At 43.1% G+C, this 144,179-nt stretch overlaps 1 protein-coding gene across 2 annotated transcripts; it reads right to left on the bottom strand.

Annotated features, from left to right (window-relative positions):
* Positions 1 to 72,823: 72,823 nt before the first annotated feature.
* LOC103535137 (mothers against decapentaplegic homolog 2) lies at positions 72,824 to 120,767 on the bottom strand. 2 transcript variants are annotated; one of them, XM_030468384.1, is made up of 10 exons: positions 120,482 to 120,767; positions 97,118 to 97,207; positions 95,772 to 95,965; positions 94,901 to 95,035; positions 92,799 to 92,873; positions 91,455 to 91,508; positions 86,069 to 86,281; positions 84,600 to 84,737; positions 84,287 to 84,431; positions 72,824 to 74,780 (listed from the first exon to the last, which is right to left on the bottom strand). In XM_030468384.1, exons 1-10 carry the CDS (start codon positions 120,715 to 120,717, stop codon positions 74,657 to 74,659), a joined length of 1,404 nt encoding a protein of 467 aa, XP_030324244.1. In that variant the 5' UTR covers positions 120,718 to 120,767; the 3' UTR covers positions 72,824 to 74,656. The 2 variants fall into 2 exon arrangements, with proteins under 2 accessions (XP_030324244.1, XP_030324245.1); XM_030468385.1 differs by lacking the exon at positions 97,118 to 97,207.
* Positions 120,768 to 144,179: the final 23,412 nt, after the last annotated feature.

Here is a 144,179-nt window from a genome sequence, read left to right as displayed (position 1 = left end):
CTTGTCCTCTCCCTACTCTCCCGCGTCCAAAGCCCTCCCCCAGCTTTCTTGTAGCCCCTTCAGATATTGGAAGGTGGCTCTAATGTCACAAAAGGGGGGGGTCCACTTTGATGGACTCTTGATGGACATCTCATGCATCTTTCTTCTGGACACCTGGATGCACCCCTGATAGACATCTTGTGGACCTCTCTTCTGCTTCCTTCTTGGTACCTACTTAAAAAAAGTGACTTGCATGGACTTCTTGTAGAACTAGAGTGTTTTCTTCCAGCAACATGGTTGCTTATTGGTGGTTAACGCACAGGAGTCAAATTAAATGCATGACAGCCCCAGGGTTGGATGCATGAGGCATAAATGGCAGCATAAAAAAATGTCTGTCATAAGTTTTCTCCCAACCCAAGGGGATGGTTATTTTCACTCCATCCTTGCCTACAACCCCGTGTTCCTCACTCTGCCTGAGCGATCTGTTCTCCACATCTTCACACTAATTTTAGGTTTGACCCAAGGGAGCGACAGAGGAGAGCAGATGTCTCCTGGACCTGCAATTGAGCCATTTCACTGCTGTCTGCAAAATGTTGACTCTGGTGCTGAGCCTTGGTGTAGCTTTCCATCCAAATGTGGCTCCATAGCACACACAGGTATCACCTGGCAAAACATCCTAGGGCTGCAATGAAAACAAAGCCCACCAGCATCACAGAATCAGAGAATCATTTGGGTTAGAAAAGACCTTCAAGATCCTAAAGTCCAACCATTAACCCAGCACTTCCAAGTCCACCACTAAAACATGTCCCTCAGCACACCACATCTACACATCTTTTAGATCCTGTCAGGGATGGGGACTTCACCACAGAGCTCACAGAGATCCTCCACTGTCCAATTTATTCTCATTTATTCATGGGATGCTCATCGATTGGATTAGGAGCAAAGCAAATGCTTTGTTGCCTGCTCACAGCTCTACCTTCCCAGTGCTGTACATTGATGTTTTCCTTGGGAGAGCTTAATTCTTCAAGGAGAAATCTGTATTTACAGCTGGAGAAGAGGGAATTGCTGTTGTCCCCTGAGACTACCCAGCACAGCCAGGACCAAGATGCTGAGAAGTCACAAGCTTGATTCTGCCTGTGGGTTGCAGAAGAGCACAGAAAGTCCCACCACAGGACTGAGAAGGAGTCCATCTTTATAGAATTTACCAAAATATAAACAGATCACTAATTTTTTATATAATATATACATATATATTATATATATAGTATATTTATACACCAAAATACAGTATTTACCAAAGTTGGCCAAAGGAGCTCCAGCAGGGATGGCCGAGATTGAGTGCAGTGGGATGGAATGAGGGAGGTCAGGGTTTGGCTACAGGACCCATCTCAAGGATTTGAGAAAGTCATCTCCATTATCCTGGGTCAATGGAGCTAAAAGTTTTCCACCTCAAAAGGAGAATATCCTGTGCTTACTATTAAGATGCTGAGAGATTCAGTTTTTTAACTGTGGCTTGGAGCAACCTGGTCCGGTGGGACCTGTCCCTGCCCATGCAGGGAGGTTGGAACCAGATGATATTTAAGATCCCTTAAAACCCAAATCTTTCCATGATTCTATGAATTTTATATTTTTTAAAACCAAGAGAGAGAAATTACAGCTCTTTACCCCCCTCCTCCCCTCATCTCAGCACACACCTGCTCACATTTAAGGACATTTTAAAAATTATTATTATTTTTTAACAAAACTTTTAAGACAACAAGCACTAGGATGGCTCCACACTGCCACCAGTAATGACAGCCAGGCTTGCCACCCAGGAAGGTACTTTAACCCCTTGGTGACACCTTGCCTTTTAATTCCCTTAGAATAGGTCTGATTCAGTTTTGATAGAAAACACATCGGGTGCAATGTTCAGAAGGCTACAGAATTGAGAGCTATTAAATACTAAAAAGACAAGGTGAGAAACAATTTGCAAAATCTGCTCTTTTTATAGACTGCAGCTATTGAGAAAAATTGAGTAAATTCCCCAGCTATCAAGACTGCAGTCTGTTTCAAGATTCCATCAATTTTTTTACGGTACAATCAATATTTATGAATCCCCAAAGAAATGTTGTGAAGAGAAACGTGGTGAAACATTTTCCATGCACTCACAAAGATGTAACACAGGGACCTAAATAACTTTTAAAATAATCTCAATGACAATCAAAGTGCCTTACATAGCCAATATGGTTTAATGTCAGTATTTATATTAGATCTCTTCTAAAGAATAGATGGAAAAAAAAGGGGAGGGGGGGCAAAAAAAGTAAGGAAAATGTATGCAGTTTAATCTCTCCTATAGAACACATTTCACCATAATAAGTATTCTGTAATTTGGTGCTTAAAAATTCAGAGGAAGTATTATATTGAAAACTCTTTGATTTTTTTTTTAATGTATTAAAAATATTCATCATCATGCAAGCAATGAATTTTTCAGTCAGCTAGAAAAAAAAAAAAAAAAAGAAAAAGAAAAAAGAAAGATTTCTACCAAAAAATATGTAAACAAATCCACATTCCTTTAATGGCTACTTTAGGTTTAATATCTAAACTTATTTAAATAACTCTGAACCCTCCTGCTGAGAAATATTGAAAACAATGGATTCCTTTGTGTGTAATCTCCATTTATATGTAGAGTTTAATTTCCCTCTGGGCTGAACCTGTGTACAACTTGCCTTGAAATGTCCCTCTGTAAAAACACAATGTTTAAGGCGATGCCTTTTGTTTTATTTAAATTTATTTTGTGCATTATCAAATAAGCACCCAGCCAACTTGCCCATGAGCTGCCAAAATTATGATTGCGGTATAAAGTTGAAAATAAGTCATCAAAGATCAGTTTGGACCCCCCAGATGCTCCAAAGTCTACTGAAAAGCAAGCTCCAGGGATGCTGGTACCCCCAGACCCCTGCGTAGCAGTAACGGAAGGGATGGCTTTGCTGTGATTTTTCTGCAAGGAAATCAGAGTTTGCTCTTTGTGTGGAGCATTTATAAATTTTATGCTTCTCCCTTGATATCCTTCCTTCCCTCATCTCAGTCCTGTCCCCTCTGACGCCAAGCAAGTTTATCTGCAAATGGTCCATTGTGCACCTTTTTGTTAGAACACCATCACCTCTTTTGATTTATTTTTTAGTTTTGTTTTTCTTTGCTCTTTTTTTAAGCTCAGAGGAGACAATGCTAGAAGCAGTTCCTGTCAATGAACCAGTAACTCAAAGAATTTAATTACCTAAAACAGAGTCTTAGCTTCGATCCCAATATATATATATATTTTAAGCATTAGCAAGCGGTAAAGAAAGAAGGAAACCTGACAAATTTTCAAAGCACTTTCAGTGAGACTGATTTCCCCAAATTAATCAGGCAAGTTGCAGTCCCAGCTATTTATGTCTAGTTAAGTGTTACTCCCTTGCAAGGTGTCTTTTCCCCCTCTCCTCCTGTACTTGTCTCAGTATGTGTCTTAGTAATTCAGCATGTTACCTAGATAGCTCATCCAGGGCAATCTCAGTGGGAAAATCTGCTATCTGAGCTGCTTCTATATTTAATGACTTATGTCATCATGGGAGAATATTTTAGAGAACCATCTCTCCTGAAACTGTATTTTTACTATTTTTTTTATTAAAAGTTTGCATTAAAAAAAATCCCTGTATCATTTTTTAGTAAGCTCCATTCAATGTGGTAATATTTTTAAAATAAGTTTTTTGCTGGAAAACATAAGAAAAAAATATATTCTACTCTTCTTCCAGGAGGATTAAGCAGGATCTGTCATAGGAAGAGAGTGGGACAGCAAGAAAAAATTCTTGTCCTCAGAAAACTGGAATGCTATTTAATTTCTATTTTTTTTTCTTTTTTAAAATACAGCTTCTGGAATTCAAGTACTTGAGGATGAAGATGATGATGGGAAACATCCACAGTGGGGTTACCTATGGGTGTTGCACCACAATGGAGAGGGGGACACCCTCTTTAACACCAGAAAGTGTTAAAGCATCAAACATTCGTCAACCCCACACAGCTCTACAGTTTATGAAATATATTGTCGCAGTGCGAGACGGGGACCCAGTTTGATGCAAACAAATGTCCAACTTTATTGAATCAGAAGGCAATATTTATACACTAATCTAAGAGCTAATGCCACGTATACATATTGCTGATTGGTGATTTCTACATCTCGTTACACACGTTTTAACTTGATTGGCTACAAAACCTTTAGCAACAATTAACTAACAAAGCTTATCTTTCACACATTCGAGCTTCTTCGTGGATGTTGTAATTGTGCCGAGTCCCTTAATCTAATCGTCTTGGTTACTCCTTAACCTTCGAGTGTTCTAACGTACTGCTCCTTGCGGTTACAAAATATGCTTTAAGCAGCACTGTCCTTGCACATAGCCCAAAGCTTATGTTGAAATTATCAGCAATTGTTCAGTGCTGACAGTCTGAGGCTGTACTGCCTCAATTCCCCCTTCCGATTGGACAAGATAAACTCGTTTCATGGCACGATCGAGCATCCGTTGAAAGCATTGAAAAATACAGGGTAGCAAGGTTAGAGAAAGTAAAAAAGCAAGTAAAGCATAACAAACAGTCTTAACCAAACTTCGCAACCATCCCGTTAAACCCCATCTTGAAAAAAGTTTATCAAACCAGTCCTAATTATCCTGTGATTGCAAATGTGCAACCCCTTCTTTAAGTGATTGTATTGCAGCATGTATAGATTGAGAGTGATCAGAAAGATTCATACAACACATTCCATTAAAATCTTCACAAATATGACCTAAAAGCTATCAATAAAAAGAGCAGTACAACAGAATAGCACAATCAACAATCAACATATAGACGAGGGATCCCTTAGTCAACATATAAACGATCACATGAATTACAACATTAACAAATGCCTGTTATCAGTACAATACGAAAAGCACATTTCACACTGCAGTGGAAGGACTTAAACAACTTTTTAGTATGAGGAAGTTCAGATGTCCACTGGCGCATAGAACCAAGGGGGTAGAGGAGGCTTATCCGACAAAAATTGGTCGGGGGGCCCCAAAAGCGTCCCCAGACCCCTCCCGGATCACAGCACGGTGGAGTCCTAGTTTCCTCCATGGTTGCCAAATTGAAACCTAAAAAGCCAAATAAAATTATTTACAGACAAAATTCCAAGCCTTTAAATAGCAAAGGCATACACACTCTTTTTTTTTTCTTTTTTTTTCTTTCTTTTTTTTTTTTCTTTTTCTTTTTCATTTTTTTTTCTTTTTTTTTTTTTTACTCTGTGTTCTCTGTACGAGGAGCAGTTCTCATTCTCCTCAGCAACTTTCAGGCCATGGTCTATAAAAAAAAACAAGCCCGGGGGAAGCAATAAAAGTTTGTTAGTGAATTTAGATACATTTTTAGAGGTATAATTATAATAAAGTGAGCCACATATTTTCTTTAGGTAGCGTAAAAGTTACTACAGGTGAAACAGTAATAGCAGGAATTATTAGTCCTGCGCGGCTCGTAGCCTGTAGGGTCGAACATTTTTCGCTGGAATCCATCTAGGTCCTTGATCTGTGGAAACACAAGCATAACCCCTCCCCCATGTTATGAGTGAATATGGGCCTTTAATTTGTCCCGTTTCCATATCTTTAATAAGGACTGGAGGTCTTTCCTGGAATTGGAAAAGATTATTACTCGCAAAGTGTTTAGCAATGGGAGGCACATCTGAAGTATAACAATTTAAAAAATTAAAAGTATATATAGCCTTGAGCAGTCTCTCTTCAGGTGTTGATAATGCTCCAACTCCTCCTTTTTGTTTCTGTAATATAGTTTTTAAGGTATGGTGGGCTCGTTTTCTGAGCAGCAGCAGTGTGTGTGTGGGGGGGGCGAGAAGCGGCTGCGGAGGCAGGAGTGGGAGTGCTCTCCGTACCAGGAGCAACTCTTGCTCTCCACAGCAACTTCCAGCCTCCAAAAAGGCATACTCATTCTCATAACTGTGTTTTTTGTCTTACTTCTCACCAATATATAAGAAAAACTAACAACCACCACTAGAAGATTAAAAAATGAAATGATATTGCTACTAAAATCTGGTAAAGTCACCCTGAAACAAAATGAAATGGTACAATTTCCTAAACCAAAACTGCAAGTATAATTACCAGCCAAGTTTTTTATCTCTGTATGAAACACCAGTGTACCATGCACCACAATATGCATCAATATTGAGAACTATATTGCAATTATTGAGAAGGAATTAACAGAGTATTAATGAGCATTTTTGTGTCGTATGGCATCAACAATTGAGCAGTAAAAAGATACTGCAAAGGAGATGACTCAAACCGATTTCAAACCGTACTGTGCAATGACAACTTTGGCTTCTTTTACCATTTTCCAATCTAATGCAACCCATTGACCTCCTCCTCCTGGTCCCACAATCACTGGAAAACCATCGGACTCATATTGGGAACCATTTCTCCTTCAACTATAGCATTTTGAATAATTCCCTTCCATCTAGTTACTGGATACACATTACCACCTCCCCCACTACCCTCCCCTCCCCATGCTGGATCTGGAAGAGGTAGAGCAGTGGGTGTTAAAGGGTTAAGGGAAATAGGAGCAAGAATAGGGAACGGATCAAGGGGTAAAAATGGATTAGTGCTCCATTGTTCGGGATGTTCCCTGGAGCAAAAACTAGAGTTTTTTCAGGGGTATACTCATCCTTGGTCTCCAGTTCTTTCAGTTTCTTCAGCAGTTTCCTTAGTTGCTTGTCTCCGAGTCCCAGTTCCTTCCTTGATTGTTGCTCTATAGCAGGTACTGATGGTGTTGACAGGTGAAGCAGAGGATTAATTGATGGCAACTGTGGTTAAGAAGATAAATCAGGCTTTCGAGGTGGAAAGGTGGCAGAGCAGTTGGGAGCCGCGGCAGGCAGGCACAAGGTCGGGAGTCTGCATTCCAAGATTCCTCGCCTGTGTTCTCCGGCTTCTCTCCCTCTGGGAACTCCGATGATTCTGGTGGTGTTTTCGGTCGCTTTTCGTTTTGCTTCTCGGTCCCATTTTTGCTTTTCATCCAGCCCCCAGGGTCAAAGGGTTCTGGGTCCAAATCCGCATTCACCATAGAGGCAGTGGTTGGCAGCGGGGGGGCAGAAGGGGGAGCAGATGAAGTAGTAGACTCTTTTCCTTTTAAAGTTTCAAAAAGTGTTCGCCAAGGTGCTAAGGGTTTGGTGGTTTCATTATTGCCCCGTGTAGTGGCATCCCATAATTTAACTCCAACCTCGTCCCAAAATGTAGGGTCACAAATAGAGACCGAATTGATGTCGGGAAAATGCTCACAGGTCCATTTTAAAACCAGTTTTAGATCATGGCCGGATATAACTTTTTTATCCTTATCAAGTAAAGTCTTTAAAGTATAATAAACGTCTCGTTCTTCTTTTAAACCCATAACAAAAAGAAGTAAGTTTCTCCAAGCTTCACCTACCAATCGCGAGGAGGTGATGAGGTGCGCACCAAATAACCGGCTTCTTCACAGCCTTTCTTCTTCAGTCCTAAGTTCTTGGAGACCTGCGACCGGAAAATCTTCAAACCGACATCACGTCGGGGTCACCATTTGTCGCAGTGCGAGACGGGGACCCAGTTTGATGCAAACAAATGTCCAACTTTATTGAATCAGAAGGCGATATTTATACACTAATCTAAGAGCTAATGCCACGTATACATATTGCTGATTGGTGATTTCTACATCTCGTTATACACGTTTTAACTTGATTGGCTACAAAACCTTTAGCAACAATTAACTAACAAAGCTTATCTTTCACACATTCGAGCTTCTTCGTGGATGTTGTAATTGTGCCGAGTCCCTTAATCTAATCGTCTTGGTTACTCCTTAACCTTCGAGTGTTCTAACGTACTGTTCCTTGCGGTTACAAAATATGCTTTAAGCAGCACTGTCCTTGCACATAGCCCAAAGCTTATGTTGAAATTATCAGCAATTGTTCAGTGCTGACAGTCTGAGGCTGTACTGCCTCAATATATATATTTTTTTAAACTCCCCTCCTCCTTGCTGGGACAAAAAAAAAATAAAAATAAGGTTGAATTTGTGACAGAAAATCCTCTTCCTCATCCAGGCAGCCAGAGCTGAGTTGGCCAAGGTTTAATGAGTTTACAATGTTAGGTCTCTCTTAATCTTTTAATCCATTTAAACAACATTTCAAGCAAACAAACAAGAAAAAGAAAGAAGAAGAACAACAAAAAAAATGCCCCCAATTTGTGTTTTGTTTGACCGCCAGTAATATTCATGTCTGCATGAGGATGGCATGTAATTAACATGTCATAATCAAAATGACTAAGTTTGACACATTATAATCACTGCATGGAGATTATAGCATAGCCACAGGCGATCTGCACAGACTATCTTAATACCATTTGCATAATGAAAGCATGGTGGCAGTAATAGCTTTTTTGTCTTGTTATCATAATTTTACCCAGGGCTGCAAAGGTCTTTGGTACTGTCAGATGTTGCCTGTTAAAAGTCATTGCAAGTTGAAGACTCCAGTCCAAGTGACCTCAGTATTTCCACATGAGCCAGCACTGTGTGGCTACATGAAAATACAATGAGATTTTTTTTTTCCCTTGGATTTCCCAGAAAATCATGGGTTGGAAAAGACCTTGAAGATCATCACATCCAACCTTTAACACACCACTGACCCATGGTCCTCAGCACCACATCTCCACAGCTTTGAAAGCCCTCCAGGGATGGTGAATCTGTGTGTGTCTGCACTTTGGGCTTCCAGTAGAGGACCTGTTTCTTAACTGGGAGGCTTCTGCATTTTCTGGCCAACCCCAAGATTTCCCATGTGTTTGGAATAACAGGGCACACTGACCCAGCACTGCCAAAACATACATGGAGCAGATGCTCCAGTCTTGGTCCAGGACCTCCATGGAGGATGCTGGCAATGGCATTCTACTCTGACCCACCTGCTTGAAGCAGAAGGACCACATCCAAGCAGCTCATCTTGCTGAGGTCACCACCAGCCACAGCTCTCCAAAATGATGCCAGGCTGGAAGACAACCACTCACCTCAAATAAAAAACAGGATATGCCCCAGTGTCCATTGGTCACTGCTGCCATCTCCTTAATGGGTTGATATCTAGTGATAAGACATCAGCACCACTTGTAAAAGCAGAGAAATGTGTGCAAAGCCAAAAAAAGAGAAAATAATAAAAGGCTGAAAGTTGTTCCCAGACCTCAAAGAGCCACTCAGGTTGATGTCCCATGTCCCTTCATCTTGAAAGCAGAGCTTTGTGGTGCAGAGAGTTGGTAAGAAGCAACCTGCTGTCCCTTTCCATGAAAAATGGGTGTGACTCAGAGAGGGCTTTTGAGCCCACTTTTGACTCAAGAATTCTGCACACCCCATCCTGGGACCTCAAAGGGTCCCATCATGGGAATCATAGAATCATAAAAAGTCAGGTTGGAAGGGACCTCAAGGATTATCTGGTCCAACCCTTCTAATATTATTGTTTATGTGAGATGTCCCAGTACCCCACTGAGCTGAGACTTCAAACTTTCCAAAGTGGGGGAATCCAACTCTTCCCCTGGGAGATCATTCCAATGTCTGACTGTCCTCAGGGGGAAAAATTTTCCTCTTGTGTTCAATTGGAATCTCCCCAGGAGCAACTTGGGCCCATTGCCCCTTGTCTTGTCCATGGGACTCCTTGTAAATTGGGAGTCTCCATCTTCTTTGGAGCCCCCCTTTAGGTACTGGAGCACTGTAAAAAGGTCTCTTGTAACAGGACGAATCTTTCTTCAGGGATCGGTGCCTCAAGGTCTGAGTAGGTGTAGCAGTATAGACTTGAGAGTTGTGCTCTAAGTCTATCACTCATGTAGTGGAACTAGCAAGATCGGACCGTGGCTCGATGAGCTATCAGCCTCTCTTGTGACTAGCCCAAGAGTGAGCTGCTTGGTGGGTGTGAGCCTCACCTTTTATTGGCTCCCTGGTCTTGCACATGCTCAATAGGGGACCTGCCCTGATTGGGCACAGGTGGATTTGATACCAGCTCACACCCACTTCTCGGTAATCAGAGGTGTCTGATTGTTTTGTTCCACTACATTTCCCCCCTCTTTTTTTTTTTTTTTTTTTTTGTGAATAAACTCGATACAACAAAAAGTGCTAATCCCTCTCACCTCTTTTTTTTGTTTGTTTTTTTTTGGGGTTTTTTTGTGTTTTTTTGTTTGTTTGTTTGTTTTTTGTTTGTTTTTTGTTTTAGGGGGGGGGGCACAATCAACAAGTAAGAAAAGTCATGTAATGTAAGGAAGGCCATGAAATGTCCAGGCAAATTTGTCAAAATAACTCAATTGGAACTACTGGATGCTGCATCGTTGTTTCTTGGAGGTCTGTTTGTGGTAGGGCGTGTCCACTTACTGGGTACCCAGAGAGGTCCGGAGTCTGTGGATACATAGCTATAACCTCTCCCGGTGAACAGTAGTGGTTTGGGCCCTACCCATTGACCTGTCGATGGATCCTTGTAATTAATTTGAACGTCTGGCATGCAGTTGATCTTCTGGGATGAATAGTGCAGCAGCACAGGGGGTTGTTGCGAATCACGGCTTGGGCTAAGAAAATTTAATGTAAAAAGCACCTTGCTCAGCCGCATCTGTGGGTCCATGTCTTTGCTGTCTTTCTGTTTTTGCAAATATGTCTTCAGGGTGCAATGAGCTCTTTCTACTATCGCCTGGCCTGTAGACGAGTGGGGGATTCCTGTGATGTCTTTCACCCCCCAAGTAGCAAAGAATTGTTTGACTTTTCTGCCTGTATAGGCGGGTGCATTGTCAGTCTTTACTACTTGGGGGACCCCCATGACAGTGAAGCAGTTGGTTAGATGACGGACCACATGTAATGCCTTTTCCCCCTTTTGAGCTGTCGCCCAGAGCATGCCTGAATAGGTATCCACTGTTACATGGACACATTTCAGACGTCCAAATTCTGGGATGTGGGTGACATCCATTTGCCAAGTTTCACCCACTTGCAGTCCGCGTGGGTTTACTCCCATTCCCAGGGCAGGGCCAAATTGTGCGCATTGAGGGCACGCTCTAACAACTCCTTTCGCGTCTTCCCACGGTATGGAAAACATGCGCTTCAATGCCCTGGCATTCTGATGGAATAGGGAGTGGCTGTTTTGAGCCTTCGCAAACTGGCTTACCGGGCTCTGTATTCCTAGGCTGACCAGGGAGTCAGCCTTTGCATTTCCTTCACCCAGTCCCAGAGAGGTTTTATGGCTTCTGATATGCAGGATGCAGCATGGTTCTGTCCGGATTTTTAGCACACGTTGTAGCATAAAGAAGAGTTCCAGTAATCGCTTACTCTGTACTGGCTTGATGATAGCATCCTCGATGCGGTTCGCGACTCCAACTGCATATTGTGAGTCGGAGACAATGTTAAGGGGAGCCTGTCGCCATTGCGTTAGGGCCCAGATAATAGCTAGCAATTCCAGAGTCTGTAGATTATCTTCCGCAGTGCCCGGAATCAGGTGTTGTTTCCACCGACCCTTATCCTGCCATACGCAGGCGGCCGTTTTTGACCTCTTTCCGGCATCGGTAAAAACTGTGATGCCAGGCACTGGGCGCTCTGAAACGATCGGGCGCTCAATCCAATGAAGCTGGCTGATGGTCTGTAAACGCTTATGTGTTGGGCCTCCATGGCGGACTTCCCCGGAATACCCGAATAGGGCAAGTTGTAGAGGCACGGAGCGTTGCAGTAGCCAGTCAAAGTCGATTGCTTTTATGGGGATGCTGACCCACCCCGGCTCTTGACCATCTACCTCCAGGCAATGCTGCCGTCCCTTCCGTATCAAGAATGCTATCATCTCGGTCTGTTGCCATATACCCTTCTGTGGCGTGTGCGATGTAAATAGCCATTCCAAGATGGCTATGGAGTCCGATCTCAGGGAGCTCTGATCGCGTTGTCGTTTCTCGGTGTCGCGGAAATATTCCCCATTTTCTTTATTCCAGTTGAAGTCTTGTAGTAGCAGCGCGAATGGGTATGACGGGTGGTTACATACCCAGATTCCGATGGGTTGAGTGGCATCCCGTCGATCCGCATAGCCGGTTGCCAGTTTACGGACGACCTGTTTCAATGCATTAGTATGGTTATTCGTCCAGTTCACTAACGCACCTGGGTGCGTGCCCCGTAACAATGACAAAAAGGGGTGGATATCTGCATTGGTAAGACCTACAATAGGTCGAACCCATTGGAGTTCGCCCACTAATTTTGGGGCATCGTTCAATGTTTTAACCGAACTTATTACCTCCAGTTTCTGTGGTCTCACCATGGCGTGGGTAACTTTCCACCCTAAGTAGCTCCAGGGCGATTTTGTTTGCACTTTTTCCAGAGCAACTATTAGTCCTTTCGTCTTCAGTCGGCTGGTCAACATTTGACTGAAGTCGTCAGGGAACGGGGCTTCTTGACAGAACAATATGTCGTCCATGTAGTGATATATTAATGTATCCGGCATCTCGTCGCGGATCGGCGATAGTGCCCATGCCACATACATCTGGCATATTGTTGGGGAGTTTTTCATTCCCTGTGGCAGCACTACCCATTCGTACCTCTTCGCAGGTTCACTTTTGTTGATTGAAGGGATGGTGAACGCGAAGCGCGCTGTATCTTCTGGATGAAGAGGAATATTAAAGAAACAGTCTTTAAGGTCAATGACCAGAAGGTGCCAGTCTCTTGGTAGCATCGTAAGCAAGGGCAGCCCAGGTTGGAGGGCGCCCACTGGCCACATCTGGTTATTCACCTTACATAAATCCTGTATTAGTCGCCATTTACCTGACTTTTTAGGAACCACAAATATTGGTGTGTTCCACAGACTGACTGATGGCTGGATGTGTCCTGCATCCAGCTGTTCTTTCACTAGAGTGATGGCAATTTGTAGCCGCTCTTTTTGTAAAGGCCACTGCTCCACCCAGACAGGGGTGTCTGTTTTCCATTTTAGTCTGAGTGTTGGCGGCACTTTTGCAGTGGCCCTTACTGAAAATTTTGAGGGGATCGGGTGGGTTCAGGGATGGAGAGGACGGCTCCCAGCTGACTCATTACTTCCCTGCCGATCAGCCCTCCGAGTTGTCCTGGCAACGATAATACATAGGGACGTACGGTTACCTTCTGTCCTTCGGGAAACTGTAATTGCACAGGTTCTAGGGCCTGAAGGGGAGTGGAACCACCACCTACTCCCTGGACGGCATCACGGGCAGTAACAAGTTTCCAGTGACGAGGCCACATGTTGAGGTTGATGATCGTGACGTCAGCCCCTGTGTCCATCATCACGGAAAGTGTCTTCGTCTCTTTTCCAGTTGTCATCTTTATGATGATAATGGGCCTGGTCTTCATCTGTTGCACTAAATTTACAAGAGTGCCTCCAGATGATCCAAAGCCTCGATCGCCCCGTGCCGTGGGGACGTTCTTTCCTATATTCATTTTCGGGAGCAGGACTAGTTGCGCTATTCGGGTTCCCGCTTCGATTATCAGGGGAGGCGTCAATGTGAGACACGTGATCATTATTTCCCCTGTAGAATCTGCGTCTATTACCCCTGGAAGCACAATAAGTCCTGCGATTCCTGTGGATGAACGTCCCATTAACAAAGCCCCTACCATGCCATTTTCCCAATGTATGGGTCCGTGTATCCCCGTCGGTAGCCGATAAACCTGATTAGTCGTCAACGTAATATCTATTGCACAGGGCACATCGATGCCCAAGCTTCCTCTTGTGGCTGGGGCGGGGAGCCGTTGTATAACGCTGGCCCGGCTACTTGTGTCACAGCGCGGGGGCCTTGCGCGCTGCGTCGTCCGTTTTTTGCGGACCAGCATGCCCGGTTGTTATGACTATTTTTTTGGCAGCGGTCACACCACACCGTAGTCAAGCAGTCCCTCGCCGAGTGGCCCGTTGCTCCACAACGGTAGCAGATGGAGGTGGGTTTTCTTGGTCGATTTCTTCTTTTGAATCGGTTTCCCCTTCCACCTAGCCTCTGTGCTACTGCCGCAAGGAGCTTCTGGGTGGGCTCCAGAGCAGCAGCAAAGGCATTGGCCATTCCCTGATGTTGCTGCGTCTGGGTGGCCCTGGCAGCTACCTCCAGCATGTCCGAGATGCCAGCTGTCTTCGGTAACGTGGAAAACAGCGATTTCATTCTCGGATTTGCGTTTTCGAATGCCAATAGCTTAAACATTGATTCCCTTTGATCGACTCCCAGCTCGGATTGCGCTGTGATAGATTGCCAAAGTCTATCGACAAAATGTTGGAACGGTTCGTTCATCCCTTGCTTAATGGCAGTGAACAAAGGGAGTGGGGTGGGCTCGGGAACCACATTAAATGCTCGGCGGGCCAAATGCGCAGCGATATGATGGAGCACAGATGGGAACTGGAGTTGAACTTGTACATCCGCATATTGTCCCGCGCCCGTGAGCATCTCGTCGGTTACCCCTGTCAATGGGTCACTGGGTGCTCGAGGGCGGTTCGCCTCTGCTTGGGCCAGGCGTTCCCATTCTTTAACCCATACGATCTGCTGGGAGGGGGTAAGTAGGTACCTGGCCAAGTTGCGGCAATCATGGGGACAGTTGGTGTCCGCGGTGAACAACCAGTCCAGGATGGCCTGACCACTTTCCGATCTTAATCCTCCCTCTCTCAAGGTCTTCTTGGCTTGTTGTAGGGTTTTCCAGCTATGTTGCTCAAATGTAGGCGGCCCATTGTTATCATAAAGGACGGGGCAGGCAACAGTGCTGGTCTCCCATTCGCCTTCGAGGATGACATCACAGATGATACCGGACCATCTTCCGGGTCGGGACTTGCCAGCGTCTTTGGTGCCAGGGTTGCTCCGTCTTGACAACAGTGGAGCTGGAATTCCTTCATCATCATCATCAGGGAGGGTGGGTGGGTCTCGGTAGGTGTGGAAGGATGACCGTTGCTCTATGTTTGTTATTCTCTTTTCCAGGGACTTCACCGCTTGAGTTGTTTGTTCCAGCAGGGCTTTTATTGTGGACTCCGGGCCGACAGGTGTGGCTGATGGAGTGGCTGCTGCTTTCTCATGCTCATTTTCTGAGCTGGAAGGTGGCAGTAAGGGCGGTTTTACACAGCAGCTGGAGTCACCTGTCGGTATCTTCATATTGTTTTTGGTCTCCAGAGCAGGAACTTCTTTCTCTACCTCCAGCCCGATATCTGAGAGGAATTCAGCTACGGAATGATGTAATTTTCCTCTCATGCCCTTGATGCCAAGGCAGCCGTTCCTTAAGATTGGGAACGCCTTTTGGGCTTTTTAATTCTCGGTTGGTAACGGAGGCGCTGTTGGGACTACGCCGGTTTCTGCCTCAGGAAGTGGTGTTCTAATATTAAGGCTGCCGTTCGGTGGGATTGCCGCTATTGCGGTGATGGCAGCTTTCGCCTCATTTTTTATCTTTTTTAAGGCATTAGTCACCACTTCCCAAGTGGCATCTACTTCGGTTATATTTTTTCGAACTTCTTGATCATGGAGGTCATTCAATAGGTCACCAACCTCCTTCCAAAGTTCTCGCGTAGCAACAGCGGGGGAGTAGGAGAGTCCCTGCTCGATGGGGGTGCTTGGTGAAAGTCCCATCTTCCTTTCCTTTTTCCTGGTTAATTATTAGTGTCAAAAGAAGGGTAACGGGTCTTCTTACCCGACTGTTAATTGCCGTTCACTCCAGGGGGTTGGATCCCTCTTTCCTGATTCGTCAGAAGCACAGGCTAGACAGAAGTCTATGCCCCCATTCTCCACCAGATGTAACAGGACGAATCTTTCTTCAGGGATCGGTGCCTCAAGGTCTGAGTAGGTGTAGCAGTATAGACTTGAGAGTTGTGCTCTAAGTCTATGACTCATGTAGTGGAACTAGCAAGATCGGACTGTGGCTCAATGAGCTATCAGCCTCTCTTGTGACTAGCCCAAGAGTGAGCTGGTTGGTGGGTGTGAGCCTCACCTTTTATTGGCCCCCTGGTCTTGCACATGCTCAATAGGGGGCCTGCCCTGATTGGGCACAAGTGGATTTGATACCAGCTCACACCCACTTCTCAGTAATCAGAGGCGTCTGACTGTTTTGTTCCAGCCTTCTCTTCCCAAGGCTGAAGAAACCCCAGTTTTCTCAGCCTCAATCTGCTGGGAAGGGTCTCAGCAGCTCCCAAACTTTGTCCATCCCCAGAATCATACATAGATTTTGTTGGGAAGGGAACTTTCAAGGCCATTTAGTCCAACCCCCTTGCAGTGAATAGGGCCATCTGCAACTGGATCAGGTTGCTCAGAGCCCCATCCAACCTGACCTGGAATGGTTCCAGGGATGGGGCATCTCCCACCTCTCTGGACAACTAGACCCAGCCAGTCACTACAAAACCTCTTCTGCCTGTCCAAATCAAACTCCTCAGGACAAATACTCAGCACAGGGATGTATCTGAGCTGGACGTTGATCTGGATGTGAACCTTGCCCTTCCAGTTTTACCTTTGCTCTGACAATGCTTGTAGAGCTTGGGGATGCTTCAGGAGCACTCATCCCAGAAATTCCATATTTTTGTAGCTCACAGTACTGGGCTCTCCTGCCACATCTATATTGTTCCAGCCAGAACAAGAGTCCAATCACATTAGCACACAATAATCCTCTGGCAGACATTACAGCATCAGGAATTACAAATTCATCTTACAGTAAAGAGCAGCACAGTAACTTGTTTAACCTAAACCTATATAATCCTCCAGATATATTCAGGAAAGTTCCTGCAGAATTTGGAAATTCTGATCAACTAAGTTACTTGTTCAGTGTCCCAGCAGCTGGGTGAAATAGTGTCCTCTATACAGAATGATCTAAAATGATGATGTGTTAAATTTGGTTTTTGGTAACAGCCTCGAGTTGTTTGCTGGGATCTTAGCAGTGATATTGTGTTGGCTCTTTTTATTTAAGTGGAGATGGGATAGAAGTTCAAAACCAGACAAGTGAATTACAAAATAAAATATCCTTCATGGAAAAATCTGCCAGCAGCTCCTCTTCCAGCATCTACCTTGTGTGGTTAGTTCAGGCTGGTTGACACCTTTCACTTCTTATGCCAGGGGATGCAACTTTGTTCTGTGCTTTCTGATGACAATTCATAGAATAATTTGGGTTGGAAGGGACCTTAAAAATCATCCAGTCCCAATATGTATTTCCTTGTGGTCAAGTGATCACATGGTAACATCTCCACACATTTGAGAACCCCAAGCTAGAGTTTTCCCAGCTGACAAACCAGGAGAGAGCAAAAAAAGGAAAAAAACATCATCTACTAAAGCAACAAGGGTTATAGAATCATAGAATTAGGCTCAATGAGCAGCTTGGTGCTACACCTGTGAGGCTTCAGGTTATCATAATCCAAAACTGCTTCTGCTCCAGTTGTAGATACCTCATGGAGACATCACAGATGCTAAAGAGAGCCTTGAAACTGTCCCTCATCTCATTGATCTCTATGACAAACCTGCAGTTTCCTTCACCTCTATCCAGCTACTGCTTTTTTCAGATAAAGCTTCTGTTGGATGACAGAAACACAAATTTTCACATTCAGTGACATCTATCAGAGAAATGTTTGGTGTCCTGGTAATGTTTATGGTGTTGTCCTTCTATATCTTGGACCTATATCTGTCCTGCTGATGTCTTGGACATTTAAACAGATTATGTAATATTTATCTTCTCCCATAAAGGGACCAAAGAGCCATTTCCATCCTCATGCAGAATCTTCTCACAGCAGACTCAGTGACTGTGACCCAACAGATATTATTGACATGGCAACGGTTGGACATCCTGACCAAACCAGCTCTGTCTCATAAGAGGGAATTCATGCTCCAGGAAACTATTATTTTAAACCAACAAAGCTGGAAAGCAGCTTAGCCAGGCTCAGAAGCTCATATTAGAGCAGGATCTGGATGGGGCAGGATGCTACCAGGCACATCACCTCTTGGAAAGGTTGGGTGAAAAGTGCCATGTTGCCGCTGCAATGAGTTTTCTGCTGAAAACACTGAGTTCTTAACACTTCTGGCTTGTCCCATACTTCATTAGCATTAGGCTATCCAGGGCCTTGCAACCCTCACCCCATCCTAAATACACTGGAATTCCACCAAGGAGGATGTCCAGGCTCTGAAAAACACTCATAGGGCTGAGACAAGAAGGTCTCACCACTAGTCTGGCTTCTCACCATGCTCCCTCCTGGGGTGGCCACTGACCACTGTCACAGCCATAGATTCTTAAATTCCCATTCTTAAGTCAGCCTTAAGTCAAAGCTCATCTCACTGTCATAATTCCAGTAGTCCATGTGCCTTCTAATCACATGTTTTATGGTTAGCAAAAATGCCCCATGGGAGCTGATTAAAGGTTTATGAGAACCAAGAAAATCTGATAGGATTTGGGTTGAATCCGACCAGTTTTTTAAGTTTCCTATCCCTACGCTTTTAAGTACTTACAAGTCATTATTTCTGTCTTTGATGCTGTAGGGTGGTTGTTTTTCCTTTTTATTTTTTTTTTAATATCTTTTTTTCCATTAAAAAAAAGCAACATAAATCTCACTGCAGAGATTTTTTTCTTCTTAAATGATTGTCAGATTTGAGTAAGAACAGCAATCTCTGGTCCCATAACTTGCATTTTTTTTTTCCCCATAAAATATTTGGTGTCATCTTGCTAATCCTGAAGCACAGTCTACAAACTTCTACTCATGCTGCTCTGGAGGAGGGCATCAATGCTCTCCTTCCCCCTCCATCAGTTGGAGGGAAGATTTAAAACTTAGAGCAAAACAACTCCATCAAGTAAAAATAAATACTCACTTGACTGGTACTTATTTGCCTCCCCATAAAACCTTAATCCACCACCCCCAAAAAAGAAAAAAACTAAAGTGCTTAAGAAAAAACACAACACAATGGTCTTGCAGCTGAACTTGGAAACCTGAGTCTCTGCAGAGCACGGGTTGACCATCCCCTGGGGTGTGCCAGGCTCCTGTTGGTGTCTACAAACATTTTGGGAATGGCAGCCTCAAAGGAAGAAGCTGGGTTCAGTCCACATCACTCCTAGCATCCAAAATACAGAAAGATTTCAGCTGATGCAGGCTCTACCCTGGCACCCGACGGAGCACGGCGCTAAATTCTGGCAACCAGAAATGCCCCAGGGCAGGTTAATGACAGCACCACTTAAGAACATAAGACAATTATTACCTCCAACTGTGAAGGAGTCCGAGTAATTAAAAAGGGTTCTTTATTTTGATTTTAAAAGATTCTTTTCAGTCTGCTTTAAGCTTTAGTAAAAGCCCAGAATGATATTTTTAGATGCCAAAGGAAAAAAAAAAAAAAAGAAAAAGAAAAACAGACTCTGCAATTGATGCAAGATGCATAATGAACTCATTTGAAAAATTCTCCTATTATCATCATAATCTCGACCAAAAAAAATCAATTAATTTCTCATTCTTTCACCCACATCACTTCCTGGAGACAATACAGGTCTAACCCAAAGCTTCTGAAACCTTCTTTAGGATTAACAGAAATCCAAAATTTATTGGGTTTAATTACTATAAATTTCCTTCCCAATAAAATCTCAAGAATTTCCAATCATGCTGATTTATTTGAGTAATTAGAAAGACATTCACAGATGTCACACTATTAGGTAGTATGGATAATTCAGGGTTTGCTTAATTGGATCCTGCGACCACAGCGCTGTGAAGAGAGACAACTACAAAAAAACTCCAATAAAAAGTGAGAGATTACAGGAAGGCAAATGACACAAACTCAGGCTGCGCCAGTGGCTTCCCAGGGGAACCCCCATCCCCTCCTCCATGCATCCCTGTGTCTGGATGTCTCAAAAATAACTTTCTCTGATCCTTACATTTTGCACCAGTAGGTCTTGAGGGGCTTTGCAAACACCCTCATTTTACAGAGGAGGAACCCAAGGCTCCTAAACTTGGGTCACCCCAAGGATGGTGTCAAAGCTAAAAGAGGAGAAATACTGAAGTCTGAAGAATTCTCATGGGGTTGGGTCCTACTTCTCCACAGGGAAAGGTGGTGCAGGCCCAGCAGATCCCATCCACTCATGGTCTCCTTGCCTTGGAGGACAAATAGGATTCTGCTTTCTTGCAATCATAGAATCATAGAATTGGCTGGGTTGGAAGGGACCTCAGAGATCATCAAATCCAACCCTTGAAACACTACCACTGCAGTTACTAGACCATGGCACTGAGTGCCACATCCAGTCTCTTTTGAAATATCTCCAGGGATTGAGAATCCACTACTTCCCTGGACAGCCCATTCCAATGCTTGATCACCCTCTCCGTAAAGAAATTCTTTCTCATGTCCAATCTGAACCTCCCCCAGCACAACTTAAGACCATGCCCTCTTGTCTTGCTGAGAGTTGCCTGGGAAAAGAGACCAACCCCCACCTGGCTCCAACCTCCTTTCAGGTAGTTGTAGAGAGCGATGAGGTCTCCTTGGAGCCTCCTCTTTTCCAGGCTGAACAGCCCCAGCTCACTCAGCCTCTCCTCATAGGATCTGTACTCAAGTCCCTTCACCAGCCTAGTTGCCCTCCTTTGGACCTGCTCCAGGACCTCAATCTCTTTCCTAAACTGAGGGGCCCAGAACTGGACACAGTACTCAAGGTGTGGCCTCACCAGCGCTGAGTACAGGGGCAGAATCACTTCCTTGGACCTGCTGGCGACGCTGTTCCGGATACAGGCCAGGATGCCATTGGCCTTCTTGGCCACCTGGGCACACTGCTGGCTCATGTTCAGCTTCCTGTCAATAATGTTGTTCTGCAAAGCAGGTGATCTGTGTGGACCAAGGTGGAAACCATTTCTCCTACCTTCAGATATCCATGACCACACTGCTGAGAGCTGGACTGATCCCTCTGCCCATTCAGTGAAAAAAACAAATTGCTAGGGTTGACTCTTCTGACCTCACGTGTCCTTGCTCTTCCTATGAAAAGGTTGAAGGATCAGGGAGAGATCCTTAAGTTGGGTTTTTGTCCCACCTCTTCTCAACAAAGCAATCCCTCTGGTCAGCTGGGCTCTTCCTTGGGAGGCAAAAGTCCTTGGGTATTCTTGATTTTCCTTCTTAAGATTCCTGGGAGTTTCAGGAATTTAAAAAATTAGGAAGGATAACAGATTTCAGGTTCTACTTCCCTCCAAGGGAAGAGTCAGATTTAACACACCCCTCCCACAAATGGGACGTGCTTGCTTTAATTAGAGAGGTCGTTTGATGATAAGTAAATTAAAAATAAAAAAATAAAAAAGCATTTCAGGGTCACCAACTTTGAGAGGAAAGATTTAATTTGGTGTCGTAAATATAAATAGCATTTTTCAAGAGGGGAAAGGCATAACTTTAAAGGCACAGTTGGGAGCTGAATCTAACAGCTTGAATCTGAGCCTCAACAGTGAATTCCTCCCTCCTTCCCAATCTCCCCTCCAAATTATCTTGGGTTTATACATGTCAGTATTTGACTAATAACATAATATTTAAATACCACCGTAATCTTAGCATTGTAATCCCGACACTCCTAGGTTCTCTTAAATAAGGGTCAGCTGAAGAACATGGTGCTAGCCAACCCCCTGGTCTGTCAGACATACTCAGCCATAAGAAAATCATCTTTACTTTTGGCCTGAGGCTTTAATGGCTCTGAAAGCTGCTGGTTTTATCTGAATACACACACTGGGCAGCAGTTGAGGAAATAGGTTGTTAAAAATGACCAAGACTCAATATTCTGTTAATGGTTTAATTTAATTATCAAGATTGAAATTGCAGTGAGCAAAACAGCGCTGGGTGCATGGGGAGTCTCCGCTCCACTCACACGCACGCTTCTAAAACTCTAGAATTACCTTATATTGATTACAATTCTATGAATATTAAAAAGGGGTGGGCTTAATATATATTCATAGGGATTACATCATGTTAATACAATATTCATGATAGGCGGAGTCTGGGTGGAGTCTAGGCAGAGTCCTCTCTTGGGGAGATATCGGGGGGTCGTTAGGGGGGTCTTTGGATGAAGTAAGAAGTCTTCCTCAAACTTGAACCCTTTACCTTTCTTGTTTTCACCGACTTCATTATCTTGTTATAGAGCAAGATTAGACCCTAGCCATAATTTTTCCCTTATCTGCTGGTTGTGGCATTTTTATGTTGTCTCTGTGCAGATGTTTCCATTCTTTTGGTGCCTAGTTAGCCTTGGCAGTGCCTTGTTTTAAGAACAAGGCCCATGCTTCAATTATTGCTGAGACAGAAGTTAGTCTCATTAAGGCCTTGTGTTACTTACACTGTTTTTGTGGAAAATTATAGGTCTCAATTGCTTTGTCTAGCCCCATATTCACTTTCTTCTTAGTTTAATTCTGAATTTACTAGTTAGGAATACAAATTCATTAACATCATATATCACAAGGTGAAAAGGCTTTTAATGAAGAGATTAGAGCTTGACATTGTGAAGCTGCAACTAGGTCGTAAGAGATTTCAGAGGGCAGGAAATTTTATGAGAGAGAGAGGCTTAAAATGTTTTGTAATGTAGTTTAGTTTGTCCCCCAGAAACCAGGACATAATGGATGCTTCAGAACTTGATTTGTATTGATTAAAAATAACCAGGCTGCAACTCTGGGAGAAGAGTCACTTGATCAACTCCAGCATCAACCAACAACTGCTCTTTGTTTCTGCAATTAGTTTAATGGCTTGGGGTCAGGTGGGGCAGAAAAGGCATTTCTTGCTAAATAAAGGCCACCCAAAGTCAATGGATCATAGAATCATAGAATTATAGAATCATAGAATCACAGAATCATGGAATGGTTTGGGTTGGAAGGAACCTTCAAGATCACCCAGTTCCAACCCCCTGCCATGGGCAGGGACACCTCCCACCAGCCCAGGTTGCTCCAAGCCCCATCCAACCTGACCTGAGACACTGCCAGGGATGGGGCAGCCACAGCTTCTCTGGGAAACCTGGGACAGGGGCTCACCACCCTCAAATTAAAGAATTTTTTCCTCATGTTCAACCTCAATCTCCCCTCTTCAAGTTTTAACCCATTGCCCCTTGTCCTCTCCCTACACCCCCATGTCCAAAGCCCTCCCCCAGCTTTCTTGTAGCCCCTTCAGATATTGGAAGGTTGCTCTAAGGTCACCTGGGAGCCTCCTCTTCTCCAGGCTGAACAACCCCAATCCCTCAGCCTGGCTTCCCAGGGAGGTGCTCAGCCCTCTGAGCATTTGAGTGGCTCTCCTCTGGACACCTTCCAGGAGCTCTGTGTCCTGATGTTGGGGACTCCAGAACTGGACACAGTAATGAATCAGAAAAGTCCGACAGTTAGCAAAACCAGAAGCTCTTTGTCCCTCGTGTTGTCTTCCTTGTCTTTGGTAGGACAGACTAGGGAACATCTCATTAAAAATTGTATACCAACCATTTAAATAAGGGTAAATGGGGTAAAGGAGGGAGTTAAGTGCAGAATGAGCCTTCCATGTAAAATCAATGCTGTTAAACTCCATTACACTTGCTTTTCTCCAGGCCCAAGTAACCACCTTTCTGACACCACTGGAGTATAAACCATGACCCCTAAGCAGCACCAGCCAGAAAAAGAGAGGTCATCTTGCAGATGAAGCATTCTTGGAGGATTATTTAAAAATTAATACCTAATAATAAAAGTCTTTGTTGTCTCCACTGAGAGCTGCTCTTTAACCTCCTCTGCCCAATTTGCCCATTTTCTACTTGCCTACATTTGTATCAGAGATTTGAAGGAAAGCAACAGAGATGCACCAACATGGGTGAACGTGAAATCTATGACATTTAGGTCAGTGAGAAGTCACCAAAGTCAACAGCACAGATGCTGACAGCTCTGTGCATCCCTAGTTATAGGCCTGAAATGACCCCTTGGTGAAAATTTATTTGGGTTTGTAAAGCATGTGGATCATCAGTAGTCTATACTCATTGCCTGAGAAAAGTTATTCTGAAATTCAGGCTTGGAGCACCTTGGGCTGGTGGGAGGTGTCTCTGCCCATGCAGGTGTAGTGAAATGAGGCAACCAGGTGCCACTAATTGCCAGGGAGTGGGCATGAGCTTGTGTTAAGACCACCTGTGCCTGATTAAGGCAGGCCCTAACTGCGCATGAGCAGGATTAGGGGGCCAATAAAAGGCGAGGCTTGAAGCACAGGCTTCGCTCACTCCTGAGTATGCCTACAGAGGTATTAGCTGCTTTTGTCTCAGCACCGCACTAACTTGGTTACGCCACTAGAGCTCATCACTGTTAGGGTGAGGTCCTGAGTCTCGAACCCAGGGCCTCAGCATGGCTCGGGTTTGTCTGTATAACTGCGTGCTAACCGGCTGCGCCACTTAAGCCTCACCCTAACGGCGATGAGCTCTCGTGGTGCAACCAAGTTAGGGCAGTGCTGAGACAAAGCGACTAGCCTTCCTGCTGGCTTGCTCAGGAGTGAGCTGAGCCTGTGCTTCAAGACTCACCTTTTATTGGCCCCCAATTCTGCTCATGTGCAGTTAGGGCCTGCCTTAATCAGGCACAGGTGGGCTTAACACAAGCTCATGCCCACTCCCTGGCAATTAGTGGCACCTGGTTGCCTTATTTCACTACATGCAGGAGTGTTGGAACTGAATGAGCTCTAAGGTTCATTCCAACCCAAATCATTCTATGATTCTATGAAATTTGGGAGAAACTTAAGCTGTGATCATAGACAAAAATAATAATGCCTCTCAGAGTCCTATTCGTGTCCAAAGTTGGGTTTCACTTTGAAACAGTTTCTCAAAAAATTATCTATGAAAATTTATGGATTTTATATGTTAAAAAAAAAATTAATCCTTTGCAACCAAAACTTGTAACGAGTCATGGTGACTCTACAGGAAGTGTCAGTGCTAAAAAAGCAGCCTCAGGCTCCTCAGAGGATTCTGTTTCATACACTCCTGGAATTGTTTTTTTTTTTTTTTAAAAGACCTTCAAGATCATCTTCAAATCCATCCCTTAACCCAGCACTGCCAAGGCCACCACTGCCCCATGGCCCTTAGCACCACATCTCCACAGCTTTGAAAGCCCTCCAAGGATGGGGACTCCACCACGGCCCTGGGCAGCCTGGGCCAGGCCCTGACAACCCTTTCCAGGGAGAAATTGTTCCCAAGCTCCAATCTCAACCTCCAGGTCAATTTCTCTTGTCCCATCCCTTGTTCCTTGGGAGCAGAGCCCGACCCCCCCTGGCTCCAACCTCCTCTCAGGGGGTTGCAGAGAGCCAGAAGGTCTCCCCTCAGCCTCCTTTGCTCCAGGATCAACACCCCCAGCTCCCTCAGCTGCTCCTGGGCAGACTTCTGCTCCAGACCCTTCCCCAGTTTCTTTACCCTCCTTTTGACCAAAGAGAAACTGAACCTGGAGTACCAAGTACATCCCTCAGCTGTAAGAGATGAGATGCAAAAAGTGAGATAAAAAATACTCCATAGCACTTTTTTGTAACTGGAGGAACTTCAGACAGTGAGGAAGATCCCCATGCATTTAGTACATCAAGAGAAAGAGATGAATTATCACCCTCCATCATCAGATCAAGAACCTGCCCTTCCCAGGGAGAAAGTATGAGGTACTAGGCAAGATCTGAAAATCCACCAGGAAAGGCACAACAAAAAGCCAGGGAAATCAGATCGTGGCATTAGAATTTGTTGATAATTTCCCAATAAATTGACCATGCATCAAGCTGGCTGCCAAGGGATATGGTAGATTCCCTGTTGACTGATGTCTTCCAGCCAAAAAGCATGGTAGCTTCCCTGGAAGATGCACTTCAGGCAGACACAAGTTCTTGGCTCAATCAAGGGGGTCACTGGATGAAGATAGAGAGCAAGCCAGACTGCCTGGCCTTCATAAATCTCTGAAATCCTTCCACAGGGACTTACCCTGGGATTCAGAAGATACATAGACTAAGGTCAAAGTGTTGGGTCAGACACCTACATCTTTACCCAGGATTTTTCTCACTCCTTCAGCTGAATGAAGCTCATGGAAGCTATAGCCACCCAGATGAGGGCCAGTTTGGGTAAAAATACTGATACTGCACTTCCAGTTCTGTCTTTGGCAGCTGATGTGGTTTGGAAATGTGTAGCGGGAGGAGCCATTCTTGCTCCTGAAGCTCGACGAGCTGCTGGTCTCTTCCAGGACTCCAGCCACCACACAGCGCTTCCAGGCTAGAAGTGTAGCAGGAAGAGCCTTTCTTGCTCCAGAGGCTCAACGAGCTGCTGGCCTCTCCATGCCTTGCACCAGAGTGAGCTTTTTTCTCCTCTCTGTGGGTGTGTGTCCCACCTTTATTGGCCCCCTGGTCTTGCTCATGCCCAATAGGGGCCTGTCCTAATCAGGCACAGGTGGACTCACACCCACTCACTGGCAATTCGAGGCACCTGGTTGACAATGTCTCTCTACAGAAATGTGTGAGGCCAAAAAAAAAGATGTGTGGCTCAGTGTACTCTTGACAAAAGCATAGATTCACTGAATCTCACCATGAATATTTAATACCAACCACCTTCTGTGATGCTGTGCGGATGTAAATAAGTGGAGAGAATGTGATATTTACCCCACTATACAACATTGATGAGAGCTAAGCTATTTACAAAAGCTAAATATGACACTGTATTTACTGTAGGTCACCTCCTAGGGTTAGGGATGGAAAGTTTTTGGTCTAATTGAAAGTAACATAATACACTGTAATAAAACAACCACTGTCTCGTCTGCAAAGAAATATCTCCTGGCTCCTTCTTTCTATTGCAATTACAGGTCGGTAAAGCCACTAGAGGGGAAAAAGAAAAACAAAAAAATAACAAAAGGAAAGGGTGTCTTCAGGATACTCAATACCTTGGGCTTGTTTTACTGTGCTCATTGGCAAATGTCATGTCCATACAGCAGCTGGGGTCAGTAGGCAGAGCCGTGGGATGACTTCCCTTTAATTGAAGTTACATTATCCCAGGATTGCAACTTCAGTATCCAAGTGTGTTGGAAGTGATCTGGGGCTCATCTTCTACTTCACTGTAATTCAAATTCCTCCTGAAAACGTTCCTTTGTATATACCAAAAAGCAATACAGATGCTTAAATGGGATTGTCAAAACTTAAAATGCCAATAGGCTGGGAGTGAACTCACTGATGGAGGTCTCATGGCATTAGGCTCAGGATTTATAGACCAGAATAATCAGGAATTTGTTGCCACCAATTAACACCCACAGCAACCCCCCTACCAGCCAGCAGCATTATTTTCTCTAAGTCTCAGAAATCACCAAAGAACTGTCAAAGCCTGACAGTCAAAGCAGAGTCCTGATTTAGCAAGCCTTGGGGTGAAGTTGTATTAGAGAGACTGACAAAAAAATTGCTTAAAATGACACATTTCTCACAGCATCCTGGATTTTTTGTTGTTTTGTTTTTTGTGTTTTGGTTATTTTTTTTTTTGTTGGACATCCAAAAGCAAGCTGGAAAATGAAAACTATAATCTCTAAGGTGATGGGCACTTTTGGTGGAGCAGCAATAATTGTCAAGAAAAGCTTCAGTCTTTGGCGCATATGGAAAGAGAACACATTATAATGAGCAAAATAGAAATGGGTCAGTGCCACCTACCTCAGTTTTCCCTTTATTCACCTGAGGACTTTCCAGTTGGTGCCATGCAGATGGCAGTCATCAGCCCTTTGACATTTTTCCAGGGACGGATGTGTTCTTTGTTCACCAGGAATTTATGAAAAATGATCCATGGGTTCACATCTAAAAATAATAGAATAAATCCATCTGGAAGTGATCTGCAACAATCATCTAGTCCAGCTGCCTCCCAAATCAAAGCAAAGATGGCAGCCTTGGGCCTTAGAATGGATTTTTAGGAAACATTAATGAAAAATGGAAGTAGTAATTACCATCTCCCTTCCTCCTCATTTCCAAGCAAAATGGGACCCCAAGCACATATTTGCCAACCCCCCTTTCCCTACAAAGCTCTTTCCCCACAGCTGCCCCAAGGTGCATTCTGCCAATGGACAGCAGCATCCTAATGTTGCTCTAGATACCACCAAGTGATGCCTCCTCTTACAGCTCCTGTATGATGCCCTGCAGCCTTTACATCTTTTCCATCTCCAGTGGACTGAACCTCAGGAGCCAAAAGAGAAGTTCCCAGTGACCAAGGCAACACAAGCAAAACCTCCATGTCCTCAAAAGGATCCACAATCTCCCAGCCATGTCGACAAGTGTGAAATGATGCTGGGTTTTTTTTGGATGATCTAGGAGCGAGGGACTTGCCCAAGGTGACCCCAGAGCACTCTCCTTCTCCAGTTATGAAGCTGGAGCCACCATCTGTAGATCAAAGCAACTCTGGAACCATGGGGAAGATAATAAATAGAGACAGTGGTCTTTAACTAAGGCCTGAGATCTATCTCTGGGGGCTGCTCCTGGGGAGTAAATCTTACTACCAATATGCTCAGTGTGCATATGTCAGGATGGATGATCTATTACTGTGCCACACAAACCCTTTGTGATATCTACTTACAGAATTCCCCCAGAGACAGGCAAAGTCTCAGTGTGATTGATGGAAGAGGGTCAGGAAAAAGAGGGAGGTCTGTGAAGTTTCAGAATTATTTAAGAAGAGGGAGTTCTCCCCATCCCTTCAAATTTTTCCATAAAGATTAGAAGATTACTCTTTATACCTGACCTTTGATGCTGCTCAAGCCATGAGGAGAAGGAGATGCTGTGCTGAGAGGACAACAGAAGAACCCCCACTGTTGACCTCCTTTGTAGGCCAAAGGTGAGATTTTGGTCTCAGCTCTTCAAGTTTGGTGACATTTGGGCCCATTAGCAACATGGTGGGGGAGCTTTAGGTAGTGATGCTGGGATATTTCATCCACTTCATGGTGATGGAGCCTCAATGGATCTCAGTGCATCCTCCAATTAAAAAAGAGGTTGGACAGCCTGTCTTGACCAAATTGCAGAGGAGGTGGTAATGAGGTGCTTAACCACAGGGATCCAGTGCCATAAGACTATCCAAAACATCTCCAAAGGGGTGGCAGATAGAAGACATGACCTCTAGGAGACACACCTTCCACAGCAGCTGGAGATCCTATTGGGTGCATTGAAGCATCTCAGATGTGAGTTCATCTGAAGTCAGCTCCAGGCCCTGAAGTAGTGCACGTTGCCCACACAAGTATGGTGACTGGGACAAACTGGAGGGACTCTTGGGCCATAGAACTGGTGGGGTTTAACTTGAGAATATCTTGGAAGAGGAAATAATTCTGGGGGGGAAAAGGTTGAACGATGGTGCCTACCTAAAAAGCAGAGTGGTCTATAAGAAGACATTTTCCAGAAGAAATGACCTTCTGGCAACACCAGGGTTCTCATGTCTGTACCAATTGCATCAAGTCTTATTACAAAGAAATGGGAAAAAACTGTCTCGTTTCAATTCTTATAAAAAAAAATTATTTCATCTTCAGATATGCTTTGTTTTATATAATCTTTTCAGTAGGAAAAAGACAAAAAAAACATCTAATTTAAATTTAGGATTTTTTTCAAGGAAATTGTTTTCAGACTGACTTTTTTCCCAAAAAATCTAATTTAAAAAAGTTTCCAAAATATTGGCTTTTCATCCAAATTCAATAAAAGAGGAATTTTGAAACCCTGAAGTTTTTAATAAGATGGAAAAAATAGCTTTTTCTCTAACCTGCTTTACACACAGAATAGCTCCCTAAAACTGAGGTGCCCCAAACTATTGTCATCAGGAAATTCTTGTCCCAAGGGACTATTTTGGGATCTCATACATCCCCATTTATGCACTGAAGGACATTCCATTTATGTAGAGAAACAAGATAAACCAGGTGCCTTGAGTTGCCAAAGAGTGGGTGTGAGTCCACCTGTGCCTGGTTAGGGCAGGCCCCCTATTACCAGGGGGCCAATAAAGGTGGGACACACACCCACAGAGAGCTCGCTCTTGTGTGAGGCAATGGAAAAGTCAGCAGCTCATCAAGCCTCAGGAGCAAGAAAGGCTCCTCCTGCTACACATTTACATCACTTTTCCCTCCATTTCCAGCTGTAGTTTAAAATTCAACTACAGATGAATGCTGGTGGTCACATCCCTTATTTACTTCATTTGGGAATATTCAGGGGGGGAGTTATTCACAAGAAAGGAGAAACAACCCCAAATGAAGTGGGGGAGATATCTGGCCAATCAGTTTTTTTAGATGCTCCTTCTAAGGCCAGTCCAGGGAGTTTCTCTAATTATCAATTTCTCCACCAGCCACTTTGTAAAAATCACTTATTTTGTCCAGAAAAATGTCACTTTGTGTTTATGAGAGGTGAATGAATAGGGATGCTGCTGAGGGTTTGCTCACCATCTGCTCCAGCTGGGGACAACCTTTACCTGTGAGCAGCTCCTAAGGTGGCACTTTGGCAAACAAACCCTGGCCAAGCACATGAACACAGTGATGTGGCACCTTGTGCTTACAGAAAATTTGTGAAGAGCTGATGATAAACACACAAAAATTGGTTGCAGAGTGTGAAGGGTATGAAGTGGGAGCAACATGGTCTGGTGGGAGGTGTCCCTGCAGGAGGGGTTTAAATGAGATGACCTCTAAGATGACCTCTAAGGCTCCTTCCAACCCAAACCAGTCTATGATTCTTAGTGCTCCAGAGCCCAGAAGACCAACCCAAGAACCTCCTGCAATGTGCAGCCTGCAGAGGTGATGTGGAGGATTTACTCTCACTTCTTTTCTCTTCTGCATCTCTGTCTCATGCTCCACTCCCTCCCATTCTCATATGATGAACCATCAGAGAGAAGATGCCCCAAATTCTAGTTCCACCTCCAAGGACAAACCTTATTTTTATCTTTCCACTCCCCTCTTCCTTGGTTTACTACCCCACATGAAGACAAAAAAAAAAAAAAAGCCACCACTGCCTTGAAAAGGCTGACGACTACAGCTATGACATTATCAAATTGATAATGCAAAAAATGTTTAAATATCCTCCCTGCAGAGCTGTGCTGAGTAAATCAGGTAATCACTAAGGGGTGCACAACCATTTTATGGGTCAAGTGATAAATCTAATATGCTGCTTAAACTCCCTGGGAGAGGGGGTCTCATTTGGTTGCATCAGGCCATTACAAAGGGCTGTAAAAAAATGCAACTGTTTGATTTGCCTAAATACAGGTGAAATGCAATAAACCCCCCCCCCCTATTTGCCATCCCTTGCTGTGTTATGTCAATCTCAAAGCAGGGACTGACCTTTTTATTTATCTGTGAAGCACTACCCTTACCTATAGCGCCATAGAAATAAAACGTAAGTATGTGTATGCATACACATAATCTATTAGTGGTGTGGTGGTGGTGAATAAAAAGCAAGAGGCCACACAGAACTGGAGATGTGATTTCCTTGAGTTCACACCAGTACTTTCAGGCTTGGGGGAAGGGAGAGAAGAGGAGAGGGGAGGGGAAGGGATCCAAGCATCCCGAACACCGGAGCAAAAAGGTCAAAGAGTGAGAAATAAAAGCGTTCACCAGGGCAGATGGGGGGGGGGGGAGAGAAAGAGAAAAAAAGAGGACCCCGAGAGCATTACATCTTGATCAAGGAATGACTGATAATATTCCAGTGCACCATCTTTCAGGCCCCTCGTTTGATGACAAAGCACGGCCAACATCCCACATCCATTATCCACTTCCCTCCCTGAGGCGAGCGCATCAATAACCCTCCCTCTGCCTCTCTCTGCCACCACCCAGGGCTGGTGGGCATTTCCATACAGCCCCCCATGCATCATTACAGCCCACCAATCTTTCACTGCACCCCCAGCAGATCCTGCTGCTACACAGGAGCCATGGCTTTAACCAGTTCCTCTCCTCCTGGGATGTTCCAGCCGTCTCAGGAGGGTTACGAGGACGAGCGCGAGGGTTGCTCCATCTTTTCTGGTGTGAGGTTCCCACCTCTCTTCCCTTTACACCTGGATGACAGATGGTGGGAAATGGCATTTTAGCACAACCACCTTTTTTTTGGTGGGGGTATTGTTTGGTTTTCCTTCTCCCCACTTTGTAATTAACAGATAAAAAATTGGTTTTCTTTCTCCCCACCAAGTTTATCCAAGAGAGCGAACAGTTTGAATTTGAATGTGAACATCTTCAAACATCTGTTGCCATAATTTTTTTGGATTAACGGTCTAGTTTGTTCAACCATCTGCTGCTTTCCAAGAGCAGAGTTGGTTCCTAGCATTGATAGTCCTGTCAACCCATATTGAGGTGGGGATGGGCTTATTCATGGCTTGGTTACCTCCCCAAAACCAGCAATGGGTTCCAAGACCCTCAGAATTCAGGGGCAGGGCTGAACTCCTGACCCCCCAACTCACCCACCAAGATGTAATGGTTTGGTTTGGAAGGAGACGAGTTGGACACATTACTTGGAGCCTGGTGTGTAACTTCTTGACAGTGTTACAGAGGGGTGCTCAAGCATGCAAGCACCAACAATGGAAATTTTATTTAAAATAATTTACTATTGGCCTTCCCTAAGCTGGAGATAGACAGAACTGCAACTGAGGTGCTGTCAGTGTGATTGAGATGGGGAAGACACCAAGCCAGGAGAAGAGATCTGGAAGATCTGTTGGTCAAACCTCTGATAAGCACATGTTTAAAAATTGATGAAGCAGACTCAGTTGCCCACTTGGCTTCTTGGCAACCTCAAGCAACTCCTAGAGCGGTTGCTTCTGCATCTGTATTTTGCATTTATTCAGCCCCAAAAGGCACAACTTCAGGTGTGGTGAAGATCAAAATGGAGACCAGAGCCACACAGATGGAGCTGTAACAGTGGCAGCATTTCCACCTCTGCCATGCTCAATCCCAAACTGATTTGCTCCTACAGGATGGAGCTGGGAGCAATTCCCTTTATCCTACTGAAGTCAACCACTGCTTGACCACTCCACCTGTGGGTGACCCCACAAGATGGTGAAAAGCAGAGCATACCTCAGAAGAGCAGCAGAAAGCTGCAAATTACTGGTTCAAATCCCAGCAGTATCAGTGGTGGGTTTGAAACTAGATCAAGTGCATTCCAGGCAGCTTCATGAGCAGCAGAAAAAAAGAAAAAACCACTGAGTTGAAACTGTTTGAAAAGGAAAACCTAGCAAATCCAGAAAATTTCTGTCTCTTAACAGAGTTCGCTCCCAGGAGAAATGGGAGCAATTCCAGGGAAGTCAGCTGGTAACATCTGTAATGATCCTTTGACAGTGCTACAAAATAAATATGGAGTTTTAAAGGTGAAGCATCCACTGTCATGAGAGAAAGAAATGAAAAAAAAAAGTTCCTAAAACTATCCCAGACCCACGAGAGTTTGGGTTTTAGGGTGGGGTTTTTTTGGCTTATAAGGAGTGAAGAGGATCCCAGCCCATTCCTCCTGCCTTCCTCATCACAGCTTTGCACAGTGCAGTGGTGAAAGCCACAACTCAGTCCTCACCCCAATCCCAGCTCTACAGACAGCAAAACTCTGGCAGGAAAAGAGGAGATATATGGGACCAAAACCTGTGCTTAATGCAGAAGGCTGAGGGCCAGGCAGTCTCCAACCTGTCACCTGCTCCAGGATGGGCTGGGAGGGAAAGGTCAGCTACATCAAAGCAGTCTGCAAAGGAAGCTGGTTAATAGAAAACCTGTTTCTAATTGCTTGCTGCATTATGGCTACACCTTCAACCACCTGAGACCACCAGGAAGCCATTCAGAGCCTTGCTTCCAAGCTTACATATAAGCCTTTCATATTTTATTATAACCCTGCTGATTGTTGGAGTTTTTGGGGGGGTTTTTGGTTTTGTTTTTTTGTTTGTTTGTTGTTTTGTTTGTTTGTTTGTTTTTTTTCCTTTCATTTATGTGCAGGAGGAAAGGGCTGCCTTGCTAACCTCAACACAGGAGGAGACTTTTTTAAGCCTTATTTCCACATACATTGCTTCCTTAAACCCCCATCAGATCCCCCCTGGATTCCTGGGGGCTGATGCTCTGTGCAAACTCAGCTGAGTGCCAGATGCCACCATTACCCAGGGGAACAGGGATTTCATCTTTCCTCACTTGGCCAGAGAAAACCATGCCAAGTGGTCTCGGCATCTGGGAAGGAGGTAAAAAAAAATACCTGGATATAGCACTTCAGGATGTGGTTTAGTTGGCATGGTGGTGTTGGGTTGATGGTTGGACTTGGTCTAAGTGGTCTTTGCCATCATTAATGATCTTGGTTGTGCTGGTTTTGAGCCCAGTCTGTTATTTAAGTTTCCTACTTTCACAGCCTTAAGCTAAAACATAGGAAGTTCCACCTCAACATGAGGAGAAACTTCTTTCCTGTGAGGCTGAGGAAGCCCTGGCCCAGGCTGCCCAGAGAGGTTGTGGAGTCTCCTTCTCTGGAGGCTTCCAAACCCACCTGGATCTGTTTCTGGGTGACCTACGTGAGGTGATCCTGCTGGACTGGATAATCTCCAGAGGTCCCTTCCAACCCCTAACATTTTATGATTTTATGATTCTGTGACCAGCAGCAGCTACTAAGGCAAGGAGCTCCAGGAGAGTTCTCCACACCAGCAGCTCTTACCACATCCTCTTGCTGGTTCCCAGTCCCTGCAACCTCACATGACACCCTGTGCATGCTCCCTCCATCCCATCCCAGCCTCATCCAGGTCCCTTGTGATGTGATTCAAGCCATGGGGCAGGAAAGGGTTGGGATGCAAAGCATGGTGAGAAACCACAGCCAGTTCTAGTGGTTCCCTGGCAGCTCAGCCCCAAGATATTTTGACTCTTGCTCAGAGTATGACCATGGGGTTTAACTCCTGCAGAAAGCACCATGAGCTGGCCATGCTCTCCTCTGCTCATCCAGGATCCCAACATCTGGGTTAACCAAAAACCCCTATCTTTCTTTAGAGGGATGGCAGGTCCTGGCTGAGGGAATCCCCATCCCTCCAAAGACCAGGTCCTCAGCACTGAGCACCTCTCCCCTGCATGATTCTCCTTTCTCCTGACAACCTATGCCTCTGACAGTTAATTCCTCATCACCAACTCTTAATATTTCATAGCTGCAGCCAGCACTGGGACACCAACCATGGAGGCAGCTTCAGAAATATGGGACCATCCAGGTGGCTTCATCACTAAATGGGTGAGGGTCACTACAGCATCACAGGGAATTTTTTGGCATGGTCCAAGGCTGTGGCAGCTGACAGCATCACCTTGCCCTGAGTGTCCAGGCAAATGTGGTGGGAAGGCACCAAATCAGAGCCAAACCCACCCATGCTCCACTCTTCAACCTGTCTCAGCTCAGCCCCAACCACCTTATCTCTCTTTTTTTTTTTTTTTCTGTTATTTAAACTATTTTGAGCAAGGAAGTAGGCCAGGAAAAAAAAACCGAAAAAAGAAAAAAAGGGGAAAAAGGGGGAGGGGAGAGGCTAGCATTGTTTTAATAATTAGCAATTATGATGGCTTCAACATTAATTGCATATTTCCATAACAAACACCCCCCTGGAGGGGAAAAGTAAGCGGTGGTTAGAGACTACCGAAGCCTAGAACTGGAATTCCTAGGAACAGGGAGGGGGAGGAGGAGGAAAAAACGGGAGAGAGAGAATGAACTTCTTACATTTGAGTAAATTACTACAGGGATTCTTTAGAAACCTTTAATTAGCCCTGCTCTGCTGTCAGATTGATTGGTCTGAAACTCATCAATTATTCAATGGCAGCAGCTCTTTTCTCTCTCTCTTTTTTTTCTCTCTCTTCCCCCCCCTTTTTTTTCTTTTCATCCTTTAGGTGGAGGAGTCTTTTCTTAACCTGCTGGAGCATTGCTGTTTCCATGCCACCAAGCCATGGTCCAGGAACCCAGGAACCCCAGCTCAATTTCCAACCTCTAGCCCAAAACCTGTGGGGAACTGGTCTGATCTTCACACCAGAGGATGGGAGGTCTCCTGCCCTTGCCTTGCTGGAGTTTTCTCTCCCTGGTAGGGCTGGGATAGTTCAAAGGTCCATGACTGTTTTTTTGAGATCCCTCACCATTCCTGGCTGCTTCCCAGTCTTCCAAAGTAGGGTTTTCCAGGAGACAAGGTGCTCCCCACACCTGGCATCCCTGCCAGAGGAAAGGAGTCTTGGCTCCTCCTGAGTGCAAGACGCATTTGCATGTGGGAAAAAGTAATTTTGGGGAAAGCAAGAAAAAGCAATTGAGCAGGAAGCCCTCATCAGTTCTGGCAAGAAGATGGGGATGACCTGGATATGAAGTTAATTGCTCCCCAGCCAAATTTGGCTGAAGAATTTGAGAGTCCTTCATGCAGGATGCTACCTGCAAGTTAGTATTTCATTGCCATGAACTTGCCTTGGGGCTGGAAAATTAGGTTAGGGTTAGGGTTAAGCTAACCTAAGACCAGGTTAGGACTAAGGTTAGGCTGAAAAACTAAACCAACCAAAACTCATAGGAACAGCAAATCCCAGACTGGTTTGTGTTGAAAGGGACTTTAAGGACCACCTGGTTCCAACTTTCTTCCATGGGAAGGAATGCCACCCAAGACCGATCCAACCTGGACTTAATTAATTCCTGTCTGCCTTGCATGATTGAAACTGTTAGGAAAACAGCTTTTCTCCCTCTGTGTGTGTGTGTGTGTGTACATGTATTAGCTTGTATAATTTTTGATTCCACTAATCCCCAGGAATTTACTCTCAAGCTGGATTTTGGAGACCCCAACATTTTCAGGCTTCAGTCTAAACCATGAGATTTTCTCCTTGAATTATTAACTTTGGAAAATTTTGGCTAGCTTCACAAAATTTTGTTGTTTCAAAATCAGCTTTTTCCTTTAATCAATGATATTTTAAATTTTAAGTTGAAAACAAAACCCCAAAACCTACTAAATCCTGCTTTTTAATGGTTGAAATGGAGCTGTGGGATTTTTGTTTTCCTTTTCCCAGGCTCAGTAGAATCTGCCTCCCACTCTTCTCCCCACACAACCATCTTTAAACTTGCAGGACAACAATATACAAGAGAAAGAATTTCAAGGGAATGAAAATAAATGGTAAAAACACAAAATTCAAAGCCTTGACTCTATGGGCGGATCCTAAATGTGTTGGGGGATGCTAGCACACCCTCAGGTTTCTTGGGCCAGGTACCTGTATTTGCAACAGCAACAGAAAAGCTGATGCCATCTGCATGACAAAGTGCCCAGAATTACTTTTCAAGTTGTTACTCACCTAATTTGTTGGACTAGATGATCTTTTGAGGTCCCTTCCAACCCCAAACTTTTTATGATTTCTGAATTTCATGGAAACCATTCAAACAAAAAGCTGTGACTTGGCTTTTCAGAGTGATGAACATATCCACAAATGGGGTTTGTGCTTTTTCCTCTCTGAAACAAAACTCTAAGAGACCTAAATATTATTGAGAAGAGGTAGAAAAATGGATTCTATCTTTCCCTCATGAAAAAAAAAAAAAAAGACACTTTTCAATGAAAATCCCTTTGTTTCAAGGAATCCCAGCAACATCTTATGCCTTTTTCTGGGGCTCCAGCCCCATTTATCTCACCTTCTTGAGGAAAACCCGACAGGGCTGCACAAATTCCTCTGGAAAATGGCTTGTCCAGAAAAGACCACTCACCTTTTAATGGAACCAGGATTGGAAGGGTGAAGGTGACTTTAAGATAATCAACCAAGAATTAAACTAGAAGAGGATGAGTTGTGATAGAAGAGAAAAATATAAATGCCAAACCTGGATTAACATTCCAAGCATAATATTTCTGTCCTCATACCCAAAAAAAGCTGCATTTAACCCAACAAAGGGAGAAAATCAAGGCAGCAAAACCCCTTTTCCCCATCTGCTGGCACAGATCAGTCACACAATCCCCATCCTGCCCAGGACACCCCATGTCCTCCCCACTAACCCTCCACTGGATCCCATGGGAAAAGTTTCTCCTACTTTCTCCTATTTTCTCCCCCCTGCAAAATTTTGGAGGGAAAAGTTTGTCTGATTCATCAGCAAAGGTTTTTTACCCTTTTCTCTTAGTTAAGAATATTTTTTTTAGGTTAAAGAAATGCTTAATTAGATCCCCCCTCCCTTTTTTTTTTTAGCATCAAGATTGCAGTGGGGCCAAGAGCATCACATTTTCAAATCAGTTTGAGACAGTCTCAGAATGGTATTTTGAAATGTATATTTAGACTAACTTATAATGACGCTTTACTTCTAAATTTTGGGGGGCACTTGGGGTTTTTCCTTGGGTTTTTTCCCTTTTTTTCTTTTTTTTCTTTCTTTTTTTTCTTTTTTTTTTTCCTTTTTTTTTCCTGAAGTGCATATAGATTTTTTTTGGTGTTTTTTTGTGAACAGTTTTGTTCACCTCAAAGTCCACCTTTTGACATGGGAATGATTCATCTTCCCCCTCCCTCCAGGTTTCATTCACCTCTCATAGTCCTCATAGTTAGGAAAGCTTGCTTTAAAATTCTCCATTTTGACCAAAGAGAGGAATGAGTCATTTGTGTCTGCAACAACAACAAAAAACAACAACAAATGTTGAAATTCATGACATTCTCTATTAATTGGAATTTTGCTACCTTGGGGGACCCCATCCCCAAGCAGTATGGATGAGACTGGAGACCCTGGGAAGGTTGGAATGGTCCCACTGGGTATCCCAAAGTCCCTTTGCTCCTTCTCTCAATTCAGGGATAGCTGCAGAGAACTCACTGCTGAATACAGGCAAAATAAAAATAAAAATAAATCCAAACCAAGCAAAACCTGAACCCCTCGCCCCGAGAGGGGGATAAGAAATGATCTATTGACTATGAATTTCATTTATCTTCCCACTTTCCTTGGTTGGAACAGTTGCAACAGCATCACTTGCTATGTGTGTACACATATTAGACTATTTCCCATCCTACTTATCCCCAGGAATTTATTCTAAAGCTCACTTTTGGAAACTCATAAGTAGGACGTAATTTGGAGGATTTGATGTTCTGGTCAATGTTCTGTCAAATAGTTATTCTGCAAGCCTTGATATCATGGAGAAAAGTGTCCTTAAATCTATCTACCTATATAAATTTACTTATAAGTGTATATATATAAAAGTCAGAGCCACACAAAATAAAAATATCCAGAAACACTTGGGGCATTTTGTTTGGCTACCTGTGCAAGACAAGCATTTTTAGACAATTTTACCCTAAAATAGGCAGAAACACGTTTGAGTCAGCTGATGGAAGGGAAGCCAGGCACAACTGTGTCACCCAGATTGGACAGAAATATTGCCATTTAAAAACTTTTTATTATGGGTAATAATTTATATCCCTCTATTAGAGCCCACATGTTCATCCCAACACCTGCTGCAGCTGATGGAAGATGGGAATTCTTCTATACCTTATGGTAAACCCCAATATATTACTATTAAATGTCCTCAGATATTTTTACTCCAAGCTTTTTGAAAACAGCTGGATTATCACAGAATGTCAGGGGTTGGAAGGGACCTGTGAAGATCATCAAGTCCAACCCTCCTGCCAGAGAAGGACCAAAACTGGGGCAGGTCACTCAGAAATGCATCCAGATGGGTCTTGAAAGTCTCCAGAGAAGGAGAAGGAGGAAAAAGGTGGCAATTCCTTTCTGGCTCTCCATGTTCCACCACCCCCATCTGCACTCTGAAAGGGAGGGAAGGGAAGAAAAATTAAATAGGATACTTTGTCCTCATTTTTGTTCCATTTTTCTTTTAAATTCCAACTACATTGTTGTTTTCTGTGGATAGAGAGGATGATGCTCAATTTCTACCAAAGTCACGATACTACGTGAGAAATGACCAAAGAGAATTGCTCAAAAAATTAAGCAAAACCATCCTTTCCCCTTGAAAACAAAACAAAACAAACCCAAAACCATCTCAAACCTCTAAGGTATCTTAAGAGCAACTTGTATTTTCAGAGAAAGTATTTAAATGGATTTTCATAGGATGCATTTAAAGACATTTGCTTCAAACACAGTTTTGTCTTTGCTGTTATGGTTTAATTTTCCTGGCTTAAAAACGTTAAAAAAAAAAAAGTCAGATTGTTGCATTTTTCCTCTTTTTTTCACTTTACAGTACAATCTAATTTTTAGAGAGTTGTGCTTTTACCATAATTTCTTTTTCTCTTCCTCTGAGAAACAGATTTCTGAGGGTCCCCATAGTAAAGCTGGGAGGAAAAATGAGGTATCTAGAGCACTGGTAAATTAAAATTTCATGCACTGGTGAAGGTAAATGCAAGCTTTTAAATCCATACCCCATGCCAGAGAGAAGGGTGAGGATTTCATTGTTGCTAATTTATTTTTTATTTATTTATTGGATTTTTTAAATCCCCTGCTCAAAGCACCATTGATCCCAACACTTCCCATAGGTGTGGCTAGCAGGTGACCACATCCCAGGAATACAACAGGGAATTTACATCCCAGTTATACCAAGGAAAGTTTGCACAGGCTACTGGCACACAAAACTTGCTCAAAAGTTGGAAAAAAAGGGCTGAGAGTGAAAAAATCATCTTTTCACCCCCAAGAAAACCCTTTTCCCCCAGAATCAGCCTCGATGCTGCAACTCAAGAGGGTCAGAACTGAAATTCCACCTGCCTTACAATTTTTTTCCCTCCACTGGTAGGTTGAAGGCTGAATCTCAACAATACATGAAAAAAGTTTTTTTCTGGGGCTTTTTGGGTTTTTTACTTTTTTTTTTAATTCCCCTGGACCCCCTCCCTATTACTAAAGCAAACCCACGTGAACCTGCCCCTGATTTTAAGAGAGTGCAGGTTACTTCACCCCTCTACTCCGTCTCTCCTGTCCCCAAATTTCAAGAACATACAGCTCATGAAACTTTAATGCCATCTGTAACAAAGCAAAATGAATATTCAATTGGGGCTTTTATGTGAAACCAGATAACAAAACCAGTTACACGTGGGAGGGGGGGGAATAAATAAATAAGTATAAGTATAAATAAATAAAATAAAATGAAGCCTCTTCTAAAGTTTGATAAAAACTGGTGCTGAAGCAGTTAAGCTATTGGCAACAAGCGGCTCCTAATAAACACTCAGCTAATTCTGTAGGAAAATCACTAATTAGAAAAGCAATAATAATTGGTGTAATTTCTCTAAATTACCCTCCTCGCAGAGAAGTGTGTTTGGATACAGAAACGCAGCTGCTCCTGCTCCATCCAGGCACTCGTGGCCAAGGATGCTTTGCTTTTCTCTGCTGCCCTCTCTAGGTCCAGGAAGGTGGAAGAAATGTCACCTCTCACAATTCCAGGAAAGGCAGAGGGAAATACCACCCCCTCAGGTGTCCCAACCTACCTGAGGTCACCGGTGGCATCACCTGGGTGTGGAAAACACAGCATTGGCTTCCAAAACTGGGATTAGGGTGGCTGACAAGCAAGGAGGGTTGGTAGGTGCTTCTGGACATCCAGCTGCTTATTTATCTGCCCAAATAAAAATGATAGAGCTCAGTGGTTTGGACAGGGGAGGGTTGCAGAGATTTTGCTTGTAGTCGGCGTGGTGAAACATGGTGTTACTTGGTTTAATTGTCGGGCCAGTGTTAAACTGTGACAGAGAAATGCTCTCCATTAATCCCTCTCCCCTCCCTGATAAAGAACGGAGAGAGAATAAGTGAGAGAGACTTATGGGTTGGAAACTAAACTACACAGCTCTAATGAAACAGTAATGATAAAAAGGGAAAAAATTACTAATTTTTTACAAATATACAGGAAAATTGATACCACGTTCCTCCCCCCTTTCCCCCAATAACTCTCACATCACCACCGAGGCTGCAGGGCAGCCCTGGGAAAGTCCAGGCTGGACTCCTGGGGTCATCAGCAGTCGGGAGCTGGAGGCAGGAACACACAGATATGGGCTGGCACGGATCAGGACCACAGGCAGATGAATGGATGGAATCCTTCCAGGATGCCGAAGAAAACAGATACAGGAGAAGAAGGTCGAAGGCGAAAGGCCAAACAAAGAAGGCAGAAGAAGGGGTTTGACCCTCATCATCCCTCAAATTTATACTGAGTATGATGCATATGGGATGGAATACTCTGTTTGGTCAATTCTGGCATCTATCTTGTCCATTCCTCCCCAAAGGAGGGCTGCAGGTGGGACCTCTTTACTCTTTTTCTCCTTCCATAGGGCAAAATGTTCCTCAGAGCTGAGCAGTGGCCTTGGCTCTGCATACCAGTCTCTGTCTGTAACTACAAATATCGAGTGTTATCAGTCCTAGAAGCAGACACTGACTGAGGAACTTGCTGTTAATTTCAGCAAGTGCAGCTACTTACAAGAGACTTAGCTGAAAGCAAAAGTACAAGACAGAAAATTACCTTTATCTTGGCCCAAACCAGGACACATGGTCAGGGGTACTCACTCCTTGGGGCCACCTTCTCCCCACATTTCATTGAGGAGACAACAGGACCCAAGGTCACACAGAAGGGATGAAACCCACAACTCTTAAACACCACTGTTGAGAAGCCAGAGCTCAGTTCTAGATTTAAAACCAGGAATATTATGAAGACCTCTTGTCCTCTCAGTCCACTTACTGAGGACTGGCTTGGCCCTTCCTCTGCAGGGGAAACCCAGTTTTTAATTTCCAAACTCAAGGTGAGGACATTGAAGATATTGGGTTCTCCATGGGTCAGGTGACAGTTTGGACACTTTGCAGCTCCTGACTGCTCCCATGTTGCGGGCAGAGCATTGAAGTTATCAGAGCAATGACACTTTCCTGCACACTGTTTTTTATTATTGGCAAATTTATTTATGCTACTTTTAATAACAATGACCAGAATAACAAACTTTGATTGAGTGCAGGGCTGGGCCAGCCAGCCAGGCTTCCCTAGGGTTGATAATTGGCTTTTTCGGAGCAGTAAATGACCTCCTCATGCAGTGAAGAAGTTAAAATACAAGCTCAGAGTGCCTGGATATGGCCAAGTTTGCATCTGGGGCTTTAGCTCAACCTCACTGGTTTCTTCCAGCTGTAAGGCTGACCTCTACTTTCTCCAAAAATATGTAAACCCAGAAGCCCTGCTCTGAGCTACCAACCTGCCAAAGTCAAAACCAACCTTGAATTGATGCTTCGAAAGCAAATTTTCCTGTGGGGCCTCCTCCCTGGTCTTCCCTGTTTTAGTAGCAGAGATTAATTTAATCCAATGACACTGAAGCTGTCACCCAGTGTCATGCAACTATTCACTGATAAAATAAAAATATTCACCTCTTGGAGCATTCTGTGACCTTCACCCAGGAGCTTTGCTTTTCTTGGTGCCAGGTCAATGATGGGAAGTTCAGGACACCTCAACCTCTGGTGACTGCTGTGCAGGTTCCAGGTGGGGCTGACTGAAATCAGCCCAATTGCCAAGTTCCTGCTCACCAATGGCAGGCTGGGAAAACAGCCCTGTAAACTTATTCTCCACTGGTTGTGGTCTGAATCTTCATTTTGCTCTGCAAAGGCCACTCACATCTTGGTGTTCTCCCATGTGTGCTTTGCTTGTATTGCATAGAGCTTCCAGGCAGCAGGATTTGTTTTTTCTTATATCAATTAATATTTTAATTTTACATTATTTTATGGTTTGAGCAGAGTTCCCAAATAAATCTCCATTGGTTCTTCATGTTGCAAAACCCTTAAGAAATAAAAAGGTGGCTTGAGGTTCTCATGATTAGGAGTTTTCAAGCTGGTAGGAGGGATCATGGAATGGTTTGGGTTGGAAAGGACCTTAAAGCTCATCCAATTCCAACCCCTTTCCATGGGCAGGGACACCTCCCACCAGCCCAGGTTGCTCCAAGCCCCATCCAACCTGACCTGAGACACTGCCAGGGGGCAACCACAATTTCTTTGGGCAACCTGGGCCAGTGTCTCACCACCCTCAAAGAATTTCTTCCTAATGTCCAACCTAAATCCCCCCTATTCATCTTTTAAACAATTTCCCCTTGTCCTCTCACTACAGCCCCATGTGCAAAGCCCTCCCCCAGCTTTCTTGTAGCCCCTTTAGATATTGGAAGGTTGCTATAGGGTCACCTGGTAGACTCCTCTTCTCCAGGCTGACTGGAGCAGCAAAGTCCTGGGTGGGTGGGTAGGCTGAAGTAATCATTGAGTTCCTCTTTGGAGCTTGAACCTATGGATGGCAGACACACAGGGACAACTCCAAAATGTTCTCCAAAAGTGGTCCCAAGTGGCACAATACCTCAATTCACTTCAAGCAGCTCCCATGGCTTTAGAAGACATGGTTGGGTTGGGCTATTTGATTTCATTTCATTGATCTTGCTGGAGTCATTACAGAATAAACTATTCCAGAAATAAAATAAGACTCTTAGAACCTATCCCCATATTTTTCCCCTAAGCAGAAACCTAGAACAATGCCTTGGAGAGCCAAACCCCTCCTGAGGTTGGTTGAATCCCCTTATTAGAGTGATGCTCCTCATGCTGCACTGCAGCCTCGGAAAGTCACGCTCCAAGTTTCCCCATGTAATTACATTTAAATCCTCATCTCTTCCATGCATGCTTCAGTGTTATTTATGTTGGCTTAACGATCCATTAAGCAAATACTGTACTTTGGGAAGTGCTACTTTGCTTAGGAACAATTACAGTTTCTCCAGCCTTCGGTGGTGGTAACCACAAGGAAGAGGACTGCAGAGTGGAGTAGGGGCCTGGGGCCTTTTTGGGGTGTGGGGAAGGGCTTTTAGCAATGTTTAATGGAGCCTTCTTATTGTGTGTATTTGAAAAAAAAAAGATTTTGAAGGCATTCAGAAGGGGTTTTTTTTGTTTATTTTTAATAGAACCTTTTGTCGGAACCCAAATTAATTGCAACCTGATCACACTCTAGAGGGGATTCCTACCTACTAGGATTTCCTCTACTAGAGGAAGTCTCTTCTCCCAAGAAAGAAGTGATGGGACAAGAGGAAACAGCTTCATGTTGTGTCAGGGGAGGTTTAGATTGGAGCTTGGGAACAATTTCTCCCTGGAAAGGGTTGTCAGGGCCTGGCCCAGGCTGCCCTGTGGGAAAACAGTCTGTGGAGGCTTATGGATTCCATGTGCACATCAATATGATTGTATGAAATTGTTTATTAACAACTTGCACTCACTTATATAGAGAAGTCTTGTTTACACCATCTTATCATGCAGGTGGCTTTGTATTCCAATTACACATACCATTCTCACGGAAAGATTCTTCTCACATAATTATTTTCCTCTTCTGTTGCCAATTAAGTTATCTCTTTCCCATTAGCTCATTCTCAGAAAGCCTCTAACTAGGCCTCAATAACCATTAACCCAATGTGGCCTAAATTGAAGTAAGTCAGGATTGCTCACAACCTGGATATTTCTGAACTGTTTCTCCAACACTGCCCAGGGCAGGGGTGGAGTCCCCATCCCTGGAGGGCTTTCAAAGCTGTGGAGATGCGGTGCTGAGGGCCATGGGGCAGTGGTGGCCTTGGCACTGCTGGGTTAAGGGTTGGACTTGAGGACCTTAAGGGTCTTTTCCAACAAAAACAATTCTATGTTTATAAAAGAAACCAGAATGTACAGGTGGGTAGAGACCATCCTATAGCAAGGAGGTGGACAGGGAGAATTTGGGTACCACAGAGGGACCACAGAGACCTTCCCTGATGTTGGCAGCATTCAGGGCTGTGAGACCCCACAAATGCTGACAGCAGCTCAGGTCTGCAGGACCTGGGGGTTGGTTTTGTGTTCCACCTAATTAGGGTGGCTGGATCTGTCTGAGATGCATGCAGGCTCATTCACCCTTTACTCCTTTCCAAAGTGGTCTCCTGTGTCTTAAGACCTATCTTATTGTGTTTGGGCTGGCAGAGTGGAAAATTTAATTTTCAACTAATTAGTTTCTAAGTTGCCCAATATCCTCAAAATTACAGGGCATCACCTTTCCCAAAGGGAGAGAAGAACATAACTCACTTGTGTCCAACATTTGACACTGCTGGAGTCAAGAGCACAGAAACAAAGGATCCCAAATTGCTTATTGTCTTGGCTCAAAGGTTAAGAATCATTTATGAAAAAGCTCTAATTAATAGTTTATTACTCCTAACTGACCATAGTCTCTTTTGTTGCCATTTAATATTACTAGCTAAAGGTTTGCTCTGAATCCAGAATGAGGTTTTAACTTTGAAATAAACTTGCCCACTTTTCCTTGGTCTTCCAACGAGGTTGCCCTCACTGCCACATTACCCAAGCCAATTGGTAGCACACCAGCTTTTCACCTGACACCAAATCATTAATGTGCTGTTGCTCTGATTACTTGGTCACTGAAAGGTCATCTGGATATAAATACTGTTTTCAAATTATTACAATAAATGGGCATGTAACCACACAAAGACCAGCCAGCCTTTTCAAGCCACAATCACCATCTAAATTTAGCTTTCCAAATTCCTACAACATCTGTGTTCCTCTGCCAGCATGCAATGGTTTTCAAAAGATCACATTGGCTTTTTTTTTTTTTCCTTTTTTTTTCTCCTTTAGTCCTTTGAAAGGCATCAATAGGAGAGCCCTCTTTGGGGTGCAGACACAGCATTGGCATTTGGGATGATGAAAAGTTTCCACCTCCTGGTTGGTTTTGGAAAGGACTTTGGGTGGAAGTGGCACCCTGTTTTCACAGCACTAACCCCTCCTGGATGGTGACCTGAGCTAATAGCAACAGTGAGGAAACCCTAAGGAGATTTGGAGAGGGAAGAGACAGGAGGGGCTTTGCATCAACCATTGTGGCACCACTGGGGAGGGACTTTCTATAAGAGCATGTAGTGATAGGACAAAGAGAAATGGTTTCAAGCTGAAAGAGGGGAGATTTAGGTTGAACATTAGGAGGAAATTCTTTCCTGTGAGGGTGCTGAGCCCCTGTCCCAGGTTTCCCTGAGAAGCTGTGGGTGCCCCATTCCTGGCAGTGTCTCAGGTCAGGTTGGATGGGGCTTGGAGCAACCTGAGCTGGTGGGAGGTGTCCCTGCCCATGGCAAGAGTTTGGGACTAGATGATCTTTAAGGTCTCCTCCAACCCAAACCATTTTAGGATTCTATGATTCTACAATTCCTTATACCTCTGCACAGACATTTGAGAATTTAAGGTACTTAGAGATGAATATTATATGCAACAGGTTGGTGGAGCTGCTGTCAGTTCCCATTTGAGACCTTCTGCCACCATCATAGCACCTTGTGGGAGAAACTGGGTGGGAAGGGGCCAGGAAGAGCAGGTCTGGGGTGCAGCCCCTGCCTCAAGGACCTTTCTCATGCTGGAAAAAGGTGGAAAAGCTGGAAAAAGCTGGAAAAAGTGGAAAAGCTCCCCACTGCTGCCTTGATGCCATTTCTGCGTGTGGGACCTGCACAGGGCAAGAAGAGAAGATAAATATTTTTTTAAGAAAACAAAAGCAATAAAATCATTGTGTTCCTCCCATCTCTCCTTTTTCCTGTAACTTCATCTCACCTCCTGCCACTGTGTCCATTTGCTCCGTGTCAAATATGCCACGAGGTCCCAGCAACAATGATGAGCACCACAGATGAACAGCAGATTTTTCCACTGGTCAGTAATTAAAAAAAAAGAGAAATTAACTGGGGGCATAACAGCAAAAAGTATCAATAAATTTAAGAGTTAAATTGAGGGTCAGATATTTTCCACAGCTGAAGGATTTAAAAGTATATTTTTCCCCAACAGAATTAAATTTGAAATTGAAAAAAATTTTGAAAAGGAAGTTATTTTCTTGGAGAGTGTTTTTGTTCAGATATTCACTAAAGCTTTTCTTAAATACACCTCCTGTGACCCAATCTGTTTGCTGCAAATCACAGCATCAGGGTTATTTCTCCACAAGAGTTTCAATCAAAAAAGTTACCCCCGAATTTCCTTCAAAGCAAAATGCTATGGATTGTTGTGGCTCCATGGAACATTTAAAGACCCACGTCTTTTAACTGTTAGCCCAGCACTGCCAAGGCCACCACAAACCCATGGTCCTCAGCACTACATCTGCGCGTCCTATAAATTATCCCCAGGGATAATTTACCACATTCCCGAAATCCCCGATGCATTGTCAGCAGCGGTCGGACAGCAGCACTCACCATTCCCCGTTCTCTGCTGACATCAGGTGGATGTTTGATTTTATTCAGGTTAAAGCTATAAAATCGTTTTTTCTTGGGTTGTTTTGGCCACGGGCAATAGATTCTCTGCATTTTGGTCATTCAGAGAAAGCCACGCAGCCTGCAGACATGTCTCAGATTTTTCCCCTTTCCAGAAAAAAAGCTGGGTTTGGACAAGCCGGTTAGACATTATCACATTTTTGTTGGAAAAGACCTTTAAGATCATCAGGTCCAACTGTTCACCCATCGCTGCCAAAGCCACCCATGGCCCTCAGCACCACATCTCCACAGCTTTGAAAGCCCTCCAGGGATGGGGACTCCACCACGGCCCTGGGCAGCCTGGGCCAGGCCCTGACAACCCTTTCCAGGGAGAAATTGTTCCCAAGCTCCAATCTCAACCTCCAGGTCAATTCCTCTTGTCCCATCCCTTGTTCCTTGGAAGCAGAGCCCGACCCCCCCTGGCTCCAACCTCCTCTCAGGGGGTTGCAGAGAACCAGAAGGTCTCCCCTCAGCCTCCTTTGCTTTAGGATCAACACCCTCAGCTCCCTCAGCTGCTCCTGGGCAGACTTCTGCTCCAGACCCTTCCCCAGCTCTGTTGCCCTTCTCTGGACACACTCCAACCCCTCAATGTCCTTCTTGTTGCGAGGTTCCCAAAAATGTCCACAGTTCATTTGTTGGGTCTTATGTCTAAGTCAGTGGTCTGAATCCCATCTCGCCTGGGAGATGGACATTATTTTTTACTCCCCTTGCCTTCTCTTACAGGATCTACATTGATCATCCCACCACAGAAAAGATGTTAAGCAGTGGCAGGGTTTAGTAGCACTCACATCCACCCAGGGCCAGGAGGTTTTCTGCACAGGCTTTCAAGAGTCAGCATGGATGCCCAAGACAACCCAGGGGAGCGTTCATGTTGAGAAGGGCACCAGAGAATTTTGGATGTCTTCTAGGGCTGAATTTCTGGAAGTGAAGCTGCTGGCAGAGGAAAGAAAAGCAATGGACATCTTAAATGTCCAGGCAGCTTTGCTACCAGACAGAACATCCTCTGTTAAGGAGGTCCAGAACTGAGCCCAGTATTCCAGGTGCAGCCTCCCCAGTGCCCAGCAAAGGGGGACAATCCCTGCCCTGCTCCTGCTGGTCATACAGTGCTGGCACGAGCCAGGATGCTGGTGGCCTTCTTGGCCACCTGGGCACACCTTGGTGTAGTGTAACGAGGCAACCAGGTGCCACTAATTGCCAGGGAGTGAGCATGAGCTTGTGTTAAGCCCGCCTGTGCCCAATTAGGGTGGGCCCCCACTGCGCATGAGCAGGACCAGGGGGCCAATAAAAGGTGAGGCCTGAGACACACATGGAGCTCACTCCTGAGCTAGCCAGCAGAGAGATCAGTTGCTCTCAGAGCAACAGCACCAATCCAGGCTAGTCAACCCTGTGGGCTATAGGCTCGGAGCACTGTTTGTGAGGCTCTGCTGGAACACCTGGTTGCCTCGTTACACTACACCCTGGCTTATGTTCAGACACTGTCACCCCCCAGGTCCTTTCCCTCTGGGAACTTTCCAACCGCTTTTCCCCAAGCCTGGAGCATTGCCTGGGATTGGTGTGACCCAAGTGCAGGACCCAACACTTGGCTTGGTTGAACCTCACACTGTTGACCCATTGATGCAAAAAGAAGCACCAGCATCTGCTGACCCACAAACAGAATGTGGCAAAGGCAACAGGAGAAAGAAAGAGAAAAGCAGCCAGGGGACCTGGCTCCTATTCTCCAGGGATAAACAGTGCTCATGGCCTTAAAGCCCTCTGCCAGCTCCTGTTTCTCCTCTGCCCCTAAAGCTAATGGGATGCTGAGGCATTGACAAGACTTTCAGCAGAAAGCAATATTAAAAAAGCAATAATTCAGCCAGTTAACTGCCATGGTTGTTCCTTCCTATCTCTGCATTCTTGATAAACAAATTCATAACAAGATTTTACTGCTCCATTCCCTGGAGCAGTCCATTAGGCTCTTTATCAAAATGCACAGCCAGTCAAAGTCAAGCTCCCACAACACAATACCCCCTTCAGATGATCTCCTTTGCATACTCTATGATGTAATTATGCTAATTACCCATCCAGTTTTGATATCCTCATCTCTTTTCCAGGAGGTTTATGAGCAAACCTGTTCCTTTAATATACTTTCCCACTTTCCAAGAGCTCTGCCACACGGATGGGTTCTCCACAGGTTGTTACGGGATGGTCAAGGCCATGAGGAGCTCAGACATAACTTTGTCCCAGCTGACAAGAATGTGGACAATTACTTATACAAAGCAGCATTTAGCCAATGTTTGATTCTCCTCCCATCTATACCACTACCCCACGATGTCTTTACAGATAATCATTGAATCACAGAATCATAGAATGGCTTGGGTTAGAAGGGACCTTAAAGATCACCTGGTTCCAACACCTCTGCATGGGCAGGGGCACCTTCCACATACAAAAAATATAATTTTCAAATTTTTAATTTTTTAAAATTTTTTAATTTTTTTTTTTTTGGTGGGTGGCTTTTATTTGTTTTCAGCGTAGTAAATTTCCTTGGAAACCTTCACATCTTTACCTGTCCACTTGTAATGAAAACCCTGCCTGGTAGATAAATAAAAATCATTTATTAGTGCAAGAAAAAAAAAATCCCAAAGCAACCCCAAATCCTACCAATTTTGGAGGCCAGATCCTTACAGAGAGTAGAAAACTGATGCATTGCCTGAGAAAACCAACCTTTGGATGTCTGGAATGAATTGCTTTAAGTACTACATATGAAAACCATAATTTGACATAAAAATCTCATTATCTTCTCGATTGCCTTGTTCAAACCCTGCCAGAATGGATGAAAGAAAAGTCTCTCTCTTTGAATAAGTTTTCGCTTACTTAGGAATATTTTCTTTCATATTTCCAAAGTTTCAGTGTGAGTGCTCTGCGGGATATGGGTTTCATTAAGCTTTTTCATTTCAATTTTTGCTGTGTGTATTCTTTATATAAATAAATAAATAAATAAAAATAAAAGCTGAATTTTCATGGCTTGAGGCTAACAGATTTTTCTCACCATTAAAATGCATTTAAATACCAGGAACAGTAAACATAATAAAAGACCCAAACATGATCCACATAACTTTTATAGAGGGGTTTTTGCTGTCCATCATTTCCATAAATGCCTGGTGGGGTGTGGGGGCCTTTGCTACTTGTTAATTTGGAAGCATTTTTACAAACCATTTCCTTTTTTTTCCCCCCCTCTGTAACCATTTAGCTGAACTGTGTCATTAGGTGATAAAAATGCTGTTCTTAATAATTTCTTTTTTTATATTATTATATTTTGAATATTAGATAATATTTATTATTATATATTTTATATTTATATTCATGGGCTGTGCAGAGGATTTGTGGCACAAGCTCAATGTCTCCCTGCCACAGCCCCAGTGCAGCTTTGGGGATGTGGAAATGGTGTGGAGACTTCTGCAGAGTCTGGACCAGTACCTGAGTTCCCCACAGCTCAGTGCATGGATGGGTGAAGGTCCATCACACCATTTTTTTTCTCTGTCATACAGAAATACAGCTCCAGAAGACTCCATGCAAGCAGCTGGGAAGAGGTTAACCAGTGCCTATGTTCTCTGTGCCCAATTGTTTCACCCACACTGGATCTTATCTCCAAGTGACAATTCCCACCTAATCCTGGCAGTCTCCCTATGTTGTTAATTAAAGGGCAAAGGGTCAGACCTCCACACCAAGTCCAATCATGAAGCTGCTCAGCTCAATGTTGCATCTGCCCCAAAGGCTTCAAAGTGTGATGCTTGAAGAAGATATGGAAGATGACCCATGATGCATGGAAGAGAAGGAAACACCTTGACTCCTTCAACTTGAAGGAGAGGACCCTGAAGCTGAACTTGGCAGATAGAATCATGGAATGGCTTGGTTGGAAGGGACCTTAAAAACCATCTGGTTCCAAATCCTTTCCATGGGCAGGGACACCTCCCACCAGCCCAGGTTGCTCCAAGCTCCATCCAACCTGACCTGAGACACTGCCAGGGATGGGGCAGCCACAGCTTCTCTGGGAAACCTGGGACAGGGGCTCAGCACCCTCACATGGCAACAAGACTCAACCCCCCCCTCCTCACCTTTGCTTGGAATTGCCAAATCTTGTAGCAACAGTTGCCAGTGACCCACCAGAAAGACCTTCAAATGGGAAAACTTCTCTGACATGAAGGGGGGGAGAGAGCCTCAGAGGTGTGAGACCTGGGGAGGGAAACAAGATTAATCTATTGGTTGAATTAGACAAGAGTTTTAGAGGAGAAAAAATCTCTGAAAGGATGTTCTTCTAGACAGATGTCCAAGCCATGAGGACAAAATGGATCTTAAAAGAGCCATATTTGAAACCCGGGCCTCTGACTCCACCAGGTATCCCAAAATAGTCAGAAGCTGAGAGAGGGGAAAGATGCTCTTAGGAGACTTCTCTTTCCTATTTCTGACCTCTGGTACTACAGGGGAAGAGGAGTTAGCAAGCAAGAAGACCTGCAGGACATCCCAGGTGTGAGGAACAGTCTTTCAGATTCAGGATGAATCAGGCCAATCTCTGTCTCAGGAAGTCAGGGATTGTCCCAGATGGATTCCAGAGACCTCAAGTGTTTACCAAAGTGTGATATGAAGACTGCCTCCAAACTGCTTCATTGACCAGCATCATCAGAACATCATCCTGTCTTCTTCAGAGTTTCAAAGAGAAATAGCAAAGCCAGACTCTACTCAGTTCATCTCCAAAAGCCTGGAAGGACAAGCAGGAGGGGAACTGCTGAGACAAGCAAATCCTGTTTTCTTCACACCAAACCCACGGGGAACTCAGGGACTGCCTGACAGAGGAGAAGGGAATCTTTTGGATAGAGCAAACCATGGTTGACAGACCAGAAAGCTTTGCATGAATGCTTTTGAGAAGAGCCCAGAGCTTCAGGGCACGAATGAGAAATTTCTCTGTCTACCAGTACTAGAAGCAAGGCTACTGAAGTTGCCTGTATGAGTTACTCCAACCAGAAAAGATGGGATTTGCTAACACTAACCTGGAGAGAAGACAGTTCCCAACCATTGAAAGAGTCTTTCCACAGCACCAAGGGTGACCAGGTTGTTGTGGGAAAGTCTGGCAGGAAAATAAAGACATCTGGGAACACCTGAAGGGAAGATTATATATTGTGAAGAACAAAGACCATGTGCCCAAGAGCCATAGACACCATCTGACCACAGTTGTTGGCTTGGATGTCAACTGCATAATTGAGCTGAGCAGAGTGGAAACCTTGGAAAGAATCATAGAATAATTTGGGTTGGAAGGAACAACTAAAGGTCATCTGGTCCAACCTTTTGTCTTGGTAGGGAGTCATGAGATGGTCTAACGAACACCATTCCCACAATAATATATGATTCTAACCAAGCTTGACATCTAAGACTACAAAAATCTTACCTGCCACCACTGTAGGATGTCTCTGAACCATGGGTTTGTGGTCAGATTCAAGCTTTGAGAAAGGAGAATGCTCCCATCCAACCAGAAGTTGCTGTGCTGGATCTAACAAGGGGCTGGAGGGTCCCTGGAACTGAATGCCCACCCTCTGTGGAGACAGTCAGATCATTTTCATATTAAATGGGAAATGAAAAATTCCAAGTGACAAATATTCAGCAGCAGACCTGTCAGAAAAATTTCATTTTGAAATAGCTGGAGACACAGAGACATAAACTCACAGAGGTTACTTGGCTGGAAAGATGACCAAGGGACTGACTTGTCTGGTTTTATTCAACAGTCCCATGTAAATCAACACTTTTCCATGTCACATTTCAACTCTGTCAGAAGTGCCTGGCCCTTCAAAAAAAAAAAATCACAGAATTGGGTTGGAAGGGACCTTGAAGATCATCTATATCATTTAGTTCCAACCCCCCTGCGATGGACAGGGACACCTCCCACCAGCCCAGGTTGCTCCGAGCCCCATCCAACATGACCTCCCACAATTCAAGGGGTGGGGCAGCCACAACTTCCATGGGCAACCCCTTTAGGGTCTCACCACCTTATAGTAATGAATTTCTTCCTAATGTCCAACCTCAATCTCCCCTCTTCAAGTTTTAACCCATTGCCCCTTGTCCTCTCCCTACACCCCCATGTCCAAAGCCCTCCCCCAGCTTTCTTGTAGCCCCTTCAGATATTGGAAGGTTGCTCTAAGGTCACCTGGGAGCCTCCTCTTCTCCAGGCTGAACAACCCCAATCCCTCAGCCTGGCTTCCCAGGGAGGTGCTCAGCCCTCTGAGCATTTGAGTGGCTCTCCTCTGGACACCTTCCAGGAGCTCTGTGTCCTTCTGATGTTGGGGACTCCAGAACTGGAACCAGTACTGCAGGTAGGGTCTCAGCAGAGCAGAGCAGAGGGGCAGAATCTCCTCCCTTGACCTCTGTCTGTGCTTCTTTTGATGCAGCCCAGGACATGGTTGGTTTCTGGGCTGCAATCACACATTGATGGCTCATGTTGAGCTTCTGGTCCACCATCACCCCCAAGTCTCTCTCTTCAGGGCCACCCTCAATCCTTTCTCCTCCCATCCTGTATTCATGCATGTAATTGCCTCCACCCAGGTGCAGTACCTTGCACTTGCCCTTGTTGAACTTCATGCAGTTTGCATGAGCCCACTTCTCTAGCCAATAAATAAGCCAAAGTTAACAAAATTCAGTGACCTCATGAAAATTATGACCTAACACTGTGCATCAAAGGCTTTCTTGATGTTTCAGGTTCCTCAGAAGCATTGTAATCAGCAAACAACTCCTCTTTTTTTTAAGTGTAGTAATTTTCAAAGGATGGAGTTACTCTCAACACTGAATCCAAAGTGCCAGTTTGCTTTTCTTCTTTCCAACTTCTTCACTCTTCCAAGTGCTAGGTTATATTTACAACCCTGCTAGCATGTGTCACTCTCACCCACCTTCTCTGAGAGGTGAGAAATTCACAGAATGTTTAGCAGATTGCTTTGGTTGATGCCTAAGGCCACACTTGCCAAGCTTCCAGAAGGAACCAAGGTCAATGAGGGTCCTGAGACCTTCTGCAAAGCAGCTTCACCCTTACAATGAGCAAGGGCACCTTGTAGGAGTGTCACATCTGCAAATTCCAAGACTCCCAAGAACCAAAATAGTCAGTCAACTGATGTGCAAGTAGCCTCACAGATATCAACACCTGTTTCTTGTCACTTTGCCTCTTTGAAGAAGATACTTTCCTATTTCAGCTGCTCAGAAGGCCAACCCCAGCTTGAGTTACAGTGCCACCACCACAGCCTCATTAACTAGGGACAAAAGAGTCACCTTGATGGGTCTGAAACCAGATCACTTTCAGATGGCAAAGGAAGCGGCAGACAAAGCAAAACACATCCCTGTAGTCATCTACAAATCACTTCAAAATTTCTGTTGCTCAGAGCTATGGGAAGTCAACTGTGGTACCCATCAAAAAGTCGTCTGGCTCAGTGTAATCAGCCTGAGGCTGGAAGGCATGAAGATAGAATCACAGAATGGTTGGAAGGGACTTAAAAATCATCCAGTCCAACACCCCTGCATGGGCAGACACCTCCCACCAGCCCAGGTTGTCCCAAGCCCCATCCAACCCCAAGATGTAGGGTGACTCTGCTGCTACCCCACATGGAAAGGACAACCAAGAACTTCCCCAAGAGTTTAAATTTCTTTGAAAGTACCCAGGGCTCACACAAGAAGTATCTGAGGACTCCAGCAAAAGAAGGGTGTAAATTACTGCCCACTGGGTTTACTGATCTGCTTTCCAGCTGTAACATCATACCATGCTTCCAGCTCTGCCTCCACACAAACATTTATCAGATCATTTTCCCCTTACTCCTCCATACTTCTGGAGGTTCGATGCCCACATAGAGAGAACCTGATGCCTCTGCTCTCCAAAGCAACACATTCAAGCACCTTTTAAGGGAGGGAGGCTGAGAAATGAGATCTCCTACTTATTTTTTTTTTTTTTTAACTTCTGCAATTATGGTTGTGTGACCACCAGCATATTTAATATTAGCATTTCATCCCTTTTTCATCTTCACACTTAATTAAATATTTCCTGGGGGAAAGAGGCTCTAAGGGGATTTGGCTTGTGACAGAGCTGACATTGCCACAACCACGTGGGGCAAGGAGAAGGTGAAATTACAAAAAAAGATGCCAGACTGCTCACTGAAAAGGCAAAGGTTGCATCAATGGCACCTAGAGCAAAGGACATTTAGGAAAACCAAGAGAAGAGGAATAGCTCCTCAAAATAGGAGGAATAGACCTCAAAAGGCTAATTTTCAAATTGAGTGCTTTTGCAATTTGCTCAGTGTAGTAGGGTTGCTGAGAACTATAAACCAGCGGGTGCCAACTGCTACTTCAATAGTGCATCAAAGACAATATTGCACCAACAGAGATGCTGTGATCCCCATTCACAAGCTGGTCCGGCAACTAGAGAGCCAAGGAGTGATCGCCAAGACTCACTCACCCTTCAACAGTCCTGTATGGCCAGTGCAAAAGCCTAATGGAGAGTGGAGGCTGACAGTGGACTATTGTGCCCTGAATGAGGTTACACCACCACTAAGTGCTGCTGTGCCGGACATACTAGAACTTCAGTATGAGCTGGAGTCAAAGGCAGCCAGGTGGTATGCTACTAGTGACATTGCTAATGCATTTTTTGCTATTCCTATAGCACCAGAATGCAGGGCACAGTTTGTTTTCACCTGGAGAGGTGTCCAGTACACTTGGAATTGACTGCCCCAGGGGTGGAAACACAGTCCTATCATTTGCCATGGACTAATCCATGATACCTTGGAAAAGGGTGAAGCTCCAGAACATCTACAGTACATCGATGACATCATTGTGTGGGGTGACACAGCAAAGGAAGTCTACGAGAAAGGTAAGAAGATAATTGAAATCCTTCTAGAGGCTGGTGAATTGTTACATAAACTAACAGTATTCTGTGAGTGTTTTTCAGGATGATTTTGTGGTGATAAATAGGAAAAATTACTAAATATATACAAATATACAGGAAAATGGATACCACGTTCCTCCCCCCTCTCCCCCCAGTAACTCTCAAGTCACCACCGAGGCTGCAGGGCAGCCCTGGGAAAGTCCAGGCTGGACTCCTGGAGTCGGCAGCAGTCGGGAACTGGAGGCAGGAACACACAGATATGGGCTGGCACGGATCAGGACCACAGGCAGACAAACAGACGGACTCCTTCCAGGATGCCGGGTGAAGGAAGGGAAGCAGGAAAGGCAGGAAGGACAGACAGCCGGAAGCTGGAAGCAGGAAATCTGGCTTGGCCCTCGTGATCCCTCAAATTTATACTGAGTATGACGTATACGGGATGGAATACTCTGTTTGGTCAATTCTGGCATCTATCTTGTCCGTTCCTCCCCAAAGGAGGGCTGCAGGTGGGACCTCTTTATTCCTTCTGGAGGGTAAAAGTTTCCCTCAGAGCTGAGCAGTGTCCTTGGCTCTGCATACCAGTCTCTAGCAGTAACTATAAAAATTGAGTGTTATCAGTCCTAGAAGCACACAAAGTCTGAGAAACTTGCTATTAATTTCAGCAAGTGCAACTACTTACTTAGCTAAAAGCAAAAGTACAAGACAGAAAATCACCTTTATCCTAGCCCAAACCAGGATGCTCAGTCATGGCTGGGGAGAAATCTCATACCCAGAGCTCCGTGGCTGCAGCCACACCAATATTACCACCCAAATACATGAATTTTTGGTTGATCTGGAAACATCATTGGGTCTTTCAATGACTGGACCTCATATTAAACAAATACAAAAGCATTTCAATAGCTAACTCACGAAAGTCACCTTTAGGCACAGTCCTAACAATTTTAACCTCCAGCAGCCTCTGCAAGCAGACTGGAGCTCTTCAAGCCAGCATCTAAATCACAGTCGAAATCAGTTAATCCTTTGCCATCTGTCTCCTTTTTGTTACCCTCCCAGCTGGACCTAACAGTCCCCCCATTTGCAATTAGTGTGTTCAGTGCTGCCTACTGCTCTGCTAATTAACAGTATATTAGTTCTTCTAAATGAACTCAGCTCTTCTGACAGCACCAGACATGGGGGGGTTGGAGGAAGGCAGCGAGGGGAAGCATCTTTACTAACACATCAGAGATTTAGTGTCCCCAAATACTGCTCATCCTCCCAGCATCATTAAAAATGAGCAAAAAAAATTATTTCAGTGTCTCAGGTCTCTCTCAACTGTTACCATCCCCACCTCCCGATAAACTAAAATATATGTATCAATATCTGTATCACCATGCCCACTGGAGCATGTCCTGCAGTGTCTCATGGTTTTTAAATCCCTCCAGGGATGGGGACTCCACCATCTCCCTGGGCAGCCCATTCCTACACCTGACTGCTCTCTCAGTAAAGAAATTCATCCTCAGATCTGCTCTAAACCTCCCCTGGTGCAACTTCAGCCCATTTCCTCTGGTCCTGTCATTGTGCACTTGAGAGAAGAGCCCAGCACCCACCTCCCTACAACCTCCTTGAAGGCAGATCCTGAGAAAGGACCTTGTGAAAGCTTTGAGAAACGGGACAAATGAAGGTTAGGTTTGTGCCCTTGGGATGGCAACAAGGTCAGAACTGCCTTCTCAGGTACCCCAAACTTATTCTGACATCAAACAAAATTAATAATTCAACCAATGGCTGTTTTCAAGCATCTTCATGGACACCTTTGTCACACTGGTTGTCAGACAAACAAAACTACACCAAACAACAGTGTCTGTGGATGCAGTAAATTATAAATACATTTATGATCAAGTTTTCTTCACTTGAAATTAAGCTTCTCTGAGCTTAACTTCAAGGAGGTTTCAGTCCATCAACCAGGCAAGTTTCAACCCAGTACCCTCAATCCAAAGGCCATTAAAATATTTAGACTGTTATTTGCACTCTAATTCCTCTCCTACCTACCTCCCTTTTTAAAGTAGGTAACTTTGAAGCTGTTTTTTCCTCCCCCCTCTCAATATGACTTCCTGCTATGGGCAAATAAGCATTTTGAAAAAAAAAATATAATAATCCTCTTTATTACTCTTCCTCAGGACCTCAGAAGAGCAGAATGTCTTCTCCACATTGAACAAGCACAGCTGTTTGCCCTGCAAAAAATCCACTCATTTTGGATTCAAGTGTTTTAAGAACAAAATTAGGAGACAAAGAAGTCTTGCAGAGTTTCAGTAAGTCAGAATAAGTCCCTAAAAAAATAATAAACTCTCCCTCTCCAAAAACCCACAAAAAACCCCCCACACTTCACTGGATGAAATGTACTGTTTGCTGAGGAGCACTCAAGCACCCCAAAGGACTGTCCAAGCATTCTAATGAAAGCAAAATTCTGGTCTCCAGAAAAATAATTCATTTAGATGCTTCAAGTAAACCTCTTCCCACAGAGGCTGTGGGCTTTTTACTGCTCTTTATTTCTTTTCTAAGACTGATTCTCCTTGTGGTCAGGTAGCAGACTCTTCCATCCAGTGCCAGGATGCAGGAAAAGTTGTGATGGTTCTTCAGTATTGAGCTCAAGTTGCTCCTGAAGGGACTGTGTTAATCACAGAATGGCTGAGGTTGGAAGGGAGCTCAGAGCTCATCTCCTCCAAGCTCCCTGCCATGGGCAGGGACACCTCTCATCCAGACAAGGATGCTCAAAGCCTCATCCAACCTGGCCTTGAACACCTCCAGGGAGGGGGCAGCCACAGCTTCTCTGGGCAATCTGTTCCAGAGTCTCACCACCCTCCTGCTGAAGAACTTCTTCCTCAGATCCAGTCTGAACCTCTTCTTCTTCAGTTTAAAACAATTTCCCCTCGTCCTATTGCTGGACACTCTTCTGAAGAAAAGTCCCTCTCCAGCCTTCAAGGCTGTTAAGCCTTAGCTTGGACAAGAACAGATGCAAAACTACATCTGTGCTCCCCTCAGCCTGATTTCCATGAATTCATGTGCTCCAACAACTCTTTCAGTGCTGTTGCAGATGGAAAACTAGTTTTATGATTTTTTTTTTTTTTCAGTTCCACCACTTTTCCTGCTCTACCAAACCTCGGTATTTTTCAGCCCTGGCTCTTTGCCCATTTTAATTTCCAATATTGCACAAACCTCAAAGTCTGAGTACATTATGAAGATATTTTCCCCTCACACCAGCATCATCCTTGCTAATAGCTGTGGTTTTCCCTCCCGTTGGTCTCTCAGACTTCTGAAGCAGTAGAAGAAAAGATAAGTGTACTTGTCTGGAAGGGGATTATTGTTCCTATATTAATGATATCATTTACAAGGCTTAAGTACAAAAAGAAAGAGAGAAGGTTTATCTTGGCATCTGAATGGACACCTCAGTGCTGTATATGCATCATCCTGCTATATGTCCAGCCTGGAGGGTGGATGCTTTCCAGAGCAATCCCAGTCCTTCCCAACCCACAGTCCAACAGTCCTTCCATACTTCTGAGCCTGCTTGGCTCCCTCAGATGCCTGACAGCTCCTCATCCAACAGACGATTTCATTTGTTCCCCACTATAAATCCAGTTTTTTTTCCAGCTCCTCCCCTACCAAAGCTCCTCCCCTACCAAAGCCTCTTTGCTGTTCAGCAGACTACTTAAAAATATACACCACAACTCATTTTGAAGTCCCTCCTCCATGCCTAGACAGCAGTCTGGGTAGTGAACACTCATTCAGTCCTCAAATGAGATAAATTTTGCTCTTCTCAGAGCTTCAGTAGGACCAAATCTTGCTCCTCTCCTGAGAAGTCTGCTTCTGCTGCCTAAGGCTTTTTTTTTTTTTTTTTTTTTTTTTTTAACCACAGGCTCCATCAGTGATTCCACAGGAAAAAAAAAATATGCCAACATCCAGCTGTGAAAGCCCTGAGGAGTCCATGCTGAATAACCCCCACCCAAATCTCAACAGCTCAAGCACATCTTTTTTTCTCAGCTTCTTCAGGAATCCTACAGATCAACTCTTCCAGGACAGGCAACACAAACACAAGGGATGGGACTTCTGAAGTCTTTCAAAATTCATTATGCATTAATTGTATTTCAAAGTAAGCCATGCATCTATACAAGCTCAGCTTAGCCATATACTATTCCCAGTCCAACTGTTCCATGTCTAGGAAGAGTTTGGAGCAGATGACAACCCTGTGAAGTTTGCAGTTCCCTGGTCCAGAGTATGGCTCTACCCTGGAGCCTCTGCTCCAGCTTCCTTGTAAACTGGCTGCATGCTTGAGGCTCCAGCATCCCTGTCCTGTTATTCCTTGATCACAGGTGACCAACCACCTAGACAACTCCTTTCCAAGTTTAAATACAAATGGAAGGACAGCACCCACCCCTTCACCTGAAGATAAACTGCAACTTCTGGCAAGCAAAGTTTAAATGATTTTCTATGCTGGGTGCTACAACAGTTCTTGCAATTTTCCTCCAAAATGAAAAGGCAAGTAAGGAAGACTTTAAAGCACAGACGAGTTTTAAAACCCAATGGAATTTGAAGCCTCAGGTACACGTTGCTCATAAGATGAATTAATTCATGAGGCATACATAAATTTCTTTATGTTACCTCAACTACAGCTGTCATGATCCGAGTTATTATTTTAATATTTTGATTATGAGGAAAATGCATCCACTACTCAGAGAAAACGCATGGAAATTGCACACTAACGCATTTTGAAACTTAAGCAAGTTACCAGGTTTTATTTTAGGAAAGGGGAAACAAAATATCACTGTTAATAAAGGGTAAACACGATTTGTTACTTTGGAGAGAAGAGTTGTTAAGAAAAGAAAAGAAAACGAGGGAGCAATTAAGATTTTATCACCTGTCCCGATCCTGGTCTCTGGCTGGAGTAAGGGGGGCTTGATGTTCTCCGCTTTTCCTATCCTCCGCTGCTTCTGTCCCGTAACCGAAGCCGAAGTGGTGAGAGAAGGGGGGAGGAAGAAGACCCACCGCTTCTCCTTTTTCTCTTGGAGTTTTTATACAGCAGAAGGGGTTCTGTCTTTTCATAAATCACTGGCACACAGACTTGCTAAAGATAACACAGATTTTGCCATCCCAAGAACTTCTTTTTTATTTATTACTATTTTTCAGTCCTTGTTACCTTGATAAATTTATTATCTTTGTCTGGGCCATGTACCAGGAGGCGACCTGATAAGCAGTCTTATCTTTAGGTGTCTGTCAAGCATGATACAAAACAGAAGCTAGTTAAGTTTGGGGAAGAAATCTGTTAATTGAGAATGTTTGGTATATTTTAAAAAGAGCAGAAAAAATACTGATTCGAGAGACATATTTTGTATTTTTAAAGTGTTTACATCAACAGCTTTAGACAAGTGAATAGCTGGGTGCTATTAAAAAAGAAAAATCAAGTATGATAGAAGCTTTGATTCAAATTTCAGGGTTGCAAATGAAAAGAAAAATTAGGACTGGAACATAGATGTCCACTGCCACTTTGGATCCTATTCCAAAATGGACAAGCAGCAGGGCTGAATCCATTCTGACTCAATCTTCCACGTGGGGGAAAAGGATCAAGTAACCTTTACATATCCATTATTTGCCATCCATTTTCCATCTGCCAGCTAAACAGATTTAAGGCTGATTACAGCTAATGAAACAACATCTAATGCAACATCAAAGATTGTTCTCATCTTTGAAGCCTCAAGTCTCATTTTTGTAGCTGTGACAACCTAGTACCTTAGAAGCCTACTCCACAAACTGTGAGAAGAAACAGAAACCTTACTTTGAGGAATTTTTACAGGGGAGGTGAAAAAGAGGAGCAGCCTGGCTGAAGGTTATTTTTAAAATGCCTCCCTTGATAGTTTGTGATGGTTATTCACTATCCAAGCCTAAGTACTCAAGAAAACCACACATTTCCTTAATATTTTCTTAACAGGAATAAACTTTAAGACCAGTTGCAATTTTAATTCCCTGCACAGGTCGTTCTAGAAGCACTTTCTAATCCAGCTGGTATATTACTTGCTGGAAGTGTAATTTTTCTCACTGTCACGGTTTAACACTGGCCCGGCAATTAAACCGGATAACAGACGCTCTCTATTAATCTATCTCTCCTCCTTGATAAAGAAAGGAGAGAGAATAAGGGAGAGAGACTTATGGGTTGGAAACTAAACTACACAACTTTAATGAAACAGTAATGATAAATAGGAAAAATTACTAAATATATACAAATATACAGGAAAATGGAAACCACATTCCTCCCTCCTTTCCCCCAGTAACTCTCAAGTCACCACCGAGGCTGCAGGGCAGCCCTGGGAAAGTCCAGGCTGGACTCCTGGAGTCGGCAGCAGTTGGGAACCAGAGGCAGGAACACACAGATATGGGCTGGCACGGATCAGGACCACAGGCAGGCGAACGGACGGGATCCTTCCAGGATGCTGGGTGAAGGAAAGGAAGCAGGAAATCAGGAAATCCGGAAATCATGGTCTGGCCCTCGTGATGCCTCAAATTTATACTGAGTATGACGTATATGGGATGGAATACTCTGTTTGGTCGATTCTGGTATCTATCTTGTTCGTTCCTCCCCAAAGGAGGGCTGCAGGTGGGACCTCTTTCTTCCTTCTGGAGGGTAAAAGTTTTCCTCAGAGCTGAGCAGTGTCCTTGGCTCTGCATACCAGTCTCTAGCAGTAACTATAAACGTGTTATCAGTCCTAGAAGCACACACTGTCTGAGAAACTTGCTGTTAATTTCAGCAAGTGCAACTACTTAGAGACTCAGTTAAAAGCAAAAGTACAAGACAGAAAATCACCTTTATCCTGGCCCAAACCAGGACACTCACTAAGGCAATGCCACGCTGATTCTTTAGAGCTAATATTGAAGCTTCAGTGTCCCGTCCCCTCCCCCAAAAATAAATTAGGTTATCGTCAAACTTGTTTTGGCAAAAGGAACACTGCTTCATCCACAAGTAAAATACTGTATGGGTGGAGTATAGTGAAATCCTGTATTTCACAATATTTTTACTTAAAATCCAGCCACAGCAAAATTTCAGTTTGCAGGGCTAAAAAAAAGCTGCAGCCACAACGAAGTATGACAAGCTTGAAGGTTAAAACAAAACACTTAACAGTTCACTGTGCCAACAATTTCAGGAGCTGCAGATAATTATCAAAGCCCCCAAACTTCACACCCTCCCCACTCCGACATGAAAAGTTGGAGACATGAAAATAAAACTCTTATAAAGGGAGGTATTTTAAAGGTCCCTGCTGATGATGGAGTTAAAACTCTTCACACTGCAATCTGTCTCAGGAGGTTTAAGTACTAAGTATTAAAGAGGAGCAAGAAAAGGCCAGGGGGTTCCCACCATGTTCTGGATTTATCTAAGAGCACCTGGGGACACTCAATGCAAAATGCTCCAGAAACAGCAGAGAATTCCTGTTGCAGAGTTTACCAGCTGGATAGGAGACAGGCACAAAAGGAAGGTGGAAATCACACAGGGATGTTGCTCCACTCTTGCTTCTCAGAGCTCAAAGGTGCCTAGAGTCCAAGCATTTGACATTTTTCACAAAGCCTCAGCCCTAGAACTTCTAAACAAAACTGGGTTTGTCTTTGGAGGGGGAAGGGTTCTGAAATGGCATCCAAGCTGCTAAAAGGCAACTCAAAAATCATTTCCAGGCTCAGGTGCTTCCAGCAATTACTGAATTTTTATTACTTGGCTCCAGCAGGCCTATGAAAATCAAGCTCAGGCAGGACTTAGTGACAAGAAAGAGATGAGAACCCAGACACAGGGAAACCCAGCCCAAATTTGAGGTAGATAGAGTGTTTTCAGCTTTGTGCTACAAGGAAGCAGCTGGCTACCCCTATTAAAGTACCTTCAGTTGAGCGCTCCCTGCTTGTAAGGATTTCATTCAACAAAGCCTCCTTGGAGAAAATAATTCACTTTTCATTTGTGCTGTGGACATCACCACTTTGGTGTGGGAAAACAGTCTGCGGAGGCTTAAGGATTCCATGTACACATCAATATGATTGTATGAAATCGTTTATTAACAACTTGCACTCACTTATATAGAGAAGTCTTGTTTACACCATCTTATCATGCAGGTGGCTTTGTATTCCAATTGCACATACCATTCTCACGGAAAGATTCTTCTCACATAATTATTTTCCTCTTCTGTTGCCAATTAAGTTATCTCTTTCCCATTAGCTCATTCTCAGATAAGCCTCTAACTAGGCCTCAATAACCATTAACCCAATGTGGCCTAAATTGAAGTAAGTCAGTATTGCTCACAACCTGGATATTTCTGAACTGTTTCCCCAACATATTCCCCTTTTTGTTTTTTGAGCAATTCTGACTTATTTCATTACGTAAGATAACATGCTAATAATATATTGTTATAAACAAGATACTAATAATGCAAAAGCAATAACATACCAATAATGCAAAAACAATAATAACATGTATACTAAATACAAAGGCAATAATAACATACTAGTAATATAAAAGTAATAATAACATATATAACTGGTAAGCCTTGCCTAATTAAATCTGTAAGCCAACAAGCTAACTGGTATATTTTATGATTTTTATCAATTCTTACCAAAGGCTTTTCCTCTTGCTATGTGTGATAAAAATGAAACAGTAAGAAACCCAAATTTCAAATTTTCCCTTATATTCTAGGCCTAATTGTTGCATTGACCAGTTTGATCGCAAATGTTATTGATAACTCACTAGTGCTCTCATCATGAGGTCACGCTCTTTTTTCTTCTCATGAGGGTATATGCTCTTCCCTTTTCTTTTCCCTTCTTTTTTTTTTTTTTTTTTTTTTTTTTATGATTGTAAATGTCTTCATCTTTTATATGGCGTAACACATTAAAAAGATTCTATTTCATGGATAGCTAAAATCTCCTTTCAAGGAAAAGAAAATATCACTATCTTTCATGAGTAGCAGGTAACCCTCAAGTTATTCCCTACCAAGATTCAGGCCTGGACATTTGATGCCCAGAACTATGTAAAAATATTTCCCACTTCTGTTTCATACCTTTCAGAAGGCATTAGAGAAACTTTTCTTTTTTTGTCTTTTTAACGAGGCTATGTGGTGTCCTTTCCTCCCCCTCCCAGCAAGGCTCACAGCTACGGTATCTGCGGGGGCAGAGGCAGCACCTGCAGCTGTAGCAAGCTTGCCGCGGGGGAAAGAGTCGGGGGGGGGGGGGAAGTTTCTTTCTCTCCGCAGCAATTCTCGGCCTCTGAAAAACAGTCTCATGAATCTATCATACTCCTTACCAATATATGAGAAAAGTTTAACAACACCCACCAAAAACTTTAAAAACCAAAACACTATTACTACTAAAATCTGGTGGAATCAGCTTAAAATAAAATAAATCAGTACAATCTCCCAAACCAGATACTTGTATCAGAAATATTATCACTGTGAATCCTCATTTAAAGGCGTTTGTTTCCATGGTCGAACCCATCTGCTCGGTACCCAATGCACTCCAGTACCTGTAAGTAAGCACATATAACCTCGACCAGTCAGTTTCACCTCTGCTGGCCCTTCCCATTGTCCAGTGATGGAATTCTTGAATACCACCAAAATTTTGTGGGAAGGTTCCGAAGCAAAGTCTGCTAAAGCTTTTTGGTGAATCAATATTGGAGGTTCTGTACGTTCTCCTGTAAGGCGTAAATAGTTCATGACATATACAGCCTTACTTAACTGGTCCTGAGGAGGACTCCCTTCCTCCCCCCTTTTTTGTCTTTCAAGGAGTGTCTTTAGTACCGAATGGCAACGTTCCACTATTGCTTGACCCGTAGGGTTATGAGGAATACCAGTAACGTGACGAATACCCCATTGTCCACAAAACTGTCGAAAACGAGCAGAAGAATAAGCGGGGCCATTGTCCGTCTTAATAGACTGAGGTACTCCTAGAACAGCAAAGGATACATATAGATGTCTGATAACGTGTTTCGTTGCCTCACCAGTCTGAGCAGAGGCCCAAACGGCCATAGAAAAAGTATCTATAACAACATGCACATATTTTAAGCGTCCAAACTGTTGTACATGAGTGACATCCATTTGCCACAGTTCCAAGGATTTTAAACCTTTAGAATTGACTCCCATCCCAATACCAAGATCAACCTTTTGGCAATCAGGACAAGATTTCACAATTCCCTGGGCATCCCCCAGAAGTAAATGAAATTGCTTCGCTAGCACTTTAGCAGTTTGATGAAAAAATGCATGAGATTGTCGAGCTTGTGAAAAAACATCAACAGAAGGACCAGTCCACGCTGGTGCAACTAAATGGTCAGCTTGGTTATTACCGATAGCCAAACCTCGGTCACTAAGGTGACTCCGGATATGAGTGATAAAATAAGGATGTTCTCTTTCTGCTAAGAGTCTCAATAACTTCTGCAATAAGAAATACAAATGCTTATTCGAAATGTCCTTCAAAATGGCATGACACATTCTCAAAACAATACCTACTACATAAAGTGCATCAGAGACTATATTTACAGCAGTATTATTCCACGTTTCAAAAACCCAAATAACCATGGTGAGTTCAAGGGTTTGCAAAGAGTTAAATGACTTCCCTTGAATTAAATGTTCTTTCCATTGCCCAGGCGTCTCCTCCCAGGTAACAACAGCTTTACGGGACTTTTTTTTTCCTCAGCATCCATAAAGACCGTTAAGCCGTCCACTGGACTGTCAGACAAAAAATTACGACTCCTACTGCATGTTAGATTAAAGTGGTAACAAGCGATATAAGGGGTAAGAATTCGTTATTTCCCCGCCAAAGCTATTTCAAGGCTATTTGCAGGTCCGTTGAAGCTCGCAGTAACCAAACCAAATAGTCTTGCATAAGGGGCAAAATGATCTGTCTCGGGTCCACTCCAGCGATGTCTTGACATAGCACTCTGCCCTTTTCTTTTCTTCTTTCTTTTTTTTTTTTTTTTATCAGAACCAATAATAACAAATATAATTGATAAACCTTGTCTAATTAAATCTCTAAGCTATCCCTATATCCTTAAATGATTTAACCATTCATTTAACCCAGTATATGCAACAGTTAATTTTTTCATGTTATCTTAATCAATCATCAATCGTTTTTGGTTGTGAATTGACTCTGAATGATCAGATAAATTTATGCAAATACACTCTATCCAAGTCTTCACAAACATAACCTAAAAGCTAACAATAAAAAGTCGGTGGCAGGATGATATTGTAAAACTGCATGTCTGACACTATCAACATCTTTTAGCATCTGTGTTAAAATACCAAAAGTTAAGTTCATCTGCTTAGCAGTGCAACAGAATAGCACAATCAACAACCAAGATATAGACGAGGGATCCCATAGTCAACATATAAACGATCACATGAATTACAACATTAACAAAAACCTGTTATCAATACAACACAATACAAAAAGCACATTTCACACTGCAGTGGAAGGGCTTAAATACCCTTCTTAGTATGAAGAAGTTCAGATGTCCACTGGCGCGTAGAGCCAAGGGGGTAGAGGAGGCTTATCCGACAAAAGTTTATCGGGGGGCCCCAAAAGCGTCCCCAGACCCCTCCCAGGTCACGGCCCAGTGGAGCCCTGGTTTCCTCCATGGTTGCCAAATTGAAGCTCAAAAATGCCTAATAAAATTGTTTAGAGACAAAATTCCAAGCCTATAAACAGCAAAGGCACACACACACACACACACACACTTTTTTTCTCTGCTGTGGTGTCTGCAGCAGGGCTCATTTTCTGAGCAGCAGCGTGTGCGGGGGGGCGAGAAGCGGCTGCGGGGGCAGGAGTGGGGGTGCTCTCCGTACCAGGAGCAACTCTCACTCTCCACAGCAACTTTCAGCCTCCGAAAAGGCATACTCATTCTCATAACTGTGTTTTTTGTTTTGTTTTGTGTCCTACTCCTCACCAATATATACGAAAAACTAACAACAACCACTAGAAGATTCAAAAATGAAATTATATTCCTACTAAAATCTGGTAAAGTCACCCTGAAACAAAATGAAGTGGTACAATCTCTCAAACCAAAGCTGCAAGTATAATTACCAACCAAATTTTTTTATCTCTGTATGAAACACCAGTGTACCATGCACCACAATATCCATCAATATTGAGAACTGTATTGCAATTATGGTCCTTAAGCAGCTTTATCTTAAGCATCTTTACCTTAAGCAGCTTCTAAGAATTGGGCTGCTGTAGCACCTTTTTGGGAGTAGTCCCAATGCACATTTAGTTTTTTCATGAGCATTGTCATACGCCGACATATAAAAATTTTTTTATTTTTTTTTTTTTTTTTATTTTTTGTGGTGGGTTTTGGTTTGTTTTTTTTTTTTTCCTGACAAATCGAGATGTGATATTACCACTGAATATAAGTGATCCACAAATTTTGAATATGGCTCTGCTCTCCTCTATTTAGTATTTGTAAAGGAAAGGGGTTGCTTGTGCAGGATCACGAACAATTTGCAAAGCCTTATATGCCAATTCTTGTGAAAGTTGTAACACTTCAGTTTGAAACCATACCTGGAAATCTGCACGTACAAAAGGACCAGCACCCAGTAACATTTGTGCTTGCACTCCGTGTAATGCATCGGTGTTCTGTCTAGGAATCACAGCTGCATTTTCACATAGCATTTACCATTTATGATGAAATTGCAATTGTTGAGAAGGAGTTAACAGAGTATCAATGAGCATTTTTGTGTCATATGGCATCAACAACTGAGCAGTAAAAAGATGTTGCAAAGGAGATTGAGTAAATGACTCAAACCCGATTTCAAACCGTACTGCGCGATGGCACCTTTGGCTTCTTTTATAATTTTCAAATCTAATGTAACCCATTGACCTCCTCCTCCTGGTCCCACAATCACTGGAAAACCATTGGACCCATATTGGGAACCATTTCTCCTTCAACTATAGCACTTTGAATAATTCCCTTCCATCTAGTTATTGGATACACACTACCACCCCCCCCACTACCCTCCCCTCCCCATGCTGGATCTGGAAGAGGTAGAGCAGTGGGTGTTAAAGGGTTAAGGGAAATAGGAGCAGGAATAGGGTACGGATCAGGGGGTAAAAATGGATTAGTGCCCCATTGTTCGGGATGTTCCCCGGAGCAAAAACTAGGGTTTTTTCAGGGGTATACTCATCCTTGGTCTCCAGTTCTGTCAGTTTCTTCAGCAGTTCCCTTAGTTGCTTGTCTCCAAGTCCCAGTTCTTTCCTTGGTTGTTGCTCTATAGCAGGCACTGGTGGTGTTGACAGGTGAAGCAGAGGATTAATTGATGGCAACTGTGGTCAAGAAGATAAATCAGGCGTTGGAGGTGGAAAGGTGGCAGAGCAGTCGGGAGCCACGGCAGGCGGGCTCGAGGTGGGGAGTCTGCATTCCAAGATTCCTCGCCTGTGTTCTCCGGCTTCTCTACCTCTGGGTCCTCCAACGATTCTGGTGGTGTTTTCGGTTGCTTTTGGCCTTGCTTCTCGGTCCCATTTTTACTTTTCATCCGACCTCCAGGGTCAAATGGCACAGCTGGCTGAGCTTGAATCAGTACAGTCCCTTCAGGTGCTGGTAAGGGTATTTTAGGTGTCTCAAATAACTGTTTAGAGGTCAAGTCCATATTTTGAGCATTCATCGGTACTGGTAGATCAGGCGTTAAGGCAGCAAACGATGAGGCTGTTGCCGACCTCTCACTTTTCATTTCTTTTAAGGTTTCTTTAATCAACTTCCAGAGTGTCGCTAAGCGTTGTGCCTCCTTATCTCCGTTGCTACTTTTTATCCCAAAGGGCAATACCTATGGCTCCCCAAGTAGGTAACTCAAAAACGGTATCCATCGAGGGGATTAAGTCTCTATCCTGTGCCCATTTCAGCAATTCACATAAGGTCCTGCCTTTGCGTAATAAACCTCTCTTAAAGAGAATATATTTGAGGAGCTTAACTACTGCCTCTTCTTCTTTAGAGAGTGTAGACCCCATCTCCTCCCCAGCCGCTCACCTGATCAGGGCAAGATTCTTCAATTCCGAGCTCGTTTATTCCATAGCCGGGCACCAGCTTCACAGATTGCCGGGGCAGCAATCTTCTTTCGGCTGGCTTCTCCGCTCCTCTCTAATTCCAGCTGTCTTCATCGCTCCTGGAAGCAACAGCATAAGAGTCCCTGGTCCAGGCCATCCTTAGTCCCTGGTCCAGGCCATCCTTAGCCCTTTGTCCGGGCCACCCTTAGTACCTGTTCGGGCACCATTTGTGGGAAAACAGTCTGCGGAGGCTTAAGGATTCCATGTACACATCAATATGATTGTATGAAATCGTTTATTAACAACTTGCACTCACTTATATAGAGAAGCCTTGTTTACACCATCTTATCATGCAGGTGGCTTTGTATTCCAATTGCACATACCATTCTCACGGAAAGATTCTTCTCACATAATTATTTTCCTCTTCTGTTGCCAATTAAGTTATCTCTTTCCCATTAGCTCATTCTCAGAAAGCCTCTAACTAGGCCTCAATAACCATTAACCCAATGTGGCCTAAATTGAAGTAAGTCAGTATTGCTCACAACCTGGATATTTCTGAACTGTTTCCCCAACACTTTGGCAGAAGAGGGATGAAGTCACATTCCTTACCATTCCACATTAAGATGCTTGAGCAGGCATGGGTCAGATGTTGAAGAAGAGAACAGAGGATAAGTTAGAAAGGCATTAAGCATTAAGAAAGAAGAGTATGCTACAGTTACTCAAAAATTGCCAAAGGCAATGAAATGAAACACAGGCAAGAAAACATTTCAAATGCAGACAAGTTCCACTAAGCTAGGACTGAAACTGATGGCAGGAGAAAATATTTAAGTGTTCAAAGTCAAAAAAAGTGACTTCTAACCAGACTGAGATGGCCTTGCACCACAGGTCCACAGATAATGCCTGCAGTGTCCTTATACACAACTTGGGGCACACCAAGAAAAGGGTACAGGCAGTGTTGTAATGTTCAAGGTGAAGCAAGTGGCATCACTAAGACTGAAGGGGCAAGGAGAGAAATCCACAGGAAGGAGACTCTAGAATGAGGTCACCCAGCTGATTCCATTTGCTACCTGCTCATAAATGCAATGGATTTCCCCCCAGATGAGTCCTGTTTATCTCACTTTCCCAGGTGAAAGTCAACATCTGAGCTAGCAGGATGTCATTTGGTTGTGGAAAAGTGATTGCTTCCATCAGGTCCATCTGAAGGAGAAGCCTGTGCCACTAAACACACACAGATCATAGAATGGTTTGGGTTGGAAGGGACCAGAAAGATCATCATCCAGTTCCAACCCCCTGCCATGGGCAGGGACACCTCCCACCAGCCCAGGTTGCTCCAAACCCCATCCAACCTGACCTGAGACACTGCCAGGAATGGGGCACCCACAGCTTCTCAGGGAAACCTGGGACAGGGGCTCACCATCCTCAAATTAAAGAATTTTCTCCTCATGTCCAACCTCAATCTCCCCTCTTCAAGTTTTAACCCATTGCCCCTTGTCCTCTCCATATACCCCCATGTCCAAAGCCCTCCCCCAGCTTTCTTGTAGCCCCTTCAGATATTGGAAGGTTGCTCTAAGGTCACCTGGGAGCCTCCTCTTCTCCAGGCTGAACAACCTCAATCCCTCAGCCTGGCTTCCCAGGGAGGTGCTCAGCTCTCTGAGCATTTGAGTGGCTCTCCAGGATAGCTAAGAAGTGTTTTTAACATCTGAACTCTCACTTCCCAGCCAGAACACACAGGACAGTTGTGCCATTTATTTGGCTTGGTTAGAATGATTGCTAACCTTCAACAAAAATTGTAATATATATATACACCTAATATACACCTAATATAATATATATTATTATATATTATATAATTATATTATTATATAATTATTATATAATTATATTTTATTATTATATATAATATAATTATATTAATAATATACACCATATTAGGTGTAATATATACAGCAATTAATAAAAAGAGCAATCATCACGAGAATTAAAACTTTTATTAGTGTATTCACATATTAGCTAAATGCAACATACATGAAGCTTATTTCTTAGGTTCACAAGTTCTACCAATACATTAGTCTACTGGTAAAACTAGCACAAACTGGTAACTGCTTTGCCAATTTATGATGGTTTTATAAAGGTGTCTGGCCCACTTTTTCAAGGCTTGATTTTTGGTATTGCTTCTATGCCCTAGGCAGTATAGCATAAAAATATCCATTGCTATCATTGATTCAGTCAACTGATTAAAAGCTGTAACACTGGCCACAATTTTTTTTTGTTGTTCTCAAAGCTAAGTTATCACTAGAGCTGTACTTACAAAGCACAGTGCTAGTGTAATGGATGAGACAACAGGAAAAACAAAGGCAATCCTGCTACTGCCACAAGAACAAAAGAATGACAGACAGCTAGATCACAAGATTGTAAGATGTTTGGTTTTTTTTTTCAAGTCAGAATAACCCTTCTATACAGTTTCCCAACCCTTCCCCATCTTATTTGTAAAATATATTTCAGAATAATTTTTGTTTTATATGGTGCAGCTGTAGTGTCCAAGGGTTCACAATAACATGCACTGTCATGAAGAACTTACAAGTACTCCTTTGCTGGTCATACCTCATCAACCACTATCCTAGAGGTTTTGTAGAAGCAACTACTTTTAATAACAAGGCCCATTATAACATAATGAATGCAGATGATCTGGTATGGAAGTTGTACAAAGCCACTCAGATCAGAAATTTAAATACTGTTCCTGAAATATGTTAAGCTGCATCTATTTCAAACCTATACAAAAGAGTCTACCCTGGGAAAGAATTTCAAGGTATTTGGCTCCAAAAAACCCCTATCATTTTTAGTACCATCTGTTTCATGAAAAAAAAAAGAAATAATAGATGTAAGGGGTGAGCCAATAAACTTGTGGTACTTAATCCAGTATCCAATGCTATGGTAAATTCTCAATTAATGAGAAAAAACAATGATTTCAATGATTCAGGGTACAAAAAAGTCCCAGATTACACCAGTGCCAGCAACGCTGCTGGCAACAGATGCACCAGTTTGGATGGGTAGGGAAAAGTAGAGTCATAGTGTGATGGATACTCAGAATTTATAATATGAATTCATTTTAGGCCATATTAAGCATATAAAGTGTCTGAAGATATCACAGATGCATCTCAAGACACTTCTTTCCCTTCCAATGGAGGGATTTCTTTTTTTTTTTTTTAAGAAGGCAGCAAAAAGTTAAGCTTTTCTACAAGGAAAGTCAGCTTTTTATGTTTAGGACAACTCAAAAAAAAAAAAACAAAATGGCTTATATAAAAAAATATAAAAGAATAAAGGAGAAGAGTCTTGGAATTTTATGAGATTTGCCCCAATCAAAAAAACCCAAACAACTATTTATGGGAACTAAAATGTAGAACAGCTCAATATTGTGATATTTGAGATCATGATACATTACCTGTACATATATTTAGCTATTCATGTTATTGATAAACCATTAGGACACTCAATTATATACCCAATAAAAACACCATTAAGAGTCTTTAGAACTGTCCCTTCTTTCTGAAGAAGGCATTTCGATACACTAAATTTTCATCTAGTATAGAGTATAGGAAATTGAATCCACAAGGTGCTTTAATTGATGAGACCTCAAGCGCTGGGGGTTTTTTTTTTGCTTTGTTTTTTCCCTAAAAACCTTTTTTTTTTTCTTTTGGATAGTAAAAAGTTCACGGGGACCACACACAAATACTACGACAGATGAGCTGTTATATTAAATCTGTTGATTGGACTTGATTTTTAGCCCACTGGTGAGGGAATGAGGAGTTTTAGGACATGCTGGAACAGCGTACTGAAGGGGAGCCCATCTGAGTCAATACTTTGTCCAACCACTGTAGAGGTCCATTCAGATGAAGTTCAATCCAGCAAGGAGTGCTCGTTACTGTTTGCCTCCTACAAAAGAAAGAAAGCAGTGTCAGAAAAGAAAGAAAGAAGCAGAAATTCCTTCATCGTATGAACAACTCAATTTCCATCCCTATCTACCAGACAGAAAGGTAAAAATCTGCAATTATTATCATACATATTGTTCTCCTTGGGTCAATAAGGTGCCCTTGTGGCCAAGAAGTCAATGGTGTCCTGGGGCGCAACAGGAAAAGTGTGTCCAGCAGATCCAGGTTCTCCTCTCCCTCTACTCTGCCCTGGGGAGAGCACACCTGGAATCCCCCATTCAAGAGGGACAGGGATCTACTGGAGAGTGTTCAGTGGAGAGCTACAAGGATGATGAAGGGACCTGAGCATCTCTCCTGTGAAGAAAGAGTGAGAGCCCTGGGGCTGTTCAGCCTGGAGAAAAGGAGGCTGAGAGGGGATCTTCTGAATGTCCATCAATATCGGAGGGGTGGGTGTCAAGAGGAAGGGGCCAATCTCTTCTCAGTGGTGCCCAGGAATAGGACAAGGAATAATGGGTTGAAGTTAGAACATAGGAAGTTCCACCTCAACATGAGGAGAAACTTCTTTCCTGGGAGAGTGAGGGAGCCCTGGCCCAGGCTGCCCAGAGAGGATGTGGAGTCTCGTTCTCTGGAGGCTTCCAAACCAACCTGGATCTGTTCCTGGGTGACCTACATGAGGTGATCCTGCTGTGGCAGGGGAGTTGGACTGGATGATCTCCAGAGGTCCCTTCCAACCCCTAACATTCTATGATATGCTGTTACTAAGCCTTATTCAGACAGACTTTGAAGAAAACAAAAAAACCCCAAAACATAAATAATAAAAAACCCAAAACACCACACATCTATAGGACACACCAATGTGCTTGTCCATAACACATCAAAAATATTCCGCTATAGAGGATAAGAACTGCAGCATTTGCTCCAGGTGCTATATCAAAAGCCTTATTTCTAGAAAGAAATTCAAAACTGAAGATCCTCCAACCAATGGGCTGCTCACATCACATCTCAGCCTTCAAAGAGTCTGCATGCAGAATTGGGTTTGAACTTTGTGACCAGCTCCTGAGAAATAGGAAGCAGAAACACTTGGCTCTGCAGTGCAGAATGGCCAAACAACGCAACACTATTGCAATTCTACAGGCAGCTGGCGGATGTCTCAAAATCGTCATCCCTCGTTCTCGTGGGCGACTTTAACCTGCCAGACATCTGCTGGGAACTCCACACCACAGAGAGGAAGCAGTCTAGGAGATTCCTGGAGTGTATAGAGGATAATTTCCTGCTCCAGCTAGTAAATGAGCCCACCAGGGATGGAGCCTCGCTTGACCTTCTTTTCACAAACAGAGAGGAGCTGGTGGGAGATGTGGTGGTTGGTGGACGCCTGGGACTTAGCGATCATGAAATACTAAAGTTTTCAATATTCAGGGATACAAGGAGGGTCATCAATAAAACCTCTACGCTGGATTTCCGGAGGGCAGATTTTGGCCTATTCAGAAGACTTGTTCAGAGTATACCCTGGGAAACAGACCTTGAAAACAGAGGGGTACAGGAGGGATGGACGTACTTCAAGGAACAAGTTTTGAAAGCACAGGATCAGGTTGTCCCAGTGTGCCGAAAGGCGAGCTGGCGGGGAAAACGACCGGCCTGGCTGAACTGGGAGACTCTGAAAGAAATTAGGGTTAAGAAGAGGGCCTACCAATTATGGAAAAAAGGGCTAACTACTGAGGAGGAATTTAGGAATATAGTTAAGTCATGTAAAAAGAAAATCAGAGAGACAAAGGCACAATGTGAACAGAATCTCTCCACCTCTGTGAAGGATAACAAAAAGTCCTTCTACAGATATATCAACAGCAAAAGAAGGGGCAAGGAAAACATCCATTCTTTACTGGACACGGGTGGGAAACAGTTGTCAAAGACGAAGAAAAGGCTGAGGTATTTAACACCTTCTTTACCTCAGTTTTCAACAGAAAGACAGGTTACCCTGAAGACAGATGGCTTCTGGAGCTTATAGAAAGTGACAAGAATCTAAACAGCGCCGCTGTAATCCTGAAGGACACAGTCAGTGACCTACTGAGATGCTTGGATCCCCACAAGTCTATGGGACCGGATGGGATCCACCCAAGGGTGATGAGGGAGCTGGCAGAAGAGCTCGCCAAGCCTCTCTCTATCATCTACCAACAGTCCTGGCTCACTGGGGATGTCCCAGATGACTGGAAGTTGGCAAATGTCACGCCAATCCACAAAAAGGGCCGGAAAGAGGACCCAGGAAACTACAGGCCCGTCAGCCTGACCTCAGTGCCTGGCAGGGTCATGGAACAGATCATCCCCAGTGCAATCACACAGCACCTGCAGGATGGGCAAGGGATTAGACCCAGCCAGCATGGGTTTAGAAAGGGCAGGTGTAGAGGATTGGATTTGGCCTGCACAAGGGATTCTGTTGCACTACTGTTGCACTACTATGTTGCACTACTATGCAGATGAACTTAACTTCTGGTATTTTAACACAGATGCTAAAAGGTGTTGATAGTGTCAGACATGCAGTTTTACAATATCATCCTGCCACCGACTTTTTATTGTTAGCTTTTAGGTTATGTTTGTGAAGACTTGGCTAGAGTGTATTTGCATAAATTTAGCTGATCATTCAGAGTCAATTCACAACCAAAAATGATTGATTAAGATAACATGAAAAAATTAACTGTTGCATATACTGGGTTAGATGAATGGTTAAATCATTTAAGGATATGGGGATGGCTTACAGATTTAATTAGGCAAGGCTTATCAGTTATATATGTTATTATTGCTTTTATATTACTAGTATGCTATTATTACCTTTGTATTAGTATATATGTTATTATTTCTTTTGCATTATTGGTATGTTATTGCTTTTCCATTATTAGTATGCTGCTTATGACAATGTATCATTAGCATGTTATCTTACGTAACGAAATAAGTCAGAATTGCTCAAAAAAGAAAAAGGGGAATATGTTGGGGAAACAGTTCAGAAATACAGGTTGTGAGCAATCCTGACTTACTTCAATTTAGGCCACATTGGGTTAATGGTTATTGAGGCTTAGTTAGAGGCTTTCTGAGAATGAGCTACTGGGAAAGAGATAACTTAATTGGCAACAGAAGAAGAAAATAATTATGTGAGAAGAAGGTTCCATGAGAATGGTATGTGTAATTGGAATACAAAGCCACCTGCATGATAAGATGGTGTAAACAAGACTTCTTATTGTTGGCTCAAGGTCATGGTTGTAAAGATTTTGAAGGAATGTGTTGCTTGAATCTCTCTGACCATAGCCAAAGCATTCATGCAGATTTAGAATATTTGAAGCAACACACTCAGAAAATTCAACAACAGGTAGATCCATTCCATGATTGGCTTAGCAGCCTTGGGCTACCAGGATGGCTTTTGTCTATTGTTAAGATGATTTGCTATATTGGCTTGGTTTTATTGTTCTTACTTTTATGTGTTCCTTGTATTTTGCAATGTATTCAAAAAATGATATCTAATGCTATGCATAATTTAGGCGGTTTTGCGGTTGTTAAAGAAAACGGGGGAACTGTAGAGGATTGGATTTGGCCTGCACAAGGACTTACAGGCCTAGTTCATCATTGAGCCAGAAGTTACAGATAAACTCATGCTGCCGGTTGACCTTGAAGTTGTTTTTCAACCTTGAGCTATCTGGAAAGTCCCGAGAAGTTTGAAGACAAAACGTCGCGGCTAAAGAATGCAGGAAAAACCGCAAGAGGTGGAGTTTACGTTTAGCATGCAACCAATAATGAGCTAAACTTTTGCAATATGTATAAGCTAATTATAATCATTGACCAATGATATTATGACAAGTAGGCATAACTTAGTTTAAGAAGTATAAATATACGTTTGATGCTCTAATAAAGTCGGACTTTGACTGATCACATTGGTCGTGTGTCAGCCCCTTCCTGCGACAGGCAGGTCATGCCTGACCAACCTGATCTCCTTTTATGATCAGGTGACCCGACTGGTGGATGAGGGGAAGGCTGTGGATGTGGTCTACCTGGACTTCAGCAAAGCGTTTGACACCGTCTCCCACAGCATCCTCCTGAAAAAGCTGTCAGCCCGCAGCTTCGACAGGAGCACCCTGTGCTGGGTTAGGAACTGGCTGGAGGGCCAGGCCCAGAGAGGGGTGCTGAACGGGGCTGCATCCAGTTGGCAGCCGGTCACTAGTGGTGTCCCCCAGGGATCAGTGTTGGGCCCGGTTCTGTTCAATATCTTCATTGATGATTTAGATGAGGGGTTTGAGTCCGTCATCAGCAAATTCGCAGACGACACTAAGCTGGGGGAGAGTGTCGATCAGCTGGAAGGCAGGAGGGCTCTGCAGAGGGACCTGGACAGACTGGAGAGTTGGGCTGATTCCAACGGGATGAGGTTCAACAAGGCCAAGTGCCGGGTCCTGCACTTTGGCCACAACAACCCCATGCAGCACTACAGGCTGGGCACAGAGTGGCTGGAGAGCAGCCAGGCAGAAAGGGACCTGGGAGTCTGGACTGACAGGAAGCTGAACATGAGTCAGCAGTGTGCCCACGTGGCCAAGAAGGCATCCTGGCCTGTATCCAGAACAGCATGGCCAGCAGGTCCAAGGAAGTGATTCTGCCCCTGTACTCAGCCCTGGTGAGGCCACACCTCGAGTACTGTGTCCAGTTCTGGGCCCCTCAGTTTAGGAAAGATATCGAGGTCCTGGAGCAGGTCCAAAGGAGGGCAACCAGGCTGGTGAAGGGACTTGAGCACAGACCCTATGAGGAGAGGCTGAGGAAGCTGGGGCTGTTCAGCCTAAAGAAGAGGCAGCTCAGGGGAGACCTCATGGCTCTCTACAACTCCCTGAAAGGAGGTTGTAGCCAGGCGGGGGTTGGTCTCTTTTGCCAGACGACTTTCAACAAGACAAGAGGGCATGGTCTTAAGTTGTGTCAGGGGAAGTTTAGGGTTAGGGTTAGATATTAGAAAGAATTTCTTTACGGAGAGAGTGATCAAGCATTGGAATGGGCTGTCCAGGGAAGTAGTGGGTTCTCCTTCCCTGGAGATATTTAAAAAGAGACTGGATGTGGCACTCAGTGCCATGGTCTAGCAACCGCAACGGTGGTTCAAGGGTTGGACTCGATGATCTCTGAGGTCCCTTCCAACCCAGCCAATTCTATGATTCTATGATCATAAAGTCTGGTTTTTTGCATCAATTGAGAAGATAAATGTAGAAGGAAACTGCCACGTTGTCAGCAACTCTATGTCAAAACACAGTGTGTGGTTGTACTGTGCTAACTTATGCTATCTCTAAGGAACACCAAACTTTATCTCTGATTTCCTGTAATCTCACACTTCTTGCATGTGCTGTGGACTGTGACAGCCTCACACAAACAACTTAAATAAAAATGTTTTGGGTTTGTTGTTTTTTTCCCCCCTTGTTCTTCTATATAAACTTAAAACTTTCCACACCTGAAGCCCTTAATTAAACACCATGTAGAAAGCCTCAATAAAGCTGAAGGATTTGATAAAAGCTTCATTCACTCTCCTGTACAGCCTTGTTTCAGAGATCTGTTATTCAAAACCCTTTCTTCTCATCTCCAAAGTCAGGAAATCACTACTGATATCCTCTGCCTTAGAAATCCTGTTATTTCACTCTACCCACTCCAGGCATGGGAGTTTTCCCAAACTAGACTGGCAAGACTACTGTTGCTAAGCCAGTTTTTCATTTTAATTCTAACTAACCCCAAGTCAAAGCAAGGAGGCATTAAGATTCAAAGGCAACAGATTAGTCAGGCACAAACCCAGCCCCTTCATTTTTACTGTTGGTGCTGCAGCCTTTTTGCTTTAAGGAAAATCTGTTTATATAAACAGAGGAACTGAACAGGGAGCAGGATTCAGTCATTCATTTCACATTTTCAAGGAGCAGAGAGTGTCTGGGGTCTGTGCTCTCTCAGCACTCTAAAAGTTATCCTATGCCTATGCCAAAACAAAGTGATACAAGAAAAGAACAATCTAAACCAGAGGAAACATAATTCCATTTCATCTCAAATCCTCTCCCAAAGAAGGAAGTTCATAATTCCACTCCTGTCAACTCCCCTACAATGTGTTCCACAAGACACTTCCTCCAAATTTTACTGTTCAACAGCTTGGCACTACACTGGCAAAGTCAATAAAACAGTGACAATCACTTAGCAGCTACCTCAGAGCTAAATCTTAGCCTCCCACTTACAGATTTACAGCTCACCTAACACTGAGTTTCTTTGCCAGAATTCCCTCCACTGAGCTTTCTTTAGAAGGTGATCCTAGACCTGGAAAGTTCCTGGGCTAACACTTGACTTCTGAAGTTTTACCACCCCTCTTCAATTCAAAGCCAACATGTATTAAACAGAAAGCTGCTTTGGCTGCCAAGCTTATAGAATCTATCACCTTGCATGTGTATACACTAAAATGAAATAATGTTTTGGCTTTGCCAAAGCCTGTTCTATGAAAAACATTTTTGATATATTAAAGAAGTTTTAACAAGAATGATGGGTTTTAGAGTGCTTCCTGGTCTAGTTTGAACATTTAGATTACAATCATTGAAATTCAAGGTTGTGTTTGTGGGAGCAGCTCCTTCCTTTAATCACAGCTGTAGCATAACTTACACAAAACTTGTATCTATAATTTATTAGCACCATCTTCAACAGAAATTACTTCAGCATTATGTCAGTAATCAGTCTCTGTGCTGTTGCCACTTTTTCAACCCTACAATCTCTGAAGGGTTTCTGGACTGCTAACAACCAACATTCTCCTTCTTCAGAAAGAACTTGACAAAATCCCTCCCTACTGTTTTAACCCAGCACTTCAACTCCATTCACTTCAAATTGTCTTCCCATAATCTGACTGATTAAGCCTTTCTTCTCTTCTGATTTGAATGTTGTATTTAATTACGCCTAAGCGTAGACATACTCCTTCTGAGCCAAATCCAACAGCTGTTTAAACTTCAAGCAGATTCTTTTTCTGTGCCCCTCTTGCTAACAAAGAGGTACCAATTTATTCCATTACTCAAATTTCTCATTTCATCTAACTAGGCTGTTACAAAACTGCCTTCATTTAGCTCAGAAGCCTCCCCTCATGTACTGACACCATGTCCAGGTTTGGGCCAGGACAAAAGTGATTTTCTGTCTTGTACTTTTGCTTTTAGCTACGTCTCTTGTAAGTAGTTGCACTTGCTGAAATTAACAGCAAGTTTCTCAGACGATAACACTTGATGTTTATAGTTACTGCTAGAGACTGGCATGCAGAGCCAAGGACACTGCTCAGCTCTGAGGAACATTTTACCCTCCAGAAGGAAGAAAGAAGTCCCACCTGCAGCCCTCCTTTGGGGAGGAACTGACAAGATAGATGCCAGAAATGACCAGAGTATTCCATCCCATATACGTCATACTCAGTATAAATTTGAGGCATCACGAGGGCCAAGCCATGCTTCCAGCTTCAGGACTCCTGCCTTTCCTGCTGCCTTTTCTTCACCCGTTCCGTTTCCTTCGGCATCCTGTGAGGATTCCGTCCACTCGCCTGCCTGTGGTCCTGATCCGTGCCAGCCCATATCTGTGTGTTCCTGCCTCCAGTTCCGGACTGCTGCCGACTCCAGGAGTCCAGCCTGGACTTTCCCAGGGCTGCCCTGCAGCCTCGGTGGTGACGTGAGAGTTATTGGGGGAAAGGGGGAAAGGAACGTGGTATCAATTTTCCTGTATATTTGTATATATTTAGTACTTTTTCCTATTTATCATTGCTGCTTCATTAAAGCTGTGTGGCTTATTTTCCAACCCATAAGTCTCTCTCCCTTACTCTCTCCTTTCATATCAGGGAGGAGAGATTAATAGAGAGCAAGAGAGCATCTTTTACTCAGTTTAATTGCCGGGCCAGTGTTAAACTGTGGCACACCACTATTTACATGTCTATACTTCAAGAGTAGACAAAAGAATCCAAACCCCAGGATTCACAGGGGAATCTACATGCCGTGACTCAATTTCAGGAATTACATGGATTTAGAGAAAAAACCCCAAAACATTAGGTACAGCAACAGGGTATTGATATACCAGGCTTCACACTTGCAGTGGAAGGTTTCTAGAGAAGTTTAAGGGATTTGTTTAAAACCACATCTCTAGCTCTCCAAACTAAGGGAAGTTTTAATACTGCTCAGATAAAAGTCAATTCTTTTTCTTCTCTGATTCACATATACAAACAGGCACTGTCCCTAACTATAGCTCTTAGTTTGTGCTAACAGAAAAAATAATTGCAATCTATTCAGAAGCAGACAAAAGATTCTTCTCCCACTCAAAAACCAGTTTTTAGTGGTTTTACTACACACAGTCATCTCACCCCTGCAAAGTTTTTTCCCCAACTACAACTTCTAAAATATTTGTATCCTTTAAAATTTGTATTTTCCAGCTGCCTAATCCTGCAGAACACATTCCAAGTGACTCCAATACATTTCCATTGGGTACCACGAACTGCATCCCACAAAACAACCAAGTCATTCTGCTCCTTATAACACAGGACAAGGAGCAAAATGACTGTACAGCTTACAGTCAAAACAGCAAATAATCTCATGGCACAAACTATCAAACTTTAGATAGTGTGAGTAATTTCAGCACAGTATTTCAGCCAATCATGTCCCGGGCTGCATCAAAAGAAGCACAGACAGTGTTCAAAGGAGGGGATTCTGCCCCTCTGCTCTGCTGAGACCCTACCTGCAGTACTGGTTCCAGTTCTGGAGTCCCCAACATCAGAAGGACACAGAGCTCCTGGAAGGTGTCCAGAGGAGAGCCACTCAAATGCTCAGAGGGCTGAGCACCTCCCTGGGAAGCCAGGCTGAGGGATTGGGGTTGTTCAGCCTGGAGAAGAGGAGGCTCCCAGGTGACCTTAGAGCAACCTTCCAATATCTAAAGGGGCTACAAGAAAGCTGGGGGAGGGCTTTGGACATGGGGGTGTATGGAGAGGACAAGGGGCAATGGGTTAAAACTTGAAAAGGAGAGATTGAGGTTGGACATGAAGAGAAAATTCTTTAATTTGAGGGTGGTGAGCCCCTGTCCCAGGTTTCCCAGAGAAGCTGTGGCTGCCCCATCCCTGGCAGTGTCTCAGGTCAGGTTGGATGGGGCTTGGAGCAACCTGGGCTGGTGGGAGGTGTCCCTGCCCATGGCAGGGGGTTGGAACTGGACAAGCTTTGAGGTCCCTTCCAACCCAAACCATTCTATGATTCTATGATAAACAAGGAAGCAGGACCAAGGGAGGAACCCAAACTTGAACAGCATTCCTTGCTCAATAGCTGACTTCAAGGTGATACTGAAATCAGTTTACTGTTCTTTTAGAAGCTTAAAAGCTGCCCATGGCAGGGAGCTTGGAGGAGATGAGCTCTGAACTCCCTTCCAACCTCAGCCATTCTATGATTCTATGACATATGGCTTTCAAAGCCAGGCAGAAATAGTACACAAGTTAAAGAAAAATTATTAACACTTAAACTTATAAGCAATTCTTTTTCTTACCTGTATTCAGCTCCCCACCCTTTAACAAAGCTCATTCTTATGGTACACATTCTAGTAAGCTGATAAACTGCTTCAAAACCCTGATTCACAGATTGAGCCAGAAGAGCAGCAAATTCTTGGTTATTAAAGATTTTTAGATTGCATCCTATAAAGGAGAAAGAAAAGGTCAAAAGGGTACAATCAATGAAGTCTCATGTTTGCTAGAGAGAAGCCCCAAACTATGAAAAAAAAAAAAACTCAAAAGGCCACAAACATCATCCTGTGAACATGTTCAGTGGATCTTTTTGCACAGGACCTTTGTGGGGCTACTAACCTGGTGGAATTTTGCAGACAGTTGCAGGATGCCAACCATATCTTTGATTACAGTTGGGGCTCTGAACAAAGATTGCGCTATCACTTAGGCACTCAGCAAAAACTTCTCCCCCAATGTAGTAGAGACGCACTCCCCTACCTGCAGGCAAGATTTAAAGGAACTCCAGTTATGATATGGACCCAAAAAGCTTAACAAACAAGGGAGCATTTTGTTTCAGAGAAGGCCAAGGCTTTGCTTTACAACAGAAACAAAAATCAATTCTCTACAAGACCACACAGCTGGAGCAGGACACAATTAACCTGTTTTTTTTTTTCACACAGTTAACCTGCTTTTTTTTTTTTCTCCTACCAATACACAATATTTGAAGGTGAAGCAGAATAATTTTTTGGTCAAGGGAGAATTTTTTGTCACCTAAAGGCTTGTAACCAAATCCAAGTCAGTAAGCAGCAGCACTCACTACCAAATAAGTTTCCACTTGAAATACCAAATTGAAATAAAAACATCAGTTAATTAAAACTCCTGCTGCTATTAAGTGTTGGATGGGAAGTGACAAGAGGGCACTATGGCAAAAAAGGAAAGTGAGCTGCACTATCAAAAAATGAGTTTCTTGTAGTTTTGCCTTTTCTTATCATTGACTGTTTAGATCAGTTAGCATAGACATAGCCTGGCCTTCTGCATGGCTAAAATTTTATAAGACAAGCATTTGGATTTGGCAGAGAGGCACTCAGAAGGTTTTACTCAAGAGGTTGAACTTTTTAACTAAAAGTAAAAAAAATTCAAAGAAAATCTCATAAATGTTGCTAGGAAGTCTTAAAAAAAATTAGCAGTTTAATGAACTAAAAGGCAAGATGCTGCATTGCAGAAGATCTTATTAATTACAAAAAAAATCTTTATCATGTCAAAACAGTGTGTTATCTCCATAGCAGCTTTTCCCATTTCAGAAAAGAATTCAGGAAGTTTTACCAGTGTCCACTCTGCATTTTGTACATCAGAATAAACTAAGCAACATGTTAATATTGTGGTTTTAAAGCTTAAATTGTAAGCAACTCTGAACAGAAATGCTACCCCCCCCAGGGCTGAGTGGTCTGATGAGCCCGAAAACAAAAAACTTTCCCCCTTAGGGATGCTTTGCTGGATTGTCTTTTACCAGAAGGAAAAGCAAAGCAGAAATGAGCAACAGGAATCCCATCCTATTGAGGGGCTTCCTCCTGTACCTGGCAGCTGTGTGGCTGCTGCTGCCACCCACTTTGTGACTACAGATTGAAAGAAGGCTTCTTGTGGGCCTTAACACTTCTGTCCTTAGCAAGAGAGACGAAGCTCCCCTTTACAAGCTTTTTTGGGGGGGCAGAGAATGGTTGATTGCACAAGGGTGAGAAGATCCCAGGGGATAGACCTGCCTGGATCATTCCAGATAATTCAATGGCTACACCAAAATGAAAACAGTGAAAAGGCAACAAGATTTTTTTTACCTATGTGTCGCCTTGTCATTTCCACTGTAGCATTTCTGTTTACATTGGAAAGCAGACCTAAACAAAATCGTTCTGAATTTGATGGATCTGTAAAGCCATCTACAGTCAGGGAAGGCTGGGATGCATGGAAGGTTTCTCCCACTCTTTGATTCAATTCATAATATGCTATTGAACACCAAAATGCAGGCTCTGAATAAGTAACTGGTTGCAAGTCTGAAAAAAAAATTAAAGAGTTGAAAAACATGCTTAACACAGAATTATGCTGAAAAGAACTTTATCTGCCCTGCTCTTCTTCCCTTTCCACAAAAGTGGAAGTCTCCTCAAACTCCTCAAGTTCTATTTTGCTTGCTGTCATTTTTTACCCATCCCTGTAAAAAGAATGGAATTTAATATTCCACACAAAGGAAAGAGGAGGGGGAGAAAGGGTGGTCTAAACCAAACACAGCTCAAGTAGTTCAGTACTTGCATTTTGCTAAAAAAAAAAAAAAAAATATTAAGCTGATATTACTGTGAGTGCCAAAAGCTGAGACACTCCTGTTGCCTTCCTATAACTTGCAAACACTTTGACAATGTTAAAGCAAAGATTAAACTATCAAACACTGAACCATACAAAGGCAAAAAATATTAATATGAAAATAATGTTTTCTTATATGACACCATATCTTCCACTGTGTCTCCTTTGGCTCAAGGCAGCTCTAAGCTCCTTTTACTTAAAGCACAGGTGTTGGGAAACTGTCTGGAAGAAAACAGACGTGAGCAATCCTGACTATTTAGCTTTAGCTAGAGTAAGATAAGGGCCTTGAGGCCCAGTTGCAAGGTTACTGAAAGATGAGCTATGGACAAAAGATAAGGGAGCTGGCAGCAGAAAAGAAGAATAGCAGAGTTATGATGTAGCCAGCACAAGTTCTGTGAGAACAGGATTTGTGGCCAAGATACAGCCACCTGCAAGATATTGTTATATAAACAAGGGCTCTATATGAAGCGAGTGTGAATTGTTAATAGATGACTTCACTTTAACCATATTGGTGACTACGTGTTGTCCTTAAGCCTCCGTGGATTTTCTACATTTGGCGCCTGAACAGGAACCCTCTCGCTGTTGCTTCCAGGAGCGATGAAGACAGCTGGGATGAGAGGGTAGCAAGAAACCCAACTGAAGCAACGGTACGGCAGGAGTGGAGAAGCCAGTCGAAAGGAGACTGCTGCCCTGGCGGTCTATGTAGCTGGTGCCCGGCTACGGAACGAAAGAGGTACCTCGGAATTGAAGAATCTTGCCAGGAAAAAGGTGAGCGGCTGGGGAGGAGATGGGGTCTACACTCTCTAAAGAAGAAGAGGCAGTAGTTAAGCTCCTCCAATGTATTCTCTCTAAGAGAGGTTTATCACACGAAGACAGGACCTTACAAGAAATGGGCACGGGATAGAAACTTGATCCCCTCGATGGGCACCATTTTTGAGTTACCTACTTGGGAAGCCATAGGTACTGCCCTATGGGATAAAATTAGCGATGGAGATAAGGAGGCAGAACGCTTAGCGACACTCTGGAAGTTGATTAAAGAAACCTTAAAAGAGATGGAAAGTGAAAGAGCAACAGCCTCATCGTTTGCTGCCTTAACGCCTGATCTACCAGTACCGATGAATGCTCAAAATATGGACTTGACCTCTAAACAGTTATTTGAGACGCCTAAAGAACCCCCACTAGCACCTGAAGGGGCTATACTGATCCAAGCTCAGCCAACTGTGCCATTTGACCCTGGGGTTCAGATGAAAAGTAAAAACGGGACCGAGAAGTAAAACCAAAAGCGACCAAAAACACCACCAGAATCGTCGGAGGACCCAGAGGGAGAGAAGCCGGAGAACACAGGCGAGGAATCTTGGAATGCAGACTCCCCTCCCTCGCATCCGCCTGCCGCGGCTCCTGGCTGCTCTGCTCCCGCTGCCTTACTCTCCACCTCTGAAGCCTGATTTATCTTCTTGACTGCAGTGGCCATCAATTAATCCTCTACTTCACCTGTCAACACCATCAGTGCCTGCTATAGAGCAACAACCAAGGAAAGAACTGGGACTTGGAGACAAGCAACTAAGGGAACTGCGGAAGAAGCTGACAGAACTGGAGACCAAGGATGAGTATACCCCTGAAAAAAACCCTAGTTTTTGCTCCGGGGAACATTGCAAACAACCCAGGGGCACTAATCCATTTTTACCCCCTGATCCGTTCCCTATTCCTGCTCCTACTCCCTTAACCCTTTAACACCCACTGCTCCACCTCTTACAGATCCAACATGGGGGGGGGAGGGTGGTGGGGGGGATAGTGGGGGGGTGGGAGTATGGATCTGGTAACTAGATGGAAGGGAATTATTCGACATGCTATAGTTGAAGGAGAAATGGTTCCCAACATGGGTCCAATGGCTTTTCCAGTGATTGTGGGACCAGGGGGAGGGGGGAAATTGGTTGCATTAGATTGGAAAATGATAAAAGAAGCCAAAGCTGCCATTACGCAGTATGGTTTGAAATCATCATTTGCTCAATCTCTTTTGCAGCATCCTTTTACTGTTCAATAGTTGATGCCATATGACACAAAAATGCTCATAGATACTCTGTTAAGTCCTTCTCAACAATTGCAATTTCATCATAAATGGCAAATACTGTGTGAAAATGCAGCTGTGATTCCTAGACAGAACACCAATGCATTACACAGAGTGCAAGCACAAATGTTACTCGGTGCTGGTCCTTTTGTACGTGCAGATTTGCAGGCATGGTTTCAAACTGAAGTGTTACAACTTTCACAAGAATTGGCGTATAAAGCTTTGCAAACTGTGCATGATCCTGCACAAGCAACCCCCTCTTTTACAAATATTAAACTGGGGGGAGCAGAGCCATATTCAAAATTTGTGCATCGCTTATATTCAGCGATAACATCACATCCGGATTTGTCAGAAGAGATGAAAACAAAATTTTTTTATATGTCAGCATATGACAATGCTAATGAAAAAACTAAACATGCATTAGGACTACTCCCAAAAGGTGCTACAGCAGCTCAATTGTTAGAAGCTTCTGAGCGAATGCTAGAAGCAGATAAAGCTGCTTAAGGACCATCATTGCAATATGGTACTCAATATTGATGTATATTGTGGTGCATGGTGCACTGGTGTTTCATACAGAGATAAAAAAAAAACAAACAAACTTGGTTGGTAATTATACTTGCAGTTTTGGTTTGGGAGATTGTACCACTTCATTTTATTTTAGGCTAACTTCAGCAGATTTTAGTAGCAATGTAATTTCATTTTTGAATCTTCTAGTAGTTGTTGTTAATTTTTCTTATATATTGGTGAGGATTAAGACAAAAAGAACCCACAGTCATGAGAATGAGTATGCCTTTTCGGAGGCCGAGTGTTGCTACGGAGAGTGAGAGCTGCCCCTGGTACAGAGAGCACCCCCACTCCTGCCTCTGTAGCCGCTTCTCGCCCCCCCTCGCACAAGGGCGCAACTCAGACACGGCCAGTGAGCAGTGCCAGTGTATCTGCTACAGCTGCAGCTGCTGTCTCTACCCCCACAGACACTGCTGCTGCTCAGAAAATGAGCCCTGCTGCAGGCACCACAGCAGAGAGACAAAAAAAAAAAAAGGGGGGGGGAGGGGGTGAGTGTGCCTTTGCTTTTTAAAGGCTTGGAATTCTGTCTCCGAACAATTTTATTAGGCTTTTTTGGCCTCAATTTGGCGACCATGGAAGAAACCAGGACTCCACCGTGCCCTGACCCGGGAGGGGTCTGGGGATGCTTTTGGGGCCCCCCGATAAACTTTTGTCGGATAAGCCTCCTCTACCCCCTTGGCTCTACGCGCCAGTGGACACCTGACCTTCCTCATACTAAAAAGGTGTTTAAGTCCTTCCACTGTAGTGTGAAATGTGCTTTTTGTATTGTGTTGTATTGATAACAGGTTTTTGTTAATGTTGTGATTCATGTGATCGTTTATATGTTGACTATGGGATCCCTCGTCTATATCTTGATTGTTGATTGTGCTATTCTGTTGCACTGCTAAGCAGATGAACTTAACTTTTGGTATTTTAACACAGATGCTAAAAGATGTTGATAGTGTCAGACATGCAGTTTTACACTATCGTGCTGCCACTGACTTTTTATTGTTAGCTTTTAGGTTATGTTTGTGAAGACTTGGCTAGAGTGTATTTGCATAAATTTATCTCATCATTCAGAGTCAATTCACAACCAAAAGCGACTGATTAAGATAACATGAAAAAATTAACTGTTGCATATACTGGGTTAAATGAATGGTTAAATCATTTAAGGATATAGGGATAGCTTAGAGATTTAATTAGACAAGGTTTATCAATTATATTTGTTATTATTGGTTTTGATTATTAGTATGTTATTATTGCTTTTGTATTATTAGCATGTTGTTTATGGCAATGTATCGTTAGCATGTTATCTCATGTGATGAAGTAAGTCAGGATTGCTCAAAAGCAAAAATGGGGATATGTTGGGAAACTGTCTGTAAGAAAACAGACGTGAGTAATCCTGACTATTTAGCTTTAGCTAGAGTAAGCTAAGAGCCTTAAGGCCCAGTTGCAAGGTTACTGAAAGATGAGCTATGGACAAAAGATAAGGGAGCTGGCAGCAGAAAAGAAGAATAACAGAGTTATGATGTAGCCAGCACAAGTTCTGTGAGAACAGGATTTGTGGCCAAGATATAGCCACCTGCAAGATATCGTTATATAAACAAGGGCTCTATATAAAGCGAGTGTGAATTATTAACAGACGACTTCACTTTAACCATATTGGTGACTACGTGTTGTCCTTAAGCCTCCGCAGATTTTCCACACACAGGATCTTCCCAGATTTTCCTGTGCCACTTCCCCTTTTTCACCTACCCTAATTACTTGCCGAGTCTTCTGCACAGCATTTTCCTCTTATATTCTGTCACCATTCCCTAAACAAGCCCAAGGGAATCTGATCTTCCTGAGGCATTTATACAGACAACACAGCAGTGGCACCTGATCAAAGCAGGTAGGCAACTCTTGTGAGAGCAGCAATGGGGTTGTGGTCACAGGTGAAAGAGCAAAAGAGCAGCAGAACACACATACAAGGGAGACAGCAAGTCTGAGGAGCACTGTGGATAGGCTCAAGTCCTTTCAAGTACTTATTTTATAAAGTTTTCCCTGCACACTCAATTATCTTCTTTCTCTTTGCTAGAAGCTCAGTTACAGAAATAGAGTAGTTGTTAACAAATTAACTCAGCCCTATTGTGCTTATCATCAGGAAGCCAACCTAAGTCTCCTTCTAATACAGCTCTTAATTATTTTTAAGTACATTTTCATCTTTAATGTAAAGAGGAGTCATCACACACACAAAGAAACAATCAGAACTATTTCCAGCTTACCCAGGCTATGACTGACTGGGGAAAGAGTACTAGGAGACAGCTCTGCTGGAGATCCTGTAGAAGCAACACAAATTGTTTCAGAGCAAATGAATTTTGTTATTTCAGATGGGTGGGTTATGACCATTATCTCTCTAGAGTTTTATATTAAAAAGCTTTGGGATAAGAAACCTCAGAAATCCTACAACCAGTTTTCCAACATGTTACATGTTTATTCTGAAGTAAGAATACCTTTTATTTTCCAGACCCTTGGGAACCTATCCCTTTCTCATAAAGACTCAATTAACATCGTGTGGCATTCAGCAGAGCTCTCACTTTGTGCACACTCTGTGAATATTATTTTATTTATGCACTTCTCCAGTGAGAAGGTAGTGACTTCTTCCCAAATTCAGTGAAAAAAAAGCGAAGAAAAAGTGGATGAGATAATCAAGGTATCCCATCTCTGCTCTCAAAGGAGAGGGTTTATCTCTAGAAAAGTACAAGCTGGATTTCCTCATTTGAGGAAATTATTTTTTCCTGGAAGGAGGAAGGAAACAAACCTCAGATAAACATGAACACTCAAATACAATTTGTTCTCTGGTAGGAAAAATGAAGTGAGGCTTTGCACAGACAACTATTGCTGATGTCAGGCTTTTTCAATTCAAATACCTATTGTCACAGAGTGGGAAAATATTGCAGTTCTTCAAGAAACTGGTGCAGTTGATTCCAATTAACTGGAAAAGGTTGCTAACATTAGCTGACCAAACACACTCTGCAGTCTGGAGGCAAGCAGGAGGTTCATACCCAGCACATTAACTGGGCTTTGTCCAAGTTGAAGGACAGCCCTTTCAACACCAAGGTACAAATGCTTCATGTTTCTACTACTCTTCCAGTAAAGCCTGCCATAGAAGAATTCATTTGAAACATGGGAAAAGTGACAAATCAGGACACAGGTTCTCAAAAAGATCATTTCTGTAAGTTGTTTAGGCTAAACAAACATTCTGCTTCAATGACCCTTTTACCAGAAGGTAAAGTCAGGGGGGTAAGTTGAAAACAGTCAGCTACATAAAAAAAAACCAAACCAAAACAAAAAAACCCCTATTTTAACTTTTTCTGACGAAGTCTTAGACCTGTATGCTTTTGTTATGAAACAAATGAAATGCACTTCAAATGGTACAGAATATTTTCAAACATTCCCCGAGCAAAAACATTTTGTTCACACAAAACTGAAAGTGATATTTTAAACTGCAAACACCAGGCTGAACAGAGGGCTACTGCCATCATCCTTCAAACTGAATCCAGCCACTATCCATAGGGATCACAACTAGTAACTGCAGGTCTTGAAAAAAATGAAAAATAAATTGTTACCTGTATCCATGCTTTGGTTCAACTGCTGGTCACTCGTTTCTCCATCTTCACTGATGTATCCTGGAGGTGGTGTTTCTGTCAAATAAAAAAATAAAAGGAAGGGGGGAAAAAGGAAGGGGGGAAAAAGGAAGAACCTGGGATATGATTCTGAAAAACTAGATTAAGCCAGTTGCCTAAATGAAAATGAACTGAATTATATATCTGGCTCATTCTGCAAAAGTAGCCTGCTAAATATAGAGGTGACAAAACCCAAGTGAGAATTTATAAGAAAGATTAAGGGAAATCTTTTGCTAGCAAGAAGTATGATGACAAAAAAAAAAAAAAAAAAGCACTTTGTTTTGAACATTTTTATAGGATTCATTGTGATGAAGTGGACTCCACCCATCTACAAATCATTCCTCACAGTTAAGCCCACAGCCATGTTAAGAGGTCAATAGCCATTCCCAATCCAACCCACACTTCCTGTGTTTCCAGTTGCTAATCCTGGCTCTTTGGCATGGACCATTTTCTGGATCTTCTCCCTGTCTGAACAGGAGATTTCTTCCACCTAATACTATTAATACTGTTGTAGGGTCAGAAGTTGAGCACCACCACAGCTGGAAAGAAACACTCTAAAGAGTGGCATTCAAAATTTTTATCACAGCTTGAATGCTGCCAGGCTTTGGACAACACAGCTCAGCACATCTGTGACTGGAAAGGGAACATCCAGCCCCCGAAGATCATCCTGCACCTTCACAACCACCATCTTCCCAGTTGAAGTAAAGCTTCCCAGTGATACCAACCAAGTAATGAGATGGCTTTGCAGTCCAAAACCAGCAGAGCTGTTAGCCTGGCTTACTGGTAAAGGAGCTTTCTGAAGCAAGACACATGAGACAGAACCTAGCTAAGTATTCAAGATGAAGTGATGCCATGATATGAACACAACAGGAGGGTGTCAGTGACAAAAGGAAGGGGGCAAGGTGTGGTTAGCTGCATAAACATTGGAGAATCATGTGAACACTCACAATCACCTTGAACAAACTTCCTGGAAATGACTACCTGGAGTTGCTTTCATTCCTTTCCATAGCACTGAGATTTTCAAATGGCAGCTTTTCCAGTAAGCTGTTTGCAAATGCTATCAAAAGCCCTCAGATAGAGTCAAAAAAGTATAGAGAAGTTAGGAAAGCATCACCAACTTCCATCTAGCGCCTTAACTTGCTCTTTAGAGATCTGCTGTCCCTAAGTGGCAACAAATTAAATTGATGAGATCAAATTCATTGACATTTTGTTGGCATTTCAATTCTTGCATACATCTTGATTAAGACATGGAGACACAGTTTGTGCAGAGTTTCAAGCAAGTCCTCTTATTCTTGATGAGAGACCAGATCTGAATTTTTCAGCTTGTTTAGAACATAGCTGCATTAAAGATTTACAAGAAAACTTCAGCTTTGCTTGGTTTTACACTCCAGGAAAGTTCCTGAAGAGACAGGACAGAGGAAGTTGGGGCAGGAAACAAAGGTCACTGATTTTATGTTTCCATAAGGGTACAGCCTTTCAGGTGCACCATAGCAGATTACTCTTAGTATTTGTTTTGGGGTAGGAATGAGGCAAAGAGGACAAACAATCCTTTAAGAGTTCAATATTGTTTGGTTAATAATTCATAGCAGGAAGACAAAACTGAACATACACAACAGTGACAAATACCCAAAGCAGACCTTGATAAATTGTGAACTACAGATGAACGCACTTTAAGTCACTGTTTTGCAACTTAGTTTCCTCCACATACTACAGGTGGTGAAATGAGGTAGCGGTTTACTACTCAATTTCCAATACGCAGCATTTGGCAACCCCTATACATTTGTAAAATGGGCTTAAAGCATAAGGTAAAGGTCTACTTTGTACTCATTAACATTCTGAATCTTAAATAAGCTACTGAAACCAAGTGAGCTATTGTGAAGCCACAGCAATATGGTCTCATACAGCCTGGTGTTCTGTAAACAGCAGTGTTAAGGTATTTCCATTGGAATGAATACATGAAATCAATTAGATTTGAGTTATAGGTGCATCTACCACCTTTAGTAGAATGCTAGATGTACTGTATACAGAGGGAGTTGAGAAAATACCTGGTATGTAATTGCGCTGTGGTTCAATTCCAGCTGGAAAGTTAGTGTTTTCAGGAATGGAATGGGTATAGTCGTCGAGAGGTGGAAGCTCTGTTAGGATCTCGGTGTGCCGTGGCACGAGTACTGGAGGCAAGACTGAAAAAAGCCAAATTCAAAGCATCAGTAAGACCCTCAAAATGCAGCCTTCTGTGAACTAAAAGGAAAAATCAAAAATTCTAATAATTAATTAACAATTAATTCTGATATCTAGTAATTTCTTCTGATGTTTTAGAATTTTCTGAATCTCCATAATGCTGGAAGAATACTGGATGAAAACAGCTTCCTGAGGTGCCTCTTCAGTAAGACTATTCCATAGCAGCAAAGGTAAGTAATTTCTATTTCTTTTTCAGTCCAGATTGGAGCCAGACAGCTAGAAAGTGCTGGCAGTACTGCAAGTAGTTATCAAGGGTATTCAACACATCCATAACATATTTTCAGTAACTTCATAGAATCACAGAAGTGTCAGAGTTGGAAGGGACCTCTAGAGATCATCTAGTCCAGCTCTCCCACTAAAGCAGGATCACCCAGAGCACATTACACAGGGCTGCATCCAGGTGGGTTTTGAGTATCCCCAGAGAAGGGGACTCCACATCTTCCCTGGGCAGCCTGTGCCAGTGCACCCTCATAGTAAACAAGTTTTTTCTCATGTTTCAACAGAACTTAAAATAGAACTCATTACTAAAACCTTTCAGGGGATAGTATTCTGAAAAGCTGTACCTCTCAGAATCTTGTGCAAGAGAAAGCACCACCTTTCTCTGTTTTTCATTCAAAACATGACGCTGAGCAAGTATGTACAGATGTTGGGAGAAAAAGTCAGAAGCAGTCTTCCTACCTGGTGTCTCCACTCTCTGGTAGTGGTAAGGATTTACACATACTTCATCCTTTTTAAGATTAAAAGCATATTCACAGTTTTCAATGGCTTTAAGTTCATGGTGACTGTGAAGGTCTGGCCAGCGCCACAAGCGGCAGTAAATAACGTGGGGTAATCCTTTACGGTGAGAGACCTGCAGGCGGCCATCGAGAGATCTAGAGGGGAAAGATGGGAAAAGTGTTTATATGCTGTCTCCTGACCACCCAAGCAACAGTGTACAACTCAAGGGATGGGTGGTTAATTTATTATTCTCAGAGTTCAGTGGGTTGACACTGCAAGTGAAGTTAAAAAAGGCTTCAAATGTGCTAAAAATGCCAGAATCAAGCAGTGTCTTAACTTAGTTCTGAGATGCTCAAATTATTGCCAGTGAATTTAGAGTTCATTAAAAGCCACTTTACCTCCAACCAAGCATTTAGGATGATTGCTTCGTATACTTTTTTTTTTTCCAAATGCAGAAGACAGTTGTTAAAAAAATAGAAAACAAAATCACACTTAACAGTCCCTTTCACTACTAAACCTCAAGGCTTTGCTGTGGCATGGATGCTTTATGGCTTTAAGCATAAGAATTCCCACAGGACTGCAAGTAAACCTCTAAACGGTCAGCTGCCCAAGTGATCCACATAGCAGTATAAGCATAATGCAAGAAGCATGAATACACATCTCGTGAGGGCTGCAGTTTATCTTCTCAACTTCATCTTCCTCGCTACCCGCTGAAAATGTTTTGCTAGTTTTAAGACAGGCTGCATAAAATGCAGATGTTTATGGCTGTTATGGGAGATGGGAGACAAACCTCAATAGACAAATCAAGCAATGCGACATGAAAAAAAAAATTTAAAAAGAAAGAAAAAAAAAAAAGGCACTGTTTTAAAGTTTGCCCACTGTTAACTACTGAAGAATTTACAAACAATTCTTGAGTAGCTCTTATCTGAGCCAATTAGCAAGACTTAACTGAAAGCTTGTGGCATACAAAGCAGTTTAAGCACTTTGTAAGATTAGGTCTAAAGAATTAAGTTTCCCAACTTTTTAAATATAAATACCAAATCACATTAGAGCTTGCATTCAACAAGTTGTCCCATTCACTGGCGTGAAAAAGGCATATTCCAGAATTAGAGTTTCATTGGTCAAAACATCAGCTGAGAACACTTAAAAATTTCTACACTGGCAAGCAAATATTTTAAAATGCTGTACCATGAGAGGCCTAGGAAGCATTTTAGTCTCTTTTCCAGCTAAAGCATCCCATTACAGACCCTCCAAAGCCAATCCCTCCCACAAGATGTCTATGATGCGAGAGAGGGCAGAATATTCACCTGGTTTGTTCAGAGAAGCTGTAAAGGCCTGTGGTATCCCACTGATCTATCGTGTTTGGTGTACTCAGTCCCCAAATTTCAGAGCAAGTGCTGTGCATAAATTGAAAACAAAAACAAAAAAATTGATATGAATATGGAACATGGTTATTCAATACACCATGATGTCAAAACATGGGAAAATGTACAGAAATAGCTCCTTTCACATAGGAGATAGAGCATCATTAGACTTGCACTTCAAACTGACATCTCATGCTCTATTTTCTATATGAAGGAGGATATCAAAATGGAACACGTGATTCAAGGTAAATGATAATGTTTTCAAAAGGTGAACAAGTTCTCTGGTTTTAAGTAGTCAATACAGTTGTAATGTTCCTTAAAACAGGCAAAACTTTCTCAGCCTAGCTCTTCACAAGCTTCAATTTTCAAGGCTAGTTTCTGGCTTGGGAGGTTTTGGTTTTGCTTGGTTTTAAACATAAGCTGCCCTAAGATTTCAAACAAAGGCCATGTGCATCTGAGACTGATCATTACACTCCTTCCAGGTTTCACTTCAGCATTAAACTCATTCTCCATCCACATACTAATTTGCTGCTTTTCCCAAAACAGGAAAATTTGGGACTCTGAAGACAAGCACAGTGTAGCTGATACTTCTGTTTTCTGTACTCCCCTTGATTAAAAAAACCTAAATATTCTTTTCCTCTGTACACAAAACACAGTATTTAACACACTTATACAGCACAGTATTTCAAGTCTTCACTACAGAATAACAAAACTTTAAGTGCTAAATCAAGTAGGAGGAAAGACAACTATTTCTTTACCAAACTGGTTCAATGATCATAACAGTAAAAAAGAAGCCTCTATTGATAGGCGTTAAAGCAGCAGCATTTAAGTAAAGCAAGAAAACAGACATGGGCTTGTAAACAGGCAGTATATTTTTAGAACCATAAATCAAGCTCAACTCTATCATAGACTTGCTCTGTGACCACTGAAAATTAGTTTTACAGGAGTAAAATAAAGACTTTGCACCTCACAAACAGAGAATTTGGTTGATGAGTGACTTACAAATCCATTCCCCCATTACAAAGCCTGAAGTCTGACATTACCTTTACAGCCTCTGAAAAGTTGGTAAATTCAGAAGTTTACTTAACTCCAGGTTTTAAATTCAGGCTTTGCCATTTAAATTTAAGCTACTAACATTAGCTGATACTTAAGTTTGAATCGAGTGTTCAGGAGAGGAAAAGCAAAGCAAATATTTTTATTTCCCACCCCTACACAGAGAAAATTCTTCAAAAGAAGAAAGGCAGAGAGATCTGCAGTGCACTTAAAACCACTTTCAGACCTCACATCCACCTCAATTCCATGGTGATTTAAATGAAACAGAAGTGTAGATTTGATTCTTGTCCCCTTCTTGGCTATGACACATGCCTCATGTCATCCCAAGGAGTCCAAAACATTAATGGAATTAAGCTCAAACTCAAATCAATGAACTGGTTTTTTGTCCACAGAACATACAGAGCTGAAAATTCATATTTTGAGAGTTACTTTTCAGGCAGAGCAGTTCTTCTGTTCACTGTGGAGCTCCACAAGCACAGCAAAGGAGAAGCAAAAGTGGAACTTTGAGTAGCGATCTGCATTTTTCACCAATAAAGATGTCATATAAAACATGGCCTTTAATATTTTGCTGATTATGGACATGACTAACATCTTGTACTAGATGACTATTTGTTTAGTTGAGAGCAGTGAAGAGGCAGATATTCTCTAATATCCACCCAGCTCTTCAAAAGTCCTGAACAAGTTAAATCCATCTCAGACACCAGCAGCATCACAGCTCTCCAAAAAAAAAAAAAATTATGACCATCATTGCATCAGTAGAGCCTGCAACCTCTCTTTTTCATATTCTTAAGATGCCTCCAGGACCATGGGCTGCCAGAAGCTGCAGAAAGACCAAACTAGTTGCCCTGAAAATACACAGGGAGCCTGTGGGACACCAGGGAGCATCCCTGCACTATGTCCTTAAACACTGCACTGCTGGTGAGACAGATCATCATGCACATTAAATTAGAAGAACAATCAGCAGACACAAAGCCTGCTGCATATTAATTAACACAACCAGCTCTGACAGCTTACTACCTTTGAGCAATGGATCCATTGTACAAAGCAGTGCTCCAAAGCTGAAGCTGTCACACACATTACACACTCCCAAAATTGGGGATTGGGGGGGTGTAAGACAGCACGTGCAAAAAATAAAATTTCTCAGCCCCTTGAAAAAGCACGATGAACAGGAACAGTATTGCTAATCTGTCCCCTGTAAATATTCAAACTACCAAAGCTGACAGCATATTCCAGAACCTACAGAAAGACAAACAGCATTCTGAAGAGACCCTGTGACTGAGCTGTAGCTTGCAATGAAACTCAGGACACCATGGAGGGAGGACATGCCAGGAGGTCCAGAAAAAGAGCAAAACTGCTCTGATATTCATCAGATCACATGAGAGGCTGCCTCCCAGGATGTCTATCTGCTTAGAGCTGGGATTAATATCAATGTTTTACTGGCTCATCTACACCAGGACTATACTCCAGTTCCAATAATCCACTATCAAACACTGAAGAGCCTGCAGGAAACCATCCTGTACAATCAATCAAGTCAGCTCAACACAGCTTTTACTGTTCACTGGAAGAAATAACTGGGGAAATAGCCATCTCCTCACTCCCCTGCTCACATAAAAGATCCACTGCCTGCAAAATACAAGACCAACCCCCTCCCCCTTCCCCCCCCCCATCACCAGAACAGAAAACTAAGGCTCTTCATATTCACACACATGCATACCAAATCAGAATGAAATCCTGGCAACCACAAAAAAACAAAACAAAACAAAAATAAATAAAAAAAAAATCCTTCCCACTCAACACCTTGATGGAAAGCTACAGTGTGTTCATTCATACTCAAACAATAGTGTAACAAGAGGGCAGACACTCCTGCCCATCCCAGAAAGGTGGTGGCTGGAAAGAAGGTGACTAAATTCTAAAAGACATTTAAACAACAACCACTAAAAGCAGATAAAAGGGAGACAGGAGGTAGACTTTTTAGCAGTGCAGAATTACCACCCCAAAATAAAAAGGAGGCATTCTAAACCTACCTGTCTGAACAGCCCTAAACCCTTTGTGATGTGAAGAGTCCTTCTGTGCTTTGGTCTGTAAAAAATTTGGAAGAATCAAAGACTAACATCTGTACCAGTAAGTTAAATCATGTCTGGATACATTCCCGGGCACTGGAATGCCATGTAGGCTAGAAAGCAGCTAAGACATTCTCCAGCACTGGGTCTGGCCAATTCCTCTTCTCCCACACAATTCCCAGGTTTGTGAGTTGGGACATCATTGGGACCACTCACAATGGGCAGTTCAGATGCAGCCACCCTGCCCTGGGAGCTAAAAGCTTAATAAAAGTATGGCCAAGGCATCTCTGAGACTGTTGACCAGGGTGCCTGGGAACATTCCCAGGCACATTTATTAGGAGGGATGCTGCCAAGACATATCACTATTTCACCTTTAGGAAGCAGATTGCCCTAAAAACTGAAGTCTAGGAGAACACTTGGGGGCTTTTGTGTTTTGCCAAACAGGGGTTTTGAACTGTCTACTGCAGTACCAGTAAGCCAGCATGGTTTCCAAAATATCACCTGGCTCCTGCAATCCAAGCTGCACTTAAATCTTTCCTGGGTAAGACAGTATTTAAATATACTCCAAAATACAAGCTTAAAGTTAATATACTTCTTCCCACCAGAGTGGACACTTTCTTTCCAAGAAGCATTTTAATTGCTGTTCTCAAAACAATTTGCCTGTTTACAGAAAGAAGGTCAGCTATAAAAAAAGTTAATATTTTTATCTTTTCAACACTAGCTTAGATAAGCAAATCACTGTATTCTGTGGCCTCTAACACTCCCAGAGCAAGCTTGCTTTGATACTAGATTGCTTCTTTTTCAGACCCCACAAAATAAGCAGATTTATTATAAAGGACTTCAGGAACACAAAGCATCAAATTGGCTCAGCCTTCCAGGTGTTTTGAAGTTCTAACAAAATAAAACTATTTCCTAGGGAAAGAAGAAATGCTCAAAGGATACTTGCAAGGAATAAAAAGTACTCTTTGAGACCCAGGGATCTTTACGGAAAAGAGAAATCAAAGATTAGCAGACAACTGATTAAGCTGCTACACACTAAACTTAGGACAATACCTTATCTAAGGACTGACCAGAGATTGGACATGGTGAAGAAAGGGACAGAGAAGTTATTGGTGGAATCAGAGCTACTTTTGTCAGTGCAAGAGTTCATGTTTGAAACAAACTTTTCATCTGCTTATAAGCAGCAGCATCTCAGATGATATTGTACAAATTCTGGCAAGATAAATCTTTAATGTGGCTATCAGCATGCAACAGCACACAGTATGCCTTCATTTCTTCCATTTCATCATTTCCTTTAACAGGAAAATCTGATTTCAAAAATCCCTGCTCTGGGCAAGAAATTACCTAAACAGCAAAGAGCTGTAGCAATGCTTCATAATTTTGAGACAAAGTGCCAAAACGGCCTTTTTTTTTTACTAAGACAGAAAATACTGATGCATGCAAGAAAAATGCAGACACAGGAAAAACCTAAATATTCAAGATAACCAATCTATCAGATAACTATTGCCTAGGATCACAGAGGTGGTATTTCCAATCAGCATTAATAGTGGAAAATACCCCAGTTAGAAGAATAGTATCTGGAAGTCTGCTAGAGAACTGGATTGTCAAGTCCTAGTTAAAATAAAGATAATTATTGAAAAATGAAGATGGGCAAACACAGTTTGTGCCACACATATAAGAAAGCAATATGATTGTTTGCTTTAATACTGGAAGAATCCAAGTCCCTAACAAAATCCATTTAAAAAAAAAACAAAACAGATCTAAATTACATGGGATGAAACAGTCTGAAGTAACATGCTGTAGTCACATTCAAGAGACTAAAACCACAGATGGACATCACCTCAACTGGAACACTCTGCCCCCAAAACAGATTCCTGTATTTGCAATAGGATTAGGTGGTGAAGGATGCTGACCCATCTGGGTGAAAAAAGGGAACAGGCTAAGGCTAAACAGGATAAGGTGACATTTGCCAAGCAGAATATTAACTTTAGCCTGTGACAATGTGACCTCATCTTGGTGACCGTTTCTGCTCTGCCCTGGTGAGGCCACATCCGCACCAATTTTGGTCTCCCTGGTTCAAGAAGAGAGAGCAAGAAGGGGACTGGAACATCTCCTAAAGAAAGGCTCAAGAATTTGGGTCATTAATTTGGAGAAGACTGAGGGGGAATCTTATCAGCACTTACAAGTACCAGGAGAATAGGGCCAGTCTTTTTTCAGTGGTGCCCAGCAATAGGACAAGAGGTAATGGTCACAAAATGAACACAGGAAATTCCATCTAAACATGAGAAGGAACTTCTTGGCTTTGAAGGTAGCAGAGCACTAAACAGGCTGTCCAGAGGTGGTGGAGTGTCTCTGGAGACACTCAAAACCTGCCTGGATGCCATCCTGTGCAAACTGCTCTAGGTGAACCTCTCCCACCAACTCTGGGGGTGGGACTACATGACCTCCAGAGGTACCTTCCAACCCCTAACATTCTGTGAATATATAAATAGATAAAGCAGTAATCCTGAATAAGAAACTTCAGTAGTTGGAGATGCTGCTACAAAGAACAATGCCCAACCCCCTCACTGATATCCAGGTGCCAACTGATAAAGCAACCTCAGGCTGGTACTTGACCTAGGCCACTTAATAAGGTTCATTTTCTCAGCACAATTAAAAGTCAGATGGACTGATTTGCAGATTCCACCAAGGATGTACAAGTCCTATGCAGACACTCACTACTGCAGCATCAAAGGCGGCAGAGCCTGCACATGGCACTGCACATGCTCCAACACATGCCTATATTTTCCTCAAGCACACTTGCAAAATAAAACAGAGACAAAGGTGGTAGAGTCTTGTCAACAACACTGTTTGATACAGATGCTCTTTTATTTCTAGCTGTAAAAACCCAAATCCAGAGAGTTTTAAACAGCACCCAACATGGACTAAAACACACACATGCTTAGGATGCTGCCTGTATATTAAGTTTTGTTCCTACTATGAATTTATTACCAGTTTTAGAGACAGAATGAACACAGCAACTATCCTACCCCTAACACTATTTACAGTCCTGGCAATGCTGCATATTCCAGTTGCTTTTTGTATGAAATGAAGTGCCTACAACAAGCACACCAGATGAAAGTAGGAAGAACCACTTCAAAGATATTTTCATGTGAAGTACCAGAATCTCTCCACAGACATTAAATATTGTCACAACTTGCGCACAACTGCAGTTCTTCTACTTTCTTCTTCAAAGTCTTGCAAAGTGGAACAGCTCTAAAGGAGCAAAAAGGCAGAAAGTTCACCTGACAGACTTTACCTAAGAAGCAGCAGCACTAGAAAAACAATAAACCAAACCTGAAATACAAATAGGATCAAACAACTCAAATCTTATGTTCTACAGAAATCATTATAGAATGGTCTTAGACATTTAACTTCCTTGTTTCTGAGAACCCCTAACAATTTTCCTTAATCTTTCAGAATCCACAGCCACCAGCAAGTTTGCAAGTCCACATATAAGGCAATCTTCTCCATTCATCTTTTTCCCACATCTTATAATTGTGAGCCTTTCTGCTACTGAATCTAATTTGCCTGCCCCTACATTTTCTGAGGCTGTGAATAAAATGAAAAATAAATTCAGTAAACTGTGACAGTACCCCATTTATCCATCTTAAAGTGTCAGATGAAAATCACAGAATCATTTTGGTTAGAAAAGATCCTGAAGATCACCCAGTCCAACCCTTAACCCAGCACTGCCAAGGCCACCACTGCCCCATGGCCCTCAGCACCACATCTCCACAGCTTTGAAAGCCCTCCAAGGATGGGGACTCCACCACGGCCCTGGGCAGCCTGGGCCAGGCCCTGACAACCCTTTCCAGGGAGAAATTGTTCCCAAGCTCCAATCTCAACCTCCAGGTCAATTTCTCTTGTCCCATCCCTTGTTCCTTGGGAGCAGAGCCCAACCCCCCCCCCGGCTCCAACCTCCTCTCAGGGGGTTGCAGAGAGCCAGAAGGTCTCCCCTCAGCCTCCTTTGCTTTAGGATCAACACCCCCAGCTCCCTCAGCTGCTCCTGGGCAGACTTCTGCTCCAGACCCTTCCCCAGCTCCGTTGCCCTTCTCTGGACACACTCCAACCCCTCAATGTCCTTCTTGTCCTGAGGGGCCCAGAACTGACCCCAGGATTCCAGGTGCAGCCTCACAGGGGGGAAATCCCTGCTCCTGCTGCCCATACCAGTGCTGACACAAGCCAGGATGCAATGCTGAGGTTTTCACCTGAATTTGGGCAGTTACTTAGCACAAGCACACTTTTATACCAGCCTCACATTTACCAGACTTCCTACCTTGAGATTCTTTTTTTGTTAAGGGGGCAGAAAAGGGGTACAGAATGTGCTTCAAGAGCTACACCAACCAATCCAAAGGGGAGCAATAAGAAAGACAAGATTCTTCCACAGAGGCCATTCCCTGATAGACACTGAGGTAGAAAAGCAGATCACTAGGAAAGTTTTTTGAGGAAGGTATTAGGAACTAGAGTAAATGGATGTTTACATATGCTGTAATCACAGGTGGGCAGTTAATTTTCCCAAGAGGTTCTCCCAATTTTTCAAAGGAGAAACACTTTTAAGTCTGAGGATATTAAGTAATGTCTAAGAGAGCCTTGGCCTCCAAAAAAAGAAAGCTCTTACAAAACTGAAAGCACTGGTTTCTTTCTCAGCACAAACTTAACAAAACTGTAATAAAACTGGCAGCTGGGGCTCCCACAATTGAGTGCTTCCCCAAGTGCCTTCAGCCCCTTAGATTTACCATTATTTCAGCAACTGGTCTTGTATATGTAACAAAAAAAAGAAAAACAAACCCAAACCAACCAACCAAAAAAGCACCTTGTTTAAAAACCTCTCTTCCCCGAAAAGCAGACTTTTTTTTCCAAATATATGTGACACAGAAATATTACTTGCTCAAAACAGTAATAACTGTACCTTGTCTCCCTGCCTCCCTCCTCCCCACACAAACACATTCAAGACATATTACATGCAAGCAAGAAATGTTTATGTATGTGCATATTTAGTGGAATATAAAGCAGTAATCATCACACAACTTCTCATAATCAAGAAGCCTTTTACGAATAAAGTTTACATAGAATTTTACAAAATACATTCCAAACCCTTCCATCAAATACAAAACCCAGCACCTGAACCGAGGAAAAGGACTGAAGTAACCTTCCTTAGAAATGGATGTATGCTAAAAAAATTAACACATCAAAATAGGCAGAAAAGCAGGAGGCACAGGATACAATTAACCTCAGCACTGTGGGAAAAGTAGAGAGTCAGGGAACAACTCCCCTTGACTTCAGCTGAAACCTGAAGGATGTCCACAGGGGATGCAAAAGTGGAACATGAGGTACAAAAGATGCTCTGTTCAAGCCTCACATCTGAGCTGCTCAGTGCTCATTGCAGGGCCAGTAGCTAAATTCTTCCAGTTTTTCAGAGTGCCTGTCTCCCTGCCGAACAGTATATGCTTCTGTTGCCTTTTCTAAAGGCACAACTTCTTCCTCATCGCATGTGCAACCAACTGCCTGCAAAGGCAAAAACATAGCTATGAGGCAGAACTCTTCAGAACACTTCATCCTTCTCCCTTCTCCCACCCCCTGACATGCTAGTCCAGCACTCAGACAAAATTAAGAAGCCAGAACTAATCAGTGTTACCTTTATTTTTCTCTCTATGCTACAAGATAGATGCTGGAAGGATAGCACCTCAATGTTCAAGAGCAATTCTTCTGGGATGCCATGGAAACCAAGCAGAAGTAAAAATATTTTTTAATTTGCTTGTTGGCCATGTGGCGTGTTCAGATGCAGATCCTACCAAAAGAAGTCTTTACTCTCTGCTCGAAGTGGAGAGCAGCCTGCAAACTTGTAAGCTTCTGAATGGCAAGGTCAAAGAGGCCAGAGATATAGGGACTGAAAAATAAAAGGTGCTTGGCCTGACTCAGAGTCAGCAGGAAGCTGGCCAGAAGACTTATGTTCAAGAGACAGGGAGCCTGCAAAAGCAGCTGATGGAAATCATGAGCTAACAGCTTTGCTGGGAAACTTGCTCTGCAGTTCCCTGCTCTCAACATACCATCCCAGCTTTCAGCAGCTGCAGTCTGTATCTCACAAACTCCAAAGCAGTCTTTACTGGAGATGAGTTGAACCACAACACAGATTTACTCTCCCCGCCTGCAATCATATGTTCAATAAAAAAAAAAACTAAAAGCTCATCAAAACCAACAAATTTGAGATGTCCTGCATCTAGTGAAGGCTGATGGCAGCTCCCCAGGGACTAAGCAGGCAGGGGGGAAGAAAAGCCAAACCAACATCCAAGAAAAAAAAGACACCATGTGGACCCACAAGCTCTGAGGGATGTGGATGTTTCTACTTTAAGACGGCACTCTTGAAATGACAGCCTGGGATTCCTCCACTGCTTTCATATGGTACAGTGTGATACCAAAACCAGGTTTTCTGATTGATTATTCTGCAGTTTCCACAGCATCTTCAGAAGCATAAATAGTGCTTCAGTTGGGAGACAAGTTTCCAAGTCTGAAACCCACGTAGCTGAAAGCATTCATTAAGTGTCTGGGCACACTAATGCTGAAGATATTATCTATATTTTATCTGAGAACACCACACTGGAAAGCTTCTTCAGGCTTTCTAACAAGACCTTTCCAGAGAACACAGGACTGAAAGAAAAAAAAAGATCAGAACTCTATTATTAGGATAAAGGAAACATAATTAGCAACACAGGCTCCAAAAATGCCCACTTAGGAAAAGAACTGGAGCTTTGTGTAGCTAATGAGATGTTGCACCACACTATGGAGCAGGCAGCTATGAAGCAAATATGTTCATCAACTCAATTGAGCTGAGAAATCACCACCTGCCCTCCACTTTCATTACACCATGCCTATGAAAACAGCTGATCCAACAATTCCTTTCTAATATGGAAATCACCACTGAAGGGCTCCAAACCAAAGAGACAGATGATTAGCATCCAGGTGAGGTTTGAAAGTCTCCAGAGGAGACTTCACAACCTCTCTGGGCAGACAGGGCTTCCTCAGAGGGAAGAAGTTTCTCCTCCCGTTGAGGTGGAACTTTCACAGATTAGAGCTCTATATCATCCTTAACAGACCTAACCAGCACCAGAAGTATCAAAGCATCTTTATAGGAAGATGTATCCATCACAATACTGGCTGATCTATCCCCAACAAACTGGTTTGTTAACAGCAGATAGCAATCAGAAGATAATACTTTCAAAAGACATAAACAGAACTAAGCATGTTATTTCAGAATTACAGAATCAGCCAGGTTGGAAAGGACCTCTGAGATCAAGTCCAACCCTTAATCCACTTCCACTGTGGTTCCAAGACCATGGCACCGAGTGCCACATTCAGTCTCTTTTCTAAAACCTCCAGGGACAGAGAATCTACCACCTCCCCGGGGCAGCCCATTTCCAGAAGTAGCACCAGACACACATTTAAAAAAACAAAAAACCTTTTTCTCAAGCTCTCTAGCCACTACTAGTCATAGTAGGTGGGGTGAAAGCTTTCCCCACCAGCTAACAGGTACATCTACCCAGGGCTAAGTCAAATCACTTTGCTCAAGCAGCCCATCAGCCTCCAAGTGGGTGAGCGGCCGATGATAACATGAGTGGGTTGTTTTGCAAGTGATTAACAGCTGAAAAAAGAGGTGACATTTTGATTAACCTTCTCCAACTCAAGGGTATTTGGAGTAGTGAGAGGGAGGGATTAGCTCTGCAAGCCATTTGTCTTGTCCACAGACAAAAATGCAAAATTGGCAAAAAGATTATTCGCAGGACACGGATTACAGGGTCTTATAATACCTTGTTTCAAACTGAAGCTGCCTCCAGACAGCTTCCCCAACAAAATACACACCTTAAGAAATCCAGAAAGACAAATGAAGGCAGGATGCTGAAAATTCTAAGTGCAGGGAAGCCACTACACCCAGGATTACCTTCCTCACAGCCCAAGCCATGTACACCCAGTAGTAAAATGGTGAAACAGAATAAACTGAAGTTGATTCATGCCAAGAGACTCTGCCTAAAGATGAGGGATATGAAAATTCAAAGCAGCAGCAAGTCAAAGGTTGGACTGGATAAACTTGAAGGTCTCTTCCAAAGACATTCTGCAAGTCTGTGATTACAGAAGTCAGGCACTTGGTGTTTCCTATCAGGTATTTCACAAGAAGTTAAGGCTTGAGCCACAGAGGATCCTTCCTCAAGCAACATGTTTGAAGAGGAGAACTGAACAGTGTTCATGCTGTGACTTGCATCACCCTGATAAATATACAAATGCAAAAATTAAGCCTGACATTGGATGTCGCCCCTCACACCAATGCCCGAAATGTGAAAGAAAATTCACAGCTAGCAAGGAAGCCATAGAAAGGCTTGAAGAGCCTCAGTGATCAGATACAAGAAAGCAATATTTGATTTTCAAGCTTAAGGTGGTGTGTCTGCTGAGATATTTTGTTGCCTTATGTGGTTAGCAAAGACAAAAATCAAGCAAGGAACTTAATAGCCAAACTGCAAACTACAAACCTCTGCTCTCCTCAGGCCCAGGACAGAATATGGGACCCCCTGTTAGAAACTGTTGACAGAAAAATCTGAGTATGCAGGGAACACCCTGAGAACACAAATCAAAAATCTGTTTCCTGAGCTTTGCTGCCCAGAGCTAAACCAGAAAGGAAGTGCTGAGATCACAGAGCAGTCCTGAAGCCTTCAGCATCTTGCTCACAATCCACACCCAGAGCATGAATCTGAAGATAACACCCAAAAGCACTCTTGCCTCACATGTAATTGCTTAACAGAACAGTTAAAGCACTTTCCCAGGACTGCTTCTTCCCTCACTCCACCTAACAGGAGTCAACCCTCATCTACCACCTTCTGCCCTCTGCTCTCTTTCATCCTTTTGCAGCTGAAAAGTTGAGTTCCAAAGGTTTGAGCAACAGAAGCATTGAAGAAAACTGTTATGTGGCTTCTCACTGCAAGGAGAGATGCTTCAGTCCTTCTTGGATGTCTGAGGTTATTGACCAAAACATTGCAGGGTTCCCACATGATGAACCAACATGCTGACTTCTGGACTCCTGTAAAATTGTGTTCCTATCACTTAAAGTCTGCAAGACTGTGGGACACAAGCATAACATTAGACACCTAAAATTTAAATACAAAGGGGATAAAAAGGGATTTTCACTGTTACTGTGGTGGAATACATCAGAATGGACACACCTGAATTCTTTCCCAGATATGGCTGTGAAGTTTAAAGCTCCTCACACTGTAAAAGAATGAGAGATTACACAGACAGGAAAAAACTATCAATAAACTTTGGTGACTGGAGGCTTAGACACACAGTGAGGCTCATAAGGCACTCTTAGCAAATGTAGTTGGAGGAAAAAAACATGAGAAAAGACTTCTTCGACCAAACACCTGATAGTCAAACACTCTTTTGAACACACCTACCCAGGTCACAAAGCTGCAGGATTCCACAACAGTTGGCATCAGCCCTTCTTCACCTTCAACATTTCAAAACTACATCACAAGTTCAAATTATTTCCAACAACAGAGGAACTGGACTTGGAGCCTTCCACAAAATTAAGAGAAAGTAAAAATCAGTTCTGAGATGTAACTCACTAAAAGGTAACTTTGGAATTCTGCATTTGAGCAAAACTCAAGAGTTTGCTGCTTTTACATCAGACTTTTCTCTTTCCAGTACCTAAGAAATTATAACCTGAGCACCTAAAGAAATGGTCACTTTAACCACGATTACAGGCAAGAATTCTAAATGCAACCTTTCAATTCTTGACCTCTTGAAACTTGCTTGGGCATTTTGGATTACGTAGCCACAACTTTGGGGGGGGGGGAATCTTTTCTGAACAAAGGCTGAAGTCAGATTACTGTGCAGCACTTGTTAAATGGGATTTCTCCAATCTCATTGTCCTTCTGCCAATTTTGAAGCATATGCAGTGAGATGTGAACTTACTCCAGCTCCTGATTGTTCTCTTGGATCCTGCTGGTCTGCTTCAAACAATGCAGCATGACAGAAGCCAACCAAAGCTGTCCATGATGAGACTACAGCATTGTATACACTAAATTTGAGAATTTTTCCACCCATCAGCACTGCAATGGAGCCAGAGGAAGGGAACAGAAAGTAGTAGTAAACAAGACACAGGAAATTACTTTTATTAAATTAGCAGGTGTAGATTACAAGCAGGATTAAATCAGTGGGGAGGCTGCTAAGCAGTTATTTTGCTATCAAAGCTGCAGCAGTAAAAGAACTGCAGTATGTTGTTTAGCCTATAAATTTTTCTAACAGCCAGAGCTACACAATTGGGAAGGTTTTTGTCCTGGTTTGGGCCAGGATAAAGGTGGTTTTCTGTTTCTGTACTTTTGCTTTTAGCTAAGTCCCTTGTAAGTAGTTGCATTTGCTGAAATTAACAGCAAGTTTCTCATACAGTGTGTGTGCTTTTAGGACTGATAACACTTGATGTTTATAGTTACTGCTAGAGACTGGTATGCAGAGCCAAGGACTCTTATCAGCTCTAAGGAAAACATTTTACCCTCCAGAAGGAGTAAAGAGGTCCCACCTGAACCCTCCTTTAGGGAGGAACGGACAAGATAGATGCCAGAATTGACCAAACAGAGTATTCCATCCCATATACGTCACACTCAGTATAAATTTGAGGCATCACGAGGGCCGAGCCAGATCTTTTCCAGATCTTTTCCTGCTTCCCTTCCTCCCCGGCATCCTGGAAGGATCCTGTCTGTTCGTGTGCCTGTGGTCCTGATCCGTGCCAGCCCATATCTGTGTGTTCCTGCCTCCGGTTCCCGACTGCTGCCGACTCCAGGAGTCCAGCCTGGACTTTCCCAGGGCTGCCCTACAGCCTCGGTGGTGACGTGAGAGTTATTGGGGGAAAGGAGGGAGGAATGTGGTTTCCATTTTCCTGTATATTTGTATATATTTAGTAATTTTACCTATTTATCACTACTGTTTCATTAAAGTTGTGTAGTTTAGTTTCCAACCCATAAGTCTCTCTCCCTTATTCTCTCTCCTTTCTCTATCAAGGAGAGAGATTAATAGAGAGCGTCTGTTATTCGGTTTAATTGCCGGGCCAGTGTTAAACCGTGACAGTTTTTTATTTCCCCCCCCTGTAAAATCACTCTGGTTGTCATTAAACATTTGCACAGGTAAAAACAGTGTTCAGGTGTTCTGTTCCTTGACCAAGAAAACTAAATTGGCTGAATTCTACAAAAGAATGAGGAGAGGAATCTTTGCCATGCTGAATAGCTGGCCTGATAAAAAGACATTAATTACCAGAGTAAGCCAGGAAATTGTTTAGAATTGACTTGGGCTGACTAAAGCCCAGATTCCTTTATTAGAGGAAAAAATAAGTACTTTTTATGACATAACTTGGGGCTCAATATTAACAATAAAGCACCATAAACATCTTTTTCTTCAGTGACTAGCATGTCTTCTTAATGATAGCATGAAATGTCAGAGAGAGACATTACTCCTCCTAGTTGGAGCTTGGTACCAGGATGCCCTAAGGTGGTTAAATCACTAAGGTAATCCCAGGTAACTATTTTTCATTTGCTTAAAACTCAACAGCCCCTGCATCAATTGTTAACCTGATAATTAATGGCTTATAAAAATCATGCAAGCTTTAGCACTTACTATTTTTATTCTGACTCTTCCTGCTTCTTAAAGCAACCTGAATGAGGAGCAACAGTAACTTGAAAATAAAGAATTTTCACAAACTCCAACAACTCATCACCCCCAAATTTCCTTCTACATCACTGCCATTCCACTGGGAACAATGCCTTAAATTTACACTTCCTAACCAAACAATGCTCTTTGTATCAGGGAGGTGAAGAGGTGAAACCATCACACAAATGTTCATCTCAATTTATAGCTTGAAAAATGACAGCAAATTAGAAACTTGCGAGGCTACCTGGGAAAAAGCAGCAAATCCAAGGCCAGAATTCACATCTCAGTGCTCCAAGTAGTATACAACTAACAGGCCCCAAAATCTACCATTTTTTCCCCCGGCCTCCAGAGTCAAGCTCCTTTGAATGATGCAGGGGTTTGTCATCTATTATTCTATCTTGCACATTCATGTTTTTCCATGGTGACCTGCCTCAAATAACATGCCAATATTTTCTGCTTGGCATGCCAACTCCTACAAATTCTGTGGGTAAGCCACATGACTTCCTGAATTGCAGGAGCCTAAAACTGGCAGCCCTAAGTTTCTTTGTTTAATACTCTTAAGACTTCCTTTTTCAGGATGACATCAATATAATATGATGTAACTTGAACTATGGCTATACTAAAGCTTAACCTTAGTTACAGCACTTCAGACCTGAACATCAGCCACAGCTCTACAACCAACCCAGTTAACCATGATGGTTTAGTATTTTTAATAAAACCTCCCTTAATTATACTTGAATGCTGTCACTAATTTCAATTAGCACTGTGGTAGAAGGTTTGAAAACTTAATTTTTCTTTTCTGAAGAATTAGTTAGTTATACTAGAGGAAGGCCCTGCCTGGGTGCAGTGTCTGGACAGTGCCCCTACTCATCCACATACACCCTTTTGTAGACAAATATAAGGAATAAGGCTGTGCTGCTAAGTGGTCATTGAGCAGGAATGTTGGTAGAGGAAAAAAAATGCTATTAGAAAAAAATACTGATTCTTAGGCTCATATTAATCCTGCATCCTACCCTACAATTGCAAATAAATTTTAGTTTGTAGTTAAAGGAAATGAAGGTAGTGTCAGCAACACTGTCTTACTGATTGCTTACCTCAGGTTTAGAAATTATATTTCAGAGCGGCTTGAAGTCAAACTTGACATGAATTTTTATTTCCCATATGTCCATGCAGCATCTAAAGGTGTTTTGAAACCTTCAATGTCAGGATGCCATTTTACATCCATGTAATCAGGGTCAGCAGCCTTCTGCCTACAATGAGACTATCTTCAACATTTGGAAACTATGAATCACAAAATCACATAACTGTCACAGTTGGAGAAGACCTTTAAGATCACCTCTTCCAACCATCAATACCCCCTCCCAATAAAAAAAAGTAAAATATACTTATCAATATCTGTATCTCCCACTGGAGCATATCCTGAAGTGCCTCATCCACACGGTTTTTAAGTCTCTCCAGGGATGGGGACTCCACCACCTCCCTGGGCAGCCCATTCCTACACCTGACTGCTCTCTCAGGAAGGAAATTCATCCTCAGATCTGCTCTAAACCTTCCCTGGTGCAACTTCAGCCCATTTCCTCTGGTCCTGTCATTGTGCACTTGAGAGAAGAGCCCAGCACCCACCTCCCTACAACCTCCTTGAAGGGAGTTGTGCAGAGCAATAAGGTCTCCTCTCAGCCTCCTCTTTTCCAAACTCAACATTCCCAATTCCTTCAGCCTCTCCTCACAGGACATATTCTCCAGACCCTTCCCCAGCTCGGTTGCCCTTCTCTGGACTCACTCCACTCTTTTTTGTAGAGAGGGGCCCAGAACTGAACACAGCACTCGAGGTACAGTCTCAGGAGATATCTTGAAAAAACAGCTGCCAGCTCCAAGTGAACCCCCAAGGAAGATGGTGCAATCTCTCAGAGCACTCTTCTCTCTCCCTGCTCAATACAGCACTACAGAACATGGACCAGCCCAAAGCCACCAGCATAAAATTAGTGAAAGCAGCTCCTTAATCTTTTAGTGATTCAAAAGACACTGCAAAGATCATCAGTGTTCTGTCCTCACTGCTCTGCCAAGGCCAGAGCCTGGCATGATGCACTTAGCCCCAAGAGCCAAGATTCAAGTCCCATCATAATTATGGGACCGAGAAGGGCCATTTGACCCTCTTGCTACATCTGCCTAGTGAGTACATTCAAAGCCTTCACAGCACCAGCTATCACATGGAGGATTAGGGGATTTGGAAGCTTATTTTGGCCAGCACCCCTCAAAATCTCAGCCACGTCTTGCCATACTTCCAGAAAAGATCTCTCTGGCTTTGTTCTAAGGCATTCTTTTGATTGAAATTCCAACAAGAAAAAAGTGCAGGGGGCTCTGCTTCATCCTCAATAATCCTGTCAGGAGAAAAAGGAGTCAGCTTATCAACAAACAATTTACAGGCATGCTCCTTCCTGTAATCTCAGCAATAAAAATGGTGCTTTAGTTCATTCTGATGTACTGTCTTAAATATCTATATTTATTTTAGAAAGCTTAAGATGCTGGACTACAGCCTTCAACCATTTATATATGCAAATTACATATAAGTGAATGCATCCAGACTGAAATAAGATGCATGGTTTGAGGATGTTCTTTGCCCATAGAAGTTCTCAACTTGTAAGAGTCAAGGTCCACCCCCAAAAGCTGGACACTGAATTATCCCAGTCCTGCTGCAGACAAACAGGCAGTGCCAAGTTCTGTTTCTGGGAAAATAAAGACTTCCCTGTCTGGATAGCAATGTTATTTTAGGATCTACTGTGCTAATCCAACTGCCAGCTGTTGTCCTCTTAGATAACTCCCTCATAGCTTAGCAGATGTTGGGGACTCTCCCCTAAAACAGTTTTCAGAGGAACATGCTGAAATCCCCCCTTTCCTATGACTTGAACCTCAGAATGAACAAAGGAATTTCTGTATTGCTATCCTCTGAACTAACCTATTTTGGGGAAAAATCTCCAAGCTTGAAAACAGTTTATTCTAGAAGGCACATTAGCTTGATAACTCTGCTCCATGGATGATCAAAAGCATCCCTAAAACTAGGTTACTGCATGCAGCTATGTGATCACTTTCCTGACAAATATTCCCCCAGAATTCAAAAACTGCCCTTGTTCTTCTCAGTCCTAAAGTTATGCTGGGACTTGAATCTTGTCTATGAATTCTCTGGAAAAGACAAAAGGAAGTTCTTGAGGCTTTTTAAGTGTGTCACACCAGACTCATCTTTGCACACAGCAGAGGTTATGTGAAGAAAAAGGCACTAAATGATCATCATTTTAAAAGAGCAGTTTGCTCTCAAACAGCAGTTTCAAACTACTTATCCCATCTTTGGTCTTTGCCCAGTTTATTTCTGCTGTTAACTCCTTTAACTAGTAAGCTCCAGGTATGGAGGCTCATACTAACTACTAAAGAGGGTCAGCCTTGAGAAAATTTTAATATGTGCTGTAAGTTATGGCCAAGCTGCTTCTCTTCTCCACAGCACCAACTAACTGCAGGGAGTGAATGAAAGGGGTGCAGGACAAGCAAGTAAAGGAATAACAGCGGCAGAATAGAGAAAATCATCATTTCTTTAAGAGAATTTTGACTGTATCAAGTGGTCTTGCATTCACACTTGATGAATTTTCAGCCTCTGCAGTTTTAAGTATCTGTATCCTTGCAGAATACATTGGAAATACAAGAAAATTAAGATGTACTGGATTTTTTTCCAGGACACTGTAAGCAACTGTAAGAAAAAGTCTCATGTGAAAAAATCCAGGATATGTAGATTTTTGCTACACTAAACCCACTGAAAACATCAGCCTTCAGAATCAGTCAATACATATTATTGTATATTTACTTTCTTAAAGAAAAAACAAATATTTAAAAGGTATTCTGAATGCAATGCTTAAATACCCCATTTCCCCAGGAGGATAAGGGTGTGATTGGTGCCATGACAGCAGCTTAAACAGTTACCAACCTTCACAATTGGTTGAAGTGAAATGCATGCAAAAGGAATGGCTAACATTATTACTTCATCCTAACAAGCTCAAAGAAAAATCAGTGTTAGTGAAGTTGTAAGTAGCTCCTAATTTCAATGCCAAACAACCACTTCACTTGCAGCTGTCTGCTTTGCATTCCCAACACTCCCTCAGCAAACTTCCATATTCCAAAAACCATGGAAAGGATTTCTTCTTTGCCTGTGGATGGTGAAAAAATAAAGAATAAATGCAAGATTATATCATATTTGAAGCAGAAGCCAGGTGCTTCAGAAGTCTAACTGTTGAGTTCTGCAAATCAGTTGCACTCCTCAAAAAACAGCAGCAGGATTTGAGCCCCTCTTAGCGTTTGAGTTAGGATAGGCTGAAAACAAAGCAAAAATAAGGATCTGAAAAAACAGGAAACATAGCTCAGGGATGCTGTGCCTGTGTTAGGCAAGGAGGGCAGAGGGCACAGATAAGGCTACATTTTCTACAGACATATTGAACTGTTAAGCAAGGAAAAAACACATTTTTTCAGATAGCAAAAAAACTCAAACAACAAATGGCACAGAGGGCTGGAAAGCAAGGGGTTAGCAGGAGTATCAGCCCCTCTCTGAGCTGGAAGCAAATGCTCCACCTCCCCTAGGAAGCCAGGCTGAGGAGGTTGAGGTTCTTCAGCCTAAAGAGGAGGCTCTGAGGTGACCTCATAGTCCAAGTACTTGAAAGGAGCCTACAAGAAAGCTGGGGAGTGACTTTTTGCAGGGGTGTGTAATGAGAGGACAAGGGGTGATGGTTTAAAAATTGAAGAGGGGAGATTTAGATGAAATATTAAGAGGAAATTCTGCACTATGAGCTGCTCAAGAAGAAAGTTTGTGAAGTTATCAATCAAAATGAGGACTACAGTTGTAGCTGGGAGTACTCCATACAGGCAGGTCCTCTACATTACTACTCATCTTTCATACAAGATAAGGCACTGATTTAATTGTCCCAGTACCCAAATGTTGGCATGGAAGCAGAATTCAACACATGATAGGGATGTACCCAGTTACAGCTCAGGAAGGACAGTTCTGCATCAGTTTGCAGATATGAAAGCTCTAGACATCAGTTTGCAGATAGGAAAGCTCTGGAGGAACTTAAGACATAACAGAGGAGCCTGAACTCAATGTTTCCCTTCCCCTTGTTTATTTTTTTTAATTAAAACTTAAAAATTCAGCAGTTAGAGCAGCTCAGCTCAATGTTATCCCAAACCTGCCCCAACTAACCTATGTTACTAGTATATTATCAGGTATTTTTACAAAAGCAACTCCATTTTGGACTTATTTAAAAGAAGCAAGAAAGCATGAAGCGTATCTATAACTCTTTTCAAGGGAGAAAAACCACACAGCTGATCACACCACAATACTGGGACACTGAAACCACTGATTTGCCTTCCTCTGCTTTGGATCCCAGTACTCTGTCACCACTGAGATGACTTTTAAATAATGAGGCCAGACTAGGAATTTGCCAGTTGACTATTCACTACACGGCATGGTTTGGTTTGTGAAAGGCTTTGATTTTAGCTACCACTTGGTAAAAAGTATTTATTTCAACAGAACAATCCATGCCAGTCAGGAAAAGACTGCTCCAAGAGCAGATAGATAAATACGTGCTCATGCTGTTACTTCCCTGACTGCTTCTTGTGCTCCATTTGTGACAAAAGATAGAGCCTGAAGAGGGGATCTTAAACTCTTACCAAATTCATGGAGTGTTTTAGAAAAGGGAACTCATGTGCCAATGCTTAGTTTCAGGATACACAGGGATTATGGGATTAGAATCCCACTGGCTTGCAGGGAGGATTCAGCAAGATAACTACAAATTATTTAAAGGGCTAGTGTCAAAAGGACCTCTGTACTTATTTAGCCTCTGCTCTAGATTACTGACCCACTTATGAAGAGCTAAGCACCCCTGCTATTGCAAGGCCAACACCCACTCCATCTGTTTGTTTCTGCTTTCTCAGTAGCTCTCAGAGGCAGCCTAAGAAGTTGTGTTAATTACCACTGAGCAGCTTTTGCATCATGAACACAGCACCAGCCTCCCCCAGCAGATAGTCACCTTGACAAAATAGCACAGCAACAGAAATGAGGCATCATTGGATGACAAAATGTCTGCAGACTTCTGAAGGGGCAGCTGAGTTCAACTTTGGTCCAAGCTGCTGTTGGTTCTGGAAGGAGCTTGTAGGTGTGGAGCTGCTTTAGGTGTTCTGAATTATTGCATCAAACTGGAAATCTTCAAGGGGACCAGAAACTTGGGAAAGGGCAACTGAAACCTCTGCTGAGGGAATGATGCAACAGCTGCAAACAAGCATCCTACAACCCATCTACACTGGAGTTAAACAGTAATAAGAATTAAATCTAAAGCCACTTAATAATAAAAAACCCCACACAAAACAAAACCAAACCCTTCCCCACTCAGAAGGCTTGGAAAGTTAACCCAGCTCTCGTATCAGAACTGCATCTCAACTGAAACTCAACAATTCTGTACAGTACTGCTGGCAACCTTGATACTACCTCACTCCTTAATACCAAAGCTATTTCTTAATTTTATACCTTGTACAAGAGCCACCAGCACTTGAAGAGCTCTCTAGGTACCAGCTTGCTCCTGAGGTAGTCAAGTAAAACCTTGGTCCAGTCCTTTTCACCGCTGACTGGAAGAGAGATGAGAACACCACAGCCCAGCAAGAACTTCTCACCTTGGAGGCTATACAGAGTAAAACAGAGCTTCCTATTCTTGTTTGCAAGAATTATCTACTATGACCAACATAAAAGGTCATGCAAGCAGGAGGAAATACTCAAATACAGACAACAAGTAGACTAGGAAAACAATTATAAATTAGCATACTGTTTGTACCTCCTAACATAATCTGTAAAATTAAATGTAGATGATTATTCTTCTGAAGTAGCAACATTTACTGCCCCAGCACCCCTGCAGGAGAGCTCCAGGAAGTCTCTCTAAGAGCTCTAAAAGTTAGATACACATCTTACATCAAGTAAATTTATGAAATGCATTTAGTTTGTGTTGTGTGAAAGACCTTCCAATTGTTTCAGCTGTATCATGGTAAAGTGAAAGGCCTTCCAATTAAGTGTTTCAGCTTTATCATGGTAAAGACTTGCTAAATACATAGTCATCTCATGTCAAGAATTACATATCCTGATATGTTCCAAGTTTAGGCTACAGGTATACACTAAGACCAGAAAGCTCTAATATTTTCTGATTGTTTTCCAGCTGGCAAAAGGAAGAAAGCAAAAGGGAAACTCTAAGAATTTGGAGGGGTGCTCTAGGAAAGGAAATCCAAGCAGAGGGCAGCGTTAGAATCAAAAGGAGAATAGAAAAGAGAGAGAAGAGAATTAGTCAGTCATTCAGAGTTTCCCAGCAAGATGTGTCAAATCTAAAAGAGAATGCTAAACCCATTACCAAATAACACCTAGAACATATTTGATATATGGAAACCATTACTGACACCAGTCAAATCTAGTTTGTGCTATGATTAATAGAAAGTTTAAAATCAGCTGAGATGAATGTGCTAATACAGGAATTAAGGTCCTAATTTCTCCTAGTTTCTCCTCCCTAGATATGATTTTAAATATGGAAGGGGGGCTAAGTACCCAGAAATTTCCAGTGCAAGGAGATCCTCCCACTTTTTTTCCTAGAAAAACACACCTCTGAAGTGGTTTGATACTTTTGTTGCACATCATGAGTTTACACATACACCTGGGTTTCTGCAGATTGATTGGAGAGCAGACTGCAACATACTTACAAATATCACCCTTGCCTCTTGCACAGAAGTTGCTATGAATTAAATTGAGAAAGTCAAAGGGGTAGAATGCAAGTGGTTCACCTAAATGTATATACAGGTCAGGAGAAGAAGAGCAATTCCAGAAACACTCCAAGTTATTAAATGAAAAGCACTTTCAATAACCAATAACAATTTACAGTAACTAAACTGGTCTTCAGACAAGCTGCCTCCAAAGAGAAAAATCCTTCCTTTTCAAAGGGAAAATGGATGCAGCTTGAACAATTGAAACAAAGCTACCAAATAAAACTGAAAATAATCATATGACTGAAGTGTTGACCAAGGAAAAACCAGTTGTTTGGGCTTTGGTTTTTTTTTTTTTGAAGTGGAGGTTCAAGTATGCCCTTCTGAATATAAGGCAGGGTTATTAAAGTATCAGGCAGTGCTAGAAATGAAGAGCTGTGCTAGGCACCACCAGAACACAAGCTGGAATCTATGTAGTCAAGGAAATGTAAAGTTATCATTAGAAACTGAGACTTTACAAAGCATGTCATTCAGTTGTAAGCAAGCACTACATAAAAACCAAACTAAGTTTTAATACAATGTTTTAAAGATTTAAAAGCATGCAACTGTTGGTTTAGGTTTGGGGTTTTCTTTAGTTATTTGCTCACAGCCTACATAAACATTTAGTAATTTCTTAAGTAGCTGCAATGATTTCAAACACAACAGCACTTACCTTGGTATTGTCACACATTTTGTATTACAGTTCTGAGTGGTAATGGCCTTCTCCAGCTCATCCAGCTGTCCTGTTTTCTTTAGCTTCTTGACCAAGCTTTTCACTGCTTTTTCACACCACTTTTCCTCCTGCCCATTCTGCTCACCACCACCAGCCCCTCCAGAGCCACCAGCAGATTTTTTCCACCCCAGAAGTCTCTTCACAACTGGTGGAGTGAATGGCAATATGGCTGACATGACTTCCACCGGACAGAACACTCAGCAAGCAATAAATTAGGTTCCTTTCCGAGCCCTAAAACACAAACCAAAATAGACATGTTAGCCCTGAGGTTTCAGGAAATATTTTGCTTAAGACCCTTCATTACTGAATGCCACATGACAAGAAATCAGGTAGAAAGAGTGAGAATTAGGGTTAAGTACCAGTAAATTTAAAATGCAAGACTATTCAACACTTAGGTTACTGTTGAATTAGACCTGTAACTTTTCCTCAAGCTTCCCTGGCTCAAATCAACCCCAGAAAAACACAGAAGTTAACTTGAATCTAGCTTTGCATCTTGGCTGGCTGGTTTGAGCTAATTCATTAACATTTTCTACAAGTGATTGACAAATTGCACACACGTGGATGCCCCTCTCCAAATCAAGTTAGGGAGCAAAATTGCATTTGGAAGGTCATTTCATCATTACAGATTGACAGAAGTCTTCCAAAAGCAAGCCAGTTCACCACCCTGTACTCATTTTATTTGCCATGTTTTAAAAAGAGCTATCAGATTTTGTTCCACTGCAGAAACCAATCTTAAATTTAAGTTTGGCAATAAGCTTATTCCCATCTTTCACTCACTGGCCCACAAATAATCAACCTTCTCATCTGGCAACACTTAAATCATCTAGGCCTTCAAAATTCATTAAATAAGATTTAAAGCCTAACTTTGCAAGCACCTGAGTAGTGGAACTGTTTTCAATTTTGATAGCCTTTCATTCAATATCAACTACCTGATCAGGATGTTTATATCAAACAGAAAATTAGAAGGGATACTGAAACTTGCTTAGCATCCACTGCAACTGGCACTTCAAATCATTTAAAAATAAGCCATTCGGAAATAAAACCATCTTGGTTTTGGCAGCTTCTATTAGGCTAGTTTTAGGTATTAAATCATAAGCCCCAAATCAACTATATTATTTCAGGCAGCCAGCTGTCAAAATTGCTTGAGGACATAATGGTCCTACAGATAGAAGTATAGCATACAAGTTAAAAAACAAAAACCCAACAAAAAAAACCAGCAAAAAAACCTTAACCTTATTTCCAAGCATCAAATGGGTATTTGACCCCCGGAAAGTTATTTCCAAGCTGTTTGAGATTTCAGACAGCTGAAAATATCTTGTTTTAGCTAAGAGCTAACACTACCTTCAGGCTACTCAAGTTGAGCTTTCAAGGCAGCTTCCACACCTCTCCATCCTCACTTCTACCCAAAATACACCAAAATCATCTGAGATTTCCTACCCAGCCAGCAAAATGGTCGATTTGGGATACTTCAATGCTACATTGTATTCTACACGGTAAGTTTAAATAGTTCCTTTTCAACTTCCACACAACAGAACAGAGCAGGAATGAAGCTTTCAGTTTCAACTACATTCTGTCTCCCAAACCAGCTCTTGAAAGCACCTAGCAATATGACTGAAGCAACAAGTGTAGTTTTCTATGGCCAGGGGATCCAATTAACAGGGAGTAAAGATGAACACTGCTGACTTTATGCAAGACATTCAAAAGAATCTATCCCAAACCAGAGAATCATAGAAGGTTTGGGTTGATGAGGACCCTTAAAACTCATCTAATCCAACCCTCCACAGACAGGGACATCTTTCACTAGATCAGGTTGCTCCAAGTCCCATCTAACCTGACCTTCAACACTTCCAGGGATGAGGAACACACATCATCTCTGGGTTTCAGTGCCTCGCCACCCACTTTGCAAAAAAATTCTGCTTTATACCAATTTTGAATCTACTTTTTCATTTTAAAACCACTGCTCCTTGTCCTGTCTGTAGAGGCTTTGGTGAAAAATTCAGAGCATTCCTTTTCACACAAGTAATACAAAAAGCACTTGTATTCTTTCAGTAACAACAAATTATTACAGAATTGTCCCCAGTATTTCATATTTTGCAGACTGCGAAAGAATTGCACTGGAGTCCGGGTTGGAGCAAACACCAGAAAAATAAACTCAATATCCAACATTTTCCAGTTTAATGCTGACAAGGCTACAGTTCCACTGGCAGCCAAGCCAACACAACAGCTTCCCCCCATGGGAAGCCCAGGTCTCTTCCCTTTCCTTCCAGGGGCACCTCCACCACCTTGGTTTAACACCTTTCCACAAAGACTCAGCCAGACCACCAAGTAAAAACTGATGAAGTTTGGGGGGGGGTTGGGTTTTTTTTTGTTGTTTTTTGTTTTGGTTTGGTTTTTTGCTCAACAGCTTGCTTTCAGGTTCTGTAAGTATTCATGCTGATGAAAGAAGAGTTACAGGAATGTGGATAAAGGACTCCAGCCTTCAACAGTGGTGTTAGGGTTCATTCAGCTGCTGGAAACACAGCCCAGGGAATGTACTTTGATTTAGACCATTTGTTTTGGTGGCAAAGCCCAATTCAGATGTTATACACCCCTTCTCCACACATACTGAACTGTTCAGGATTCAAACACAGACCCCTAATGCAGTACCCTGAATAGCCCCAGAGCTGAATCAGGCTTGGGTGGCCTCTGATGTTTGAAGAAACATATACATTAACCTAAAAAGCCTTCCACTTTTGAGTGAGGACAGAGTTGGGTGGTTCAGATGCACATGCAAGAAATTCAAAAGAGCCCAAACCAAAGTGCAGGGTGCCTTTTGCTGCCAAAACTTTGTTTTAAACACCAGCAATGGATGGGGTAATATCTGAATGTCAAAATGCTGGTAGATGTAGGCAACCAAGTACAAATATCACTGCTTACACATGTGGATTCTTCTCCCATTTATGGAGCTCACTGACACTGACATGTTTCCTCTTCTTTAGCTTCCAGTTTGACACCTTGCAATGCCCCCGAATAACTCCTTTGATTACCAGCCTTATAAAACACACACTTCAGCAGGGTCTCATTTACCACCAAGGTAAATTGCCTTTTCTTCCAGGCCCTCTAAACATCCTCAATGCTTTTATCTGATTTTTCAGCTTTACGGTACCCCTTTGTGATGGTGTCCAAGTTTGCACTATTCTCTCCCTCAAGACATAAAACCGATCTATATAGCATTTTCTGTATTCTCTGGTGTGTTTGGTTTAAAAAAAACCAAAAATAAACCAAAAAAACCTCTAAGATTTGCCTTTCTGCTTCAAATGCAAAAAAAAACCCAAAAAAAACAAAAAACAAAAAAACAAAAAAAAACAAAACAAAAAACAAAAAACAAAAAACAAAAAAACACAAAAACAAAAAACCAAACCAAAACAAAAAACAAAAAAACAAAAAACCCCCCCCAAAAAAACCAAAAAAACCAAAGAAAAAACCCAAAAAAACCAAAAAACACAAAAAAACAAAAAACAAAAAAGGAAAAACAAAAAAAAAACAAAAAACCAAAACCAAAAAACAAAAAAAACCAAAGAAAAAACCCAACAAAAAAAACCCAAAAAAACAAAAAAACACAAAAAACCAAAAAACCACAAAAAAAACCAAAAAACCCAAAAAAACAAAAAACAAAAAAACAAAAAACCAAAAAACAAAAAAACCCAAAAAAACAAAAAAGAAAAAACCCACAAAAACAAAAAAACACAAAACAAAAAAACAAAAAACAAAAAAAACCAAAACCCAAAAAACAAAAAAACCCAAAAAAAACCAAACAAAAAAAACCCCCAAAAACAAAAAACCCAAAAAACCTAAAAAAACCAAAAAACCTAAAAAACCAAAAAATCCAAAACACACAAAACACACACAAAAAACAAACAAAAAACCAAACAAAAAACAAACAAAAAACAAACAAAAAAAGAAAAAAACAAAAAAACAAAAAAACCCAAAAACAAACAAAAAAAAAAAAAACCCCAAAAACCAAAAAAACCCACAAAAAAACCAAAAATAAAACACCAAAAAAGAAAACAAAAAAAACCAAAACAAACAAACAAACAAACAAAAAACCAAAAAAACCCAACCCACACAACACACACCACAGCTGCAGCGTAAGAGTCTGGAAGGCTTAAACTACTTCCTTCTAGCCACTGTTTTGGCAGGTCAGGGATTTGCCAGGAGTATCAACAAGAATTTCACCGAGTTATTCCAGTAGTGGCTCTTTCTCTTTTCAGAGGCTGAGCAGAGAGAATGTGACACAAGGGGGACAGGACCTTCATCCAGCTTCATATTTCAACTGATGGGGATGAGTATTCCTTTGGAGAATATTTCAGCTTAAATTCAGTTTAATTTATGCCAAAGCAGTACTCTGCTCCAAGCCTAGAGGAGGCACTGCAAAATTCTGAGGCCTGGTTAGGTTGAATTTTAAGAAATCTGAATAAATACAAATTACGCAAGGAAAACAGCTGACTGGGTCAGAAGATGGAAGCATCTTGCTAAGCACTCTGTCTCCAAAGATAACAAAAGGAAAAGCTGCTCAAGGAAACACATGAACCTGGCTGTTTTCTGTAGCCTGTTCTCCTCATAATTCTTCAGTATCTTAAAACTCTTCCAGTAAGAAATTAATGGAAATGACCTTTAAGGTCATCAAGTCCAACCATCAACCCACCATGCCAACTGAACCATGAGCATAAGTACCATGTCCACACATTCTTTGGACACCTGCAGGGCTAGGGGCTCCACCACTTTCCTGGGCAGCTTGTTCCAATGCCTGACCACTTCTTCACTAAAGAAAATTTTCCCAATATCCAATCTGAACCTCCCCTGGCACACCTTGAGGCCATAAATTAAAGGGTACATTCCTACCTACTCCCTTTAGCAGCCATTTATGGACCTCTTGTCCTCAAATTCATCTTGCCCCCTTTCTAAATCTGCCTCCACAACCTCCTGTGGCAGAGGGCACCAGAGTTGAAATGCTCATTAAGCACTTGTAGATGTTTTAATTTTATCTCTTTCTAACATCAGAAAGTAGTACTTGTTCTACCAAACTCTAAGGAACTTTGTGTCCATCTCCTCTGCAAGTTCCAGGATTCTGTATGTTTGAATCACATCCCTTCCCTCAAATAGAGGGAAGGACTCAAAGAGAGGGCTATCAGCCTTTTATCACAAAGCACAAGTCTCTGAACACAGCTCACACAGTTTGAGAAGCTCCTCTGGAGATATGCCAAGCCTGAAAACTTTACTACTCCAATTACATTTCAACTACTTGAAGACACTGCCTAAGAACTCATCTAAAGATCACAGAGAAATTGTATCAGTCTACAGTTATCTTTTAACTTCTCTTTTTTTGGTCATATTATCCTACAAGCTCTCAAAATTGTAATTAAAATTGGAAATCTGCACCTGTGGAGATAAGAGGAATGGGGAGATAGAAGGGTGGCAGCACATATCTGCTGCTGAACATCTGGCAGGAGCCACAATAAAAATGAGGAGCCTGACATTTGTGTTGGGTCCCTACCTGTGTCTCTAGACACTATATTTATACTGAGGTTTTAGGAGTCACTGTTGCAGTAAATCCCGTTTCAATTCAGACCCTGTAAAATTTGGCTCCAAATTGATACAGTACTTTAAGGAGTTTTTATCTTTGTTCCTAAAGGATCATCCTCACAGGCTGCCACTGCAGACAGACACCAGCACCTTGCTAAAAACATTCCTCTAAGTCTTTTTTCCTTGTAAGCTTTCTTCATCCATGAAAAAACCCCACAAGATGTTTATTTTTTTCCCAAATGCAAAAGAGATACAGATATGAGGCCCTAGACCCAGAGAATCAAGAGGAGGACAGACAAGAGGACGGACAAGAGGACGATCTGTCCAGAAGGTCTCCCGTTCGCCCCCTGTCTAGCAGTCAGATTAAAACTTCACCCACAAAGAAAAGAAGAAGGGTAGTTGTAGTTGGTGACTCCCTTCTGAGGGGAACTGAGGGCCCTATATGTCGACCGGACCCATCCCACAGAGAGGTCTGCTGCCTTCCTGGCGCCCGGGTGAGGGATATTAGTAGGAGACTCCTTCAACTAATTCAGCCCTCAGATTATTATTCACTGTTGGTAGTCCAGGCTGGCAGTGATGACATTGCTGGACGAAGTACAAAGGTAATTAAAAAGGACTTCAAGGCACTGGGTCGATTAGTTGGTGGATCAGGAGCACAGGTGGTGTTCACCTCAGTTCCTGCAGTAGAGCAGATGAATGAGGAGAGGAGCAGGAAAACATATCTCATCAATAGGTGGCTAAGGGATTGGTGCCACCGGAAGAACTTTGGGTTTTTTGACTATGGGATGAATTTCAGCATACCAGGTGGACTGCAACTATCTAACAGGGGAAAAAGGACTCTAGCCCACAAGCTGGCGGGTCTAATAAGGAGGGCTTTAAACTAGGTTCGAAGGGGGAAGGGGTTGAAACAAGGTTCTCCGGAAAGGAGCCCAAGGGTGGACAGCGCAAGTTAAGGGACAAACCATCAGCCCAACTGAAGTGCATGTACACCAATGCACGCAGCATGGGCAACAAACAAGAGGAGCTGGAAGCCATCGTGCAGCAGGAAAGATATGATGTAGTCGCTATCACGGAAACGTGGTGGGATGACTCCCATGACTGGAGTGCTGCAATGGGTGGCTACAGGCTCTTCAGAAAGGACAGACAGGGTAGGAGAGGTGGAGGGGTAGCCCTGTATGTTAGAGAGTCTCGACTCCATAGAAATTGAAGTAGGTGATAATAAGGTGGAGTGCCTGTGGGTCAGAATCAGGGGGAAGGCCAACAAGGCTGATACCGTGATGGGAGTCTGTTACAGACCACCCAACCAGGAGGGTGATGAACTCTTCTACAAGCAGCTGGCACATGTTTCAAAATCGTCGTCCCTTATTCTCGTGGGTGACTTTAACCTGCCGGACATCTGCTGGGAATTCCACACAGCAGAGAGGAGGCAGTCTAGGAGATTCTTAGAGTGTATTGAGGATAATTTCCTGTTGCAGCTGGTAAATGAGCCTACCAGGGATGGAGCCCCACTTGACCTACTCTTTACAAACAGAGAGGGGCTGGTGAGGGATGTGGTGGTCGGTGGGCGTCTGGGACTTAGTGATCACGAAATAATAGAGTTCTCAATAATCAGGGATACAAGGAGGGTCATCAATAAAACCTCTACGTTGGACTTCCGGAGGGCAGATTTTGGCCTGTTCAGAAGACTAGTCCAGAGCATACCCTGGGAAATAGCCCTTGAAAACAAAGGGGTCAAGGAGGGATGGACATTCTTCAAAGAGCAAGTTTTGAAAGCTCAGGAGCAGGCTGTCCCGGTGTGCCGAAAGGCGAGCCGGTGGGGAAGACGACCACTCTGGCTCAACAGAGAGACTTCGAAGGAAATTAGGATTAAGAAGAGGGCCTACCGGTTATCTACTCAAGAGGAATTCAGGAATACAGTTAAGTTATGTAGGAAAAAAATTAGAGACACAAAGGCACAACTTGAACTAAATCTCGCCACCTCTGTGAAGGATAACAAAAAGTCCTTCTACAGATACATCAGTGGCAAAAGGAGGGGCAAGGAAAACATTCATTCTTTAATGGACATGGACGGGAATGTAATTGTCAAAGATGAAGAAAAGGCTGAGGTATTTAACACCTTCTTTGCCTCAGTTTTTAACAGTAAAACGGGCTATCCTGAGGACAGCAGGCTTCTGGAGCCTATAGGAGACAAGAATCTAAACACCTCCCCTGCAATCCAGAAGGAAACTGTCAGTGATCTACTGAGCTGCTTGGATCCCCATAAGTCTATGGGACCAGATGAACTCCATCCAAGGGTGATGAGAGAGTTGGCAGAAGAGCTTGCCAAGCCTCTCTATCATCTACCAGAAGTCCTGGCTCACTGGGGACATCCCTGATGACTGGAAGTTGGCCAATGTCACGCCAATCCACAAGAAGGGCCGGAAGGAAGACCCGGGAAACTACAGGCCCGTCAGCCTGACCTCAGTGCCTGGCAGGGTTATGGAACAGATCATCCTGGGGGCAATCACACAGCACCTGCAGGATGGACAGGGGATCAGACCCAGCCAGCACAGGTTTAGGAAGGGCAGGTCCTGTCTGACCAACGTGATCTCCTTTTATGATCAGGTGACCCGCCTGGTGGATGAGGGGAAGGCTGTGGATGTGGTCTATCTGGACTTCAGCAAGGCCTTCAACACCGTCTCCCACAGCATCCTCCTGAGAAAGCTGGCTGCCCACAGCTTGGACAAGCGTACTCTGCACTGGGTTAAGAATTGGCTGGAGGGCCGGGCCCAGAGAGTGGTACTGAATGGGGCTGCTTCCAGTTGGTGGCCAGTCACCAGCAGTGTCCCCCAGGGATCAGTGCTGGGCCCAGTCCTGTTCAATATCTTCATTGATAACTTGGATGAGGGGATTGAGTCCATCATCAGCAAGTTTGCTGATGACACCAAGCTGGGGAGAAGTGTTGATCAGCTGGAAGGCAGGAGGATTCTGCAGAGGGACCTGGACAGACTGGAGAGATGGGTTGACTCCAATGGGATGAGCTTCAACACGGCCAAGTGCCGGGTCCTGCACTTTGGCCACAACAACCCCATGCAGCGCTACAGACTGGGGACAGAGTGGTTGGAGAGCAGCCAGGCAGAAAGGGACCTGGGAGTCTGGATTGACAGGAAGCTGAACATGAGTCAGCAGTGTGCCCAGGTGGCCAAGAAGGCCAATGGCATCCTGGCATGTATCAGAAACAGCATCACCAGCAGGTCCAAGGAGGTGATTCTGCCCCTATACTCAGCCCTGGTAAGGCCACACCTTGAGTACTGTGTTCAGTTCTGGGCCCCTCAGTTCAAGAAGGATATTGAGGTCCTCGAACAGGTCCAAAGGAGGGCAACCAAGCTGGTGAAGGGACTCGAACACAGATCCTATGAGGAGAGGCTGAGGGAGCTGGGGCTATTCAGCCTGAAGAAGAGGAGGCTCAGGGGAGACCTCATTGCTCTCTACAACTACCTGAAAGGAGGATGGAGCCAGGCGGGGGTTGGTCTCTTTTCCCAGGCAACTCTCAGTAAGACAGGAGGGCATGGTCTTTAATTGTGCCAGGGGAAGTTCAGATTGGATATTAGAAAGAATTTTTTCACGGAAAGGGTGATCAGACATTGGAACGGGCTGCCTGGGGAGGTGGTGGACTCTTCGTCCCTGGAGACATTTAAAAAGCGACTCGATATGGCACTCAGTGCCATAGTCTAGTGACTGTGGCGGTAGTTGATCAAGGGTTGGACTCGATGATCTCTGAGGTCCCTTCCAACCCAGCCTATTCTATGATTCTATGAAAATCCCATCCAATGCTGCACAGAACATTTCCATGCTGCTAAAACAGCTACAGATTAAATGTGTCCTAAAAATTCAGCATCCCTTCTTCCTTGGGATACAGTTTTCCCAATTCCTTTATAGTCTACAGCCAACCACCTCCAAAAACAAAGTGTTCATTTACAGTCTTTGCTTTTAAGGACCTTAAATGTACTTTGTGATTGCTTTTTTTCTTTGCACTGACTCTCCCTTCCTCACTCACTTCTACCAAGGTCCAACATCACAGCTCATATCTGATCTTTCGCCATCCTGGGTACTATTCCCACTAAAACACACCAAAATACTGGGACTCTGAGCAACCTGGGTGAGGGCAATTTCAAGGACAAATCCAGGTTGGTCAGAGAATGGGTTGAGAGAAGCCCTGAGAAGGACTTGGGAGCATTGGGTGAGGAGAAACATGTGCTGCCAGCCCAGAAACCACCCCTGTCCTGGGCTGCATCCCCAGCAGTGTGGCCAACAAGGTCAGGGAGGGGATTGTCCCCCTCTGCTCCACTCTGGGGAGACCCCCCTGCAGTGCTGGGTCCAGTTCTGAGGTCCCCAACACCAGAAGGACATGGAGGTGTTGGAGTGAGTCCAGAGGAGGCCATGGAGATGATGAGAAGAATGAAGCAGCTCTGCTCTGGAGCCAGGCTAAGTTGGAGCTGTCCAGCCAGGGGAGGAGAAGGCTGTGGGGAACACGTTCACATTCTTGTAGCCCTCCAGTACCTGCGGTGGGCCTAGAAGAAAACTAGGGAGGGATATCACACCATGAAAGAGGGGAGATTTAATTTGGATATTAAGAAGAACCTGTTTGCTGTGAGGGTGGTGAGCCCCTGTCCCAGGTTTCCCAGAGAAGCTGTGGCTGCCCCATCCCTGGCAGTGTCTCAGGTCAGGTTGGATGGGGCTTGGAGCAACCTGGGCTGGTGGGAGGTGTCCCTGCCCATGGCAGGGGGTTGGAACTGGGTGATCTTGAAGGTCCCTTCCCACCCAAACCAGTCTGGGAATCTTCAGCTAGATCAGGTTGCTCGGAGCCCCATCCTACCTGACCTGGAATGTTTCCAGGGATGGAGCATCCCTGATGTTCTCCCTCAGGTCAGCAAAGGATGAGGGGATGTGCTGTTCACCCTAGCATCCCTCTGTGGTGGAGCTGGAGCTGTAGGTGACTCTGAGACACTCGTGGGTAAAAACTGGGTGGATTGAGTCCCCTCTTTGGAGACAGGGACTTGAATTTTCACCCTGTGTTGGGGTTCACTGAGGCAGCACTGAGCCATGATTAATGGCCAAATGACAACCAAATTATGCACAAAACACCCCTGCTTTTGCAGAAGCTCTCCCCAAAATAATAATAAAAAAAGACAGTAGGAAGCTCTTTGCTGTGAGCCCTTGGCCCAGGTTGCCCAGAGAAGCTGTGGCTGCCCCATCCCTGGCAGTGTCTCAGGTCAGGTTGGATGGGGCTTGGAGCAACCTGGGCTGGTGGGAGGTGACCCTGCCCATGGCAGGGGGTTGGAACTGGATGAGCTGAAGGGATGGAACTGGATTGAGTTGAAGGTCCCTTCAACTCAAACCATTCTTTGATTCTATGATACCATTCCATAGATTAAGACCACTTTCTGAGCTTTCCTATAGTTGAACTAAAAGCAACAAGGCAGCGATGTGATACAGAGGAGAAAACATGAACTATTTTAATCCTTTCTATCTTCTCTGAATTGTGCCTTACAACCACAACTTTGAGTGCTGCTCAGAGAGGTACGAGTGTTTCTTTGGATTGCACATGTTGTTATTCCCAACAGATTAACCCTGGAAAATTTACAAATTGCCTAACTTTGGTGGTATTTGTTTCATCTCTGCCCCCGTGGTGTATCTCTGCCTCCTGATGCACACATTTCTATAGTTGGTCAAACAGTGTCATAGTTGGCAACTTTTAAAATCACAGTTTGAGTCATGTCTGCTATTATTCCATTATCTGGAACAAGTATTAAATATTAAGCCCATGATCCCAGCAATAACTAAGCATAAAAGATGAAGAAAACCTTCAGGGCAGCCTGCTAGCTAAAATTTTCAAGGGACATTTTCCTTTCCCAAGTGTCTGGAACATGCTATAAAACACACACTTGTGCTACCAAAAATAGCAAGTAATTTCTGGCTAATTTATTCTCAAGAATTATGTAACACATTTCATATCAGTCTGCTTATTCATCTTAAACTTGAAATCAAAAAATCTGATCTCTCATGGGTTTACTAGAAGCATTCTGGCTTAGAGGAATTTGCCAGAGCTCTTCTAGAGTAAAGACAGAAGTTTAGCTGCCAAGGAAGGAAGATCAAGGAAAATCATCTGTGGCACTTGAGAGAGAGGCTACAAGTTCAATTCCTCTCTATTTTCATTTCATATTTAGGAATTTTTCTTTAAAAAGGTGATGTGGTGGGTTTTTTCTCATTAATCCAGGAATTTGGACAAGATTTTCACAGAATTGCACCAAGTGCAGAATCTTTCAGATCTTTTAGAAGAGGAGGGAATAGCCACCCTGTACCCCTGAGATCGACTTCAAAATAATTGCATTATAAACCATTCAAGGGGGCAGCAAGACCTCACAGTAGGTTAAACAAAACCATGTATTGAAGCTTTAAAGTTTATGCAGTACTGCTTATTATATTAATCAGAAGCCATTAAGGCTTAGAGAAATTATAAGTATTTCATCTCACACTGAACAGAAACAAAACTAATTATGATCTGCTTCTGGATCCACGAGGCTGTGCTATTCCAAACAACAAGGAGTTTATTCTCGTTGGAAACTGAAAAAAAAAAACAAAAACAACCTATTCTCCAATTATCTCAGCTTGCAGAAAAACTGAATTCTTTATGAAGTTGAAACTAAAAATCAAAGTCAGCCTTTTGCCTTTCACTGACAGAACACACTCTAGTAAAAGCACTCTGGGGAACAAGAGAAGACATTTCACTTCTACTGCACCCACAACCCCTCCAAAAACTGTTTTTTGAGATTCCAGAAGGACTAATTTTTATTTCTTCACCTACAGAAGACATATTAAAGACACCTGGTTCTGTCATGTTGGAGAAGCTCAATCCTGCTGCCACATACATACTTTACTGAAGAACAACTACACAAAGAAGTGCGATGTTGCCCATCCTTCTCATATTCAAGTCAGAGTAAGATACCTTCAAGTTTTCCCTTCCTAGTTTTTGGGTGTTTGGGGTTTTTTTGCTTTGGGAAAGCTGGAGGTGGAGAGCTGGGGGAAGGGGAATCCATCCCTACTGAGCAATGCCCTCAGATCCACCTCCCTGTTCAGCTTTTCAGCCCATTAGGCCTGCAGTGGGGAGTGGTTCTAAAGATCTCCCTCCCAAGGGGCTCCATCTGGCTCCCGTGCCAAAGATCCTGGGTCAGCTTTGACACCAGCTGACAAAGTTCCAGGTGGGTTGCCTGTGATCTGAGGGGACAGGAGTGAAGAAAAAAAATCTTCCTTGGCTTTAAAATGAGGATTTTGGAACATGCCTATAGGTAGGTTTAAACTGTACATTGATTTTTAAGTTTATTATGCTCTAAGATTGCACTTAATCTTGAAAGTGCCTTTTATCTTTATATAGCTCAACGAAAAGAGAATTACCTACTTTGAAAGCAGATTTCCCCACCACCACCACTTATTTCATGATGTTAGATTATGAATCAAATGAGAAACTTTGTTTCTCATGAACAGAACTAAAAGAAGTACATCCATGCTTCAGCAGCTGAATTTTCCCTCAATCCTTAAGGACTCCTGCAAATTACAGACAAATAATTAAAAGCTACATTGGTATTAGAAAATTATCATGCAGTATTAACATGTACATTCACAGCACAATAAAATTGCAACAGAGGACACAAGAAAGAAGAGATAAATGTTTTTCATCAATTCTCCTAGAACTACAAAAGAGGAAAATTAACACAGCTGTAATCAGCCAATAAACCTGTCCCTGCAAAGCACCAAACTTCTTCCACATACTCAGGATTATTAACATCCTCAAGGTACTACTCCTTAAAACTAGATCTTAACAGTTCCACAAAAGCACTGAGCAACCACTCTGAACCACAGCAGTTTAAGCCCTTCTCACTTCATTTGCCTAAATTTTTCCACATGTAACAGGCAAGTGCTTTGTTATTTTAGAAAAACACGGGGGAAATTTGACCAGAATATTCAGTAAACTGATTATCAGGTACCTGTTTCAGCTTTTATCTGTAGAGCTTAGCAGTCTCTCCCCTTTGTTAAACCATAAACAACTGCATTTCATGACTACTTAATGGAAGCTCACTTTCCCAAATGTTCTTCAAAGAGGCCAGCCCCCCCCAATCCCCCTGATAAGTAGAGTTCACTCTGCAAGACAAACAAGCATCTTATGTTAAGCTCCAATTGCTCCAGTGTAATTAAATCAAGCTTGAATCCCAGACTTAAACTGAGAGCTGCCCCAGGAACTGCTCTCTTGTAGTCTCTTCCTGGTCTTACTTCAAACTATGGCAAAACACATAAGGATAATAAAATGTCACCTGGAGTTAAGTTTTGCTGTTTGTTAACCAAGTTTCCTGGAAGTGGAGTGAAAATTTGAGAGAGGTTTTCTGCAGCAGCCAATTTCTTCTAGCCCAGAGAATATTAAGCACAGGGCTGCCTGGACTCTCCATGCTATTACAAAAAAAACCCAAAAAACACACCACCACACTAATCCCATCGTATGACCTGCAGCAATTCAGTTTAACAAATCAACAATTACAAATATTTTGGCAAAGTAAGCTTAGGTATTGTTTGTACAGTTCACAACCAGTTTGTGGCTTTATGATAAAAAGTAATTTAATCCAATCTGAATAGGAGAATTTACAGCTCAGCAAGTCAGGTCCATAAATAGATGCTTTCAATTATAGGGCATTTACATGCACAATCATTAAGGCAGCATTGAATCCATTTAAAAACTCCAGAACACTTTTGATAATTAAAACTTTGCGTACAGTTCTTTATATAAACAAAATTCATTAATTCTCTTCAGTTTTCAAGCAGAGCTCAGATTCCTTCTTACCCAGAACCTACTACAAAGCCTGTTCTCCCAGTACTTTTGTGGGGAAAGGGATTAGAAAGATGGAAACAAGTTTTGTTTTTTAAAGTTGCTCGCAGTAGCAGAGATTTTTTTTGAGCTCCAATAAACTCAATTATAATCAACTGGTGCTCAACACTTCTGAAAGATCAAGTGGAACAGGAAGGTGGAGGAGGGCCCAAGAGCATCTTTCATTTGGAGAGTCACTGTGTAATTCAAACTTATTTGATTCTGTTCCTAAATTCTAGCTTCTGGGTGGAGGAAAAGATCAGTGGAGATATTTTTTTTCTTTTAACTTCTTTTTCTCCTTTTTTATCAAACAGAACCTCAAGAAAGGTGACAAATTCTTCTGAGATTGTGTTACACACAACCAGCATCTTCCACAAACACCAGCACATCTTCAGCTTTGTTCATTTCAGTGACTCCAGTGCAGTTTGGGCCTGACCCAAACAACCACAAAATGACAAGCAGCTACCAGGTTACTCTATTTAAAATTAAATATGTTTTAAAATCTGTTCTTAGACTACTCTATGAGTTCAGTTTAAATGCCCTGAAATGAGATCTTCCCCCTTTCCTCTTTTCAAAGGCATTTGTAGCTCATCCTATCTTTTCATCAGGAGGGTGCTAAGCAAATGGGGGGGGACTTCAAAAACCTCCCCTTTATGTTGTTCCCCTCTAATTCACTACAGTTTGTAAATGCTGAAGTTTTAAAGCTATACCTCAGAACACACACACAAAATAATATATTCATGGACCATGCCAAAATCCACCACTGTGATAAAGCCAGGAAGTTCTAAACATAAGAATAAGATTCTGCTAAGAGAATTTTTGGTTTAACAAGAGGGGGGGGGGGGGTTTCAGCCTGGAGAACAAAGACTAATCAGTCTCTCACTCCAGAATCCAACCCCCCTAGAAATAATGTAATGAATCAGTTGGAAAGCACAGCTCTCCAGTCTGAGAGGAGCACTTCAGAACAGACTAACCTGCCATTATATGCAAGGCTCCTCAGCAGCTGCCTTTTATAAACGTCTTGTCCTTATAAACCTCTTTCTACAGATGGAAGCTGGCTTGTTAATAACCAGGAGCTAGGATAACACGAGCTTAAGGTGCAAGACACACAGGTTAACAACACTCATTTTTCAGAACTAACCCAGGAAGGAAAAACTTTTTTAACATGCTATCCACTTCTTTTGAAGTATTTGAACAGAGCACAATACACATTTGGTTGTTTTTTTTAGGCAAAAAAATCTGAAACACAACCAGAAAGACATGAGACAAGGCTACAATCTGAAACCCAGCTGTCCAATGCAGCAGCTCTCCAGAATATACAAGGGCTTCTTAACCACCCACTTTCCCCCCCCTTTTATTTCCTCAGAGTAAAGACTAAAAAGACAGTACTGGATCACCTCTTTTTTTTTTTCACTCTTCCCTCCACTCCCCACAACAAGAAATTACAAATAGGAACTCTACAGTCCTGCAGGAACACCAGCTACTTGCACTTAACAAGACTTACTTCTCCCATGTGCTTATCTAGGTAGACGAAACACTTAACAGATTATGCCTCGTATACATCACACAATGCACAGACTGCTGCAGCCTTAAAACAAATGCCACAAGAAAAACCATTCATCGCCATTCGAATGGACTTGGCTCATATAGGAGTGTGTGTTTCACATCCATAGCTTTGGACGAGGAACAGACAAAAGAGCAGGGGCCAAGCCTGCAAACCTAAACAATTCTTTACAACTCCCTCTTTTCACTTCCCCCAGCACCTGAAAAATAAAATAAATAATAATAAAAAAACCAAAAAAACCAAACCGGGCAGAGATAGAGGGGAAAGGGGATGAAGAAGGAGAAGCAAAACAGAACTTTGAGGGTAATTTTTTTCCTTCCCCTCACCTCCCATATACACACAGGGAGGCACAACCCGCCTCACCACTGGGGGCTATTGCAGGGTCGAGAGAGGGAGGGAAGGAAGAGGTAACAGCGACCACGACGGACCCCCTACCCTTCCTGGCATCAGCCGCACCCCGCCTACGCTGCTTCCCCCAACCTCCACCACCACCCCCCCCTCAGGCCCGTCCCTCTCGGGGCCACGCCCTCAGCGCGGCCGCGTCCACAACAAAAAGGGAGGTGTCCCGCGGACCAGGCCCTGTTCCGTCCCTCCAACCCCGACCCAGACGTTGGGGTTCCTCGCCGGGCACAGACGAGGCAGCGATCCCCCTCCTCCTTTAACCGGGCGGGCCGAACGACCGACGACGACGACGACGAGAGACGGAGAGACGAGGACGAAGACAACAGACGACACCACGAGACACACGAAGACCAACAGACGACTCTTCTCTCCTCCTGAGCGAGCTGACCGTGCCTCCTCCTCAGCGCTGCTACCTGCACGCCACCCCTGCCGCGTCCATTGTTATTCCCTATGCCCGCCCCGGCATGGCAGGGAGGCTCACTATTGGCCGCGCACCCGTCGTTTCAAAACCCTGAGGGTGATTGGGTAAAGGGCGAAGAGGCTCTGCCTCCGTTGATTGGGGCTCGAGCCATAATCGCGTTGCCGGCGGGGGGGTGGGGAAAAAAGAAAAGAGGCGAAGGAGACACGGTTGGGTGAGCGGGGAGGAGGCGGCGCTGATTGGTTGGTGCAGCTTGTCAGTCAAGGGCCCCGACGCCAGGGTTGGTTGAGCGGGAGCGGGGTAGAGTGACGCGAGGCGCACTGAGGCGTCAGAGAGACGGGCTCCGCTGTAACCTTCCGCGGGTGGAGGGCGGTGGGAAGTGAAGAAAAAGTAGTGGGCGCTTCCGCCAAAAAATCACTCAGGGACAGCCATTGCACCCTGGGGAGCCATTGAGGCCGTGAATAAATGGAAGTTTAAACGCGTCTTTGGACCGAAGGGAAGTGGGTGGGAGCCATGGCAGCTCGTCAGGAACAGGGCCTGTGTCCCTGATCTCAACCGCAGTGGGAGAGGATAGCTTCTCAGAAAGTATGTTTAATGTGGGGCAGGGGATCAACATCACAGTGTTTTGTGCAGAGAGAAACACATGTGTATTTCACTGCTACCTTGCCAGCTAGAAAAGCAGAGAAATTGTCAAAAACTGACATGTTTAAATTTTTTTGAGAGAGATATAAGTAAAGTAGCGTGCTGCAGCGCGCTGGGGCGGCCAGGGAGCCATAGCCCACCACGGCTCTCACCTTCAATAACGTAAAACCGGCCCTTTATACTTTTCATAAAGCCCTTCTCCCTCAGTCTCCCATCAGTTTTATCATTGGTTCCCATCCCGCGGGCTCCCCCCAGCACTGGTTTTGCTTCACGGGCTTCGCTCTCTGGCCGGAGGGAACGGTTTTCATGTTTCGCGGGCTTCGCTCTGTTACTGAGGGAATGGCCACGTTGATGTCCCTGTTTCGCGGGCCCCTGTGGTCAGCCCCTCCTCCTGTTTTTCTGGCTTTTCTTCCTTATAAGTACGCTTACAAATACACACCAAAACAACAGGACACAACATGCCATCTTGACAAACTGACCAAACAAACATTATTAAACTGAAAGATACACTCAACAAAACAATAAACTACAATTTTAAACCCTTATTTTTCACAATAATAATCTAAGAACTACATGAAATGTGATGAAATAGCTGCATTGTGCTACAGCAAGAGGCTACATGGTGACTTCCCAAAGGCTGGGACCAAATCCCTGATGAGGTTAAAGATACCAACCAATATCTGATGATTTCAAAGACATCCAGGATTTGTAAGTGGTCTGACATGATCACGCATCTCAGTGTGAAGGTCGAGACAAGTGTGAAGCCCAGTGCCAGGAAGGGCAGAGCTTGGAGGCAGAGCCTCCAGTTTTGTGTTGAGGTCATTATTACCAAGATGTCAAAATGATCTTTCCTAAACTGAAAAAAAAAGCCAAAACACAACAAAGGGAGAGTTGTGGTACAAAAAGATCAGGAAGCACGTTCAAGAAAGGAAATAATGTATGACTGTCCTGTTGGGCCAGGATAAAGGTGATTTTCTGTCTTGTACTTTTTTGCTTTTAGCTAAGTCTCTTGTAAGTAGTTGCACTTGCTGAAATTAACAGCAAGTTTCTCAGACAGTGTGTGTTTCTTAGGATTGATAACACTTGATGTTTATAGTTACTGCTAGAGACTGGTATGCAGAGCCAAGGACACTGCTCAGCTCTGAGGAAAACATTTTACTGTCCAGGAGGATAAAAGAGGTCCCACCTGAGCCCTCCTTTGGGAGGGAACAGACAAGATAGATGCCAAGAATTGACCAAACAGAGTATTCCATCCCATATACGTCACACTCAGTATAAATTTGAGGGATCACGAGGGCTGAGCCAGATTTCCAGACTTCTGTATTTCCAGATTTCCCTGCTTCCCTTCCTTCACCCGGCATCCTGGAAGGATCCCGTCCGTTCGTCTGCCTGTGGTCCTGATCCGTGCCAGCCCATATCTGTGTGTTCCTGCTTCCGGTTCCCGACTGCTGCCGACTCCAGGAGTCCAGCCTGGACTTTCCCAGGGCTGCCCTGCAGCCTCGGTGGTGACGTGAGAGTTATTGGGGGGAAAGGAGGGAGGAATGTGGTTTCCATTTTCCTGTATATTTGTATATATTTAGTAATTTTTCCTATTTATCATTACTGTTCATTAAAGTTGTGTAGTTTAGTTTTCCAACCCATAAGTCTCTCTCCTTTTCTCTCCTTTCTTTATCAAGGAGGAGAGAGAATTAATAGAGAGCGTCTGTTATCCGGTTTAATTGCCGGGCCAAGTGCTAAACCTGACAATGACCAAAATGACCATAAATCCATGGAGAACTACTGCAAAGTGCTCCCAGATTTCTGAGGTTATTCAGTTGAAGCTCTTCAGTAGTGCTTTGTCTCTTACATCAGGGACTGCAGCACGCTTCCCTGCTGACTGCAAATGCCACAAGCCTGTTATTTTTCTTCTAAAATTAGGCAAAGGCAGCTTTCATCTTTCACCATTGCAAAAGATTGAGAGATGGCACATGGAGGAGCCGATTCTGGAAAGTGTGAGGGGGCAGATTAGCTTTCATGCCACATTATTTCATGGTCAAGTGGGAGGAGAGTCACTTGGTGTGTCCCTGCCTCCTAAGGGCCAACAGTGCAACTTGCAAGATGCTAGAATCAAGGAATGATTTGGGTTGGAAGAGGCCTTAAAGCTCTTCATTTCCAACCCCTGCCATGTGGAACCTCCACCAGCCCAGGTTGCTCCAAGCCCATCATGACTGAGACACTGCCAGGGATGGGGCAGCCACAGTTCTCTGGGAAACCTCCTCCTCACAGCATAGAATTTCACCATAAAATCAACCTAAATCTCCTTTTTTCACTTTAAAGCCATCACATCTATCCCATCCCTCCATTTGTCCAAAGTCCCTCCCCAGCTTTCTGGAGCCCCTTCAGGGACTGGAAGGTGCTCTAAGGTTCCTGGAGCCTTCTCTTCTCCAGGATGAACAACCCCAACTCTCTCAGCCTGGCTCCAGAGCTGCTCCAGCCTCCCAGCATCTCAATAGCCTCCTCTGGACTCACTCCAAGCTCCATGTCCTTCTGGTGTTGGGGACCCCAGAATGGACCAGCACTGCAGGGGGGTCTCCCCAGAGTAGAGCAGATGGGAAATCCCCTCCTGGCCCTGTTGGCCATTTTCCCCATGTAGTTAACAGCATAGAAACAACTTCTCTAGGATGGAGTTTGTGTCTCCTCAAATCAGAGGGTTAAACATGGGCTTAAACACTTCTCCTGGTACAATGGAGCTTGTAGCAGCTCCATATCACATCACTTTGTGTGGCAGGATGAAGAGGGATGAAGTGTAGTGTAACAAGGCAACTAGGTGCCCTAATTGCCAGGGAGTGAGCATGAGCTTGTGTCAAGCCCACCTGTGCCAATTAGGGTGAGCCCTGCACATGAGCAGGACCGGGGACCAATAAAAGGTGAGGCCTGAGACACAGGCAGGGCTCACTCCTGAGCTAGCTGGCAGAGGAATCAGTTGCTCTCCGAGCAACAGCACGATCCAGGCTAGTCAACCCTGTGGCTCTAGGCTCGGAGCACTGTTCGTGAGTCTCTGCTGGAACACCTGGTTGGACCTTGAAGTGCTGTACCTAAAAGAGTTATTCTTGCTACAATGAAGTCAACACCACACTCTGCCTTTCCCATCATTTTGCCAGATGACTTCAGAGCTGATGCAGAGCCAAGCAGCCATAACAGTAAAAGTGACTAGAGAAGAGATTTAACATCATAAATGAAAAGGAAGCTATTGCAGGAGGCATAAACATCCCCAGGTGAATAGTAATATCTACTTCAGTCACACAGGAAATCTTAGATTAATATGTGCAAAGGGTTGAAAAAAAAAAAATAAACTGTGAATTATGGCAAAACGTAAAAATGGCATTTCATATTTTTTTGCTCTTCATTTATCTTTTCAATAACGAAATTTCCTGAGATGCTGAAACTCAAATCCGTTCACTACCTCCCCAAAAAAGCAGAAGCATGTTTCCGATATTACATAAATCACTGTCATCTGAGACTGAACTGTTGGCATTTCAAAGCAAAGCAAAAAAAAATTTAAAAAAAAGGGAATAGTCCCACAGTGCAAAAAAAAAAAAAACCTAAAATGTGAAAACCTTGATGTAAGGCTACTGTGTCTGTTATCCCCTTGTCCAATGGGGGACTGAGAAAAAACAAATTCAAATAATGTGCTAAAACCAAAGGATTTGCCTTTATGACTTGTTTGGCAGCACAAACTGCATTATGGTGATTTGTGTTATAAAGTAGATTACATTTCTCAGATGGAGTTAGTAATCCTTAGGAGTGATATCTCACTGGAAGAAATTCATAGCACAGGAGGAAGATCTCTGTGTCTGTTCTCATTCCTTATTTACTCTGTATAATTCTAATGAGTAAATGATTTAACTACCTTATCTTCATTCCTATTGCCTACTTGCACATAAACTCAATTGCCCTCCCTAACCAAAATGCAGAGTGAGTTGAGGGAGGACAACTTTGGCACATCCAAACATGAATTTTGGATTCTTTTGAGGCTGTGTTAACTTGTTTGCCTTTGAGCTCAAATGGGATGGGGAGCTTTCAGACCAGGGAGCAGCAGATCTTCCAACAGGAAAATCCTGGAGCCTGGATCCATCTGGGAAGCTTGGTGATTCAGATGCCATCAGGGACATTCTCCATCATCCTGGTGACCTTGATTTCATCCCATCCCCTGGCTTCAAATTACACCTGATTTTAGGTGTTGAGCAGGCCAGATGTGTCTTACACTGCCTGGAACTCCAGTCAGTTGTTAATTCTACTGGGCTGACTGGTGCAGCTGGGCAGACCATGGAGCCTCCAGGATGGTTTGGCAGAACCTTCCCTCAGGTCCAGCAGCACTTCGCTGCTCCCTACATAGATGAGGAGGGGCAGGACTCCCCACCCAAACTCCCTGTGGACCCCTTTGGATATACCCCCACCATTCCCTGCTGGCTAAGGGATGTCCCCTCCCTGGAACTGGCTTTTCTTTCCCATTTGCCCGATTTTCATAGATTTGTCAAAGGTTGGACTGGATGATCTTGGAGGTCTCTTCCAACCTAAACCATTCTGTGAAGCCATTTGTGTTGTCACCATTCCCCTTTTTTCCTTTGGTTATCCCTCTGTCCTTGCTGATTTTTCCAAATGCTGCCCCATTCATCTGCCTGCATCCTTTATTTTGGATTCCTTGAAGCTTGATGAGAAAACACATTTCTGATAACCCCCCAATAAGCCATCATGAAAGTTGGAACAGGCCTTGTTTACAGAGAGATTTACACAAGTTTGTCTTTATTGACTTTAAAATAAACAAGTATTAATTTGTGAGGGGGGCCTGGGGGCAATAGCTTTGTTTCTGAATTAATGGCAGGCCCTGGTCCAGCAAGGATTTGTGTACATGTTTAAATCTATGCAGAGAATAAGCCAGCTGAAGCAGTAGGCTCAGTCACCAGGAACAAATTCAGCATGGCATGATTACTTTTTTCTTGGTATGTTTACATTTTCCTATCATCCCTTATTTCCTTTTCTGCTTGCTCTTCCTCCCCCAGCATTCATTTTCAGTGAAAAATGCAAAATAATAATAAAAAAAATCAAATAAATAGTTGGTGCCTCCTTTAGGAAGGATCAAAATAAACCAATTTAGTCTGTGATCAGTTATTTGCAATACAGTCTGTTTCTGGTTTACTCTGTGCAAGATGCACTATGCTAATTAAGCATATTGTTTGTATAGATTAGTCTCAATGAGATTTACCCAAGTTTTCTACACCATCTGTGCAAGACTGGAGCTGAGCTGGAAGTTCATCTGTGTGTACATTGTCTAGATTAGTTGATGAAGTGTTTAGAAGCCTCTGAGGTTAAAAGTTTGATGTTCGTTATGGTCTCCCGAAGCTCTACTTACAGATTTTTTTGAACATTCTCTTTCTGCTTTCACAAACTGGTATTTACAAACCTATCATTTTAAAAGTCCTTGCTATGCTGATGGATGGAATAGATCCAGGAAGAATTCAAAGAACCTGAAAAATCCTTTCTTGCTTAGTTTTTACTTAGAGATATGAAATATATATTACTGTTCTGCAGGTGAAGCTATCACCAGATATAAATGTTGCCACAATAATATCAGGCCTTCAAATAATACTGGGGCTTTATCATAACACAACCGTCATGTTATTTTATTTCAGCTCTTGGCATTTATCATGGTGAATAACATTAAAAAAACATTTGAGATAAGTTAAAAAACCCCAACTCCTCTATCCTTCTCACACTGCATGAAGCCAACAGGTATTTTTTTCTGTGGAACCCACAGGGAAGGGAATTCTGTGCTTGGAGCTCCCATCTCTGGTGCTCTAACATTGCCAGGGAATCTGGCTGATTTCTTCCACTGGGGTTGACAGAATCATAGAATCTCAGGTGGGAAGGGACCTCAAGGAGCATCTGGTCCAACCCTTCTAATATTATTAATGTGAGATGTCTCAGCACCCTGTAGAGCTGAGACTTCAAACTTTCCAAAGTGGGGGAATCCACCTCTTCCCTGGGAGACCATTCCAGTGTCTGACTTGTCCTCAGTGAAAAATTTTCCTCTTGTGTTCAACCACAGGAGCTCTCTGCTCTGGACAGCCATGGGTGTGACACAGTTGACAGCCCTCAGATTTACAGAGGATGTTGGGGAGAA

Source organism: Calypte anna, chromosome W (genome assembly GCF_003957555.1).
Source record: "Calypte anna isolate BGI_N300 chromosome W, bCalAnn1_v1.p, whole genome shotgun sequence".
Lineage (NCBI taxonomy): Eukaryota > Metazoa > Chordata > Aves > Apodiformes > Trochilidae > Calypte > Calypte anna.
Note: the sequence above shows the minus strand (reverse complement) of the source record. Positions and strands in the feature narration are given on the sequence as shown.

Bases quoted from the DNA above. Each gene is read 5' to 3' on its own strand.
- LOC103535137 (XM_030468384.1), bottom strand. From the start codon at position 120,717: ATGTCAGCCATATTGCCATTCACTCCACCAGTTGTGAAGAGACTTCTG. The intron at 95,966-97,117 runs GTGAATATTCTG...TTTCCCCTCTAG, and splicing joins AGCTTCTCTGAACAAACCAG to ATCTCTCGATGGCCGCCTGC. The intron at 84,432-84,599 runs GTTAGTAGCCCC...TCTCCTTTATAG, and splicing joins TGTCTGCAAAATTCCACCAG to GATGCAATCTAAAAATCTTT.